This window comes from Lagopus leucura, unplaced genomic scaffold (assembly GCF_019238085.1).
Source record: "Lagopus leucura isolate 7727_CA_CO unplaced genomic scaffold, USGS_WTPT01 Super-Scaffold_100159, whole genome shotgun sequence".
Lineage (NCBI taxonomy): Eukaryota > Metazoa > Chordata > Aves > Galliformes > Phasianidae > Lagopus > Lagopus leucura.
The window spans coordinates 20,273,714-20,417,892 of NW_024962335.1; the positions used below are offsets into that span (position 1 = coordinate 20,273,714).

The 144,179-nt window shown below is 38.7% G+C and overlaps 3 protein-coding genes across 3 annotated transcripts; 2 read left to right on the plus strand and 1 right to left on the minus strand.

The window, feature by feature from the left end:
* The first annotated feature begins 30,207 nt into the window (after positions 1-30,207).
* Positions 30,208-59,391, plus strand: FAM180A (family with sequence similarity 180 member A). The gene is made up of 3 exons (XM_042890012.1): positions 30,208-30,325; positions 55,562-55,662; positions 56,670-59,391. The coding sequence occupies exons 1-3, from the start codon at positions 30,250-30,252 to the stop codon at positions 57,009-57,011; spliced, it is 519 nt and encodes a 172-aa protein (XP_042745946.1). The 5' UTR covers positions 30,208-30,249; the 3' UTR covers positions 57,012-59,391.
* Positions 59,392-61,935: 2,544 nt separating this feature from the next.
* SLC13A4 (solute carrier family 13 member 4) lies at positions 61,936-90,970 on the plus strand. The gene is made up of 16 exons (XM_042890497.1): positions 61,936-62,034; positions 68,380-68,508; positions 71,998-72,134; positions 72,697-72,878; positions 73,514-73,568; positions 75,344-75,383; positions 76,053-76,130; positions 77,613-77,803; positions 79,070-79,189; positions 82,013-82,114; positions 82,599-82,700; positions 83,807-83,904; positions 85,022-85,152; positions 85,946-86,107; positions 88,767-88,904; positions 89,651-90,970. Exons 1-16 carry the CDS (start codon positions 61,936-61,938, stop codon positions 89,786-89,788), a joined length of 1,902 nt encoding a protein of 633 aa, XP_042746431.1. The 3' UTR covers positions 89,789-90,970.
* A 7,332-nt stretch (positions 90,971-98,302) lies between these two features.
* STMP1 (short transmembrane mitochondrial protein 1) lies at positions 98,303-104,486 on the minus strand. The gene is made up of 3 exons (XM_042890077.1): positions 104,382-104,486; positions 100,793-100,846; positions 98,303-98,773 (listed from the first exon to the last, which is right to left on the minus strand). The coding sequence occupies exons 1-3, from the start codon at positions 104,394-104,396 to the stop codon at positions 98,693-98,695; spliced, it is 150 nt and encodes a 49-aa protein (XP_042746011.1). The 5' UTR covers positions 104,397-104,486; the 3' UTR covers positions 98,303-98,692.
* Positions 104,487-144,179: the final 39,693 nt, after the last annotated feature.

Genomic DNA, 144,179 nt, shown 5'->3' on the forward strand with positions numbered 1-144,179 from the left:
AAAACTAGACAATAGAAATGAATGTCTTGGTTGGAGATCAAATACTCTACATCTTATCATTGGATTTGTGTAGTTTGGAAAAGTGATACTTTTCAAACAGAGATTTGGATGTGAATATTAGTGGACTGCTGTTGCTAAGGAGTCCTGCTGATAAAAGGGCCATGAGGCAGAGAAGATGAGAGAAGAGTAACATGCATGTGTGGGGTTAGGGCTTAGAGGTAAAGAAGAAAGGTGAAGAAGCTTGTTCAGTAGTAAAGGAAAGAATAAATAGTAGACATCTTTAGTAGACATCTGTGGAAAAAAATGTCATACTGCACTCTTTCCCACCCCAATTGCTAATGAGCCTGCCAATGGCCTATGCAGCATGGAGGGAACACACTGCTCATCTCTTTTCCTAACAGTTGGCTCAATAACTATGATACAGATCTTCTAAAACATGGAAGTTAATGAACTCTTTCCAGTTCAGGCTGTTCAAGACTCAGAGTTGGACTTATCCTTTGATACAAAAAAAAGTGTCAGATCAGTCTCATTAGCTGTTCTACATTCCTAAAGCCTTCAAAGGACAACAACAACAACAGAAAATAAGAAAGAAAGTTCCACTGAATTGAATATAATAGGAAAATAAAACAACAAACAAAAACATGGGTTAGGACCAGAAGCACTGCTATAAAATCATACTTGAGGCATGCATGCTTTGAATTGAAAAATGACCGAAAGATACTAAGCAATTGAAGGAAAAAGGATATTAACAAAACAAAACAAAACAACAACTACAAAAACCAGACTAGCATAAGTCTTATCAACCAACAGAAAAGAATATCTCATTTTTTCTGATTTTTTTCCATCTTGTTACTTTGAAAAACTTTCTTTGTTATTTAAAGTCCCTCCAGATAAGACTGTATCCAACATATCAAAGAGAAAATTTTTCAGTTTTTAAAATTTATTTTAGTAATAAGCATGCTCATTACAAATTAAAGAGAAGGTCCAATATCAAAACAAGCAATGATTTTATGTGATATGTCCAAAGTGTTGACAGAGCTCATTCTGAGTGAAAGTAGGCTCATAGAGTGGAGCAAAGCTCACACCAATGTCCGGATGCTGAAGTATAGGGCATAATTGTTTTCTGTTTTCTGGAAGTTGGTGAAGAAGTGAACTCCAGAGCTTTCTTTAGTTTTAGCTAATCTAAATTGCTTTTGAAGGAGCCTAGATCTCCCTACAGATCAGAGCTGTAAGTTAAGGACTTCAGTTAAATGAAGTTCAGGAGGAAAAGAGAGGAGGGAAGGTAAAGAAAGGGAAGGGGAGGGAAAGAGAGGGGATGGGGGAAGAGGGGGGGAGGCCACTGTGCTGAGTGGCCTCTTTGTCAACTCAGCACAGATATTTAATTGTATTCCGATTTCTTTTTTTGCACAATTTAATTAGTTTCTTAAAAGAAAATGTAGTAGCATTGTTGCATATTTACTCTAAATTCCTTCCAGTTGGTTTTGACCGTTCTAAAAGTATAACTTACTTTTGAGTTTTGGCTAAGGATCATTTTTTCTCACTGTAGTTCCTGACTAGAACAGGGCAATATCATCATCCACTGATGCTAGGGAGCACATGGTAAGTTCTGGCAATGCCAGGGAGCAGACAGAAAGCTCTTTGGAGGAAGAAGGATGTTTGTGAGATAGGAACTCACTTGTCCTTGCATTAACATAGACTACCATGGGCCAGTAGGTAATGTGCACTGATTATACCACGTACCTCTTGTTCTCCTTTGTTTCTCCTGGCAATGGACACTCTTCTGGCCCCTTTCCCAGCCCATGCTATTCAACTTGAGACAACTCCAAACCACAAAATTGAATCCAATTTAAATTTCTCAAAGGTTGGGATGGGATTTTAGTTACATATCTAGTTAAGAAGGCTGCTTCTTGTAACAAAATCACTTCTTTGAAAAATTTAAAATCTAACATACATCTTGTGTTGCTGACAAGTCCAAGTATCGCATTATTCCAATGATTTTTTTTTTTTTTTTTTTTTTCAGTTGAGCCCAGACTCCCAAGAAGAACTAACATACAGCTCCACTAACAGGACTTTTAGATTCTTTGCTGCCTTATTTCCTCAGCACCTTTGGAAACTTGCAGCTTTATGATTTCTAAAAAGCTCACTTCTAAGGCAGATCATCTATCTTCCCTGCCCCATCTCTCTAGAAATTCTTCTCTCTACTCTTTCTAGTCTCAAGTTCTGCATTCTTTAAACAAACAAACATGCAAACAACAAAATCCAAAGCTGTTTTACATTACATGTATTGTATTTTCCTCTTTGAAAATTCACGGAATGAGGTGGAGGCAGGAGGAAATGTTTGCCTCCTCCTAACCCATACTCACAGTCCAAGGAAACCAATTAACAAGCCAGAGAATCATTAAAGGTGTATTACTAATCTGCTTGGGCCAGTACGAGCCTAGGGCAACCACCAGCAAATGAAGGAAATAAGTCATTATATGGTTTAGAATGAGTCCCTGGAGGTTTTAGATCAGAACTTCAAAACTCTAGCAGGCAATTTTTTGTCCTTTTTGTTCTTTTCCAGAAAGGAAAAGTAGGTGACCTTATTTCAGCTTCTGAAAGTTTTCACAAGCTACAGTGCAAGAAAAATTTTACCTACTCTGGCTGATGACAGCATCTGTTTTCTGAACCTGGATCTAGTTGGTGCTAGGCTGTGCTAAGATGAATTGCACAGGCGGTTTTATGTCTCTGTCCTTTAAACCACATTGTTTTTAAGAAGTAGTTCACAGTATTTTTATAATTTTTTTTTACTGGTTTTCCAGTCTGTCTTAGGATTTCATTTTTGCCAGATATTGTAATCATTGGAAGTAAAATTTTCACTGCATTTACTTCCTTCTGTGAAAAAAAGGAAGCTCATTCATTTCTAAAGACTGAACATTATGTCGAATATGTGCTGAAAATCTCTGCTGTCTGTATATGTCTTATGGGCACTTTTATGATGTCACATATTCACTCTTAAACATTTGTGCTATTGTGCTGTTTATTTGTGCTATTTAGTACTGTTCTCCAGACCTCCTTGGAGACCATAGACCATAGCTTTTTCTTTGTGCTCCTTGTTTAACCCCAGGAGGCAGCTAAGCCCCACACGGTTGCTCTCTCAGTCTCCTCAGATGTGACAGGGAAGAGAATTGGGAAAGCAAAAGCGTGAGAGCTCATGGATTGAGGTAAAGTCAATTTATTAGGTAAAGCAAAAGCCACATATGCAAACATAGCAGAAGAAGAGAATTCATTTGCTACTTCCCATCAGTAGGCAGCCATTCAGCCACCTCCAGGATGTGCTCTTCTATTCCTCCTTCTTGGATATCATATGGTATGGGATATCTGTTTGGCCAGTTTAAGTCAGGTGTCCTGGCTCTGTCCCCTCCCAGCTCTTTGTACATGCCAGCTGCTTGCTGTTGGGGCAGCATGAGAACAGTGAAGTCCTTGACTCTGCAAGTTCTGCTCAGCAATAGCTAAATCACTTGTGTGTTACCTATATTATTCTCATCAAAAATACAAAATGTAAAATACAAGCCTTTACTAAGAATATTAACTATCCCAGCCAAAACCATGACATTCCTCTACCAAGAAATAGACTCCCTATCAAATTTCTTACTTGCTAATTAGAAAGTTTTCCTCTGGATGCATGTTTCTTCCATATTCTGCTTCTTTGAGCCGTATCTATCTATAAATGGGTGCAGGAAAGAAGAGATTGAATTATAGTGCTGTAACTGTTACCCTACAAGATCCCAAGGGACTAAAACTAATGGGAGACCACTGTTCCCCTTCATCTCATCCCCTCAGTGAATGCAGATGCTCTCAAGTTTCCCCTTTTTATTTCCAGAGGCTTTGTTTGAGGTTGCGGTTTGGTCAGGAATTGTCATCGTAGCTGGCAGCTTGGGTATGGTTGAACTTTGAGCCTGTTTGATAGTTAGCAAGAAAAGATTCTGTAGGACCAACAGAGAAGAAGCTGTTAGAGATATTACTCTGAAGCATATGCAACAAAACACTAAGAAATAGGGACACAAACAGGGAAACTAAGTTAACAAACACTTTAGCATGATCACTGATGGACAACTGCCTTTTAAAGCCAGACCAGCCCCATTATAGCTCCTCATTTATTATTCTTCTCATCCATCCCAAATGCTCTAGTCAATATATTTTATATGAATACATGCTTTCAGCTGTTCCTGTGATCATATTCATATACATATTCAGCAAGGAGGGAAGATGTGTCATAAAAGTCCTCTTGCAAACTAATGTCAAGAGTCAGGATGACTGTACTCTAGCAGCCAATCCAGATCAGGAGCTAAAGTAAGGGATTAATCTGATGAAAGGTGCAGATAAGCCTCATTTTTAAACTGCAACTGACTTCACTGGGAATCTGACCAGAGAAAGAGCTGCTGAATTTTGCCTGAGCAATTTAAATAACATGGGAAAACTTGGTCAGTTTCTTAACTAGACAGCCTCTTTAGATTTAACCCAACTTCATCAAAAAGCCTCTTTCTCTGTACTGAGAAGCCCAGTATTGAGCAATGAGACTGTGAAAAGATGCACTTTGGGTATGCCCTGTAGTTAAAATAATCAGTGATTGTGATTTTGCTTAGAAAATCTCTTAACAGACAGTTGAAGCAGTGTTCATCTTTTGATAACCTTGTTTAGACAAGATCCAGAGCCACCTGCTCTTGATCAGGGTGTTGAATCTCCAAAGGCCCCTTCCAAATTTCATTTTTCTATAGTTCTGTGAATCCAGTGTTACAGAAAAGCTCTAGTACAGCATATCTTATGTGTTATTTATGAGTGTTAAAATTGACTCACTTCAGATCCTCCACCAGACTTCACTACTTGTGTGATTTCATCAATTTCTAGAGCACTGCTAAATGAGTGAGGCAGTGCAGAGTATATATGTATATAATGTACCTGCTCAGACCTCACTGGGACAAAAGAATCAGCCTAGTGTATAGGACAGTAAATACCAGAAGATGGAAATACTAAATACTCTGTTGCTTAGTGACTTGTCACACTGTTCCTTTCACCAAAAATGAGACAAGTTGTGACAAAAATTATTTTGTTCATGCAGAGATGACATTATATCTTCTCATCCTAATACGGCCCTAATCAAGTGATCTTTAGTGTTTATGCACATGCAGTTTACAAATTTCTGTTGCAATGTCTTTGTGGTGACTGTTTTAGTCAGCAGGGTCAAAGACTTGGGACATTTATGAGTTATGTGACAAATGAGAGTGTCACAACTGTTTATGTGACTTCAGACTGAACTTGCTAAGTTATTTGGATATCTAAACATGCAAAGGAACACCAAAGCAGGTTTCTGAGAGTCCCTCTACTGATGTAAACAAGCACTTACACTTTAAAGGTCCAACTCTGCAAAAGGACTGACATTTAAGCTGAAATTTAGGTTCCTTTGTCCAAGATTTATGTTCTGATCATCTTCTATTTGTTTGAAGGAGCTCCTAATCAGTGTTCTCTCAAGGAGGTGTTAGGGTTCTGACAGTTCTTTCTGTTGAAGGAGTAATTTTGCTTGAAATAACTGAACTATGTCAGGCCTAGAGAGAGACACCAAACATGACAACCCCAATGACCGAAAGGTAGGAAAAGTGAATCCATGGAGGAAAAAGTGAAATACCTTCCAGAAAGAATGAGTATTTAATCCTTTTGGTTATTTTACAAATAAATAACAGCTTAATTAAATTTGCCTTAGGACCAGTGTGCAAGTACAAGCACTCAGCTAGAAGGTACAAGGCTCCAGTTCCTAACCTCAGACTTACATCCACTTCCTTTAAGGATTAAAATAATGATGTTCATTCCTTGATTTTTTTGGCTGGGCTAGCCAAGGTGAGGCAAAGCTTGTCTGCTTATGTGAAGGAAAGGCCTCGTGCTCTCATATCATTGGACTATGGTTGTGCCTTGGGCACAATGGGGCTGTATATCCAGGCTATGAAGAGCTACTCAGCACATACACTGTGTCACTGAACTGTAGAATCATAGAACACCCTGGATTCGAAGAAACTTAAAGCTTATCCATTTCCAACCCCCTGCTATGGGAAAGGTTCACACCCACCAGCTCAGGCTGCCCAAGGCCCCTTCCAACCTGGCCTTGAGCACCTCCAGGGATGGGGTATCCACAGCTTCTCTGCATAGATTGTGCCAGTGCCTCTCCACCCCCGATTAAAGATTTTCTTCCTAACATCTAATGTAAATCTTCCCTCTTAGTTTAAAGCCATTTGCCTTTGTCCAATCACTGTCAGACCATGCAAAGTTGATCCGACTCCTGCTTATAAGCTCCTTTGAAGTACTGGAAGGCCACAGTGAGGTCTCCCCAGAGTCTTCTCTTCTCCAGGCTGAATGAGCCCAGCTCACTCAGCTTGTCTTTGGAAGGGAGGTTCTCCAGCCTTCTGATCATCTTCACAGCCCTTGTCTGAACCCACAGCAACAGCTCCACACCATTCCTGTGCAGGGGGCCCGATCCTGGATGCAGTACTTCAGATAGGGCCTTACAAGGTCAGAGCACAGGGAGACAATTACCTCCTTCTCCTTGCTGGCCACGTCTCTGTTGATGCAACTCGGGATACAGCTGGCCTGCTGGGCTGCAAGCTCACACTGCTGGTTCATGTCAAGTTAGTCGGTAGTCCTAACTCTTCCCAGAAATGTCTCTCTTTCACATGCATGCAGTAAATCATCAGCTCTCTCCTTGGGATTTTATTTATGAGAAAGTTACTAAGTATATTTGTACTGGTTTTATATTTAGTTATTTATCGGTATTATATTTAGTTCCTGAGAGGATTAAACTGTGTATTTTCTCATAGCTTAGTATCACCGAGAAAAGCACCAGTGTTGAAAATCTTATTAAAGGTTATTTCATATCTTTCTGCCTCTGTTTATGACAATGTTAACTATAGTGGTTAATAAACATGTATCTACTTAATGTTAGGGGCTCCTTTTACTGTTCCTTTTTTCAGTTAGAGTCAGGTTAGAAATCCAGCTTTAACATCTAGTTGTTACTGTACTGATCTCAGTTGGTAGCAAGAGGGATAACACCTGCCTCAGAATTCTCTGGTCCTTTGTATTATTTACAGAATTACAGAGAGTTGTTAAGAGGAAAAACTGGACTTTTGTTCTTGTTTTAGTATTTTTTCTTATTCGTTATTAGTGAAGTTCTGTAAAGAAAGGAATAAGGGCTTATGTTCAGTGAGCATGCACAAGGGAGGCTGATGTGTGCTTTATCTTTGGTTATCTTTGGTTGTTTTTAAGAGTAAGCAGATGTAAAGTTCTGATGATAATTCCTAGACTAATCTGTGCCTGGAAGAGAGATAGCAGGCTGCTAGTCTGCTTTATTGCTCCGCTAGTGGAAATCTCACTCTTACTCTTTTCCTGAGAAAAGCAGGGAGAACTGTACTATGCATTCCCCTGTCAGGGCAGGGGTACAGCAGCAGTAACTGGTATATAGCTGGTAAGTAACCCTACTTCTTGAGCAGAGTGAGCTGAATTCTTCTGTTCTGCTGCAGTTTCAACCAGTTTTCATAAGCTGCAGGCAGGAGGGATGCTTTTGTAATCATGTGAACATCTAAGAGTAAGAAGGGAAAAAAGAATAATCCTGTGCTAAGGAGCTTGAGATTTAAATACAAGCACATTGTTTCAGGATTTAAACGGATTAGCGCAATGTAACATGAACACTGGGCTAGCTAACTCTGACCTTCCCAGCTCCCTCAGCCATACCTAAGTTAAATGGCCACATATGGAGGATAGACATCACAGTTCTCTCTTGCTCTCTACAGGTCTGTGCTCTACAGTTCTGCTGCTATCAGCTGCAGTTATCAACACAGGCTGCATATCCAACACAGGCCAAAGCGATACATTTCTCCTCCATCAAGAGCACTAAGAGAGATATTCTGTAAACAACAGACTTTCCCAAAACAAATTTTTTAATGAGTCCCTTAAAACTAGTAATTCTATAAACTTAGCTGACACTCGAAGATGATGGCATGCTATATGGGCATGCTAGTGATGGGAAAATGGTTGGAAAAGGTGATCTTTGTGGTCTTCACCAATCTTAATGATTCTATGACTTGCTGTTTCCTGACTTGCTGAAAACTCAACTCCTTCAGGCTACCTCTGGGTCACAACAGATCACATCAAATCTTTTGTCCTCCTCATCTTGCTCTCAACAAGAATCCTCAGCTGCACAGCCTTTTCAGTGGCTTACTTCAGTACTGGCAATGCAGCTAGTTTGCTATCTGAAAAAAAAAAGGGCATTATTCTGCAATCTTTTCCAGTCCCACTCCTTCCCCAAACAACTTTATTCTAATAACATTACATTTTCCAGTTTGTGTCTTTCTTATTATCCATTAAGGAAGAACAGCTTGTTCACAAAATATTGTAACAGTCCTTGATGTATTCATCAACCAAAACTGATGCACAGTATTATGTATTACCACACTTGTATTATTCCATAGTGACTTCATGTCTATCATGATAAAAATAGATCACATTAGTCTATTGACGAGAAGCATTGTCGTATTTAGGAGGTGGTTCTGGCTAGGTAGGAGCTTATGTCACTAATGCTATTCAAGAAGTTATTCTTACAGGAAGCATCAAATACTGTTTATATGTGAAGCATAGAAGCATTCTTTTCAAGGTGTGAAAATGAGATTGTTTGTGCATTCAATTTCATTTAAAATTCCATGGGAAAAAAAAACAAAACTTGAAGATGTCTCACTGTCTCACAAGACAGTGTACATGTACATGCCATTCTTTTGTATCTTTCTATATAAAGCAGCTATCAGTTGTGTTTTCTGAATCAATTGGCTCAGCCAAGTAAATATCATTAAGTTCTTGTTCAATTGTCTTTCCAGCATTTTTTTTTTCCCAGATTGGAAAAATCTTCAGCTTTGAGCCTGCTTGCTAGGTTACAGGTTAAGACAGTGCTCTGTAGTTAGATCCCAATGAACTCAATTAGTTTGAATAACCACTCAGCAAGACACAGTAATTTTGATTGATAGAAAACATTGATTAGAAGACTGACTAGGTTCAGTATTTTATGAACGTTTGTATCTTCAGCTTAATTACGATCATGTGTTCCATAACCAACTGAATGTCAACCCACATTCTCAAGCAGGTGAGAAAGTCTGGGGAAAAAGCCTCTCTGAGCTCAGGTCTCCGCTCGAGTTTTAGTGCTAATTAACACTGCAGTAAAAAAAGGCTCTCCAAGCTCCATGAGACATCAGTGCAATGAAGCTTGTTGAGCTCATCAATTTCAGTGCATTTTTCTGTCAGGCAATAAAGCACTGATTTTGAACAAACAAACAAATACCAAACAATTAAGTAATTCCATATACAATAATAGATGCATCTATAACAGTGTAGGAGTTTCTATAACAATATGTATAGTGCATTTCTTCTATGCGCATAAAATAAATCATAAAGTACTAGAAGGTAACAACATAGATTAGGTTTTAGTTCAAAGTACAAAGAATGAAGAAATAAAATCTAATTTCTTGTTAAGGGCTCATGTTGAATTTTCCAGCATAATAGTTCGAAGTTTCCAGCATAAGTTAAAGGTTAAAATGTTGCTGAAAATGTATGTGTGTGTGTGTATAATTTTTTAAACAAAGGCCCTGTAAAGAGCATTATTATTTCAAACCTTGTACTTCCTTCACTTTCAGTGTTGCTTGAAGAGGAGAAAAACAATGTATGAGTGTTTTAGTAGTCACTTCAAGCTGATGAGAAAAGGTGACCTGTATTATTTTTGCAACAGGGCTTATAGATGTATAATACTACATAGCAGATATTATATCTTTTTTCATTCCATTGTTTCATTTACTAAAACAAGATTTTATGAGAATTTGATATTGTTGTCGTTAACCTTCTCTCCTGAAAGCATTTACTATAACTTCTACCATCACTATTCCTTTCATTGGCACATACATATAAGGAAATTAAATCTTTTATTTATGTTTTTGATATACTGATGTTTTTTTTCCTGTTATGCCTTGACTTAAGAAAAGACTCTATAAAATGATCAGTAACTCATGCATGTGAAATATACCCATCCACTCCCAGAAACAGCTCTGGAATGCACATAAGTCTGAAAAGAGGAAAAAAGAGGAAATATTTTACCAAACAAAAAAAAAAAAGGAAGAAAAAAAAAACCTACAAACAACAACAACAACAAAAAAATAGCTATTTTGTTTTGAATCACAGTTTTTCATCCTACCATATCCCCAGAGAAAGGGGTAGCTGCTTTCCACTCGAAGACACAGAAGAAGAAGAACCAAAGGCTATACAATAAAAGTGAGAGAAAAATAGACATTTTCTTTGTCAAAGGAAGACTGTTTCCAGTTTATTTGTCATACTGCATCTGTATTTTCTTCTGAATTTGTTGTGGCATTTGTGTCAGTGCAGATTTCCCTCTAAGATTTCCCTTTAAGACAGCATTGTCTAGGGCCTTGAAACACTTGAAAAAGCAAGAGAAGAGTTTTCAACAGATGGCTTACAGACTAAAACAGCAGAAACTTTGAAAATAAAAGTACAGAAGGCTTAAGATGGTCTAATGAGTTCCTACCACTGTAAGGGGAAGGTCTCCCTTGGCTTCCCAGCCTCTTAGATACCACTTCTGGGCTCAGCCACAAGGTTTCAATACCATGCCATGCCAGTGGGTTTGCATGTCTGCTGGTGACTCCAAGGACCAGAGATCTCATTAAGTCAGTGAATCACTCAATTCTGTTGATTTGGCAACAGAAGTGACCAAAGAAATCAGGTAAGATCACTCAGTCATTGTTTCACTTTTGCCTGGAGTGAGGTATTGGATTGACGCAGGTATTCCTATAGTCTGACTTGAGCTCATGGTTTTGATGAAGGAAATACAGAATCCTGCTGTGATTCAGGTGCAAACAAACATAAGCCCTCTGTTTTAAAAAGAACTAAATCACTTTAATCTCAGGTTATGAGCTGTGGCAGTGATGGGAACATTCTCTTTTTTTTTTCTTTTTTTTGGTTTTTTTTGTTTGTTTGTTTCTGCATTTATGATATTGCTTTTACATCCCTGTAAAAGAAATATTAGGCTATCAGAATGACAGTATGTGGCAAGAAGCAAAAATAATCTTGGAACACATAAGAACCACAAGAAAAAAATGGCCACACACAAAACTCTCATATTATATCCCGGTTTTCTGTCTAATCCTGTACTATCTGAGACACCCACCCTTAAAAGGGTGCACATTTAATGCTTTATTGAATTCTACTTCTGTTACAACCTGAGAGCAATGAAAATGTTCTTGATTCAACTGCTGGAATCTTCTCAGTGATATCATATGAAACATCAGCTATCCAAGGTGTACCTTGATTAAAGGGACATTTCCCACACAAGGAAATTTGTGCCCAGGAAATGTAGTTATTTGTTCTTCACTGTGCTCATGTGATTCCTCTGTACAAACTAGCATAAAAAACCACTACAACAACTTGAAGTTTTCCCTGAAGTCAAACAAATACAGGTATATTAGGAAGGAATTTTTTACTCAAAGGGTGGTGAGAAGAAGACTGCAGAAATAGTCTGCTCTGGTCTTGGTTGTTTTCATATAAAGGAAATCTGTAATCTCAGGAAGCATTAGGCTTTTGCAGCTCATGGTTTAAGGGAGAGCATCTAACATCTCAGCTATAACTATGGGAGTTGGCACCAAGAAACATCTACTGCTGCAGACCTTGTAAAATAAAAAAGCATCTTGGAGGGTAAGAGAAGTTGCATATGTGGTTTGAAAGGCAGCATTTGGCCACTGGGGATGCCGTTCATTCCAAAACAATATTCTCCTCTAGGATGCTGGCCAGTCAAGCAATTCCAGGCAGGCAGAAGTATGTCGCTCAATCCTTATATAACCCTCCTCGTGCCGTAGAACAAAAGAACATAAGTCCTTAATTGTTAAGATTCCTCTTCACCCATTCATTGGCCCACAAGTGATGTTTCCTTTACCAGGAACTTCATCACAATGCCAGTACTCAACAGGAAGGATTAACTAGCAAAGGGAAAGGATAACATGAATTATGGTCTTCAGCCCAGCATGAAAAAAAGTTCTTCTCGTCAATACAATGACCCTTTTTCCTAGCTCAGAATGGAACTGTCTCACTTTTTGCACAAGCACACTTGCAGTTTCTCATGAAGTATTTCACAGCTACTAGGGCAGTGATAATGTAGTTCCACAATTACTCTTATGACATAGATCAATACTGAAGTGCCTGTTCAGCTAAGATATAAAAGGATTAATCTTTGTTCTCCTATTGCCTGCTAGCACGTCACCTTTTCCATGCCCTAGTATGCCTGAAAATCTTCATTCTGAAATAGTTTTCCATAGCAATCACAGAACAACAGTGATTCTATGATCTACATCATGCCTCATTCATCCTGTCTTGCTGAGGAATTCTAAGATAGTAATATAATAAAGGCAGCACAATTTATCATTTATTTAGTCCCAGTCTAGTGCCTTGATCACCACAAAATCACCTTCTTTACCTCAACTTGGTTTGTAACCTCAGTGGAATTCATCTGTGCTAAATGTACACTTTGTATACTGAGGACTGGTTACTACAAAGTTTCCTTAGCGTATGTTTTAGCTTTCAGTTAAACATTTTACTTTTTTTCATGAAAAACAAAAGCTAAATTACCACAGACATCCTAGTACACCAGAAATGCATGGTAAATTATCTCTCTCCTCAGATTGGGTTAGTAATTACAGTGCAACAAATGAATAGCAAACACAGGCTTTTTTTGTGTGCATCCTATCCAATTATAAGTGAAGTTAATCAACGTGAAAGATGAAGCATAAGCCTTTAGAAGAGTGTATGTGGAAGGAAGAAGGACACAAAAGAAGCACCCATCCATGCACTCGCTTCTTGCTGTCATTTCTATACTGAATATTTTCTACCTTAAACTTGCCTGTATTTAGTCAGTAATCAAAAGAAATATTAAAACACTTCACAAGCAAATTACCCAATAAATCAATATGAATTCAGCCTTGGCTCACCTACTGAGCTTCTGAAAAAGATAAAACGCTGCAATAACAGCTTCCTGAAACTGCTGTGGGAGTGCTCACCTAGACTTCCATTTTCTAGGAAACTTTGGGAGTCTTGGGAATAAATGCCAGTGAGAATGTTCTTCCACAAAAAGTATGTGACTTTGTAATTTTATTATTTGCTGTGCAGCTTTAAATTAAAGCACTGTGATGTTGATAATGAGGCAGAATTTTTATAAGGTGAATTAATCCCAGTTGCACTGTCTGAAAATACAGTTGTGGGTATGACCTTGTTTTTTTTTTAAATAGCCATAAAAACAATGCAGCTGGACGTAAGATAAATAAAAAAACAGTGGCATAACCAAATGCAGAGTATGAATTCCTCTGAAGGCATCACCTTTTGTGCCACTGAGATTATCCATTTCCTGTACTGCCTTTTTACTCATATGACTGTACTCTGTGCTTTGGTGTCTTCAGTACAGTTTAATTTCATATTAATTTCATTCCATGTAACTAGTAATAGGACAAGAGGAATTGGCCTCAAGTTGTGCCAAGGGAGATTCAAGTTGGATGTTAGAAAATACTGCTTCTCAGAAAGTGATCAGACGCTGGCACGGGCTGCCCAGGGAGGTGGTGGTGTCACCAACCCTGGAGGTGTTCAGGAAACATTTAGATGTTGCACTGAGGGTCATGGTTTAGTGGGAAATACTGGTGATAGGTAGACGACTGGACTGGATGATCTTAGAGATCTTTTCCAACCTTGGTGATTCTATGATTCTATGATCTGACTACAAAGCGTAAGTCAGCTGGAAATGCCACATTAGTCAATTGAAAACAGGAACATTTGGGTATTATTTGAACTTCAGTTTTCTGTGTTATGATGTTCTTTTCAGCTAGTTTTCAGCTAGTATTTATAATTTCATCAGAAAACATTAGTATTTTAAAAGCCTTAAAAAATCTCCTAATCTGTAGCCAAATCCACAGGTTTGTTTTTTTTTTTCCTTGGAAGACAAGACAGGTAGGGTAACTCTTTAACTTTTTAAGTGTCTATAAAAGAAATTATATGAATTTGAAGTCTAATAGAAGAGACTTTTTGTGGTCCAAAAGTTCAGAATATGGGTCATGTTTCATGACTGAGAAAATATTTCAGAATAGGTTATTTTATATTTGAATTACGGTTTTTATTAGAAATACTTTTTTTAAAGTTTTTACATGTTGTTTTTTTTTGTGTTTTTTTTTTTTTTTTTTTTTTTTTTTTTTAATTTGTACTTATGATGGTGTCCAAAATAATAATTCAGATAATTTCTTTCTTTCATTTTTAATTCCCCATGGCTTCAAACAGATAACTCAAAGCTTCCTTAAACTTTGAAACAGGAGGAACACGTTTTGCTCCTTTATTTCAAGGAAAGAGAAAAATATTCTCATGAAAATAATTTTAAGTTAGTCCTCCAGTCTAGTACCAGCAGAAGGTAGGAAATTCAGTGCTTAACTGCAATATAAAGCTCAAGTATGTCTGTACTTATAAAGGTTTAACCTCTTTCTTCAATTTCACTGGGCTCTGAAATTGTGGAAAACTTAAAAGTAGACAAAATGTTCATGATTGTATTTCTCCACTTTGGGGTAAGTGGAAAATTAATCCCTTTCTGTCAGCGCAGAAACTTTGTTGACCAGCCCTGCAGTGCTTTTTAGCCCCCAGTTCTGTATTTTGCTAGTGGGGAAGGAGCAGCCCCTAGCCAAACTTGGAGGTTCACTTGCCATTGGCAGCACCCCAATTCCATCCTTTGATACAGACAGCCCCTAGGATGCAGGGAAAGAGGTTGGAAAGAGGTTGGAAAGGTTGTGGATTCCTCTGTGAGTTTCCCTCTTCCTCCAGTATCAGCAAAGCCTCCAACTATAATACTTACCTTAGCTGAAAATACACCTATATATCATCATTGCTGTTTGTATTGCTGAGCTAGAGCTCTCTGTGCGTCTAATCTGAGTGGAAGCAGATGACTTTCCAGGTGAGAAAATGGCTTTTCTTTTCAGCTGTTGTCCTATGTACAGGATGAGTGCACCAGACTCAGGTCTCTAACTGACAAAGCTCAGACCTGAAAGCTCAGAAGGATCTACCAATTCAGCAATATCAGCAGTCTGTGCTTTTTTGGCAGCAGCTATCCATCTCAGTGAGGTGTCCAGGGAGTGTTTTCCCAGTGCAGTGCATGCTCATTTGAGTTACACTGAAACATAACATTTTCTTTCTGACACACAATTTGAGATTTTCTTTTACAAATTTTTCAGAATGCACATTTTCATTTCTTAACCTTTTCCAAGGCTTCTCCAAATTTGCAGTCAGCAAGTATTTTCTTTCTTCTGATTTTATGCAGTCCTCACATATTTACAGATATTTTTAGAAGGGCACTCACATAGCAGGCAGAATTTTAGTCCTGCAATCAGTCATATATTGAGATTTTCTTTCTGAAAACAGGAATTCTTTTCCTCCAGTTTTGGAGTTATACATAAGTACAAAATATACATATATTTATTAAAAAAATATATCCAACATGGCTTAAAAATAGACCTTTTATATATATATCAGAGATATTTTCTCCATGAAAAACAGCCATCTAAACAGAAATAGCTTTAGGCTCACGTTAATGGTTATAAGGCTCTAAAGAATATGACATTAATTTTCTCAAGACAGTTTAAACCAAATGAAATTCATATCAAAAAACAACGTGCCTTCCTAGCTGGCACACGCACCAAAATCCAATGGCCTTATTTTCTTACCACAACCTGATAATTAATAAAGAAAAAGCAGCTCTCTTGTTAAGAACAAACAGTTCATTTAAATAGGATTCATAGCTTTAGTACCAAGTTTGAGATCTTGAAAATTTAATTTCTCTAGGGGAGGAAGAAGTGTTCTCCTTTCCTTGCCCAAATACAACCTTCAGTTGCACTAGCTGAGATGGGCTTCGGATATGTGTCATGACACAGCAAATGATGATTGTTTCATTTTGACTCCTGGGTGAGCATTCTGTACTCTGTGAGGACGGGAGAGAAAAATGAACTGTTGGAAGAGGCTTGAAGTGCTGTGAATGGCCATCCACATACACAGGTAGTCTGCCAATGAAGGTGAGGGGACAGCAGCCTCAGTCCAAGAAGAGCCCAGGTTTTGACCATAGGTTTAGAAAACCTTCAATCCAGCTCCATATAGAAGCCTGCTTTAACTGTGCAGGAGAAGACTCAGGCTAAGACACAGTTACAAGATAAATAAGAACATATGTTTCCTAAAACATGTTTTTCCTTTCCCTCTCACAGTGGTGAAAACTAATTTTAAAAGAATGTGCTCATTATAAGGCTGACCAAGGTCCCATACGGGTGTCTTCCTAATTTTTTCAGTACTCTCAGGTGGGGTCTTGGACATTTTGGTCACTTTTTTTTGCCAGTGGGGTCAGCTGCTTCCTCTGTGTTGATGTGTGTGCATGTGAGAGAGGGAGACAACAGCAGGAAGGTGTTAGCATGTTTGTCTTCACTGCACATCCTGGAATCTAGCAATGCCTTAGCAGACTATTCAGCAAGCCACAGGGAGTAAGTGCTTGAAGATATTCCAATTAGGAGTAAACTAATGAGAGAGAGACCTCATCAGGGAAACCTCATTGTGGCCTTCCAGTAAATGAAGGGAGTTTACAAGCAAGAAGGGGACTGACATTTTAGGCAGGGTGAATGACTTTAAACAGATGGAAAATTTAGATAAGATGTCAGGAAGTAATTTTTTTACTCAGAGGGTAGTGAGACACTGGCACAAGCTGCCCAGAGAAGCTGTGGGCGCTCCATCCCTGGAGTGCTTAAGGCTAGGTTGAATGGAGCCCTGGGCAGCCTGATGTAGTAGTTGGAGCCTTGTTCATGGCAGAGGCTTGGGGCTGGATAAGATTTGAGGTCCCTTCCAACCTAGGCCATTCTGTGATTCTACAGTCTTATGACAGCATTTGGACAAGGAGGGAGGCAGACTAAACAACTGCATGTAAAGAGTTCAAAGTCACAAACCTGACATACAGCCCTTGTCTCCAAGTCTGCTCTCCTCCTGCCATTCACCCTGTCCTGGGGACTGATATGGGAAGAAGCAGGATGCTGGGTCCCTACAAGGGGAGACTGTGGGACACAGAGGAAGGAACAGCAAGTGGAGCAACTTTATTTGCTGGAGATAATTTAAATCCTTCCCACTTTGTGACTTTCTACAAGTCAACAGCATCTGAATGTCTTATCTCTTTTCTGGCAGTCAAATGCCAGACACGGTTACTTTCCATTCAGCTCTCCATAAAGACCTATTGGGTCTGTTGTGAATATTCTGCAATTAAAATGGGACTCTTGTTATGTGTAAGGGCCCCTTGTCTGAGAGTGTTTCAGGACCAAGCCCTAGTTTACTAGGAGAAAATTAGAACAACCTCAGAGCTATTATCTCCCTGGGACACATGCTTGAACCCATTTATCTGCTCAGTTTCTACTTTCCAACTAGAGGCAGTAGGAGATGAACATCCCCAGAGGGAGGGGGTGGAGGGAATGAAAGAGGTTATTGTCACAGAGGCAGTAACCTGCAAAATCTGCAAAGCTGCCTTCATCTTTTCCCTTTGCTGTCCAATGTTTCATCAACTTAGCTCAGCTGTTGGTATTTTCCATTAGGCTTACTGTCAAAATAAAAATAAGAAGGGAAGATAGAGGCTGAAAGGGAGAGAGAGGGAGAAGAGACCAAACATCTTTAATTTATAATTTCAAAAAGGATTATGTTAAATTCCCTTTTTTATGCTTTCACAGTTTGCTAACATTTACATTTAATCTCACTTTGATACTTACCAGTATCTGCTTTAGCATAATCTGTCTCTTACCCTCATTCTTCTATTTTGACGAAAATGTGACATAACCACAAGATTCAGCTCTTAAAGATACAGGATCATATTTTGCTTTTCCCTCAGTTATGCTGACATTATTCCAGCAGATAGTCAGACCTTTCGCAAGGGAAGTGAATATCTTTGTGGGGTTCTCCATGCGTCTGTTCCTGTTGTATTTTAATGATCAAGAGGTTATAGAAATCACAAAAGGAGGCTATCCTGTGAAGAGCTTAAGAGTGATACAGAATGTACATTCAGAGGCTACTTGGGCATAGCAGTAGTCTCAAGAGGTACAGTATCTGGACATTTTCCCCAGCACAAGAAAGATGTGGAGCTATTGATCCAGAGGAGAAAACCAAAAATACTCAGAGGACTGGAGCACTTCTTTTCTAAAGGCTGAGGGAGCTGGGCTTGCTCAGCCTGGAGAAGGAGACCACATTGTAGTGTTCCAGTACTTGAGGGGAGCATATAAGCAGGAGAGGGTCTGACATTTAACATGGTCTGACAGTGATAGGATGAGGGAGAATGGCTTTAAACTAAAAGAGAGAATACTCAAGTTAGATGTTAGGAAGAATTTTTTCACTCAGAGGACAGTGAGGCACTGGCACAGACTACCCAGAAAAGCTGTAGGTGCCCCATCTATGGTAGCAGTCTGGACCAGGCTGGATGGAGCCCTGAGTGGCCTGATGTAGTGGGTGGCAGCCCTGCCCACAGCAGGGGCTTGGGACTGGATAGGCTTTGAGGTCCCTTCCAACCAAAGCCATTCTATGATTCTGATTTTTTTCTACTCTTTTTTGAAGTGTTATTTGGTTTCTAAACCACCTTTTAATGCACACTGTGCACTATACTTGTTACTACTACTGCTCAGAAAAAAATGGTCCTGCATGCTTGCAGCATCCAGCCATCTGCAGGCCCTCATTAGCAGAAGGCACAACATATTTACTGGAAAAAAACAGGTCTGGGCCAGTGAGGCCAAGGAGGTCCCACCTGCACCAGCTGGATTGCCAGGAAGAGAGACCAGTTAAGGGCTCAGGGTTGTAATGAGTCTGTAGGAGGTAAGGAAGCTGCACTGGCTGGAGAAGAGTAGCCTTCCACTTCCTCTAAAATAGAGCAGTGTCAAGTGAGGATGGAAGTATTCATGGCCTACTAAGCCCTTCAATAAATCAGCTCCTGTGAAAATATTAGGTAGAGATTTCCCAGTACCCTGAAGCTGTGTATTTTCCTAGTTAGGAGCAGATTTTTAATGCGTGTAGTTTGGTGTTGCTGAACCTCTACTCTTAGTTTTGGCTCAACAAGTCCCAGCTGAGTTCAAAGCATGCACTTGAGAGTCAGGAGAGAACAAAGGTAGGGCTTGGGAATGTGTTTCATTTCCCCTAACTTTAGGCATTTGTGATAAGGAAATCTGTAGCTGAGCAAGCTGTCTGCATTCCCTGGGCAGTCAGTGAAGAGTCACTTCAGACGTTGAGTCTGGGACTTGTAGAGCTGCGCTGTGGCTACAGCAGAGGCTGGCTCCTCTATGAGAGCAAGGGGCAGGCCCAGTCTGTTCAGTACTTGATGCCAGCATAAAATGACTCCTTTTTTTTCATTTCCAACTATTCTTTGCAGTTTGGCTCAAATTTGTGCTTCTATATTACAACTACACCTGCATTTGATAGGAGGGTACCTCTTTTGTGTTTCACATTTCTTCTCCGTGCTCTATTCTCTTGCGGAAAAATGGCTGCATATTTTTTGGTGTTCACAGGAATATGTTTAGTCAATGTATCAAAATACATACAATTATTTACCATAACTTGAGTTAGCACTGTACTGCACCCTCCCTCTGCTCTGGTTTCAGCCGAAACGGCACTGACAGCACACTGATGTTGGGCTGTTGCTGAGTGATGGGTGCATGCTTAGGCCTGGGCTGGGCTGCTTGGTGCGGGGCAGGGCAGGCCATATTGCAAGCTATGCAGCCCGCAACCCACAGCCCTCGTCCCATGGAGTGGACATTCCTGAGTTAATCCCACCATGTCATTGATGTTGCACAGCTCTCCTACTATGGGCCCTATGAGCAGACCCTACTGCAAACTGGCCTAAGTCTGGTGTCTTGCCAACTCTCATGGTATTCTCCTCTGACTCTGTTGATGGTTCTCACTATCTGCAGTCTGTAGAGCTGAAGCATTTGTCTTTTCTGCACACTGGATAGCCATGCCACTGCACCCTCTCAATGCTGAGATCTTCCAGTTAGACCCGAGTTATTAGAGATACAAATTCTGCTTGCTGGAGCCTAATATCTGAAGGCTGACTTAAAGGCACAATGTTCAAACAGCTGTATGAACATAGACGTATGAGACAAACAGATTAAGTGTCTTGCTTTACATTAGATATTTACATGTTTCTCTAAAAAGAATATTCATAAAATCTGTATCTATAGATTAAAACCTACCACTGCTTTCAATGGAGCCTGATGTAATGATTTGGTTCCAGGGGAAGCCAAACTGGAAGCAACTCTTCAGCTCTTCGCAAAATCCTCCTGAACTCTGTGAGCTCAACTAACAGAAATACTAAATCCAAGCCATCCTTGATTTGGACTTCAGTATCCACACCATACTTAATTAGGTTTATTAAATTCTGTTCTGATATCTTGATACAGAGACACAATTAATACTGAGTGAGAACTAGGCTTTCTGACCTATGAAAGTTTTTCTAACATCAGAAATGTTTTATTTGTGTTAAGACAAATCTAACATCTTTAAGAAGAAGAAAGAGAAAGGTTCTACTTCACTACTTTTGTGAAAGGGGTTTCACCTTTAGTAATTACTCATACAGAATGAAGAAGGCATTACTCAGGGATACATTTTCACTGGATGTAGAGTTGCCAGTTGCCTCAGTTAATATTGGTTTACTTGGAAGAAAGTTAGTGCTTACAACAGAAGTAACAGAAAAGCTCTCTTCAGTGCAGTCAACAGACAGATAAGGATCTTGACTCAAATATGGGAATTACGAGGTGTTGAGTCCATGTTTTCCATACCTTGTAGAAATGCAGTGGAAAATTTCATCCATCCTGAGGCCTAGATGTTTGGCTAGCAGTTCTTGCTGGGGCATAGAAGCATTTTCTCCCAGAATTAGTACATGTTTCCCTTACTTTAGAAAATTTCAGTTTTGTTTAACTGTTGTTTTCCATGAAAAAACACTCATTTCATCCAGTTCCCTACTAAGTCTGGACTACCTGAATTGCACTGATTTTCATATTTACAAAAGGGAGACAACACTTTCTACCTCTCCTTTGCATTAACACTATCATCTATAAGTACTTCTTGTTTTTTCCACAGGTTCTGCACAAGAAATGAGTTAATGTGACATCCACCACAGAGAGGCTATTGTGTAATACAGAAGCAGCTGGGAAACATGGTAGTGGTTCAACCTGAACTGAACTGAAGCGACTTAACAACAGGGAATTGGCCATCTTTCAGACAAGAGCTAGATCTCTTACATGGTGTAATGTACCACTAGTTTATTAGGGGTTGGTAGCAAGCATAGAACTAATAAGACTGTTCTCTTATCTCTTGAAACCTGATAGCACACCCCAAGAGGCAAGGAGCAGCTGATACAGATTTTCACAAATGACAAATACAAATATCACAGAAGTAAGGTTGCTGCAATGTAAGTGATTCCATACTGCTTTGCCTCATAGGGATGAAAGAGAGTTTTGTTTCTCTTGAGGGGATCTGTTCTAAGTAGTATGCTCACATTCTCCATACATATACTCACATATCGTATACAATTATATGTGTAATTCTGGAAAGAATTTGCTGTTCTTTTTCCATTACATTTGCTTTTAAGCTTTTGTGCCAAGCAGAGGATGGAGGAAAATGATAGTGCTTCAAAAAGAAATTAGCCCACATCCTACTAAGCAATAAGAAAGGTGATTTGTTGTGCTGCCACTTGTCCACTGTGCCATACAAAATCAAGAAATCTTGGCAGATAATAAGCACCATATGCTATTAATTTTGGCAGTTTGTGGGTGCGAGGCACAGGAGAGGAAACCAGTTCTTGAATGGGGCACAGAAATATAACAGGCTGCACTGCAAACTGGATTTTCCCCTGAGGCAATGTCTGACACAATTGGCAGCTCATTTCTCTTGCCTTTGGATGTGAGCTACTGCTGAATGCCTCCCTTGTGCTAGGGCTGGTACTGAGCTCAGGGTGGGCCTCTTGCCAACGATCACAGTTCCCATTAACTGGAATATACATTTACTTGAGAGATTGTGGAGCTCTCAAGTGAGGGAATGATCTGCTGTGTGCATCCATTATTTCTCTGGAGAAGGAGCTCTGTTGTGTGCTTTTTATTCACTCACAGAATCTGTTTGTTTAGCTTGTTCTTGCTTTTTTTTTTTCTTCTTTTAGGAGGGGGGGGTCAGGGAGACAGGAACTGGCATTATTGAAAACAGTTCCATAAAGGCCCTGGGCCAGTTTCATCACTGTTCTTCAGCATTTCAGGCTGTACCACAGCACTGGGCAGCCTCAGACTGCTGGGGATGGGGACATACCTAAACAGTAAGTAGCTCTCTGAGTCCTGCAGAGTAGCTGGGAGTTTGCATCTGCCTCTGCCTCACCACATATGTATGTAAAAGGTGAGAAGATACCCTAGAATCCTGAGCAGAGAGAAGGATCAGAGCTGAGAAGACAGTATCTTGGAAGTGCAATAGTTCAAAGCAGTTGTAAGAGCTGTTCTGAACCTAAGACTCTATCCGTGGTTTAGATTCAATTTTGTTGCTTTATCCTTGAATGAGTTTGCCATCCTGGACAGTTCTTAGGTACAAGCATAGGTTGTTAAATCAATTGGCTGTGAATCCTGAAGCCTACAGTACAGTTTCTGGCTTGAAATGCTATTCACTTTATACATAAAGAAAAAAAAAAAATGTTCACATGTGAGAAAATATGTCCTGAATAGCCATCCAACTCTTCATGTGTTCAGGGCATTGATTTCTAGTTTGGTCTGTACAGTCTAAAAGATTTAATTGGTCTGTCTTGACCTCCTTTTCCTCTCCAGCCCGTGTATTATCTTCTGTTCTGTCAGTAAAGCCATGTGTCTCAGCTCTTCTCACTAGATCAAGTCATGATTCACAAAAGAGAGATGAGGAGAGCCCTGGAGAAATGAGGAGAGAGTATCTGCTGCTATTTTTCCTTCCCACTCCCTTCCAATATAAAAATATGTCTTGAAGTTTAACTTCAAGGAGTTGGCCATTTTTTTCACCTCCTTAAGGCACTAGAAAATCTGTGTGCTAAATATCACAATTGATCAGGTCATTTGGCAATGAATTGGGATGTGGCCTGTTGAATAAAACAAAGGGAAAATACCTCTCTCTCCTCATCTTGGTGGCTCGCTACAGAATCATGTCATGGAAGACTGATTCAACACCAAAAGTCCCAGAAGAAATTAAGTCTCTCATGTTATTGATGTGACACACTCTCTATTCAAAGCATTTCACAGCCTAAAGAGGTGAAGAGATGAGGAAGAAGGGCAGCATTGCCTTCCCTACACATGAAGAAGTCAGCGATTTACTCAAAGTGCATTTTACTTGAAGCTTATGCTGCACAGAGAAAGATGGGTCTGTGAATACCTCTTGAAGACCTTTGACACAAAATTCTTCTTGTATTTGATAACCTTACTGCTTCAGAAAATAATTAGTTCTCTAAAGATCTGACAGCCAAGCATGCTGATAGCATGGAAAAATAATTTCTTTATCTCTGAAGATCTGAACGTGCTGAGTTGATCTGATGTGTCAGGCATTCATAAGGCTTTCTCTTTTTTCAGGATGTTTTATCTCCCTGCATCTTCCCTACCTGCAAAATAGATCGAAGGGCTCACTTAAACAGGTAGAAATGACTGGGATTTAATTTTTCAGAAAAAAATTAAATTGATCTAAGATTTTTGAATGTACAAATAAGCTTTATGGGGCAGCACTGCTCATTTTGTGAAGGGGAATACTTAGTCTACAGACTAAGGCATGTTAAAGTTCAGACATTGCTTTGCAGCTCAACTGTTGCATCTCTCCTTCTTTTGCCAAAGTGGCTGTTTGTGGAGAAAGGAAGAGCTAGAATACTCTACTTCTTCAATGTGAAGGGAAGGGTCTGAGTTTTTCTCATCATTCTCATGTTTGAAGTCACCAACGTTTCATTAAGGAGTTACACCAGTGCTACACTGCAGTCAGCAGAAAAAGTTTTCAGAGCAGGAACAACTGAAATTTAACCTTTATTTTGCACTTCCCATTGTTTTAAGCTTTATCGCAGACCTTCTGTGAAGAGCCCAGCTCTGTTCAGTGTCTCTGTCTGTATGTTAATTCCATAACCTTGTGTGCATCTGGCACTTATTCTTAATCCCACTCCTCTTCTGTCATCCTCTTTTAATGATCTAACTTCATCCCACTCCCATTTGACTCTTTATATAATGCAACTCCTTACCTCTAATGCTAACATCACCTAATCCATCTTTTCTGTGTCTCTAATATCACAGTTCTTGCAATTATTAGCCAGAGACTTTGCCTCTCTCCTTACTTCAGAACAATTCCTTCCACAGTTTTTGCAAATTCAGAGTCATACTCCAACTAAAACAGAAAATCTGTGGATCTCTGCTCTGGCTGTTTTTGACTTGTGGTAATAAGCTTGTATTTATCATTTGGTGTTTCTTTCCACTCCAGAGATGGTATCAATTATTCTTGATTTTGTATTGTCAAATTCTGTTTTTCTTTTGGTTTGGATTTAACATTTCATGGCCATATTTACTGAAAATATTTTTTTCTGATGTTCTGAGGATTCAGTCATAAAACTCCACCTGTGAATGTTCATTGTGGTCATTATTGACTTTCTAGGCTGAAAAGCAGGAAATTCTCTGCATAGCTGATCTTCCTTTATGTTTTTAGCAGTGACTTGTGACACAAAATTCTAGTCTGCTTCATTTCAGACCTTGTCTTACAGTAAGTAGCTCTGCTAACAGCATTTTCTGTTGCTTAACTGCAAGTCATGGACTTAATGTTTGCATTGGCTTTGTGTCACTAGGGCTTATATTCATGACCAAGAGACTGCAAAAGAAGAAGAATAGATGGAATATTTTTAAAAGTTTAATCTTTCAAAAGGGTGGTGCTGTGTTACCCAGCAAGGGCTACTTCCTTATAAGCTGGTGTAAATCAGCATAGATTCTCAAAGATAGGTGGAGCTCTGGTGAATTTACATCAACAAATTCCCTTCAAGCCACAGTTTGTATTTTATAAGATGCTGCCAGAGAAATAAGTCAGACTTTCATCAGTGACTTTCCATGATAAATTCTGTATTTCCATGCTGACTTCTGTAACTCCATGTTCCTTCCTTTGTGGGCTGGCTTGAGTACCATATCTTGACTGATGCTTGAGGAAAAGAATAAAAAATTCAAACCAACTAACCAACCAAAAAAAAAAAAAAAAAAGAAACATCCACTTCCAACAACACCCTGCTTATTCTCTTAATAATTTGGGGCAAATATTTGAATTCCTCAGTTTTCATATAGCCCTACACTCATTTGATCAAAACAACCTTCCTAGCATGTTAATTTTTATGAAGATCTGAATCAGGACTCTGGCTCAGCACTGCAGTGCTTAACTGTGATCATACTTTACTTTGAGCTGTATTCACAGCCCCAATTGCAGTATCTAGGATGTCTGTACAGTGCCTAGGAGAGAGTTTGATGTCTGAGAATAGTTCATGTAATCCAGGATGAAAACCAGAAAGATCTAAGCTAGTCAAGAGGAAATACCAAGGTAAAAGGAGCATATTAAATTCTGTATCTCTTTGGAGCTTCAAACTAGTGGAAGTTATTTGCCTCATGTTCATAAACATGAATCCTCCCCTGACTTTTTGTATCTAATGTAGGAGAAGGATCTCTTCTTGGTTATTGGTTTGTGTGCATAACTAGGATTCAAGAAACTGTATTCAAATACCTCTTCTTCCTAAGGCAACTTGATCTTTCATTCTTCATATGTGTCTGGTGGCTATAATGTTATTCCGTTAATGGAATTAATCCTGCTCCAAAATAAAAGGAAGGAAAAAGTGGATATCTGAGTATCTGAGCAGATAACATGTATTTCATGTATGAATACTATCATCATGGCAGAAGTGTCATCCTTTCGTTCTTTCTTTATGCCAGAATGAATATTTAATTACCTCTTGTACATAGCAATAGATTCAGGCCACGTGAGATTCTGTTATCCAAACTGCTGCTGCAGGAAACTGCAAGAAGCAGTTGAGGGGCCATCTGAAGTTATCACCAATAATGAGATTCAGCTGCCAGTAGTGTGGTATTGAAAAAACTTTTCATCTCCTATAAGTTCTTGTATGCAACTATATCCTTATTATGAGGGTACTACTTGGCATTTTGTACAAGCTTCTTTCTCTTCTTGGTAGACAACACTTGGTGCTGTTTGAGCTGTGCAGACTGGGACCTTATGTTTTGGGCAGAGAAATGAAAAGACTGGCCCTCAGTTTCTAAACTCAGCTCTGCCATCATTCACTAGCTCATTACATGAGTGAGTCAATTCATGTGTATGTCTAAGATTATCCATCTCTATGGTGCAATGGATTCCAATGTCTGTGTCACACGTAGACATTCCACTGTGCTGGCATACCAGCAGGCAGATGCCTCATGGCTTATTTAGTAGGGCAGGAGTCTGGCTGCAGAGCAGAGCTTCCAGTTCAGAGGAAGTTCCTCCCCACAGTTTTCAAACTGAACAAAGATGAATCTGAAAAAAAAAAAATATATATATAGTATATATATGTAATCTAAATATATATATATAAAGATTTTTGTGGAATTAACGTAGTGACTGAGGTGTCAGGGCAGACTGGAGCTCCATCTTGGGTTTGGCAGAAGTTCATCAAAGCCAAAACTGAACTGACATGAGCTGGTATTCCCCAGTGAATCTTCTTGGAAGACCCAGTAGGCTGCTGATCTTGGATTATCTGGTGTCTTATTTCCCCATGTACTGTCTTTTTAGATTGAAAATTATTCCACAAAATGAGCTATTGAAGATAACACAGGGGCACCTCACCTAAATTTTTGGTTACTACAGAGTATCCACTGGAAAATACAAGTTTTTTATGCTTCCAGCCTGCTGAAGTCCTTCGCCAGGATAATATCTATGATGGGAAAGAAGGGCAGCTTAGAGATACCACTACTAGCTCTCTGCCCCCACTGTGCATGGGCCACAAAAGGATGAGTGACTTCTTCCCTGCTCAGCCACACCTTTTCCTCCTTCCTTATTTTTCCTTATATTCTTTAAAAGGTGGTGGTGGAGCAGCAGTGTGTACTGACACTCACTGACAGCATCAGGATGGATGACTTGAATGGAAAAGCTTGGAGTCTAGTTGTATTGCTGAGAGTTATATGAATGTTTATTCTCACCTTAAGCAACCTGCATTTTCAGTGCCTGAAAGGACTCACAGGTACTGGAGTTCTGGAGGACTTGCAGTTCCAACACTAAAATGTATGAGAACTGCCAAAACATACAAATTTACCTTAATATGACTGTGTCAATGTCTGGCACTATGCTGCTTTAAGATCTAAATATCAAGCAGCCTGGAGACTAGCTCTCTGCTTCCTGATTTCATCAACATGGTACACTTCCCCAGAAAACACATCTTCAGGATGAACTTCACCATAAAGCTCTTCAGCTTCAAATTTTCAAAGCAATTTAAGAGTGTTTAATACTTGTAATTATTGAGGATTTCTGTACTCTTTTAGTAATCATTGTAGTTGCTGTGATTCAAATCTTCAGCAAAGCCAGAAACTGCCTTGAGCCATAGCTGGGCAACGATCTAATAAAACATAGTCAAGAGATGAATAGAAGTTGTAGAATTGAAGTACCCTGGGCACATTTGAAAGATTTATCTCCTAGTTTCATCTGGAGGGCTTTTTATAGAGAGAAGATATTGCTCTGTGTGTGTGCATCCATATGGGAGAGAAAAACATCTATAGTTTTAAGCGGTGGGAAGGGGCCGTTCATAGTTCTTGAGGAGATGCCACAGGGAAAGCATTCTTTATTTTGCATGGTCCTGTTATATCTGCAGCTGAATTTCCTTTAAGAAAGCAGATGTGAGTACATCACTCATGGTCCTAATGCCAGATTTGCCCTGCAGTTGTGGTACATGCATAGCTGCAGTCTAACATGGACTATCTGAAGACTCCAGTCAAGGGTGAGATCTTGGACCACAGATGGGGAGAGTTTGTGTCTGAGATAAGGAAAGGCCACTAGAGAGGATCCTGCAGCCAGTCTCAGTTTAAGGATTAAATAAATAAATAAATAAATAACACACAAAATAATAACAATAGAAATAATATCACAGAAAATGTAGCTTCAGAGCAAAATCTCCAGCATCTGAAAAAGGAGATTTCTGTTGCTTCTCTGTTCTCCTGCTTTAGAGGCTGGAAGTAGAGTGGAAGATTAGAGAACTAAATTGCTGTGATTCTTCTCCTTTCCCTATATAGGCTAAATATATTAAGCAGTGACAGTGAATGAGTATAAGAAGTGTCCTGTTGCCAGCAAAAAAAGCAGGGCTTTTCCAGCAAAATAGTGTGAGACAGAACCAATCTGAATTCCTCCATCCTCTCTTCTCAACAGCCTTTTCTTTAGATAAGGAGTGGAATGATACAGCACTTCAGAGCACATCTTTTACTCTCTACCCACTACAGGGATAGTCATTTTCTTGTGGTACCCTCTTTTCTTTTTCCTTTCTCTAGGCAATCTAAAAATGAGTTTATCCCTGCTTCATAACTACTGGACAAGGTTTTTGTGAAAGCTCTCTCCTAGCTATAACATTATATTCAGTCCCATCCTTAATATGTTAGGGAAACAGGATGATTATACAGCAAGAGAGTTAGTCACCCTCTGTTTTAATGATGTCTCTTGCCATCTCCTTGGCATGCAAAGTTCTGTCTTACATTCATGCGCTCATCATGTGGGAGTAACCTGAAGCAGTCTTAGCACAGGAAAATCTGTACGTGTAGGAAGACAAGGGGAGTCGCCTTAGGCAAGGCAACCTTATTTGACCCTCCTCCTTCCTTTACAGCTGGTATTACTTGAAGCTGGTGCAGAGAAGAATGAGGGTACTGAGGCAAAGGCCAGAATTTGGCATGAGTGAGGCAGGAGCTGAGCAGGTTTTCTCCTGCCTTCTTGCCAGTGCCTATTAATTCTGAGCCACACTGCTGTCTGTCATTCCAGCTCCTAATTCTTCCCCATAATTCTGGTATTTATAACTTCTGAGCTGGAGTCTTCTCTCATATATGCCAATTTTACACCAGTATAAATAAAGCCAGTGTATTTTTTCTGGCTTACACTTACCTATAAAAGATGTGAGCGAGGCTCATCACTTTGACGCACCAAATGGGGTATAGCCTTTACCTTGAATCTCTTAGGTACTCTTTGTGTCCTTCTTTTTCACCTGTCTATTCCAACATGCAGCAACTTGCTCTGAAGCTGTTGCTGGAGCTACATCAGAGAGTATGTACTTGTAGGTCCTGCATGCTATGTCTCTTTGTGATAACAGTACCAGTGTTGTTTTCATCAGGGCTAGTGTCAGTGAGGAAAAAATTGACAGTAACCTTTTTGTTCAGCCTCACCTCTCCACATTCATCCTGGCTATTGCAGATTGTCCCACAGTCCCACTGAAGAGAGCCAGTTAAGGATTTGGACCTTTCCGTGCTCTGCAGTGGCCAAACAGAGGAAGTGGCCAGCACTTGTCCTGTAGAAGTCTAAGCACAAGCATTATACGTTCCTAATAAAGAACTGATTATGTGAATCACAGTAGCAAAATGTTCTTGCAGAACATATGCTCCACTCCCTGACTTAAGCATCCAAGTGCAGCTGTACATCATTCCAGAGAAGCTTTTTGACTTAGATCCAGGTTAGCACATACCTCCCTGTGTTACAGAAAAGTAGCAACATATCTAGCACTCAAGCGCACTTTAATGAAGTTTTTTGTGGCTGTTTTATTGGACGAAAATAAATTCCAACTGGCCCATATAACAAATGAAACTCAACTACAAAAATGTAATGATATTTATTCTCACAGCTGCCAGCAAACTCACATGCACCATGAGTCATTCCAGATGTGAATAAAAACAAAGTCTGTCTGTAAAAGTAAGTTTCCTGATCCCGAGGAGACTTGGTTTGGGAGAGGAGCTGCACGCTGAATTCAGCTGCACTCAGAAGATCAGACAGGTTCTCCTTCAAAGGGGAAGGGGGTGGGGGGTAGGAAAAACCATTTATTTATTCCTGAAAAGAAGGGAGGTAGGAAAGAAAGAAACTAATATATAGCTAGACATACACATTTCACAGAAAAGGATGCTTTGGAAGACTTTGCTTCTGCTGCTGTTCTATTATAGTGCTCATGCCACTGTAAACTACAGATGGAGTAGAGGTAAGATTTAAGCATGAAGATTACTTATGAGAAAACTTTGAGTGTGTAGATTTAATCTGAACTTATTTTGCATTATATATGAATGTATAATTCAACCTTTCCAGATCTGGATTTTTTTCTCCATCAAATGGGTCAGTTAAACAAATACACAGACAAATAGAAAACGTACCTGCACAAGTGCATAAAGGTAAAATGATATATTCTGCTATAATACAACCATATACAAGAGATATCTCAAGAATATAACTGTGCTCTTTTCTCATTTTCTCCTTTCTCTTTCTCCTTTTTCTCTTGAATTAACAAGAATTACAAGTCATGAAGCCTCAAAGCAAGATCCTTTGCAACCACAGGTGGCATAGTTCTCTGCCCTATCAAGCAAACACCTGCTAATAGGAAACATAGCAAAGCAAAGTTTGTGCAAGGTGCCTAGAAGTGCCTATGATGTTACCTTGATAGATCAGTAGGCACAGTACGGAGAAAGCTAGCTAGGGTGTTACCAGTTTTCAGTGGACAATATTACAGCAGATAGTCATGATATGTTTGTATTAATGTGTGTGAAAGTAATTTATAAACCTGTTTGGAACAATCAGATTTCATAGGAAGGTACTTCTTTGACAGCTAGTCATGATGGTCTTTGTTGTTGTTTTTTTCTCTTTTTTTTTCAATTTTTTCCTCTGATATTTGGCACGAGTCCTGTAGCTACTTGGTAAATCTGCTGGAAATGGAGAAAATAAACACCTCCCAAAAGGCATACTTTATTCTTATATAGAAATGTACATATTCTTAAAGGCACTGGAGTCTGTTAAAAAAAGAAAAAGAAAAAAAAAGCAATAACAACAAAACAATCCACTCTCTCCCACTCCATAGCTCTGATCTTCCATTCTTCCACATTCTATCTAATTTCTTTTCAATCTGCTCTTTGGATTTAGTTCAAATTTTGTTTGAGAGACAAATTCTGAGTGATGTAATGACGAGACATTCAATTCTGCTCTGTCTGTATAAACATTTAATTCTTCCTTACAGCTAGTGGGAACCTTCTGATGGGGCACTGACCCAGGACTCAGAGTGACAGATTTTTTCTGCAGTTATTCCATCAGCCTCTTGTATTATATAGGATGAGTAATTATATTTTCATGTACCTTACTTTCTTCTGACTTTAATAGAAGTATAAAAGAAGTTTAATAGAAGTAATAGTACTGATTGTTCCACTACTTCAGTTCTCTAGATACCTTTCCACTGAAGACACATAAAAAGGTGAGGATCTTAGAACTAAATCTGAATATCTGAAACAAATCTATACATATATATATATCCTACCTTTTGGAAGAATTATTACATCTTTTCTATGAAGGGATAAATAAACGGGGAGGTGTCCATTACCATGAAATAGTCAGTATGCAATTTAACTCAAGGCTGTCCTTGGTGTTTGCTGACTCTCTTATTTTAATTAAAAAGCAAAAACATAACCATAAAAGAAATCCATACAACTAGAAAAGTCCAATTATAACCACCAGAACATTTAAAGGAAAATATCAGAACTCTATTCTTCCTTTTGTGAAAGCAGATTATTTTCAAGCTGGAGGCACTACCGCTTGGTTTTAGAGGCTTTGGAGGAAAAAGGAGATTCAGTCCCTGTTGTGATAAGGAGTTCCTTTCTTGCAAATATTAGAGATCAGCTGAGGAGGAAGCCAGAATAATTCTCCACAACTGCTGGGATTTTGCAGCACCAAATATGTTTTAAAGGTTTGATTCTTTCAATAATAGCTACTTCAGAGTCACTTAAAATATCTATCTGTCAGCACAGTCAGTCCCATCTTATTCTGCAGTATTTAGGGGGTGAAAGAACCTTCCAAAGTTGTAAATTGCTCCAAAACGTCAGAGGAAATCTGACTGAATAGTGAGGCACGACACACCCTTCTGTGCATTTATTACTCTTCTTTCCTTCCACAAGTCTCTGGATTAATTCCAGTTACTTAAATCTTATCCAAATGCTAGTCTGTGTTCTGCAGTGGAAAAGCAGACAGATCAGCCTCTGGTCTGATGGAAATAAAATACAAATCTGCATATTAGCTCCATATTGACCAGTAGTTTACAGAACAGTAGGACAAAGGGCCCTGATTTAATTAGCTACAGTTGATAGGTTCTTTTGGTTTTGTTTGTTTGTTTTTCCCAAAATAAATAAACAGTGTAAATTGGATAAAGCAAGATCTAGCTTATACTTTTTACTTTTCACTAGAGGTACTGGGGTACCTTCCATGCCCAGACCTGTAACAAAATATTTAATCTTTGCTGGGAAAAAAAAAAAAAAAAAAAAGCAGTCATATGAGGAAAGATGAATATGCTTCCATTGACCGGTAGGTAAATGGGAACTCCAGTCTGCTACCTCTCTTCGCTTTTATGAGCATCAATGAATAGCATAAAATAAAATAATCTGACAGGAAAATAGAGCTCTTTTTTTTTTTTCCCCTTTGCTTTTCTCTTTTTTTTTTTTTTTTTTTTTTTTTTTTTTTCACTCCCTCATCCTTTTGCAAGCAAAATGTCATACTTCCCTCAGTCTGCTTTGATCCGCCTGTGGACATTGCTCCAGAAGTTACAGGCAGATCTTAGTCACGAGGGTTGATGTGTTCAGAACATTAAAGATATCCTGCATTATACTGCATTGGTGCAACCTAACCCGTGCACTGGGAGCAATTTATGCAGCACAGTATGGAAAAGGCATAAAACTGATAGAGAGCATCCAAAAGAGGGCTATGAAGATGAAGAAGGGTCTGGAGGGTAAGGTGTGTGAGGAGCTGCTGAGGTTCCTGGTTTTGCTTAGACCAGAGCAGAGGTACTGAGGGGAGGCCTGATGGCGGCTGCAGCTCCTCACAGGGAGCAGAGGGGCAGCGCAGAGCTCTGCTCTGTGTGACAGCGACAGGACCCAGGGAATTGGCAGCTGGGGGTTAGGGACAGGGTCTACACCAGAGGGCGGTGGGCATGGAACGGGCTGCCCAGGGCAGTGGGCACGGCCCTAAGTGAAAGAGTTCTTCAAGGGGCACTGGGATGCTGCTCTCAGAGGGTTTGGATTTTGGATGGTGCTGTGTAGAGCCAGGAGTTGGCTCGCTGATCCCTGGTGGATCCCTTCTAACTCAGGATATTCCGTGATTTTATGATTTTTAGTGGTGACAGTGATTGAAATAATCAGCTCAGCTTTCCTCAAGCCTTCTGTAGCCTCTGCTCTATGGCATTAGCCTCTTGCATTTGTGAATTTCAGGTCTAGGGACAAGACATAATGTTAGGCCTCTAGTAAACTGAATTCCCTATAGAGTGGTAGAGGTGATGTGATATTAATTTCAGAAAGGAAAAAAATAACAATTCCAGTTCTTAAGAAATGTGTTTACTGTAGGAAAAAATAAAAATAAAAAAATAAAAAATAATAAAAAAATAAAAATAAAAATAAAAATAGCACACACAACTGTAGTAATATGAGCCAATATCACTTCTTGTCATCCAGTTGCTTTCCTTGCACTGCTCTGACAACTACCAGTACACTGATGAGCAGAAGTGAGTTTCAGGGCTACATTACAAGAATTGCCTATTCCCTGAGTAGAAACCCTAGGGCAAGTCTTGTTAGTACATTTCATCTCAGCTGGCAATATTTTCTTTAAGGGCTTCCCAGTTCAAAGAAATGGCACACAAACAATAGAACACCAGCTTCGTGGTTGCTTGGGGAGAGAAGATGCAGTGTTATTCCTTGCGGTTGTGGCTTCTTGGACACTGAGAAACAGCTGTAGTGGTAATTACCTCTCACTGGGAATGAAGTAGGAAATACTGGAAGACACACAATTGGAAGACATAAATTGTCAATGAGAAAAGGATATACTAACTATAGTGACACCGATGAGGCTTCATGCTTTTGGGAATGGTTATGATGTGCCTTTCAGGCTATCAGCATTATTGTATGAAGCTATATCCAGATTTACCTGGTCTGCATGCATTATTCAAATAAAAAGTTTTTTCCAAAACCCTGGAGGATTAAGTTGATCTCCTTAGAGGCTCTCTGCAGGGGCAATTACTTGGAAGAAGGGAAGGTCCATAGTCTTTGATTTCTGAACAATGGTGAATTGCTTTATTTTTTTCTCTAGTGTTTTGGTAACTCAGTTTTTGAGTTTGATGAAGCATGAGAAACTCTTGCAGACTGCTTCTGCTGATAGGCTTAGCTGCAACAGATTGGAAGCTCCAGTGTCAAGAGAAGGAGGACTACACAGAAGACTAACTGCTTCCAGAGAACCATCCAGTCCTTTTACCAGGAAGTAGAATTTAAAATTTTCTCTACTATGTGATCATCTATATCTGCATACCAGGTTGGTTGGTGGCAATTTTGCCATATATATAAAAGATGAGTGCCTTGGATTTAAGATATGCACAGCATCTTTGAAATAGAATCATCTGGAACATCTAGAACATGTTGCCCAGAGAGGTGGTGGATGTCCCATTCATGGAAACACTCAAAGTCAGGCTCTAAGCAAGCTGATCTAGTGCAGATGTCCCTGCACATTGAAGGGTAGTTAGACAATATGACCTTTACAGGTTCCTTCCAAATCACGTGATTCTATGATCTCCACACATTTTTGCCATATTTGCCTCTCCTTCCTCCATCTCATATTGCACCGTTACAGCCAGGCACTCCCTTCTCAAATGACCTCTGGGATTCCACCATTGACAGTAATACTAGTTTGACTATGCTACTTTGGATGGCGTAAGGAAAAGGAATATGACTTGAACACAGCATGTAATTATGACATAAATGGTCAAACACATATTCACGTACAAACCCAGAAGTCCTCAAATATACCAGGTCATGGTTTTGGCTTATTTTAAAGTATCCAAAGGTCTGGCTCAAGAAAAAAGGCAAATTATGCAATCTGGACTGCATACAATTTTTTTTTTTTTTAAATGCAACATTTATTTACTTTGATTTTCATAAAGTTATTTTTATCCAATTCATAAAATATGTGTTGCACATAAAACTATGAAAGATATGAAATGTTATGGAGCAGAGCCAAATCTTCCCATGCCTGGCGTAGGTTCCTTCTTGTGGAGAAAAATAACAGTGTTTCCCTTATCTCCGGCTCCCACGTGGTCACTTGGAGAATTGCATCATCTGTCCCACCTTCCCATCTTGTTGGACCTATTACACTGACATCGATTTGATCAATCTGCTGCAGAGGTTATTCTCACCCACCTTGCATCTGTTTCACAAGCCTTTAACAGTTCCTGAGAATGCATGTTTGTAGGCTATAGTGTTCTGGTTTGGAGGTTCATCTGCCCAATGCAAATCACAACTGCACTAAATATTGCCATTGTACCTACAAAAAGATGGTGACACTGCATGAATGGCAGTCAGGGATTGAAATTCAGAGGAATTAGCATTGAAAATGATGACCTGAAGAAGATAGTTTTTATATCTGTGCTTTTATTTTCCCAGCAAAGAATTTTGCAACAGATGAGTATAAATCTATGTATATAATAGGTCCAAATAATAGGTCTTTAAAAAACATTACGGAGGAGGCATTAGAGGAATGTTTCCTGCCCTTTCATAAGTTAGCAGTAGACAAACACAAAAACATGTTTTGAATCAAGAAAAAAAAAAAATTGAACATTAATGAATGAAGACAGCAACTAGGACATCTGTGCTGCACAGAGGTTTGTGGAGCAGAGATCACAAACCAGGAGTGGAAGCAGCACAGTATGGAGCAATGCAGGGACTTTAGCTGGATTACTGGCAGGTTGACAGTCACACGCATGGCATGTGTCCAAGGGAAAGAGCTCTGCCTTTCAGCAGGTTTCACCTGGTTGGACCTAGTGCCACACTGATGTGACCGTAGTGTCTGGCTCGAACATCTCTTCAGTGGGAAGAGAATTGAGGAAGGTGCTGATAGGGAATTTATCCTGATATCTCTGAAAGCTGCTTGGTGTTGAAAATACATCTAAACTACAATTGTCCCTGAATGAATTTCACCTGAATAGGAAAAATTTCCAACAGAGTAGGGCTATAACTGTAATCAAAATCCTTTTTAGCACATCCTGATTCCCCAGGTGCTTCTATAGCGCAGACTTAATTAATTTAACCTGTATGAAGATGACCCATGAATCAGAATTCACAATGGATACCTGAAACTGAAAGACATAAAAAAGATGCTTAGTAAATCACAATTGCCCTATTCTAGGGCAATTGTGCTAAACTGGGATGAGATCAGAGGAAGGACAGATTATAGAATTTTTCACATTTTAGTTTAGATCACAGATTTTGTACTCTATAAGTAGTCATGCTGCTAACAAGGAAGGATCTAAATGATTCTGTGGCTCCTATTGCCACAGGAAGCAGTCAATAGTTGGGTAAAACAGCTCATAGTGTCATAAATAGCTTGACAGAATCAAAAGTTGAAAGACAATTTTAATGACATCTGGGTAAGCAACTTTAGAACATGAGGAACACATGTAAGGTACAGCAGTTTTTTCTTCAGTATGTGTTAGACTAAGTGAGATGCACAAGCTGAAAGTGGACCAGTAGAATCTTCCCAATGATCTCAGTTCTATCCCATTATGAGGACTGGTGAGCCAGTAAGGCACTTTTCTATTGACTTGGTGATTCTTTTTAGGATTCCGGCATGCCTAATGTGTGTTTGTGTTTGTCTCAGTCCCAGGTGTAGAATTGCTGTGGGATCTGGATCAGTTTGCACAAGGGTTCTTATCTCCCAGCCAAACTCTAGCTCAGAAGCAGCTCCTGCCATCCAAATTCCTCCTTACACTTTCAGACTATAGTAACTCCTTCCCCTTACCTTTACCAAGCCACTCACTGTTCTGAATGCACTGTGTTCATCTCCACAGGTGAAGCAGCTCTGTCATGAATGAAATAACTCATGTACCCTTTCAAAGACAGCAGAGCACTCAGAGTCCCTTCCTGATTATATTTACTCCACTACTGTGGCCCAAGATCCCACTTGTATCTGAGACTGTGTGAACACACATAGAAAAAAAGCCTTTCCTTCTCCAAAGAGCTTTCAGTGTAGTTAAGGAGGGGAAATGTTAACATCTCTTTTCTTTATGAGGCGCAGAGTAATTTAGTAATTTGTCTCAGACCTTTTCAGGATGACTGCGTGCATGTAGTCCAGTATGTTGGCATTACTGGTGATTTTTTTTTTCCCTTTTTGTGAAGCACAGTGTTTTTCTTGTTTTCTTGGAGCAGATCATGCCAGATTCAGCAGGAGGGTAATGACTTCTCAAGCAGAATGCAATCTTGTCAGAAGCACTGAATAGTGTAGTGTCATTGAAAGGAAAGTCAGCAGGTCTTAACAAACATTATCAGGCTGTAGAGACTCTGATTACTCAGACTGTGCCTGGCAAGACGTAAATCACTGAGGTAAAATGCAGAACAGTGGAACAATTAACTCTGCATGCAATGCCAGTACCCAGGTTCAAGGCAGGGCAAGACTCAAATGCTGGGCTGGGATCCTGAAGACCAACACTGGGCTCTGTAAAACCATGTACTATTCCTCTGCATCCCACTGAAGGGAGCCTTTGGGATGCAGAGAATCTAGAGAGTGTGTGGACCCCAGGTGCAGGGAGTTGAATGACTCTAGGTCTGGTGTGTGTAAGCCCATCTGTAGCTTGCTTTAAAAGCACTAATATGTGCACATTGACAGCACTGATGTCAGTGGGAGTTTTGCCACTGTCTTGAAGAAGCCTATGATCTTGATTGTTCTCTATTACTTAATTTCCTGATAGCACTGAGTATTAAAATATCCTAAACTCAAAGTGTTATTTGTTGGTTACAGTGTTTTTCAACAGGGTGGCACTGGTATAGGTGAAGTTCTTGCAGGTCAGCTACATGGAAAGCTGGTGGTACAAAGTGGAGAAAGAGATATGTCAAGGTATTAAGAATGGGAAAAAAAAGGCAAGTAGAATGAACTGCAGGTAAAAGTTGTAGGCAGACATGCAGACAAAATTTCACAAAGGGACAGTCATCTATGGGGCTTTCACTTCCACTGAAAGAAAACAAGTTGAAGGGATCCCATATGCCTCTGTTTTCCCTGTGTCCCTCATTAACCCCAAATTCTGTTTTACTTGGCTGTTTCTTTGGCAGCTTTATGGTACATCCCCCGCATTCTTGCTCCGTAAGAAATACTAAACTAGCCTGAGTCTACAACCCAAGTCACAGGGCTTCTTTCCTACTCAATGCATTATCCTTTGGCAGCAGCTCTCCTTATATCCCCAAGGTGAAGTGGGTTGCAGCAGTAGTTTGTACCTCTCGCCTTACTGCTGCTGTTCTTGTACCATAGAGGACTTTGTGCTGGGCTCAAGGCTAAAAAGAAATCCAAGGAGGAAGAAAGTGGAGTTAAATAAGCTCCACTATTCCCAGTTTCCACAAACATTCCTTTCCTGGCTCAGCTTGCTGGTTTGGTTTGGCAGTTCCCCAGTTCCCCTGAGATCAGCACACATACCACTCATCCTCTGGAAATTCCTCACTGGCCACAGGGAAGCAGGTCACCAGCCAGGATCTGGGCTCCAAATTCATGAGGCTCTCTCTTTTCAGAAGGAGCCAGGTGGGTAGCTGAAAAAGAGTTGCTGAGAAAGGGATAAATAAGGTCTTCAAAGCTCAGAGGTGATCTGGGGAGGAAATAGGGGTGTTTGAAAGCAAAGGTGGCAAATGAAAGGTGTTAGTTTGAATGAAAGAAAAAGAGGAAGAGAAGGGGAATGTGGAGGGACAGAGAAGATGTGATAAATATGGATAAGAAAGACTAAAGCACACATATGCTTAAGATTAGGGTAGCATTCACCCCCTTGTCAGCATGGTATGCATCCCCATTTGAACCTGCTCTTCACCATCTGTCACAGCTGGTCTTCATCTATCTTCTCAGGCTCATGGGATGGCTGCATCCTCTGGGTCTGGCACTGCCAGCCTCAGCCTCTTTCTCAGGGATGTATTTGCTTCTGGTCCCCACCAGCTTCCCTCTGCTCCAGGATGTTGAGATACAGCAGTCTGGGCAATTCACCACTGGTCACAGTGTAAAAGGTGAAGTTACTACTGCTGAATCCTCACATGTCTCTTTTTGCTCGCCTCCCTTTGAGTTTTTAAAATTCTGTAGGTATGAAAGGAACTTTTTCCACTGTCCAAGAAACAGCCTGTTTTTCACATGGAAGTTGAAAGAAGCACATTCTTTTACAAGGTTATAGGACTGCAGTGTTCCCCAGTAAGACCAATTGTCTTCTGCCATTAACATCAGTCACAGCAGCAGTGATATGGTTGTCCCTTTTTTCCCCTTGTCAGACTCTGGAGCCTTCATTTTCCTCCCTAATTTCCATAATGCTCACAGCCATGACATTATGTTTTTGTTTGTGCCTGTCTCTTAAGAGGCATAAAGTTACCTTTTATTGAATTTGTTTATTAAATGCAGATTCTCTGTCTGAGAGAATTTTTTTGACTTAAAACATCTCCTAAAATAAAAGACATTTAATGCATGCTTCATTTGTTGCTATTGTTCATGGCTTGGCACTGAACAAACTCCTTTTCCAGTTAAACACTACTTGTAGACATCCTAATATAGTACAGCATGTTTTAAGTGAAAGCATTCATTTTTCAAAGTCACAGCAACTTCTGGTTTTCTGGATTACCATGCCAACTTGGCAGAAAGTGATAAGTCTAATGACAAAAACGTATATGCAGGTTGTTTTGATGCTTTATTCAACCAGGGTTTTGCTGGGACAGAATTAGCTTGGCTTGGACTTATTAAATCCAAAACTCATCTGGCTTCTCACAGCGATACGGAGTTAGAAAAGCACCCATGAGTTTTTCATCATCTGTGTGCCCCATAATGGGAATCATATACAATCAGTTCCAGTTAAGCTCAAGTCACAAAGAGTGGTTTTGGCCAATAAGGAGAGACCCAAACCTGCCTTCTGCCTCAAGCCTGTGGTTCTTGCCTGTGTTGCCCAGATCCTTTTCTTTATGAGGTCCCTGTCCCTCACTGTTCTCTGTCTCTCCCTAAAACCAAGCCCCGATGCACGAAGGGAAGACAGCAGCTGCTTGGCTGAGATCTGGACAACAGCACATGTGGTGGATGTAGGGAATCCTCCAGGAACGCAGGAAGCTGAGAGGAAGATTCAGCTATTTATCAGTGCAGCTGAGAAAAACAAGGCAGTCACAATCTGGCTGTCAATGGACTTGAGGCTTGTCTTGTCATGGTGTTGTATTTCTCATGTTCACAGTAAGGAAACTTTGTGGGCTCCAGATTACTAAGAAGACCTATCCATGTGGTAAATTGCTAACTGTTAAGGATACCCTAGATTTGCCTGGAAAGACACTCCTTTTCTAGCCAGAAATAGTATTTATGGAGTGGCTGTTTGATGTCTACTGAGAATTTCTGGATGCCCTTCAAACCCTGAATGACTGATGCATGTGCCACAGACCATCAGTCCAGCACTGATCCTGGCATGTCAGCCCTAATCTCTGTGCATGCTGTTCATGGCCAGCATGCCCCAGTAGAGGTGAAGTCCAAAATAAATACATGTATATAAATATATATGTACCCTACAAAGGAACATACAGGGACTCTTAATCAAAGCATCACCATCAAAGCAGATGGTGTTCTATTTGCACAAATTTGTAGGTGGGGTAAACATAACCAATTCATCACATGTGTTAGATACCCTATACTCATCCCTCCTTTCTATTTATTTGATGCAAATTTAAGACCATCACATCAGTCTGGCTCTTTACTCCAGACATAATGTCCTATGGTTTTCACTTATGATTGCATTCATGTTGACAAACAAGACAATAACCATCAAAGGAACAAATGTGTCTCCCCCAGCACTTCTGTGTATGAATATTGCTGAACCCAGGGCTGGACCTTAGTACCCCCAGAATGCCTGCCCATTGAGGTGGAAGAGTGCTGACCGTCTAGCTGCAATTCAGCCAAGATCAGCTATTTAATTATATTTCATTTTATGTATCTTCTTCCAAAATTTAATTCATTTCTTTTTGCATGCTTTTGTTTACCAAATAAAGCATGTATTATCTATACGAAGCTATAAATCATCTTCTGAATGTCCCTCTCCCAACAAACAGGAGTGTTATCTGCAGACCAATGCAATGGGTCATGGCTGCTTGATCAGATACAGGGTGTCTGAGGTGCTTACCCCACTATTTTACATTCTTCTTCCTTTATGCAGTGCTTAGAGGTCAAAACAGAATTAAAAGAGTGCTGGGGCTCCCATTTAGAAATAAAAATACGAGGCCAAGCTGTCCCTACCTCTTTTGGCAGTCATGCTAAATGTCAACCTAACACCATAAATGATTGGTTTGTTTTATGTGTAGTGTGTGTTTCAGTACCTGAAACAACGATTGCCTCTCACCTACAATCCAGATCAATAATAACACAGTCATTATGTAATGTTATGATAGATAGAATATATATATGAATAGAAAGAATATATATATGAATATATATATTCATATAGATGAATATCAATCATGTACTCAGATCTTGATGATCTCTCTCAGCTTCCCTTCACTACCATTAAGCTGAGGAAAAAGTGTCATGCAGAATTATCACATGATGAAATTTGGTTTTTGCAAAGAGTGTTTCTCTAGTCACAAGACAAAAGAGTCAGAATCACCTAACAGTGCAAATTCACTAAGTGTATACTTATTGGTAAAAGCTATTCTAAGCAAGCACATTCCATTATGAAATCTTTAAAGATTTTAAATTAGTGAGAAGAAAGCCCAAATCTGGGTAAAAGCATGATAATATTCACAATGTAAGTATGACAATAACTTCTATACACTGCTTCTCTACAGTCATGTCTTCTTTTCCCATTCCCCTACACTGAAGAGTTAAACCTAAGAATAAACTCCCAGCTGGTTTCAGTCAGCAACATGCTAGATGTTTGCATTCGAAATCAAGTCTTCCTCCCTTTATTCATTTCATTCTTCCTAAGAAAGAACATTAGATCATTAGCATTTTTTCCTTAAAAACTTATTTAGACTATTTTCCTGGAAGTAAAATTCCATTTTACAAGTTCATCTCAAAAGACTCTAGAACAGATTGTATGAAAAGGAAAAAAAGCTCTGAAACAAATATCTGACAAACAAATTGGCAGGGTCTTCTTGCCTGGACACCATTGAGTGATGACATTTGTAGGTGACAGGAAATGGAATAGCAGAAGCTGTAGAGTTTTGAATTTTCACCAGTTTCAGGAGAAGCTCCCAATGTTTGATACTTTTTAGGTCCTTGGAAGAAGCACTTTTGTAAGATTTCTGGAAGCCTGGATCTAACCTTATAGAATTAGGGAATCAATTGAGATGGAACAGACCCTTAAGGGCCACCAAGTCCAACTCCCCTGCAATGAACAGGAACACTCACAGGTAAATCATGTTGTCCAGAGCCCCATCCAGCCTAACCTTGGGTGTCTCCTGGGAAGGGGCATCTGGGCAATCTGTTCTGGTGCCTCACCACCCTGACCGTAAAAAACTTCTTCCTTATATCCAACCTGAATCTCCCCTCTTTTGATTTAAAACCATTTCCACTTGTTTTATCACAGCAGACTCTGCTAAAGAATCTGTCCCTTTCCTTCTTATAACCCCCCTTTAGATACCAAAAGATTACTCTCAGGTCTGAACAGCTTCGGCTTTCTCAACCTGTCCTCACAGGGGAGGTGTTCCATCCCTGGGATCATTTTTGTGGCCCTCCTCTGGAAGCATACCAACAGGTCTACATCTCTCCTGTACTGAGGACTCCACATTTGGATGCAGTACTCCTGGTGAGGTCTCATCAGCACAGAGCAGAGGGGCAGGATCACCTCCCTCACCCTACTGGCCACACTTCTTCAGATGCAGCCTAGGATACGGTTGGCTTTCTGGGCTGTTAGGGCACATTTCTGGCTGGTTCATGCTCAGCTTGCCATTCACCAGTACCCCCAGGTTCTTTTAGGCAGGACTGTGCTCTATCCATATTTCTCCCAGCCTGTACTGATACAGGAAGTTGCCACAACCCGGATCTTGCACTCATGAGGTTCTCCCAGGCCCACTTCTCGAGCCTGTGTAGGTCTCTCCGGGTAGCATCCCATTCCTTGGGCATGTCAGCTGCACTACACGGCTTGGTATCATCCACAAACTTGTAGAAAGTGCACTCAATCCCACTGTCAGTGTCATTGATTAAGATGTTAAAGAGCACCAGCCCCAGGAATGACTCCTGATGGACACCACTTGCCACTGATCTCCGTCTGAACATTGAGCCATTAACCACCACTCTCTGGGTACGATTTCGCAACCAGTTCCTCATCCATCGAACAGTCCACCCATCAGATCCATGTTTCCAATTCAGAGAGAAGAATGTAATGAGAGATCATGTCGAAGGCTTTACTGAAGTCCAGACAGGTGACGCCAGTGGCTCTTCCCTTATCTACTGAAGCAGTTATTCCATCATAAAAAACTTTCTATTTACACTGATCCTAAACACACCTTTCACAGCACAGGGCTCTCTGTTACCTGGCTGTCCACAGAGCAGCATCACAGGGCTAGTGGTGGTAGCTCAGGTCATTTGAGGACCTAATCCTTGGTGTACAACCACCTTTAGCAGTTTGCTGTACTCAGGGTTCTGGCTGTTCTTTCTGCATTTAATGAGGAATCCAGTTGTATATCTGTCTTGGCTTTATTTTGGCAAATTATGAAACCTGAAGGATCTAGGAACATTCAAATTTTAGGAGCATGAAACAACAAACAATAGAAAAATGTCAACTTTGTAAGGAGGAAATCTCATTTGCATGTTTGTGAAGCTGGGGAGGCAGCTATAAAATGAATTCCTTTTGTATTTATCCTTCAAATTTCTTTGATGTGTTTCTGACAATACGGAGACTGATGAAATTCTGCTAGCCCATCGTTGCTTCTGCACATTGAAACCTACCAATTTTATTTTATTTTATTTTTTTTTGTGGATGATTATATTTGAGTTCCATTAATTTTTAGCATTATTTTTATGGAAATGCAGAAAATAACACAGTGGGGCCCAGAAATGAGTGCAGGTCTGAACTTAGCAGAACAAACTCCTTGTCACTTTGATCCTCCCACACTACTTCTGAAGAAACATGTTATTTCCCTGCTTCTTAGCCGGGGATACAGAATGGATTTTCACCCCTCATATTCTGCTCAGGTTGCAAAACAGCTGTACCAGTCTAGTTCAGAAATGTAATGTGAATGCACCCTCAGCTCTCAGCTACTTTCTCAGACTTCTTTTCTTTATCTTCACTGCTAAAAAACACACAATACTTTGAAAATACATTATCCTCAAACATAATTCACTTCTTCGTGAAAAGGACAAGATATCCCTCTGGTTTTTTTTTTTGTTTATCAGGCAATGCTGATTTATACATTTTTACAATCCAGCTTTTATTCATGTCATTAAGAAAATCATCAGCAGGTGTACTGACATCTGGAGCTCAATGAACAGCTGGAAAGACAGCTGGGGTTTTACTGTTTTTGAGAAAAAGTAAAATCCTGAAGTAGTGGAAGCAGACAAATAAGATTTATGCATTCTGCTCCTACAGAGGAGTTTGGTGAAGACTTGAAGGAAGGGGGAAGAAAATTTTGATTCAGTCTAATCTGAGGGAGAATTGAAAATTGAAAATTTTTATGTTTATTTGTCATCAGTTTGAGCCGTGATACCGATAAATAGTCTGAGGAATAGCTTGTCATTTTGCATGTCTGCAACTATATGTGGGTGAGAAGTTCGTGCACAATTTGAAAAATAAATATTTTGTTATCAGCTTAATAGCAGTTCCTAGATTGACAGGTATATGCTGGAATCTACCTGCTAGTAGAAGGTATTCACAAATGGCTTAAATGAATAATTTCAAGGACTCCATCTTTTCTGTTTCTCTTTACCTCAGCTAACAGCTCCATGATCTCAGTGGAGTAGTTCCCACAGTATGATTCACTACAGGACAACCAAATCAACAGCAGCAAGAATCCTTCATTATTTTCTTTATTTTGCAGATAAGCATATGGCCATAGATTTAAAGTCAGAAAGCCCATTTATTTTTCAATTTGGCCACCTGCATAGACTTTCATGCAGTGGCCTTTACTACAGGTCCAGTGCATTGTGTTTCATTATTGCAAATAAGACTGATGGGTGAACTGAAAGGCACCAGGAGACAGAAATCTGTTAATTCTCCTGTTAGCATGTAGTATGGGACAGCTATTCTCCGGGTTGAAAAGGCAAGCTAATCTTAAAGAGATTCTAAATCTGTGTAGTACTCGTTGTCCATCAACTCGTTGTTGATAACCAAGATATTATTTCTACTTTCTGTATAGAACATTTTATGAAATTGGTCAACAACAGCAATAAGTAATTCCACTGAAGAAACTGAACTGCAGTTCATGATTATGACAAAATCCATACTACTCCCTGCTTGATCTATAGTTCAGACTGGACATTTGATTCCTTTCTCAGCATTCAGGCTTGGAATAAATTTGAGATATTCTTTACTCCTGTCAAATTTACTCTCTTAAAAGATAAGGGGAGTATAAGCCTAGAAGAGAAGGAAATGGTCGGCAGCCTGTTGTCCTGAAGCCTATCTTCATCTCTGGCAGAAGCAACTGCATTAAATGAGTTGGCCATTCTCTAAATGAGCACATGAACTTGATGGCTAGATCAAGGATAGGTCCTCTGCTTTTCTTAACCAGAGCTACCACGTACCCTTCGAGACCTGGAATCATCACATCATTCGAGACCTGGAATCATCACTAAATATCCGAAGATCTGTTGGACCACATTTACACTGGGAGTTGTAGCTCCTCCTCACAAGGAGGAGCACTGCTGGCAGAGCAGCTGTGAAGGGGAATAAGGGAGCTAAAAGCTACCACACGTTTTTTTTTTCTTTCTTTTCTTTCAGCATTCATTCACAACCAGCCAGATTCCTGGCTTGGCTCACTGTGCGGTTGCACAAAGCAGAGTTGGCCGAAAGGAAAGGAGGGAGAGCATGGCTGGAGGCAGGCACATGGGACTGCTCCTTACATCTGTAGCTGGGCTGAGGTCAGCCTGAGCAAAAGCCTAGCCACACAGTCACCTTTTCCTTCCTGGAAATCAAAGGAACCTGACTGAAAAAGAAAGTACAAAAAGATGCTACTCAATCTTCGAACACCAGTGCCTAGCTGCACTTTTCCCTCCCTCCTTCTCTTCATGGTAAAATTGGAAGTTCATCATTATATCCCCTCATTTGAAGAAAGCATTTTTAAATGGATTGATTTAAGATTGTTTTCTACTTTCCCATTGCAAAAGGCACTTGGAGAGAAGTTCTGGAAAGCACTGTTATGCAAATAGGGAAGGAAAGGTGGTTCCTACAGTGAGAATGGAAATATAAAGCATCAGTTTGTTTCCCACCTTTACCTCAGGTGGGAAAATATCTTATTGCCTCTTTGTTAGGTCTGTGCAAAGGGTTAGTATTATCTTTCCTTATTGCTGTGTTTCACTCGTATACTACACTGTCCACCACAGCCTATCTCCAGTTCCTGAACTATGTCAGTAAACTGAAGTACAAAACATTTCACTTCTCTCATTCAGTTTCTCTGTGTATATTTTTTCTCTTCATCTCAGCTTCAGCAGCTTTGCTCCAGCATATTAAAAGCTTATTTGGGACACCTGCAAGATTTTATGAGAGTAAATAATTTCAGGCGGGGATCTTCTCTTCATGACCAAGGTAAAAATAAATAGCACAGCATACATTTCTCCAGGCTGGGAACAAGTGAAAATGCTGCGTAATGGAAATCCCATGTGAGGAAATAAATTTTGAGACCCTTTCAGTTGGTTGACACTAGTCAAATATTACAAACCATTTACATAAACCATGAAAGATATACTGCTACTCTCACAAGTGCAGGCTCAGATGGACTATTTCCTTCTCTAGTAGTATGCATTACTGTAAATGGAAGTTTTTTTGATCTTTTTCATACCCCTTTAAATTTCCTACTCATGCCTAGTAAATAGAAAGGCTACTACCTTTGTTTAACGTAGGAACTTCACTATACACAATCTAAAATAATATGATCTAATTTAATCTAGCCCAGTCTAGACTGGTCTCATATACTTTAAAGTAATATATCACAGGATATTTATGAAATGCAGAAGTATAAGGTAGGTTGGATCCTCCTGTATGGAATTAAGACACCCATTTAGAAAATGTATCTTTTTTTAAAAAAAGAGATAAAATAATGAAGTAACTTTGAAAGAACTGATTAGGTCACTAACTATGGAATTATATACAACTTGTCATTAATTCTAAGATTTTTTAACTTTTTTTTTTTTTTTCTAAAAACTGTGTTGGCTGTTGTTTTTCATAGGAAGATCTCTTCATATCTATATTGACAACAGTCAGACTTTTAGGATGGAGCCTTTCTCTTTTTAAGCTTCAGTTTATAACTGAAGAGGAAATAAATGCCTATTCTCACTCTTAGCCAACAGGCAGGAAAAAAAAAAAAAAGAAAAAAAAAAAAGAAAATTTTCATTTTAGATTTCATTCTTAGGAGCTAATATACCAGCAATATGGAGCTAAAAGTACAAAGACAAAAATTCTCTTGGTAGTTGCTTTTAAAAAGTGTGCTACTTCATCTTGCTTTGTAATTAAAATGTCTTCTCCATCTCACTACTGTGCTCTCCTGAGGGGCACTGGGATTTCATGTCCTAATAATAGAGATTTTAATGTATTAAAGCTGGAATACACAAGTCTTTGCATAGCACTTGTTGTCATGGGAGCTACTTGTGTAAGTAACTGCAATTCCATATACAGATTTCAGAAGCTGGCCTATAGCACTGCTGTGGTTTTCCTTGTCTATTTTTTTTTTTTTTTTTAATTATAATTTATTTATTTTTTACGTGCTTTCTTTCTTTCTGTTCTTCTTATTCTTTCTCCAGATTCCCATTCATTTAATTTCTCCTGCAAAGTATTCAATTATTTCTAATACAGCAATTTTGATACAGGAAGGCAAAATGTCTGAAAGCGTAAAGAAACCGTGCTTGAGCACACTTCATTGCAATGCTGGCCAGCTAAAACTCTAGTCCTGTCCCAGGAGAGACCATAGGCCCAGGATACCTTAAACATCTTGTATAGATCCTTCTGGGGACAAAGCCAAGCAAGAAATAAAGATGGTTGAAGTTACTGCGCATAGATCTGCTCATTACTTAATAACACTCTACATTCAGTGGACTACAGCACAACTTTTGCTGCCTGCCACAAAGCTCTCACAGGCTAACAGCACTTCACTATGGAGGAAGTAATCCTTTTGGAATCAAGATCTGCCCCACAGCCAGAGCAGGTAGTTTTTAAGGGCAACAAAATATTCAGTGACTTTGAATGACTGCAGGAAAGTAAAGGCACAAATTTCACAGTCTGAGGCAGTTAATTTCTGATAGTGAGTTGTTACTCTAGCAATGGAGAAACTCAGCCCAAATTAAAACTGTTTATGCATAAAATATACTCTGATCTGATTACAAACTCTCATAAGTGAAGTGATGAAAGAGAAACTTGAAACAAAAAGCTTTCAGACTTTTGCAAAGCTTTTGCAGACTTCAATACTCATTTACTCTTCTCTGCAGTGTATGGTCAAGAAAAAATGTGGGGATCAATATCAAAGCAATACTTCCCATACACTCTTAAAGAAAATCCTCTTGCAAGCATTTCTGATATTTGCCCTAAGACCCAAGGTAGCAGTGATCCCTGGGAAATGTGCTGCAACCTACACAAGTTCAACCAGTCTAGATTACAAATAATTTTTATGTGACATTATAATAGCTGCTGTCTGCCTATACAATCACCCTGTGGGCAGTGTTCAGATCATTTGCTCTGCCAAATACTTGAAATTCTCTTGAATAAGGAAGAAAGGAGAAAATCATTTAACAGGCTACCAACAAATATCTTCTCTGACAGGATCCTCTGGGTGTGCTGAGATCCATTTAGTGCAAATTCCAAACAGATTAGACAAAAATATCACGACAGCAAGAAAATTTTCATCTTCCTAATGGAACCAGCATGTGCTCCATGCTGATCAAGAACAAGCTAAAAATTGCTAAGCATTGGAGCTGATTTTTTTTTTTACTTTTGTAGAAGGTTGCATAAAAAAAAAAGAGAAAAATAAAAAGGAAAAAAAAAAAAAAGGAAAAAAAAAGACCACAGGAAAAAAAAAGACCACAGAAAAAAAGCCACAGATTGTTTCATTTTTTTTTTCTAATTGTGTGATTTTTAGACTATAACTGGAATGTAATTCAAATGCTGTGTTTCTCAAAGATTGTCATAAACCAGAACAAAAAATAAAAAGAAATTGCTGTAATTATGATTTGGGATGCATTAACTTCCTTTTGTTGAGGCCTGGAAGTCATGACTTGAGAAGCTTTAGGCAAGAAAGCTTCAAAAGCTTTAGGCAAAAAAGGGAAATTTTTGCTGTGAGGGGTCAAGTTGGATGTATCACCAAGTGTGTAGCAATTTCTCACAGCTAACCAGTGAAACTAGATGATTCTGTGATTCTAATGATTCTATGACAGTAACAAGTGTTTGTATATGGCTAATGAGGTCCAGAAAATTATTGCACAGTTCTTAAGAAAGATGAAAGCATCTTTAAAACAAATCATAGAATCATAGAATGGTTTGGGTTGGAAGGGACCTTTAAGATAATCTAGTTCCAACCCTACCACTATAGGCAGAGATCCCTCCCTCTAGACCAGGTTGTTCAAAGCCCCATCCAGCCTGGCCTTGAATGCCTCCAGGGAGGGGGCATCCACAATCTTCCTGGAGAATCTGTTCGAGTGTCTCACCATCATCACAGTAAAGAATTTCTTCCTAATATCTAATCTAAAGCTACCCTCTTTCAGTTTAAAGCAGTTTCCCCTCATCCTGTTGCTACCTGCCCTTGTAAGAAGACCCTTCCCAGCTTTCCCCAGCTTTTGATATATTGACAGCTTCAGATTTTTTTTTTTTCAGACATCATATTTAAACAATAAAGAAATCTCAAAGCTGTTGTGAGCTAAATAGTTAGAAGCAGGAGAATTAGTTGGCAAACCCTACTGTAGCTGTTGTTAGTCCTCAAGGAGAAGTGGAGTTGAGTTAGCAGTCATACAAGATTGGCTACACTCCTGCAGGGAACAGTGGGGAGGAAGATGGGTAGTCCTTCACTACTTTTTGAGACCACTTTCAGCCACCTTCAAGATTAGATTTGTTGGCTGAGCACCAGTTCCAAGCCCATGCATACTCCTAGGCACAGGATGAGGCCACTCTGGGTGAGGCTTGGGAGCAAGTGGCTATGTTCAGACACTGCTCCATCTTTCTGCATTAGCTATGCATTTTCACCAGCTATGAACAGAGCTTGCAAGATGCACTCAGAAAAATCTGCACCAGAGGAGGTAACTCACTGTTGTGTTGCCACTGCTGAAATGCACCACCTCACCATGCTCACATTCACTGTTTGGTTTCTGTAAACATTCAGCAAATGTTAATGAATGTCATTGGATGCCATTTTTTCCACAAAGAGGAATTCAGTTCCACACCTTTCACTCATCCACACTTCCATGTCAAACACCATTTGTCAGAATGCCCTTCTGCTGCTGTCTGTCACATGGCAACAAAATGTAATGGAATACTGGTGGAAAAAATCAACCTATACTGCTGTACCAACAACCTCTGTCATCATGGGCCGATATAATAAAATAAGAGGCATTACTTTCAGAGCAGCCCTCATATAATTAAAAATGCTTTCAACAAGATTAATCAAAACCTTTTTGTTCCACGTCATTTCATACGTGATATACTTTTTATTATGTGACCACTCAGTCTTTTCAGAGGAGTACCCATAACTTAGTTGGAGATCACTCAGTATATTTGTAACAGAACTAGAAACAATAAATCAGAAGTTTCTCCATTGCATTAGAGCTCTGGGTTGGGCCTTCTCTATCAGCACTGATAGGGATCTCTTGTCTTCAGACATTCACAGCCACTGAAATGAATCGTTTGTATCATCACCACAAAATGATGCACATTGGTCTGCATCTTTCTATGACAAGGAGAAGAAAATGGCTAAGAAATGGTAACTGTTTCAGTGAAGGAAAGAGGTGGTAGCTAATCTGCTACTCACTGATACGGCTCATCTAAATTATCTCAGATCTGGAAGTAGATGAGGGTGGAAATAAGGTCAGCAGAAGAATTTAAAGTGGAACTTGCAATCACCAAATGCAGAAACTCACAGCAAATCTTTCCCTGACTGTTTTTGTGCTAAACTTTTAAGTGTGTTATATCAGTGTGACAAAAGTCAGATAGCACTGGCTCTAAATGCTCACTTGGTCTCTGAGGAATTTGTGAATTCATGAGGAGGATGGTGGAGGGACAGGGAGTAGAAGGCTTTAGCAGGAAGAGAGAGGGAGAAAGAGAAGGAATCAAATAAAACGTGGAGCAGGAAAATCAGATCACCATGACAAATACAAATGAGTTCAGAAAGAGTTTCTGAGTAGAGTTTGCAAGAATGGTAACAAAGTTTAATATGCTGTGGGAACAAGATAATGAGATCAGGGAGTCAGTGCTAATCTGACCACTATAGAGGTATGGTTCTGATACGCATACAAAGCCCTTTCTCACAACACAGCAGCTCAGGCCTGAGTCTGTTTGAATCTCCTAACATAATCCATGTTATCCTGGGAACAGCTGGTTAGGAAAACCCAGCTGCCTGCTGTGATGTTACCTGTGATTCTGTAAGTAGGTCAGTACTCAGTCAATAATACATTATTCAGTAGCCTGAGGATTGCTTAAGTTAGGCATTTCTGTTCATGCGGTGATGGGCTAAATCTGAAGTCTTCCCGCCAAGGTCTCTGGTTGGAATCTGCACTTGGCCTGAAAGCTAAAAGCAGTAAGTGTGATGATAATAAGCATAACAGCACCAAAACTAGATGCCACAGACAGATTTTCCGTGGCTCATGGAATATTTTAGATGTAAATTCATCTGCATATGTATAGGTACTTTGCACTCTGGCGCTGTTTCCATTGAAAGGGCATATAAAAGATATAAAAATGAATCGTCATCATTATGGGCTGGACTTCTGCCAGCTGCTTAGTAATTAGAAATGTAATTGCCCAGTGATAAAAGTTTTAATTACTCGGCAATTAGTACTGAAAGTTTCAAGTGCTTCACAAACAACTCGATTGCATTCCTCAACTGCCAATAATGAAGGATGAAATAGCTCTAGGACGTCTCAGCAAAGCTCTCAGCAAGAGAGATGAACAGCAATGACAGAACGGCAGCAAAATATGTGGATAGCCCTGCTTGTCAGTGACTAGCCAGTTTGGCTCGGTCAAACTGGAATAGGTTGCTCAGAGAGCTGGTGGGTGCCTCATCTCTGGGGACACTCAAGGTCAGGCTGGATGGGGCTCCACGCACCTTGATCGACCTGTGGGTGCCCCTGTTCATTGCAGGAGAGTTGGACCAGATGGCCTTTAAGGATCCCTTGCAACTCAAACAATTCTATGATTCTATGAAACCCATATATTGGATAGCTGAATTCTCTTTTCCAAGAGCAGGAAGGCCATAGGGAGGATGCTAGAGAGGAGGTTTCTACCAACACAGGGCATATTGACTGGCAGGCGAAGAACTGCCCTAGGTGATGCCTGTTCTTTTGATCACTTCCTCCCACAGTACTCCAAACACAGGGTCAAATGGACTAAATCTGAATTGTCTCACTACAGGAAGGCAAACTCACACCCAGAGCAGAACCTTCAGTCAACTTGTGACCTGTACCATTACTTGATGCATTCACTCTTTCAGGCTTTTAGTCACATACAGTGCAAGCACCATTCAGTTTCTTAAGGAAGTTTTAATCTTAATTCATATGAATTTGATATGAAGCACCTAGCTCTGGAGGTGTTTTAATAAATTGCCTGACTCTCATCACTGCAGGATTTACAAGGGTTGCTCTGAAAGTAATGCCTTCTATTTTATTATGTTGGAGCATGACACCAGAAGCAGATGTTGGTGGTGTGACAGTAGAGGTTGAACATTCTACCAGTATTCCCCTACATTTTATTGCAATGTGACAAAGGGCAGCAGAGGGACAGTCTGACAAAATGGTGTCTGACATGAAAGTGCAGATAAAGCAAGGGTGTGGAATTGAATTCCTCCATGTGAAAAAAATGGCACCCACTGACATTCATTCATGCTTGCTGAATGTTTATGGAGACCATACACTGGATGAGCACAGTGAGGTGGTGGGTGGTGTAGATTTTTGCAGGTTTTTTGTAGGTGTGGCATGCAGGCTCTTGTTCGTAGCTGGCAAAAATACATAGCTAATGGTGGTGACAGAATTGAAAAATAGCGTTTTGTAGCTGAGAATTTGCTATATCAAATAGTGTTATTGTGCTCTTTCCATCTGCTGTAGTTTCCATAGAAATCAATAGGAGGCATTACTTTCGGAGCAACCTGCAGTTTGTAGTATCCAGCTGAAGTTTATTTATTGCAACATCACAAACTATTTTAACTATACTATATTCCCCAGCTAGCTCAAGTTGAAAATACTCTCTCCTGGGTCAAGCATGAACTACTTTATACCTGGTATTATCCAATTAATTTTCCATATGCCAGATAGTAAAGGTCCTAATTAAGTAAATCTCTTAGGGCCTAGTTTCTTTCTCCTGGAATTGCTAGAACTTAAATATCATTAACAAGTCAAACGTTAACGAAGTCAACAGTTGGCAACAGTCCAGGAAACAGGACTGCATTTAGGCTACGGAGTTTAGAAAGAACTGCATATTTGTGTTCTTTTTCAGTAATCAAAGAAGAAAATTATCTGAGGAACTGTTTGGTCAGGGAGCAGGGACAATTTTTGCACAAAATAATCACAGATACTGCAGAATTTTTTTGCATGTCCAGCAAAGAGTTCTTTAAATAACATTCAGGTTTTCGACAGACAGCGTGCAAAATCCATCATGAGGACTTTGGCAAAACAAGACAAAATTGAGCTAGTAAAAATATTTCATGGAAAAAAATATGGTAGATTGAGGATGAGATTAAACTTCTCAGAAATTTAAAATAAGCTGAATGTTCTATTAAATGTTACTTGTAAATATATATATATATTGGGATTGAGAGGAGAGGGGGGAGACAGTGAGGGAGATCATAGTGTCTTCCAAAACTTTTTCTCCTTTTTTAAACTGTTTTCCAAATTTAGCTACTGTTGAAAAACAGCTAAGGTTTAGAAGTGAAGCTTATGAGAAAATGCAGCAATAATCGTGCAAGCATGGCTTAAAAAAATGCCTTCCTTTTCCTGGGCATTAGAAGAAATCCAGCAAACCCTAAACATCAACATCCAAATCATATGCATATAACACTGAATGAAATATTTTTTCCCCTAAACTCCAAAAGGAATTTACACCTTTAAATAGTACTTGGCAGTAATTACAGTAACTCAAAGCCTTTAAGTGGTCTGTAATACCACATCAGATGTTTTCTATACTCCTGACTATCAAGGTCATTGATTCTGCAAAGTCTTTTCCCAACTGATGTGCTGGGTTCAGGGAATATATGTATGCTTGCTTTCTTATTTCAATAGTTCATTTTAAAGCAGTGAATAAATATCTGATCGTTGACTGTGTCTAGCTTTAAGACTGCATAGTATTAAGGTCATAATAAATCGGGATTCACCTCACTGAATGTAGCTGTCTTGTGCAAGCTGGTACCAGGCTTAATGTAGAGACATAAACATCTCCGAAGGATGAGTCACTCCTTCCAGACATAAATACCGGGGACAAATGAGGTGATCTAGGAGCTATCAAGTACAGAGAGATCAACTTCTAGACAGCAGAAACAAGGAGAAATGTAAAGTCTTATAACTGTGACAGCTGGAGAATGGCCTGAACAACAAAGGTTGCATGTAGGGTCAGCATTGGTTTCCCCTTGCTGAACTAGGAGAGGAACACACATTTCAGGCTGTGGCTCAGAGTCCCAGGCCGGATCATAAATGACACTCTGCTGGATACTGGGTACAACACAAGGAGCTGGTCTCTTCTCCCAGCATGTTGCAATCAAAACAGCCCATGTGTCCCATTTATTTACAGTGAGAAATTGTAGTTTATAGTGTTTTTTGCAGTAGGCAGTTATTTAGCTCAATCGACTACTGAAAAAGTCTCATGTTTGGCACCGTGTAGAATTTCTCTTTTCCCATTATTATTTTCCAGCTATGCTTTACCCAGCTGCTCAACGGTTGAAGAGGTCCTCAGCTGCCTTCCTTAATCCAGTGCTACAAAACTCCCTGGAAGACGTGGTGCTGCTTTATGAGGTTCAGTATATGGGAGCAAATGGTACCTCAAGTGCTAACCAAGTTCTGAGGTTATTGTACATGATGGGATTACCTATTACCTGTCTTCATGCCACCTTTACTCACCCCAGTCATAAACTCACTGAACCCTAACCCTATATACTACCTCATCAGAATGGAGAAAACAGACATATATACACCAAATACCAAACACCAAGCTCTTTCAGTACTTAAGCAGGCAGCAGCTGCCCACACAGTACTTCAAATGTGGGTTCTAGCTTACAGACAGATACAGGGAAAGTCAGAGCAAACAGCTTACCACTGAAAGTAGCTTTCTTCCAGAATAATCATATATTAACAACACAGTGCATTTTAATTCTTTGGTCTGAGTCTCAGTCCCAAATTACTTGTTCAAACAATTAAAACAACAAGTATCAATCACTGCAAAATAATTCCAAGGGCATGAGTGTTATCTTCAAGGATATTCAGGTCCACTCTTGCCCAGCAGTGGAGACTACAATTCTACTACACAGTCCGGAACAGTGTTGTATGATTAGCTAAAGGAAAGTAGCCCAACAGAAGAATGGGCATTGGCCAAATCTAGTTATCCTACATGTTCAGAAACTGTTACTGGATGTTCAAGAAAGGAAGATGGGCTGGGAAGCCATTGCTGTCTCCGTCAGAATAGACGGTATTTCCCAGTTGTGTTGCTGCCCCCATCTCTAAATCACATGTGATACCAGCAGCAACACATGCCTGTTTTGGACAAAAGAAGACTACCTGCTTTTTCCTTTTCTCTCTCCTTTCCCCATAGCTGGTCTCTAGTTTCCCTAGAGATGGATGTAATAGAGGAATCCAACATTCACATATAGATATCTGATCTGCCCCAGCTTCGGTCAGTGGCACATGAGGTTTTTCTTAATCTCACCTATAACAAAATCCCAAGGACATGTTGTTAATTTGTGTTAACTCTGCCTAGAGTCTCTTGCAGAAGATAAGCAGCTTTCTGTGTTCTGATTTTGTGACAGTTTCTTTTAGCTGAGCTTGACATTGACAAAGGTCAGAGGATCTCCATCAAAGATGAGGAGCTGGCTTCGCTTAGGAAGGCTGCTGAGTTTGACACCATCTGCAATGAGGTTATTCCCAAGAGCATCACAGAGATCCGCAGGCTGAGTAGCAGGCTGTCCTCTTACCCAAGAGTCCTCAAGAAAGAAGACTTTGAAAGGACAGTGCTGACCATGGTCTACACAGCCTACAGGGCTGCTCAGTCCCAGGGACACCAGAAGGACACTTGGGCAGAATCCTTTGTCAATCTTTACAAAGCACTGAAGAATGACTTGATGTTTCCATACAACAAAGAGACATCATAGAAGGAGACTCGAAACAGCAGCTGCTCAGCCATTTCTTCTGGTTGATAAGGGGCACACTTAGCACGTCCACCCCTTCATTCTATGAAAGGTTTAACAGCCCTCTTCATGAGAGATTATTTGTTTTCTAGCTCCCTCTTGTGGAATTCACTTTATAGATACATGTTAAATGGGGAAAAAGCTTGTCTTCAATCTCCCCAGTTTTTGTTTGTTTGTTTGTTTGTTTGTTTTGTTGTTGTTCTTTTTTGTGTTGGCTTTGAGGCATTTTCTGTAAAGGGAAAATAAGGAAGTCTGGTGTATATCCCAGACAGATATGCCCTTATTTCATCTGTGTGTTTCTTATAAGCAATGTGCACATGTGCTGGAGAATGCTGCTTTCCTCGCTGAGGAAATAACTTCATATTTCAGCTGCTCAGTAAAAGAATACTAAAAAGAGATGCAAAGGCCTTCTGTAAAAGGAAGAGGTTTCATAACTGTCAGCCTTCAGAAATTATGGAAAATATATGCATTCCAAATATTCCTGTAAACAAGCACTGTCTGACTCACTTCATTTGGCTGAGCCAGTTTTTAATCACAATAACATTCGCAGAAAACAAAGGGCATTGTGACTACCAGCAGCAAACAATGCCTGTGAACATATTCCCCAGTCCCCAAGACCCTCCCAATGTCTTTCATTATTTGCACATGACTTTGCTTCTGCTCCTTTATTTTTGAGTTGAACATGGATTTATCCTCTGTGGAGTAAAAGGCAAAACAAAAGCTCTATTTAATTTAATGATGACAATTTATTTTCTGATTCTGTCACTTGAACTTAGATCATCTAAACCAGTGTGTCAGAATCCCTCTGAGGAAGGGGAAGAAGGTGGATTAAAACATACATGGTGCTGAATTCATCAGTGTGGCTCATTTCTGATTGTAAATTATGTTGTTCACCTGTGTATATGTGTGTGTGTTTGTGTGAGTGCATGGAAGAGTCTTATTTTATTCACTCAGGAAATAATTATATCCAAGCACCTGGAAGGAAAGGCTTTTCTTCAGTCTGGTGGTGGGAATAGTAAATGTGGGAGCAGAGGAAAAGCAGTACTTGTTTATAGCAAAGCCTGTTTGTAGAAGTTGTGCAACAGATTATTATAAACTGTTGAAGAAAAAGTGTGGAGGATGTGGCTTTAATGGACAGAGAAAGGAACTGCATCTTGTGACAGAAATGGCAAACAATGAAGGATCCAAACTCTTCATACTTTGTCCACAGGTTATATAGATACTGGTTCTCTACTGGCGTTCGAGTTGTTTCTGCTTCCACAGTGTAAGAAAGAGATGAGCATGTCTCATCCTTTTATACCAGCACTCTTTCTATTTACATAATTTCTTAAGGAGAAAAAAAGCAAACCAAAACTGAGGCTGTAAAGGATGACTGAGGATACCAAATCAGTTCCTGAGACATGTTTAATTGCTTCTGCATCACAGCTATGATGTGCTTCCATACATAAGGTGGGGTACTGTGGGTGCCCCATCTCTGGAGGTTTTCAAGCCAGGCTGGATGGGGCCTTGGGTGGCCTAATCTAGTGGAAAGTGTCCCTGACCACAGCAGGGGTGTTGGAACTGCAGGGGCTTTGAGGTCCCTTCCAACCCAAACCATTCTGTGATTCTATGATTCTATAATCTGGGCAAATGGAGCAATAAGATCTACATCTCTTAACAGGAATACTCCAAGGCCTGGAGAAAAAAAAGCCCATCCAAACCTATTTAAAAAGAAACACTCGATCAGTCAAAGCACACTGGGTTTGGCAATTGCTTGTGGGAATGGGGGCTCACAGCAGCCTTAGGGACAGGTTGAAAATGGCAAGAATGTCTGGAAAAATGGCATATGAAAGTCAGAATCAATCTTTTTTGTTGTTAGCAGTTTCACTATGAGCATGCATGAGTATACACAGTTGCAGGTACATACACATGTGTAGTTTCGCTTTTGCACCTGAAGGCTTTTGGTGGTCATTTTTGACATCTGACAGGTATACTTCAAAGGAAGCTGAAAATCTTAGCTAGAAAGCTATGAGGCACAAATACCTCCATCTTCAGTACTTGCGTACATGGATCAGTGCCCACAAAGAAGCCTTGCACTACAGCTCACATACCTTTCAAAGCCTCCAGCATAAACATTCTTGATGTTTGTTCTTTCTTCCCTTTTCATGCTTTAGAAAGAGAGGGAGCACATTTCTGCCTTTACGGCTTTGCCGCTTCTTGGCTACCTAAAGCACCACTTGCTTGTAGAGCCACGAACAGGTGCCATTCATAAATCCTTTACAGACAGTGACTTCAAATCTGCAAAGATAACAGGAAAGAGCATCTCAGAAAATCTTAATTACTGGCAGTCATCCTCCAGAGAAATATTTCCCGGTCACCCCACAACAGAACTGTCCGGCAGGCAATATCACAGGTCCTTCAGAAAGGAATTGCAGATAGTTTTGAATACAAAGTCATTCCCAATAGCATACATACCTTACAGTTTGGTAGTTAAAACCTTTATCTCTGCAGCATAAAATAAAGTTTTTCTGAGTTTGTTTTGCCCCTTTCATTACTGCAGGAAAAGAAATTTATTTCTCAGGAATGTGCTTGGACTGCCCGATTTATTTAAGAGATAACAATTACTGTAATAATAAAATATTCTACATAAAACTAATTGTATTTCCGTTGTATTGATTTCAGCAGATTTGCTAGTAAGAGACTGGCAGCAAGAAAAACTGGTTATCCCAGTCTATAAAACTCAGTGGGATCAGTGGTACAGGAGAGAAGGGGGCATAAAACATTCCCTTTAATGGTTGAGAGGAGGAAATAAATTGGGAGCAAGACTGTCTTTTTTATCCAGAGTTTGAATGGGAAGGAGCACTGTCTCTGGGCAGCATTCTGGGTTTAGGGCAGCTTCCCTCAGTACTGCATTTCCTGCCTCAGGTCCAGGGAGCCTGTTTCTAAAAGAGAGGGAGAAGCTCTGCTATCTATGCTTTGCTCCACTTGCCTTTCATTTCTTCAGAATGAGTCATGTTCATAGACGGTCCCTCTCCCATGGGGCAGAGTCATTTCATTGCCTTTTTTTTAAAGAGGAGTCTTTTGTTCACCCTTTGACCTTGCAGATCATGAAGAAGTAAAATAAAACATAGTTTTGTTCATCTAAAAGAAAATCATATTTTTTTTTTCTTTTTTACTCTGGAGTATTTTTGACATCCTTTAAGGGGGGGGGTGTTTTCTTTGTGGTTTTGTTTTGTTTTGTTTTCATTTTTGTTTTGTTTTGAAGCAACTGCTGAAACATATAAATTTCCTGGCTGTATTGTTCTACTGGCAATTTTTACATTGATCAGATTTTTGCTTTCAGATTTAATTGCTAAACTTACCTGAAGGTTCTCAAGGTGCTGATGCCTGATGGCAGTTTCAAGGCATAGAAATACTACACAGTCCTGAAAACACTTATGAATTTCAGGAAAAAAATAGTGTTATGCATTAAACTCATCAGATGAGACAGTCTTCTCAGGCAAAGATCTGCCTTTCCCAGCTCTCCATGATCAGCGTCACAGAGATGCACCAACTCAGTCAGGGGAGCCAGCTTCCACTTGACTAGCAGGGTTTGAGGAAATGTTCAGCAAGCTGGATAGATTTGTAAGCATGGAAAACATTAGGTGTGAGATATATGGTAAATGGGTGATTACTGGTGGCACATGGGTCGGTAGATTAACTCTTCTGATTTCTTTCTATTCCACGAGACCATTAGTCACAGAAGAACTGTAGAAGTGCTCCTCCAATTGAAGATCAGAGTAGATAGACTAAAAATTCTTAATTTGATCCTGCCTCTTACTGTCACTAATGAAACACGTATCAATGCAGAGATTAGCCCATGCCCATGAATAAGTGACATTCATGGGTCAAAATGGAAGAAACATGGAAGACAAAAGTTACTCTATAAAAAAATATGTATTCATCAGCACAGGGACACTAAAACAATAACGAACTGTCAATTGGAAAAAGATCTCCTTGTACAGAAGAAAGAGAAGGCGGCTGATTTTTTCAAATGCTCTGACTGGGTTTTAGATAATGAGCTGAGCAAATACAGCCTCCTGCAGTCCCTGTTGGTGAATTAGAGTTGGGGAAAAAAAAAAAAAAAAAAGGTTTTAAGGTTTTTTGGGGGTTGTGGCTTTTTTTTCTTTTTTTTTCTTGAGACTGAGTATAATCTGTATTGGAATTACTACCCTGTGAATTCCAAGCTCAGGGCAAAAGTAGGCGAAAGGTAGATTGAGAGGGGAAGCTAAAACTACAAAGAGACAAAAGTCTGAACAGAATGGAATATGAGGAACTGTAATTGGTTTGTTTTCTATTTTTTATTTTTTGAAGAAATTCCTACAAATTTGTTTCTGTGCAGTGAACAATAAATAATTTTCCAGCAAAAAAGAAACCTATATTTGAGAAATTCAGACTAGCTACCAGGGAAAAAAAAGCAGCACACCAGAAGATATCCCACCCAGCTTACGAAAACAGAAATTACTTTGCTGAAAATCAGATGATGGAAGAAAAGAGCCTTTCAAAATATGGGGATAAGGATGGAACACAGTCATAACTGTGACTCTGAATTAAAAAGAGAAAATGTCAAATGATCATTATGATCCAATTTGCAAACATCGTGTTACGGTGTGAAAGTCATTTGGATGTGCTGGTGAGCCCTACAAAAACTGAATGCCTTTTTAACAGAAAAATCATTAGGGTTTCTCTTCAAAACAGCAGACTGAAGAATAAGCAAATTAAGGGAGCTATCTGAGGTGGCTGTGTGAAAATAGGAAACGAGGCAGAGAGAACCCTGTCTGCAAAATCCAGGCAAAGGCAAAGGAGAACGTGGAGTGGAAACTGGACAATCTGAAGAAATTCAAAGAAAAGAAGATCACCAGTAAAGGGTATGGCAGTGGTGAAGGAGATTCTCCGATCCAGAAACATCTTGCTCGTTGTTCTCATTCCACTTCTGCTGCTTCCTCTGCCACTTTTGTACCCCTGCAGCGTAAGTACATTTTCTTTTTCTACAAAGCCTCTGAGTACAGCAGGCGCTCTAGCTGGATAAGCCTACAGTGGACAAAAAGAGAGGCAAGGATCTAAAAACAAAAACGTTTCTCTCAGAAATATCAAGGACTCAGATTTGAAGGAGTGAAAGTTATTGGGCAGTCATCACAATAACAATCAGAGCTATTATGAGCAATGTCACAAGCAGAGATGAAGAACTAGGTGAAGACTCAAGACAGACACTTTGCTTCTCTACTGTTCCTTCAGCGGTGTGTGTGAGGGAGAGGTGTTTAAAATGAATACTTAGAGTGCCTTTCGTTTTTAATAACAAATACGCATGGAAGAACTTTCTATTTGGTGCATGTAGAACAGTTGTTCAAGTGAACTAGGAGCTAGAACTTGGTAGGACAACACGTGGCATCTGCTACAATAAAGCAAGTGTATGTACTGACATACTGCAGTTCTGACATTGGCTAACAAATCACAGCTCAGAGGCATTCACAGCAATACAAAGGAGGGAATCTTTGCTTAACACATAAGCAAGGCAATGGCAATGAATACCCCTGGTTAACTTCTCTCCATGCATATCTCTGCTGTGGTCAAGCATAAAATAATAGTGTACCCCTACCACATAGAAATGGTGATGTTTAACTTGACAACATTTGCACTGTCTTAAAAATTCTGCGGCTCTGGCTTTCACTGTGCTAGACATAAATCTAGCTGAATGGTGCAGCAATTTCCATTCCTTCTTTTACCCTGTTAAAAATTAATTCTTCTTTCTAGCACTAGAGGATTTATGAATACTACCACTGTTATCAAATGACAGTTCAAAGGATTAGAAAACTGTAGGTTTTTGTTTGGAAAGAAAAAACAGGATTCACAGAAAGATAATGTTTTTACACCAGTGAATTGTATTTTACAGTTTGAATGAGTTCTTCTGCACTCTTATAGTGGTTTTACATCTCTTGTGACTTGAGTGAGAATGGATGACAAGAAATTGTACTTTCTTCAGAGAACAGTAATGCCCCCCTTTTTGCAGAAACCTGTTTTTAAAAGGATTTCATCTCCCCCAGTGCCATTGAAGGGGCAACATAAAGAACAGATTTTCTGTGACATGCTTGTATGATACTGAAACTACAGCATGCTCTGTATCCCCTGAGACCTTCTCATAGGCAACACAAGATTCACTGCATTGAGACTTGTTACCTATGTTTGCTCACTGCCAGACTCGAAGGAAATTCTGTAATAACCAAGGGATTTGTAGTGGTATGGTATGAGTTTTGGAACAAGAACTGCTATTATACCGCATGTGTTCCATTGCAATATTATTCTGCACCTCATTGTGCTTCTGTACTACAAACTGACTTGAAAAGTCATCAGATAATATTTTATATTCATTTTGCATATGAGTGAATACTGCAGATGGTAAAGCATAGCTGTTAATCTGGCCCAGAGCTGGACAAATATTTATAATGCCATTAAGAAAACATCCACAGTTAATAAACTCATTTGACAGGATACTATTCAAGTGCTTTAAGCTAGTATTTACTTTGCTACAACGCATTGACTAAGATTACGTCCTAAATCTGAAGATTAAATTTGCCTCCTGATGATTTTCTTATATTTTCACTTATCAGACAATTATAGTAGCTTTCAGTTTCATAGAGAGCAGAATTACTAGGTGAATTATGTTTGCATTTCTACAGGGAATCAGCTATAGCCTCTTTGGTGATAGCACAGCTCTGGAAATGGGGTAATGTTATATGTGTAGTGTAAAGGGACATCAAAAGGAGCATGGGGACTCAGAATTCTTTATAAATAAGGTTTATGGGAATAATGTCCACAGCTTTCTATTATTTTGTGACAGTAAATGATTGGGCAGAAAATAAACCTGAGGAAATTTGTTTGAACTCTTCCCAAAATTGATACCTGAAATGTGACTTCTGCAACAGATTTGAGACACTCACAGACATTTTCCATACCATGACAAATGCAGAAAAAAAGTCTTTTCCAGACAGTGATATTTTCTCATTCTCGTAATCTCCTTAGCTGTTAGTGGTGACTATTTCTACCATATTTGTTTCATCCTTATCCTTATTATTTTTTTTTTTTTTTGAAGTAAGCCCAATTAAGGACCACTGATTGTTCCTCAAAAGGCAGCATGCACAGAACAGCTACGGCTGGCATATTGTCATTTACCTTTACTTTTGCTGTACACCCTCTGAAAAGAGGAAATTGCACTGTGACCCTGTCAGCAAAAAGATAGCAGACCAGAGGCTGAACTATCACTTCTGTGCATAGCTTAACCACATGCCTATATGCAAAATATGCATTGCAGATTTTTATATGGGTAAATCTTGAATCCAGACTTTATTGTTAGTGAGTATTCTGAGATTCTCAGATGGTTTAGCTACAAATGTATTGTGTGTTGAGCATATTATGGAAGTTTCAGCCATGGCATTCCTTTCAGTCCTCTTTTCTTTGTTTATAAGATGCAGACTGAAGGTAGGTGGAAGTCCCCCCAGCCATCACATAAAAGCTCACTGAAATGTATTTTCCTATTCTGGGCTTCATTCCCTCCTTAGGTATGTTTAACATTCATTTTCACCTCTGCAAAAGAAGTAAAAGAATGAAAAAAAATAAATAAATTACATAGCCATTATTTCAATACAGTACTTAGTAGCTCTGGTAACTATTACATAAATACAGAAATTGAATTCAATTGAATAGAAAAGATTAATTTATTTCTTCTTTTGAAAGAGCTGGTTTAGAGCACTGAGAATAAATAACAGTAATAGGAAATAAGTAGCACAAAGATTTAGTGCCTGTCCCAAGTAATTTTTCTTAGAGAGGTGACTTCCCTATGTCCTATTTCATTTCCACTATTAGTCTACTGCTACATGCATACAGATTATATAGAATAACTATGCTCAAAGAAATTCTAGAGAAAAATATTTTTGGAAGGAGAAAATAGTTTGGGATCAGGTTAGTATAAAAACATTATTAAGAATTTTGTCAAAATATATCTCTAGTTTTTTATATCTGCCCCATTTTAAAATAAAAATTAATGCTGTTTCATTCAAGCAATTTTGTCTTCGATATTGCTGGACATCATGGAGCCTATGTTAAAATATATGTATATATATATATAGCTTGTTAGCAGAAATTAATTAGTTAAACAATAAAAAATATGTTAAATAGTCACTTGGTCACTAAAAGAACCCTATCCTTTGCTCTCTGTGGAATATCAACCATCAAGTTGAATGCAGTTAAAAATGACTAAGAACAAGTTGGCTAATGTTTATGAGCCCATCAATCAGTGCAGTGACTCACACCTAGAATGGTTTTGTCTTTATAATAGGGATTACTAAAATCTCTAATCCTCATCATCTCACTTCCATTTTAATTCAAAAAATTTGCTTGCTTTTTCTATAGAGAGGTCACTTCAAGCTGATACAGCCGGAATACTTGTCTTTCAGAGCTTGAAATAGTATAGAAATTCTATTTCATAAAATGTGTTCATCATAGTCCATGAATATTTTACTAAAAAAATCTCCCTTATCCATTATAACCCAATACTTTCTAGCCTACCTTACAGCTTTTGATCTTGCTAACAATGAAGCTACATCTGCAGCAAAATCTTTTACTATTATATGTGATCAGAGAGGACTAGCGAAACCTGTTTTTTCTACCTTAGAACATAAAACACTCCTATAACGAGTAAAGGAGAGAAATATGTATGTTTTTGTGTGGTGCAGGATTTCAAATGGTGCTTTTGGGTACTTTCCTACCCAAAAAGAAACACTTCAGAGCTAAATTTGTCAACTTGTCCAGTAGCATTCCAGATACTCTCGATAATCTCTAAAATCACTGGACTTTATCTGATTCAAGAAAATTATATTTCTTCATATCTTTTTTTTTTAATTTTTTTTTTTTTGTTTGTTTGTTTGTTATTTTCAGGCTCTAGTTACTTGGATTAGAACTATTAAATGTTATAATTTTCTGAATTAGGAGTCAGAACAAGGTCTGATAGCTAACTTTAACCCATGTTTCTGAGTAAGCTTGGCTACAATCTTCAATCAAGTAAAAGAAATGATACATGGTAATATATCTTGACATTTTCTCTGGGTTTTGTTCTGCTTGTTATTACCATATTGTATTGTTGTACTGAAAAAAAAAAAAAAGAAGTGGAACAGCTGAATGTGATTCTTCATACTTCAGAGACAATGTAAAAAAATACATATAGAGATTTAAAGAGAAGTTAGTTATTGGTTCATTCCAGTGAATCCATGCCCCTGTTTAGACTCACCTTTGACAGTCATACAAGCCCATTGATTTGCACAAAGACCTGTGGGAATTTCCTACAGGTGACTTCTTGAAAGCTGTTTAATTTGAGAATCAGAAAAGAAAAATAAGAAAATCCTATATGATCTATTTGAACTACCCACTTATAAAGAGTGCATTTTCTAAACTGTAGCCATTGTGAGCCGTGAATCCATATGACGATGTCGTCATAGAAAACATCCAGGAAATAATGAAGGGCAGATTTATAGCTAGTGTAAATCAATAAGAACATAATGGCTTCTGTAGAACTTCTGGGTAACCTCAATACCTAATTTGACTTCAAATTTGCGAATAGGGAAATAAAATATTTTTTCTGAAGTTAATTCCTCTGATTAATAACAGGAAATATTTCTAAGTTTTTAAGAAAAGTAAAAGAAAAAAAGGGTCCCACTTAATGCCATAAATAAAGGCATATCTATCTAAAAAGCACATTTTCCTGTAAAAATGTCCAGGAGAAACCATCTCACTCCATCTCTCACCAGTTTTAGCCCTGACAAGAAAGAACCTGGGTGTACTGGTAAATGGCAAACTGGACATGAGCCAGCAAAATGCCCTTGCAGCCCTTAATCCCAAACATATCCTGGGCTGCATCAAAAGAAGAATGGCCAGCAGGGCAAGGGAGGTGATCCTGCCCCTCTATTCTGCAGTGGTAAGACCTCGCCTGGAGTACTCCATCCAGGTGTGGAGTCGTCAGTACAGCAGAGGTGTGAACCTCTTGGACAGCATCCAAAGGAGAGCCACAAAAATGATCCCAGGGATGGAACACCTCCCCTGTGAGGACAGGCTGAGAGAGCTGGGGCTGTTCAGCCTGGAGAAGAGAAGGTTGCGAGGTCATCTGATAGAGGCCTTTCAATATCTAAAGGAGAGCTACAGGAAAGAAGGGGCAGACTCTTTAGCAGGGTCTATGGTAATAAAATAAGGGAAAATGGCTTCAAGTTTAAATAGGAGACATTACTGTTGGATATAATGAAAAAGTCTTTTACAGTGGAGGTGGTGAGGCACTAGAATAGGTTACCCCATCCCTGGAGTATTTCAGGGTCAGGTTGGATCAGGTCCTGGGCAGCCTGATATACCTGTGAGTGTCCCTGTTCATTGCAGGGGAGTTGGACTAGATGGCATTTAATAATCCCTTCTAACTCTAAGGAGTCTATGATTCTAAAGCTCGGGACCACATTCTCATGGCTTTGTGTCCCAAGATTTTGGAAAGTAGCAAATTTGCTACTTGATTAACCACATGACCCAGTGGCCCATAAACCCATCTGAACTTTGGTCTTTCTTTTCCCAGAGAACTGCAGAAATTACCTGGGAAAATACAGTCAAATATTTCCCAGAAGAACCACTGTGTAGCTTTGTCCATTTTACAGCATATGTGAATACTTTTGAATTATTCTGAAAACTCCTCATTCCTGTGCTTGCCTAACACTGGGAGAAAAGCCAGGTAGACATACAGGCTCCATGGGGCAAATCTGAGGAGTCGTGGAGAAATTTTTGTTATATACTGGGTTATTTCAAGCAAACAAATCCATCAATGAACCTGGAACCATGATTTTGCTGATAAATAAGTATACCCAAATATTTTGCACTAGTTTCTGTGCCAAGATTTTCATTAGCAACATCTTCTTCAGGTATTGGCCTTTCAGTCTGCAGCTTAGATTTCACATCCAATCAGCTGTGCTTTAGAACACCCTTGTGTGAGCACTGTTGAATTCTGAGGTGCTGGCACATGCTGCCCAGAGATATGGATGCTTCATCCCTGGAGGCATTCAAGGTCAGATTGGATGTGTCCTAGGGAACTTGATCTGGCAGATGGCAGCCCTGCCCATCGCAGGGGATTGGAACTACATGGACTTTATGGTCCATTCCAACCCAAGCCATTCTATGACTCTATGATTCTTGTAATCCAGGCACCCTCAGCCTGATGAGTCCTGTGAACATATTCACAAAGGTTTTCACAGCAGGTTGTATGACAGCAACATTTAACAACAGTGCTTTCTCCATACAGGAAGCCTCATGTGCCTACGTGTTGATTGTGACAGCTGTATACTGGGTTTCCGAAGCAGTACCTCTTGGTGCAGCAGCCTTAATTCCTGCTTTCCTATACCCACTTTTTGGAGTCATGAAGTCCAGTGAGGTAAGACCAGCGTGCACATTTTTGTCATTTCATCTTTTCACTCTCAGTTAATTATATGATTAAAGCAAATTTTAGTGGACTAGCAAGAATGAGTCTGGGAGGAAGAAGCGTACACCTTACAATAAGTAACATGGACCAACCAGCCCTTACTTGCATTGAAAACTAGACATAGGAAAGGACATAGTAGCCAAAGAAGTGTCCATCCTATTGGCTACTGCATCACCAGCATTCCTAACACATACTGCACCATGATTCAACCTTTCACTTCCTCCGAAAAGTACATATGGGATAAACTGGAAAGTTTACTTCCAATGAGGGATGGAAAATGTATTAGCCTTACAGAATCACAGAATCAAAAAATCCTAGAAGGGGCCTCAAAGATAATCTAGTTCCAACTATAGAAAGGGTTGCCAATCACTAAATTGGGTATTAGTTCAGGTTACCCAGAGTCCCTTCCAACCTGATCTTGAACATTTTCAGGAATGGGGCATCCACACAGCTTCTCTGGGAAACCCTTTACAGTGCCTATAGATGATGTACAAGGTATGAGGCCACATATACTAAAAAGTATTACCATGTAATACTAGGAAGAATACCAGTAATCCTAGTGGTGCCTTGAAGTCATCAGTTCTCAGGAAAAGGAGTAGCTGTATGAAAAGTCTCTTTGATGCATTATGAATTTGCTTAATTGAGTTTCTCTTGAATGTCATTTTCTTTCAGGATATGCCAAGAATTCCTTCAATTTCATCTGCAGCTTTTATTTCTTACATTTTTCCATCTCCCTTTCTTTTTTTTTTTTTTTTTTTTTTCTTTTTTTTTGTTGAGTGAAGTAGCACCACACTTGGTTTATTAGAATTAGAAATATAGGTAACACAGAAGAATATATAGCAACCATAAGGTTGGTTAAAATTCTAACACAGTCTGACAATGTGCATACTCATAAACATCTGTAATCAAACACAAAACAAGAGTTTTATGACATCTCTTATTCTTTCCAGTACTGCAACAATTGTATAATATAATCAAATACATTTCCCCATCTGCATACTTCAATATTTTCAGGATCTTTTTCTTAACAAAGGTTAGCACAAAACGTTGTAGCATATCAGAGAAAGAAAATTTAGGGGCAGCCTCACAACTTCAATGTAATATTAAATTAAATGATATTGGGATTACTGCAGAGAATGTATTATTTACTTTAGGAAACAGAAGTAAAATCCTGTTTATTAAAATAAGCAAAGCTGATGGTGCTGCAGTATTTCCAGTCTCCTGTTCTAAAGCACCGTAGAAACTGGGTCTCATACCTTGGAGTTTAAGCTACACTTCACTCACAGGCCTTGAGAGCATGAGTCTGGGTGCTGTATGTGTGTTGTACGTATAAATAAGAACCCTAGTATTCGTTTGTTTCTCAAAATTGGCTGTGAAAGGGATAAAGAAAACAACAGATTCTTTGTGCTGCTGGCTTGGTAGATTCCTTTCATTCAGTTCAAGATTTTTTGAACAAAGTATTAGGAAAATAAAGTTAATGAGAAAGAAACCAGTAGAAGAAAGCCAAAAAAAAAAGTGATATTTGAAAGCTCTGGCATACAACCATGATGGCCAAGTCTACTAAGGATACTAGGGGTATTTGTTAAATAAATGTAACAATATCCTTAACACTTACTGCAACATGCACAAAATAACACTAGTGCCATTTGTATATTTTTATCAGAGTGTAAGAATAATGGAGGATAATGGAAGGAATATGGCTTAAACTGTTTTAAAATGGTAGGGCCTACACTTGTTTACAGCAAAAGGCATTTATACAGACTGGAAGGAGCAGTCCCTGAGAGCAGCCCTGCAGAGAAGGATCTAGGGGTACTGATGGATGAAAAACTGAACATGAGGCAGCAGTGTGCTCTTGCAGCTCTGAAAGCAAATGGTATCTTGGGCTACATAACAAGAGGGGTGGCCAGCAGGGATGGGGAGGTGATTGTCCCCCTCTACTCTGCTCTTGTGAGGCCCCATCTGGAGTACTGCATCCTAGTATGGAGCCCCAGAACAAGAAAGACAGAGAGCTGTTGGAAAGGGTCCAGAGGAGAGCCACAAATTTGATCAGGGGGCTGGAGCACCTCCCCTATGAAGGCAGGCTGAGGGAGCTGGGCTTGTTCAGCCTGGAGGAAAGAAGGCTGCAGGGTGACCTCATTACAGCCTTTCAGTGCCTAAAGGGAGCCTACAAACAGGAGGGGAATCAACTCTTTGAAAGGGTAGATAACAGCAGGACAAGGGGAAATGGTTTTAAGTTGAAGGAGTGAAGATTTAGGTTGGATGTCAGGGGGAAGTTCTTTACAGAGGGAGTGGTGAGGTGCTGGAACAGGCTGCCCAGAGAGGTTGTGGATGCCCCGTCCCTGGAGGTGTTCAAGGCCAGATTGGATGGGGCCCTGGGCAGCCTGGTCTAGAATTAAATGGGGAGGTTGTTGGCCCTGCCTGTGGCAGGGGGGTTGGAGCTTCATGATCCTTGAGGTCTATTCCAACCCTGGCCATTCTGTGATTCTGTGATTCTGTGAAACCAAAGAGTCCGTGTTCAAGAAAAAAATTGCAGACATATCTCATAAAGCATTTTGTTTAAATAAATAAAATATTCAGCTAGATTCCAAACACTCACTTATTTATAAATTTTATTTTCTCCTGTTTTGTTTGTTTTCACCAAAAAAGTGTGTGATTTTTTTTTTATTATTTTTGCAGTAGTTTCACAGAGTATCTTCTTGTGTTTTAGCAAGTCACACATTCAAGAATTCTGCTTTGGAGTTGTTCCTGCATTGTCTCTGAATATTTTCTTAAGCCGTAGTTGATTTTTGATCATCCCTTCCAGATTGAGGTTCTCTTTATTTGAAATTTTGCCTTCTTTCCCTAACACAATGCAGGTGGATTTCCACTCTGAAAAGTTCTGGCACAGTATCTGTAGACCATCAAAGCAATATCACAACCTTTATTCATTGCATTCAGAGTGCATGTCCCCAAATAGCTTTTTTTTTTTTTCCCTGAAGCCACAGGTTCTAGAGATGCCAAATTTTGCACAACAATTGAACATGGCTTAAGAAATACAAACAAGACAGACAATAATATTTCCATAACCAAAAAGCAGATGACACACATAAATAAGGTGCTCTCGGAGCAGAATTTTGTGTCTGTTTCAATTTGTGCCTCATTGAGCTACAACTAACTCCAGGCAATGCACATCCTGAGCAAAGAAGTAAGATTTCTCTCAATCTCTTCAAAGCTGAGAAATCTACAAACAAGAGGGGATGCAGCTCTATTACTTGTAAATGCCAAATGAGAGAGATTGAAGACAGCATTATGACTTCTGAATTCTTCAGTTTCCCTGGCTTGCTGTGATTCTTCTTGTGGGAGTGTGGAAACCCACAATATTTCTTACTCTTCAGCATGATCTCTGTGTTGGCTAGCTACTGTGTTTTTTAACAGATTCTTTCCCCCATGTTCTTAATGCAGGTGGCTGCTGAATATTTCAAGAACACAACTTTGCTCCTCATGGGTGTGATTTGTGTGGCAGCTTCTGTAGAAAAATGGAATCTCCATAAACGTATTGCTCTGCGAATGGTCATGATGGCTGGAGCAAAGCCAGGCATGTGAGTGGATCTTCAGATGTCAGGGTAATCTGAGGTTAATAGAGGCAGCTTGTAAAAGCAAATAACTCAGGCTCCTCTATCCACGGACAAAACCCAGCTGGGTTTGGGGCAACTGTTCCTACCCACTATCCCTGTCAGAATTTGAAAGCTTTCAAACATTCTCAGCAATTTTTCTGCCACCTCCTCCTCCTCCTCCTTGACTTATATAATTCCATTGCTTTCTATTTTCGGCTGATTCTTTATTCCTATTCTCTCTGTTCCCTCTTTGTTTGTTTAGCAAATATAAAATAATTCTTAAGGTATCCCTGAATGCACTGAAAATCAGTCTTTCTCAGGTCACTGGTTTCCAAGTGGGGAAACAAAGGGTTTTCAGTGATATATGATCTTATGACAATTCTTAACACAAAGCAGCATTTTTTCTATGCACACAATAGTATTTTGGTATCAAGAAAAAGAAAAAGACCCTACCTGTATGCTTACCATCTGACTAATAAAAACGTTAGGTAGGAAGGCCTTTAGTATTTGTGAAAGTGCCTCAAAGTCTCACTGTGTTACACTTCAGGTTGCTTCTTTGCTTTATGTGTTGCACCACGGTGCTTTCCATGTGGCTTTCCAACACATCCACCACAGCCATGGTGATGCCAATTGTGGAGGCAGTGCTCCAGGAACTAGTGAATGCTGAGGAGGAGCGTGATGTCATCAGTACTGCAGGCAGCACCATTATTGAAGAAAACGAGCCAATAGGTATTTGCCAATATTGGCCATTTTGTTCTCATTTATCAGTGACCAGAATGATTGATATATATAATTCAAATTCTCCCCAGATCATAGCTGTTTGATTTGTACTGCCAAAGATATTGGTCCATTCTTTTTCTTTTTGCATGGTGATATTTCTTCCAAAATTGAAAGACAGTTTTGCCTTGAAACGTAGCAGAGGCCCAAACACATGCTCTGTGAGTATCCCAAGCTTGCCTTTCTACTCCTGCCCTTCCAAGCTGCCCAGTTCAGACCAGGTGCCAGAAAAAATTTCTTCTGGACTGGTATGAGCTTTAGCGGTTTCTGACATTCCCAGAAAGAAAGAATTTGGGAAGAAAAAAATCTCCCATTTCTTTCAATTCACAGATTCCAGGCTGAACAACGACATTATCTAACCTTACTTAAATTCTGGCATCGAGGCCTTAAGTCCCACAGGCATGACAATATTTTAATTGTAAGAGGCATGCTCTGAGGACAATAAAACACAACAAAATGCCATGTAAGTGTCACAGAGTTACCTGAGAAGGTCCAGACCAGCTTTCGCTTGCAATAGTTTCTCCAAGTTTAGTCACCCAAAGGCTCAGATCAGTTCTTACCACAAGCCTCCTGTTCCTTCTTTACAGGTCTCAACGAAAAGCATGACCAACCTTCACTGGAGCTTATCTTCATCAATGAGGAGTAAGAATGAACCCCGTACGACTGGAGATTTGAGCCCTACACAGGTTGCAATGAAATGAACTGAGGAATAGAGCAGGAAGGGCGTGGAAAAGCTTATAAATTGATGTTTTGCATGTAACTGACAAAGAAGGCTGATATGAGAAATAGGATTGATGTAATGGTCTGGATCTCACTAATGTTTGCAGGGATCTATTTATTTATTTATTTATTTACTTATTTATTTACTTATTTATTTATTTTAACATTATTACCACTATAAAGTGAAGGAAATACCCACTTACAGAGGATTCTTGAGGGAAGCCTTAACTGCCAAGAGTATTCAAGAAACAGATGATGGCAGAGAGAAAAAAAAAAAAAAAAGGAAAGAAAAGAAAAGAAAAGAACTGTAAAGATTTATTTGAATGCAGCCAAACTTCTTCAGAAGTTTATAACACTAAAAGATTGAACTAGGCCTCTATTTTTGGTAAAATAAGAGCAGATAAAGGAAAGGACTAATTTTTAACTTTGAGTTATCAGATAAACAAGTCAGATACACAGGAGTCTATACAAAGTTCTTGTTCTCCAACTGCAATACAGGCTTAATTCTGAGAAGCATCTTCTTAAAAGGTACGGGGTTAAAACATACAGTTTCTTCTTTAGCTTCTTCTGTTTTATTCACAAGAGTACAAAATAAAAGACAAATAAGTTCTGGTTACATCATTTAAGATTTTCTTTAAAACAAATATTATCATTCAAGTAGCTCGTGTTGACAACTTGAAGTTAGCTTGCACGTTCTAAATAGCTTTCTTATTAATCTGGAGAATAATGAGCTCTCTAGTAATTTGTCTTTTTATCCTCTCTTTTTATACCATACATATTTTCTTCAGTATAAAGGAAACCTTTCATTTTGGTATTATGCCATTAATTACTTTAAGACTTATTGAAAAATATGTGAGAAATATTTCATAACAGAACTATTATTAAAGCAGTATTACTTAAAAAAAAAAATACCTTGAAATTTATTGGGAAAAGTAGCCCACATTCCGAAATTAAATCTGATTTCAAAGTAAAGTAAAGAAAAGTAAAAGCTCTTTGTATTATTTGCATGGACCACATGCTACCCATGACAGATCTTAGTGAAAGCTTTAGTGTGGCATGGGACGGTGCTCATAAAAAGCATTGAAGAGGCTGATGGAGGAAGAACTTGAATAGAACAAGATGGAGGTAGCATTGGCTTGCCTGTTAATTCACTTCATTGTGAATGGAGTCCATTCCTAGAACAGAGTATATACTACTGTGAATACATATAACTCTCCTGGATGGAAGTGGAACTGCCTTGCTACCAGGCTAGAGAGAGTCCAATTGGAACATAATTGGAAATAATGGTTTTAAGTTGAGGGAAGGGAGATTTAGGTTGGATGTCAGGGGGAAGTTCTTTACAGAGAGAGTGGTGAGGTGCTGGAACAGGCTGCCCAGAGAGGTTGTGGATGCCCCATCTCTGGAGGTGTTCAAGGCCAGGTTGGATGGGGCCCTGGGCAGCCTGGTCTAGAATTAAATGGGGAGGTTGGTGACCCTGCCTGTGGCAGGGGGGTTGGAGATTCATGATCCTTGAAGTCCATTCCAACCCTGGCCATTCTGTGATCCTGTGGTAATAATTGTTCCCATATATCTGCCCAAGATACCACAAAAGAGATACTAATAATTGGTATTCTTCACCATTTTAGTAGGCATTACATCTCCTGCAGCTGTTTTTTGAAGTATATTTTTAAAGTATATTTTCCTTTCTTTGTTTTTAGTGCTACTACTACTGACTTCAACTCCTTGATGCATTCAAAGGTATTGTCATAGGTAGTACCTGTATCTTCTGAGCTACACTATTTGCTAATACCATCAGAACACAGTCCACACAGCTTTACGACTCCTTCCTTTATTTCAGACAAGAAGTGGTTGTTGTGTGAGAGTACATAGCACAGAATGTTCTGCTTCATATTTATCCTATCAGACTTCTTGCACAAATTACGATGGGAAACTTTAATGCCATAGGGTTTATTTTAAATGCTGCCAAGGATCCAGTCAGTAAACTAATAATTCCATCCAGACTCTCAGTTTTTAGCAAGTTCAGGTAAAGACTTTTATTGTCTAGTTACCATCAAGTTCTGCAGTTGAGATGCCTCAGTTAATTAGAACTACACATCTTACAAAGTCACCGTCTCTAGCAAGGGCACTCTTAGATTCTGCTACATGATAGGGGGAGAAAACTGATATATATATATATTTTCTGAATTGTAACATCACTTGAAAACAAAAGCAGTATTAAAAAAAAAAAAATCTCGTGCTTTTCCAGTGTGGTTCAATGCTGAAGTTTCAGTGGTTTTGCACTGTTTTGTTTTCATTTGTTTGTTTGTTTTGAAAGTCCACAGCCCATGAGTTTTATAAAGAAATATCAGTCTAAGTGCCCCTAGGAACAGAATAAAGACTAATCTAAAGGCATTTGCCTCCTTACAGACTATGAATAGTGTGCATATGATAGCCAACCCGATTGGAACGATGAAATCCAAGAGCAATGGGCAGCAACTACCTCAGGTAAGGAGATGTTAGAAATGGAGGGTAAAGGAAGGGACAGAGATGAGCATCATCTGTTTATCACTGCTTCATTTTTATTCCTTGTAAGCTGCTTTTAATGAAATCATTCTCTATCATTTTACAGCAGTTGCTTTTTAGCTCTATGTTAATTCTTGTTTCCATTTAGAATTCCTCAGCACAGGTATTTTTGTACAGCCATCTTCCAGTAAGACATTTCTGAATGGCTTGTACAATTCATTTAGCTTTATAATCAGTAATGTGACCACAAGTTTCACTTCTTATTTCACTGCTCTACCCACTTTATTTCAGCAAATCCTTCCTGGAAAATGGTGCAACAGAAAAAGAAGAGCAATCCTTGACTCACAATGTCCTACTCAGAACTAAGCTAACAAGAGACATGGATCATTTAATTGTTCAACCAGTGGGTTTGGCAGTCTTAGTATTCATCTCCTTTTTGTACTGCCAAATATTCTCCATCAAAATCCTCTACTACATTACACGACTGCAGTATTTCTACTTTTCCTCAGTGCCTCCAAGCAGTGACTGTTTTTTCTACTGTGGTTATGTAATTCCTAAACGCATAAGTTAATGTTCAAGAAAGATTAGACTAAAATCAACACATGCATTTGCATTAGCAGTTCTAATGAATCTAAGTGTATGTTTCTAAACTGAATGCACTTCTCCTGTTATTTAATTTCCTCTTGCACCCATTTGCCATTTGCATTCACTAATTATTTTGTAGGTAGTATGCTCTCTTCACTTTTAACCTACAGGGACATGAATCAGAGAACTCTGACAAGGATGACAAGCATGATTTACAGCATGACTAATTTTATGACATAAACACAAATCCAAATTAATGATTTAACAGATCTATTTGACTCCCGTGATACCTTTTTCCTGATCATAAACTATAGCCTTAGTTGCATGTAAAGTGCTCTGAGTTTCTCTACATTTACAATATAACTGCTTGATTTAGTAGCGTGGAGCTTTTCTTGTCACTGTTAAGAAAACTTGTTTTGGAGCAATATTTTTTCTGTAGCTTTTCTTTCATGGCCCAGCCTCTTCCGTGTACTTTCTGAGAATCGTTCTTTAGGAGAGGCCCTGAGCCAGTCCGAGTGCCAAAAGTCCACCAAGCATTTGTCTGGTGGCTGTTCGTAAGCCTTAAGGATTACAGATTCCTTCTGCTGCAATGCTGGCATCCTGCCTCTGCAGCCCACAAAGGCCTTTTGGTATCCAGCTGAGATTCCAGTCAGAACTGGAGCCGACCCAAACTGTGGCCAGAAGTCTGATTACTGTCTATTCCATATTTCGCCGCAGACCAGGCAATTTCAGGCTCTGAGACAGGTTTCTAGTTCTGATCCCAACTAATACCAATGAAGATAAAAATCTGCTCCCTCTTTTTAGTAGCACTGTGGCATTAGAGAAAGCGGGCTGCTGTTCTAATCTCTTTCTCTCCTTGATCAATGTATCCCCTCACAGGCTCAGATACTAGTCCTACCTCCTAAGCCCTCTGAACTGGACCTGAGCACTAAGTACCGGTATCAGTCCAGACATGACCACATGATCTGCAAATGCCTCTCACTGAGTATCTCCTATGCAGCAACTATTGGAGGACTGACAACCATCATAGGGACTTCAACTAGCCTCATATTCTTAGAGCACTTCAACAAGTAAGTGACACTGTGGGTGAAAATATGATTGGTCAATATCATCCCTGTGACTCTCCGTGTGAGTTATTTATTCTCTCAGGGAACTATTCTAAGATGATCTCTCTAAAGACAATTTTGTTTCCTTTCCTACTTTAACATTTTTTGCCAGTGATTAAAGATTGTAAGGGGGAGCTTAAGTTAATATTTATATCCATATCTTTCTCCCATGCAAAATAAAAATTTCTCAACATTTCTCTTGAGCAACTTCTTCTGATATGAAAAATTGATTATCAAGAAGGCAGCAGGTTCCTTCAGAAATTAAGCACTAAAGCCATGCAGACAAAAGAATGAAGAAAAATGGAAATCTGTGCAAAAGATGAAAAGTCATAAAACTTGCTTCAAGTTATTTTTTGGCTTCATAGCAAGCTGGTTCTCATGGTGAACCTAGAATCATCATTGGTAATACTTGTGCTGTTTAACATGCAGTGCAGAAATATGTACATTTAGAAGTGTGGCCTTACACCTTTGCTTCATGGATGATGGGAAGCAGCTCTGAGCTAAATATTTCCTCTATCATATATGCCCAGAGCTCTCAAAGGCATGAATGTCATCTCTGTCAGAAGGCTGATGGAAGTTCTCCTCACTCACTGATCTGTAACCAGGCTCACACCTGATTCTGATCATCTACTGCCATGGCTGTAACATTATCCTGCATTTGACATTTTGAAATGCTGGCAGCAATGATAACTAAATTCAGAACCCATCTTTAGCCCATGAATCTGGATTTCACAACACTTCCGAAGACCATGCTTTTTTGACACTTCCACCAAATGCATATATCAGACATCTTTGTCAGAACCTAGCAGACTATAGTGATTATTTTTGTGGTCCAGAATAAGACACACATAGAGATTCTGAGTGAAATCATTCTTAGTTCTACTGACTAGGACTTTGAACAATAAACTCAGATAGAGACAGGATTTAATTCCTGGTAATTGCAATGATTTTTGAAATTGGATGGAGAATCTAGACCATCTGGTCTTAAAGGTGTGAAGTTCTATCTGGTTCATCTCAGGCATGGTCAGTGACTGGCATTTTTTGACTAATGGCTTTACTATGAACAAGTATTGTATTTGTCACATTTATATACTGATGAATTTTTTCTGTCATGCCATAACATATATGAACGTAAATATAAGTTTGTACTTCTGTACATATTGGAAATGTTCTTTTACCATTCTAAACTCTCACATAATGTCTTTGTGTTGCTGTTTTTTTTCCTTTCAGCCAATACCCAAATGCTGAAGTGATGAATTTTGGAACCTGGTTTTTGTTCAGTTTCCCCATTTCCCTCATCATGTTGGTCCTTACTTGGTTCTGGATGCACTGGTTATTCTTGGGCTGCAAGTGAGTGCAAGACGTTCAAGATGAATTGATAACTAAAACAGGGCATCACTGACCTCATTAGAGTGGATCTCATTAGAGCTTTTCTAGTTCAAATGATTAAAGCTAAGGTACAACTTTCTTCTTGATAGAAACAATTACAAGAGGAAATAATATTTTTTAGTTGTGACAGATAGGCAGCAGTGCTCTTTATTGTTGCACAAGAGTAAAGTGCTTAGATATTGGTTATGGAAATCTTTACTATGCACTCAACTGATTTTTTTTTATTTAAACTCTCATAACTGGGTCTCATCATGGACCAAAAATCTTGATAAAAGTCCTTTTGGAAAGGTACAACTGAAAAGATGAATAGGAAAAAATAACAGTAATTGAACAATTTACTTTTCAGATCTGCCTTCAGATAGATGAAGTTAATATAAGACAGTTAAAATTAATGGTAAACAAACTCCATTTATGTATTTGATTTTAAAGGAAGAAGAACTCTTAGGCTGAGGTAAATACCCCCTGAAACCACCAGTTCTGAGATCCGAAACAAGAACAATTTCTGGTCTCCTATATCATATGTATTCTCTTTGCAGAAGCACTCAGCAAAGTTAATGAAAATTGACAAAGTATATGCATTTAGAGTGAATTAGTTAATCTGCATTAAAATGCATTGCATACATATTTATTCAGAATTAAAGTGGCCTTAATTTGATTTAGTTTACTCTTAAAAGTAAGATGAACTGACATCACTAATTTATTTCACCTATGAAAGTGTATAAAATGATAATCAATTCTCCTTACAGCTGACCTTGGGTTGATTTTAAGACGTAATTTAGAGGTGAATAACTTCCATGTCCTTCAGTCCCCTGAGTGTTTTAGTTCCAAATTAAAAGGCTAAAATAAATGTCTTTTTCTTTCTATTTTTTTTTTAATTTTATTTATTTATTTAATCTTGAGTGGAAACAAGCCCTAACACCACTTTCAATTACTTTCTGCTTTTTAAAATAAAAGCAATTGAAATTCCACATTGCATCCAAGACCTCATGCTGATTAATGTTTTTGTAGATAATACCAGAGACTGAACCATTATTGACTTCTTGAGAAGTGCTGGTTGGTTCCAAAACTCTTAAATCTTTGTTCATTTAAAGTCATTAAAGAATGTGTTATGTTAAGCATGTGGATACAATACTATAACTTCACACAGTCCTAAGCCTAGCAACACTGAGAACATGTTGAAACAGCTGTTAATGCTTATATATAAATGTTTATTGAATTCCCATAATGTTCATGTTGCATGTTCTTCCTCCTAGGAAGCCCAATGTTGTCATTCTGACTTGGACTGATTGAAACATTTCAGACTTTTGTTGTAGGTTCTAGACAAACTCAAAGGAGATGGAGAATAGACCCACCAAACAATCATTGCCAAAAAAAGCAGAGCTAGGAGTAGAATTGTCATTATGGAAGTGGCCATTAAAAAGCACATTTCTTTTCTCCTCCAGCAGATGCATGACCAGTGGTGAATTTTACTGGAGTCTAAGAGCAAAGTTTGCAAGGAAATTTAAATGTGCACAGGAGTGCTATGTGAGTTTAAAACAAGAGACACATAGGTACTCAGTTACTAGGGACATGAAAACTGAGATGTTTTTGTTAATCAGAAATGGTCAACCTGCATCTTTAGCTACCCAAACTATGAAGATAATTTGACCTTTGTCAAACACACCGTTTGGCCAATGTGGTAGCATAGGTCTCACTCTTGTGGGGCAACAAAGGAGACAATAAAATGAAAGAAACTTAAAAACCAGACCATTTCACCTTCGGCACACTTACTTCACAGCTGCTGCAATCTATTTTAGGCTGGCTTAGCTGCAGAAGTTTCTCAACCCACCCCATACACCCCTGTCCAATAGATAGTACAGGTGGTACAAAAAAGCAGAGTTGTGGCCCAAAGCAGAGCAAAGTGACACAGTAGGAAAGAATAAAAAGAAAATATTTATGTGAACTTGAAAGAATATTCCTTTCAACTAGGAATGCTTTGCTATAACGTGAAGGCTAGCTGTATAAACTAGGTGCTTTGCCTAATTTGCATATAAGTGTATAGCAAATTTAAATGTGTTCCGATGTTAAATGCACTTGTGCTTGTATTTACCTGACAGATGTACAGCCACTTTTCACCATGAGAAAACATACTGACTGTCTTGGACCCTGTGGCAGAGGCAATGTGGTCTTGCTCTTGGTTTGGAGAATGTTAGGAAGAGTAGAAGCAGAGAAACTATGAAAGCTATTGGGTTCCTCAGCATGACTTTTATCATTACTTAGTTAATCCTGAACATTCAAGTGAAACTTGGATTCAGAAGCCAGATCAGGACATATGCATGTTGGCTACCCTTGATCCTAGTGGAACCCATATAAATCCTTCACACCCAATAAAATTATTGATAGTTGATCACAGTCTTTCTATGGGATAGTATAAACTAGACCTAGTCTTTGGAGGTTTGGGGCACTGGAAAAAATCTGGCCACCAGCAGCCATCTGAGGAAGCCTACAGAAAGGGAGTTCAGCCACAGCCTGGGGAGGCTCAGTGATATCAGTCAGGATTAGACCGGGCTCCACAAGGACCTTCAAACCACGTGTAGGATTTTTTCTCAGAAAGACCAGGAAAATAGACTATGCAAAGGTCACAAGCAATGGTTTCCCTTTCCACTGCCACGAGGCCCAAATCACAATTTTACCTAAGAAGAATTGCAACTGAAGTTTTCAGTTTGTTTCTTTATTGTTATTTTTCTTACAGCTTTTCACTTCACTTCATACCATTGTCTAATTTTACTGTGCTGTTTACCTCAGTTTTAAGGAAACCTGTTCTTTGAGCAAGAAGAAGAAAACCAAACGGGAAGAAATGTCAGAGAGAAGAATTCATGAAGAGTATAAGAAACTGGGGAATGTCAGGTAAAACAGACCTCAGGAATTTGCCTGATTAGCCAGGACTACATGCAAAAATATTGGTATGGATTTACATTTTGATTTGCAAATATTGTTATATGTTGCTATAAGCATAACTATGCTTATTACATTCTTTGAAAGGTTCAGTACCAAGTGCTTACAGAGGAATAGAAACATGAGCTTTACCTTGTATCCAGATAATGATGCAAATACATAAGAAGCATTTATAAATATTTTCCTTTAGCTCCTGCCCATGAAGAACTGAATTGAAAATAATGATATTTTAGCTCGTGTTTACTGAGTTTACTTGGTTTTCAGTTGAGAGCCAAATGCAGAATTCCTTAATTCAAGTGATTTTTTTTTCTAATTTCCTCATGGTTTTTTATTTCTTCTCTTAGAAACCTTTCTAATTCCTTATTTCTTCTCAAATCTGCTCTCAGGTTCTCAGACTGACACCTGTAATAGTTAGTTTGGTTCATTTTGTTTCTAGCTATCCCGAGATGGTGACTGGATTTTTCTTCATCCTGATGACCTTGCTTTGGTTTACTCGTGAGCCCGGCTTTGTACCAGGCTGGTCGTCATTTTTTGAAAAGTAAGTGAAGTTCCCTAAGCAACTACATCTTCAGACTTTATGCCATAAGTTTTGTCTATAAAATGTTATTATCCACTATTAACAAGGTAGTGAAAATTGAATACTTATTTCTGCTTTTTAAACTACAGCTGTTCACTCAGCAGCAAATTGTATTCTTGCTTACGAGTAAGGCAGAGGGAACTAAGCAGACAAATTAAAACATATTTCCAATGTAATAAGTAGGAAGGGCAGATGCTGAAGTTTAATGCATTCATAGAGATGGTATCATGGAATATATTGATTGTATAATTCAAATTAAATTTTTTTTTTTTTTTTTAATTTTATACTGAATAATATTTTGACAAAACAATGTATGTTTGAGAAAATAAAATTTATCAAGAAAATATTTATTTTGGTTGAATATTAGACAGAAAATTGAAACAACTAATGTTATTTTTTTTATTGTAAATAATATTGACAAAAATCTATTTAAATAATATTAACAAAGAATACATACCAAAGATTATATAAATGAAGTTAAATCTTCAGGTTTCTACTGTATAAAATTATTTTGACATCTCATCCCAATTTTGACTGAAAAATGGTCTTTACTTTTGGGATTTCCTGAGGGTATTTGTAGTTTGACACATCTCAAAATATATTATCAAACTGAGTTTTAGAAGTTTAATTTAAAAACAGTCTTGTTCACTTTTAAGGATCATTTAGGTTTGCCTTTTCCTGAGAACGTGTTTATTCTTTACTGTTTCTAGCAAGCACATTTTTTTCTGTACATCAAAGTTAATATTTAAAACAGAAAGGGATATCTTTTTTCACTAGAATGTTAAAAAATATTGACACGGATTGCAGTTAGCTAAATACATATTGCTATATTGAATAAAAATCTTATCTGTATCCTTGATGTGAAGATGTATTTTTCTAGAAGACTTCAGATGCGGAAATAAAAATTCAGCTCTAAATGCTAGAGCACAGGGTTGGACATGTTGATCTCCAGAAGTCCCATCCGACCTCAGCTGTGTTGCAATTCTGGGATTCTGTAACTGCTAAGAGATAGTTTACAAAGGCTTTGTAAGTGTGTTTTTATGATAATCCCATTGCTTCTTTCTCAGGAAAGGTTACCGGACTGATGCCACTGTTTCTGTTTTTCTTGGTTTCCTCCTTTTCCTCATTCCAGCAAAAAAGCCATGTTTTGGAAAAAAAGAAAAAGGTAAAGCACATGCGGCAAAAAAGAGAGCTGGCATGTTTTTCTTTAACTATGTTTTTCTGGTTTCTGCAAAACGTTTGATAAATACATTTTAATTGTGGAATTGTAGAGGTATTTTCTCTGATACCATCCCTTGCATCAGCCTCCTCTTGTTTTCTTGTACTTTTATTCATATGGTCTTATCTAGCAGATTACCAACAGGTTTTATCTGTATTTATAGAGTTTTCAAAATTTAAGAAAGAGTTTTAGGAAAGATTGAGATGTAGTTCTATACTGAGAGTGCAGAGATTTGCAAAATTGGCTGAAGATAACATCTAGTAAATAATCCAGTCTTTATTTGTATGGAAGAAGTAAATGATATTCTCATTAAAAAGATGTAAAAAAGGTAACAGTTGTTACTGTCTGGCAGTCGTAATTTTTGGCAATGCTCCTCTTGCTGTTATCCCAGTAATAATGATTAATTAGTAGCATTCATTTTTGATGGTGTTCACAAGTGCTGATCAGTCTGCTGTGCCAGACTTTCAGCAATCATTTATGAAAACATAATTTCCTGCATAGTGTTATGTAAAAATTACAAATGTGTATAGATATGTTTTGGTTTTATACTGAAATACATGCAAAAATACAGGAAAAATAACACCCTCTATCTCTTACTTCCATAATATACTCAAGCATCTCAGCAAACTGTCATCAGCTAAAGCCTGGGAACGTAAATGCACATTGTTAAACTTCATGACTTAGTGGAGAGAGCAAATGCCTTCCTTTGAGAAAATAATCCCATTGTATCTCCATCTTTGTGATCTACACATAATTTGCACGTGCACATACACAACGGAGAAGATTGTCTCTTGAAAAGCTGCAGCATAAAGCAGAAAGGTTTACAACTATTCACATCAACAGAGCAGCCAAAGAGAGGTCAGGATATTTGGAATCAGTATGATGCGATTTCTGAATCTGAGATAACCTGAGAGATAACCTAAACTCTTTTTCACCTCTCATAGACAGTTCTCAAGATAACTCCCATGAATATTGCATTACTACTAGTAGTGCAAAATACGCGAAGATCTTTGCATAAATGCCAGTTCAATTTTGATCATGCATGTGCCTTATTTTGATATAGGAGATGCTGAAAGGTCAACAGACACCAACACACTGGACCCCATCATCACCTGGAAGGACTTCCAGAAGACTATGCCCTGGGAAATTGTAGTGTTGGTTGGAGGCGGTTATGCTTTAGCAGCTGGATGCAAGGTACTGATTTAGATTATATTTCCCTTCTTAAAAAGTGAATAAATAAACCTGAATTTCTATCCTTTTGTATGTGCTCCAAATTGGGATTACAGTGCAGAAACTTTCAAGTTTGTACATCTGCTCTCTCAACAGAAAGCTACCTAACAAAGGGCTCAAATCAGTTTTGTAAGCATAGCCTTCTATTGCCATTTCAGATTTTCTAGAAGAACTAGATACTCCTACATGGCTGGGAGAAGTCGAAGATCTGAGGGACACATCTGAAGGACCCTTTCTCAATGAGCAGCTAAGCAGCTTGGGGAAAACATCTCAGCTGCCACAGGATGCTCATATTTAGAAAACAGTCACGCTTCTAGTGCTGATAAGACAAATCATGCTCTGGGCTGTACTGAATATATCTCCCTGCAGTACAATTTATTAAAACACACCTAGCTCTCCTGCAGAGACCTATGTGTAGGCAACTAAATCTGTGTATCTTCATCTCAAAATTCTACTAACATTAGGTGGTCCTTCATTACCAATTTATAATACTTCAGTTTATGTATTGAAGAAAGGGGAAAAATCAGTCTTGGTGCAGATTCAAGTTATTAACTGTCAAATGTATCTCTGTGGTACTATGAACAATTCTTTATTAGATATTGCACTGAAATCCAGTTTACTAAACAAAAGGTAATGGAGAAAAGATTGATCTTAGTTTTGTTTACTTGCTGGTGACATTCTCTGACTATCCTGAAGAAAACAATCCCGTTAACAAGCACCCTACTTAGTCACTGCTGTGCTTATGTCCTTTCCTCAGACTTCTGGCCTCTCTACATGGATTGGGCGCCAAATGCTGTCCCTGAGCAGCCTTCCCTACTGGGCTGTAACTCTGCTGGCCTGCATTTTAGTGTCCCTGGTAACAGAGTTTGTTAGCAATCCAGCAACCATAACCATATTTCTACCTATTTTATGCAGCATGGTGAGTATAAACAACAGCAGTTTTAATCTGTTGTTTCCTGTCGTATCCGTGGCACTCAGATCACAAAAAATTTAGCCTACATTCCTCAACTCCATACCCCCCAAAAAAACAACGTAACAAAAAATAACCTCACAACAACAACCTGAAAGGCAACTTTAGTCCTAATAAATTTATTCAAGACCTCTAGGACAATATAAAAACATAGCTCCTGCCATGAGGAATAGATGGACTAAATACAAGGAAAGGTGACCACGCAATTGAAGCCTATGAAGTGAAGTCTAAATAAATCTTCAAATATCAATGTTATTTTAAATACATTATTCATTAATTAGTAGTTACCCACTCACCACATGTAAGGAAAGACTAATCAAGAATTTCATATCATCAGATTAAAATGGATTCAAGGGGATGATCTGGTAAGCATGCTAACACACAACATCAAAAGCAGAGATTATTGTAAGGAACAGAGGAAAAAGTCAGGATATTGGTATCAAAAGCAGAGAAAAGAGATGCAAATTTCATTCTATATTGGAATAGCAGCTCCAGAAAACGGTCTCATTTCTTTTCTTTTATGTAATGTGTACCTTTTCTTACTAAGAATGTAGAACATGAATTGTGGTTACCTGCTACAACAGTTTTATGAGGTTGTCCCTAAGTACATCATGTGAACAACTCTGAGTTAATATGAATATATTATCAGATTAAAATAAATAATTGTGTTAGTATGGCTTATGAGTACAAATTTACCTCTGTGCTCCACAGAGGCTCTTCTAAAGAGAAATTTAGAGTGGTAATCTACTTTAAGTATTCTGAACTGACATCTTAAGATGTCAGGCTTTCTTTATTGACTCTGAAAGTAACCTGGAGATGCTTTCCTCTCCAGTTAGCCTTGAGAATATGGTTTCCCTTTGCCATAGAACTAGGCTACAGCAACACAGACTAAAATGCAAAATTCACCACCAGTGAAGGGTCTAATGCAAGAACAATTCTTTAGATCGCTCTGAAAGTACGTTCCACCAGTAATACCTTCTCACAGTGCAAATCTGGACCACAGACAGCTGGGTCCCAGATGAATGGAGGCTTGCCACGTGACTCCCATCTACAGCAAGGAGGATCTGGGGAACTATGAGACTGTCAGCCTGACCTTGGTGCTGGGAAAGGTTATGGAACAGATCATCTTGAGTGTAATCACATGGTATGTGCAGGACAACCAGGAAATTGGGCCCAGACAATGTTCATGTAAGGCAGCTCCTGCATGACCAACGTCATCTCCTTCTACAACCAGGTGCCCCACCTGGTGGATGAGAGAAATAGTCTACCTAGACTTCAGTAAAGCCTTTGACACTGTCTCCCACAGTAATTTCCTAGAGAAAGCAGGCAGCACATGGCTTGGATAAGTACATTCTTTGCTGGGTAAAAAACTGCCTGGAGGGCTGGGCCCAGAGAGTCTTGGCGAACAGAGTTAAACAGAGCTGGCAATCGGTCACAACGAGTGTTCCCCAGGGGTCAGTATTCAAACTTGTCCTGTATAACTTTATTGATATTGATATATTCATTGATTGATTGGAGGGAAGGAATCGGGGGGTGCTTCTTGGTGCTTGGCTGAAGATGAGCCAGCAGCGTGCTCAGGTGGCCAAGGCCAAATGGGTCCGGGCTTGTATCAGAAATAGTGCTGCCATCAGGAACAGGGAGGAAATTGTCCCTCTGTATTCAGCAGTGCTGAGGCTGCATCTTTAGTACTGTGTTCAGTTTTGAGCCTCTCACTACAAAAAGGACATTGAGGCCCTGGAGGGGTATTCAAAGAAGGGCAACAAAACAGGTGAGGAAGCTTGAGCACAAAACTTATGGGGAGAAGCTGAGAAAATTGCAATTGTTCAGTGTGGAGCAGAGGGAACTCAGGAGAGATCTTATAGCTCTCTATGACTACCTGAAAGGAGGTTGTGGTGAGGTAGGAGTTGACTTCTCCCAGGTAACAATGATAGGATAAGAGGGAATGGCCTCAAGTTGTGCCAGGGGAAGTTTAGGTTGGATATTAGGAGACATTTATTCTCCAAAAGAATATCAGGCACTGGAACAGGCTGCCCAGAGAGGTAGTTGAGTGTTTGAGGAATTTGTATGCAAAATGTGGTTTAAGTAAGCAATACTGGTGGTGGGAGGAAGGTTGAACTAAATTATATTAGAGGTCTTTTCCAATCTTTATGGTTCTGTGATTTTACAGTTCTTTCTTAACCATAGTTAGGAAGACTTTAAGAATTGCTTCAGTATCTTTAGTAGCTGAAATAAAAAAAAAATCCATAATGCCAACATCTTGTTATCTGTCTTGGAGGACAACTGAAGCAGTACTTAGTGATCAGATCAAGAACACACAGCATAGAATGACATGGGGAACAAGACAAAGAATGGCCTAACAGTAGCAATATGCAACCACTGTGGAGTTACTTTAGCGTTAAATAGCTGAACAGAAGTCCTATGAGGTTTACCAACTCCAAATTACACCATTTTCCCACCAAACAAACAGAAGTACTTTCATGCTTATGTGTAAAAATGAAGGAGCTGAGATTTATAGCCTTGTTATCTTTATACGAAGTGGATAAGTTCTTTATGAGCATTGGCTTTTACTGGTTAAGTAAAACTTCTCTCCCTGCTCTTCTCCTTCCAGTCAGAAACCCTGCTTATCAACCCTTTATACACCCTGATTCCTGTCACCATGTGTATCTCCTTTGCGGTGATGCTGCCCGTGGGTAATCCTCCAAATGCCATTGTCTTCAGTTATGGGCATTGCCAGATTAAAGATATGGTGAGTTCTGAGATTGGGTATATCCTCCCATTCTTCGTGCAATCCCTGTGCCTTGTACCCACGCACAGTAGCCTACAATAACGATGATGGCACTGGTGTTAATATAGTCATGCTTGTCTACTCTGCTGCTATGGCACAGAGGTAACAGGTTAAGAACAGTTAGACACCTCCTGTAGGATATACATATTTCTCATCTTTGTCTTTATGAATATAATGGTCAAACAGGTATCAAACAACAGGAGTACACAAGACTTTGTGGTGACCTGTTAGGACAAGCACAACGGCAGTTGCAGAAGAAACAGACTGAACAGTAGGGCGCTTAGGGAAGTCAGGAGAGTACAAGAAATCAGTTTTATCATGTTGTTCCACACTGAATCACACAATTATCACCAATCATGCAGTTATCCCTCTTCTATGTGTGGTTTAAAAACCCATTCTGATTACGTGATTGAAAAGTTCAAGCAATAAACTAAGCTGTCTTCTGATGAGCTGCATCAACCTCTGACTATCAGTCCTGAATATTCTCACAGCTTACACTTTGATACATAATACTGAGTCCTTTTTTTCTCTCTGTTTTAGAAATTAGTATATATATATTTTATTACTATACATATAAATACATACAAATATATTCCATCAGGGTTCTTCACCATGTCTGCTGTTACCTTTTTTGCCTTCTCTGTTTCTATTTTAACTGATTTTGATCAAGCATCACTGATGCGTTCTGATAAATTTTGTTTTTGCAGGTGATAGCTGGTCTGGGAGTAAATCTGATTGGTCTGGCTGTTGTCATGGTGGCAATCAACACGTGGGGAATTAGACTCTTCCAGCTGAATACTTTTCCAGAATGGGCAGCAGTAAGCAATGTCACTAGCCAGACATAATCTCCAACTAGAAGAAAATAAATAAATAAATAAAAAGAAAAAGAAAAAAAAAATAGTGCCAGACCAAAGCGAGTTCAGACAAAATACTAAATGTAAATTGCACCCATGAAAGAAAGGAAAAAATTTGTGCATGTGTAGAACCAAGATCCAGGGCAAAACCACAAAGAAAACTCACAGGGAGATCTTCTGCATAACTCTGTTCTGAAAGGCAATGTGAGAGATTAGTTTTCCCCTATTGTTGCTTTCCTATAAGACTGGTGGTATTGTATTCCAGTATAGAATACAAGTATACGTACGCTACTGTATTCAAGAGTTGACTTCAATTTTACTGCTGACACTTACAGAGAATGAAAAGCAACTCTTGTTTCCAAACTCAGAGTTATTGAAGCTTGCTTCTTTTGAAGGCAAATCCTTCTTCTTCTTTTGAGCTAAGTCATCAATGTATTGGAAAAAAAAACCCACTCTGCCAGTTAATCGATGTGACCTTGAAAGAAATACAGCTACCAATCTTCAGGTACAACATTTCAAAGGGATATCAGAAACCACAAAACAGACAGGAAGGGGAAGTATCCTGGTCAGGAGAATTGCTTTTTTTTGTTTGTTTGTTTTGTTTTCCACAGCACTAGTATAAAGTTTCCAGTATTGCAGTACTTGCAATCCCCTATATAAAGCTTTGATCAGTATCTTCTCTCCTTATTACTGCAGTGAGAGCTTTTTCAGAAAGGAAACTGTGACCAAAAAAACATTACCTGGTCAACAGACCCATTACTCTCCTCCCTTTTTTTGACTCAGATTAGATAGTTATGCACTTAGAATTTCCCTGAAAGAGAAAGTAACAAGATAGTGCTGCTCCATGAGTAAGAAGGGAGTGTACTGAAGTGAGACGTGCTGACATAGCTCCTCATCATGTGTATTCACTTGAACATCACACCACCCTGCTCTCTAACAGCCCAGGGAGCAGGAATTTCAATCGTGGGAAACTGTCAGATAAAGCAGATAATTAGCAGACCAAAAGGTCAATCTTTTTATCATATGCAAAGTGAATGTCCTGCTTTTCTGACTGCACTCCTGTGTTATCTAGTAAACCCTCTCTTGCATTATGTACTGTTTTAAATCATTTATATATAATTTTTTAAATGACAGTGCCTTTAAGCTGTATATTAAGATGATTGGCTCTTGTGTAACCACTTTCTTCATATATATACTTTAATAAATTTGTATGCTTTCTACATATAATCTAGGCTCTCTAGATGTTAGTGTGAATGCCTGTGCCGCATAAATAAGATGTCAATAAAATAAATTATTCACTACTGCATATTTTTGTGCTTTATGAGAATATAAATAAGACACATTTCTTCTCATAACCCACCAAGACCTTATGGAAGCAGTGCTGAGACAGCAGGAGCTGTTGGATTATGGCTTCTATCAAAACAGAGAAATTCCCCAGTTTTGTCTTGGGAGTAAACACATGCAAAAAGAGGTCTCAGGTCAGCAGAGGAGGAGCAAAATTGGAAGATCACAAAAGCACTTTCTACCGAAAGCAGAAGGCAACATCATTTAGCAGAACAATTTCTATTCATAGCACTTCCTGTAAACTTGTTTTGGAAAAAGAGAGTAGCTCATGGCTCAGTGCATCCCTGCAGCCTCGTAAACCATGGAAGTTGGCCTCTGTCTTACTTCTCACCTCCTTCATTCCTCTTCCCTGAGTCTGCCCCTGCCACACTATGACACGCAAAATCCATGGGGCCTCTAGGACCTGGTCCTGCACTCCTTGCTGGCTCCTCTCTCTGGGCAGCCTCCTGCTCCCCAACTAACAGCTGCCTCCAGGCACAGTCTGCAATGCCCATCCACCAATGCAGACAACACTCTCCAGGAGCAGGTGCTTTTGAGAGCTGGGTGGCTGCAGTACCAAGGGTAATCACATACACAACATGCAGGACATCTCTTTGTTCACGGTCCCCAAAGTTTCCACCATTCTCCACTCAACATATCTTTCTGGCTTACTTCCTTCTCAAGGCTTTAGTTGCTCTGCACTCCTATTCTAATCCTTTTTCACTTCACTCTCCATCCAGCTCCACCACCCTCAAATTGCCTAGCTGCTCAGCCACAAATCACTCCCCATTGCTTAATACCTGTTTTCTTGGCTCAGCTCCACTCCCATCAGGTCTCGCTATCCCACACAGCTCCCAGGGGATAAGAACACAGGATATTCTTATTTTGAAAGACAGATGCACAGCTGGTATTCCAATTAGCTTTAGGGAGATCTAGGCTTAGTCAAAAATCAACAGAGTATCCACCAACACTCTCCAGTAATAACATCAATAACACTAGTTTAAAGGAAATTGTTTGATGTTGTGTTGCACACCTAAAGCGATGTTTCACTCCTTCAGAAATATTTACATGAGCCTCAGGCACAATTTTGAGTCTCACAGGATTGACCTCAAGGCTTCTGGAGTGAACTCTGGTAAGGGATTTCCCCAGGAGTCTTCCCTCTTTCATTGGTGCTCTCAGCACCTTTTGATGTCCTCAGCTGCTGGCACTTGTCACTGTCATGTCCCATCATGAAGGCAGTGTGCCACACTGGCACTTTCTCCACTGAACTTCTGATTTATAGTGAACAAATCTTAACACTGTAGCTGGTAGAATAATGTTTCATTTCTCAAGAAAGAAAAACAGAGCATGATAGCCGTACATTCACAGGGTTTGTTCGATTCCTTCTTGCTTGCAGAAAGACATAATAATAGTATCATTTTTTTGCAGTTATTATCTTGCTACTTGGCTTGCACCTTTGATTCCAAAAATGCAGTTCATAGAGAAAGGTGATGAAATCAGTGTGATGAAATATTGCAAAATCCCTGTTTTCACATGGAAAACCAACAGTATATTCCACTCCAGCATTTGGCCTTAAAAAGATTGCTATCAGGGAGGCTGGGGAAAGGGTAAGCTAGAAGAATGAAACTTCCTCTGTTCTTGAGGCAATCTGCATTTATGAGAAGTAACTCTATGATGTGTCTTTGTCTTAGTAATTCAGCCTGAATTATCATTTTTTATTATTATTACTTTTGAGAAGAATCAGCTCCACATACATCAGAGTTCCATGAACCCAGTGAGAGAAAATAACATAAAGAAAATATGTAATCTAAGTCAGGGAATAGTTACAAAAGTTACAAATGTAGTTTTGGTTTGAGTCAGTGATTTAAAGGAGTTGTGTTACGTAGGTATTTTCCAGATTTATTAAATACTAAAGTCGGAACTGAGTTTGGTGGGAGCGTCTACTCTGAAGGTAATTTATGATATCTGTTTTATTTTTCAAGAAAATAAAACTGGCTATCTGTGATTAATGTATGTTTCAGGTGAAAAAGCAAACAACATCCACAACTATTTTATCTCAGTACAAATTCAATAAAAAGTGACCTTGGCTTGGGATTTGTAAAGGTTAGCATATTCCACTCTGAAGCACAGTAAGTGGAATTTGTTGTCCATCTGAAGCAAAAATAGAAAGAGCATTAAGGTAACTGACTCTGTGTAGTTTACCAGTACTATCTACGTTACCATATACACCATAACTTTCTAATATCTGAAGTAATTATACCACATATGGAGCAGCTATTAATTTTTACGTAGAAATACGAGTTCACAGTCATGTTTCTACAAATACAGATAAAATTCAGGCTTATAAAATCAACTCCTTGTTAATTTTGAAAACACTGATTTCTTCCTTTACAACATTTCAATCTCAAAGTTAATCTAAGGGCCATTTGTTCTTTGGGCCAACAGGAGTCTGGGCCATTCAAAGCACATTTCCAGATGCTTGACATGTATAACATTGCTCAATAGAGCATACACTGAGAAGTCTTAACAGCTGTTACTGCACACAGCTGCCAGCACCACATGACAAAGGAGAACCACAAAGTAGAACCACAGTGGAAAAATTCTTCCATCACAAAGGCAATGAAATTTTTGAGGATCACCATAATTCCCTGCAACACCGCCACTTAGAAGTGTGCTATGGTGATCAATCAGTTCTACATTACTTTACTCATCAGACATCAAAGTAGTTAACTTTATTAAGATGGTTCATGAACTACATATTTTTCCTTTCACCAGAAAGGAGAGCTCTCTTATAGAACGTTCTCAACAATATGCTAAAGTAACAGGAGTCATGTGTTCTTACCTGAATTCACTATAAAAGCTTCTGATGTAGATAATGCTACTTAATGTAAAACCATAAACTGGTAGCTTCATGAATTCTTGTCCTATGCTTAACTAACTCCTCTTCAGCATAATCTATCTTTTACACAAGTAGACTGGAGATATTCAAGCTTTAATTAATTCACATGGGGTTCAGAAAGCCAATGCCAGAGCCCTGAGTATAATAAAGAGCCATTATAGCACTTACTGGTCTCACCTGGGATTCCCACCCATGCTATCCTCCCTTGGGCCAAGCCACGCTTGGGCACAGATCTGGGACTTCAGCTTCAAAACTGCTATGCCGAGTTCTGGATCAGGACGTGAGCATACTGGAGTGAGTTTGGCCCAAGGGCAACAAAGATCATGGGAATGAAGTACACCCATCTTACCAGGGTCTGTGGTTCTGTGACAGAATATGGCACCACTGAGCAGACAGCTCAGTGAAGTTGTGTGTGGTAAAGCGCTAGAACTCCTCTCAAAACTCTACTTTCCTTATTTGAACACTGATGACCCACAAGCTAATAATAACCTTGCTATCTTCTGTCTTCCCAATATTAAACTTCTACTGTATTCAAAAGAAAAGGAGTAGCATTTTCCCTAGGGTACTGTTTTCCATCACAGGATATGTCTCAATCTAGAGTAAATATTTTAAGTCTGTTAGTAGCTTATATGTCTTAATCTAGAGTAAATATTTTAAGTCTGTTAGTAGCTTATATGTTCCTTTCTTCTGCCTTTGCTTCAAATCTTCAGCTCCTTTGAGAAGGCCCAGAATAATCAACGATGGAAAATGGATCCAACTGCATTTATCCTAAGAGGTTGTAGAAAGGAAGATGGTATATTTTAGCAGATCATTCCAGATATTCACAGTTACTGTGGATTTCTGCACATTCAAAATGTCTGTGCGGGAAACTTTCTCCTAGATGTCATGAAAGTGTGACCTGATACAGCAGCACCAAAGTCCCTCTGAACAGTCTGATGCAAGATCTGCATCAAGCAGTCATTATCCATGTGGAATTTTTGCCATTGAAACATAACATAAAGTTAACCTTTGGTATCATCTAGGATAACCTCAGGCTGAATCACTCATGTAAAATGAGTGATGACATAGGTCACTCTGAAAGTAATATCCATGGAAACTGCAACAGATACAAAGAGCACAATAACACTACTTGACGGAGCAAATTCCCAGCTACAAAACACTATTTTTCAACACAGTCATCACCATGAGCTAAGCAATGAACAAGAGCCTGAATGATGCACTCAAGATCTATATGGCCATATGGAACATGGCTTGTCTTCCACATCGCTGTCATCATAGTTGAAACGCACCACTCACCATCTGTGCTCACATTCACTCTTTGGTCTCCATAAACATTCATCAAAGAACGTCAATGGGTGCCATTTTTTCTGCATGGAAGAATTCTAGGACACATCTCTCTTCCATAAGCACTTACATGTCAGATGTCATTTTGTCAGGTCGCCCTTCTCCTGCCACTTGTTTCATGACAATAAAATGTAATGGGATATTGGTGGGTAGGTTCAACCTCTATTGCTATACCACCAACATCTGCTTCTGATATCATGGACCAACATAATAAAATATTGCATTTGGAGCAGGCCTTGTATTAGACAGTAGTTGCAAAGTTGAAAAGAACTGTGTTGCAGTATGTTATCTAACATTCCAGCTTATTATAAGAGGAAAAAAAAAAGACAGCTTGAGCTAAAATGGAAAGTGTTACAAGCCTTGCAAAATGCTTAAGAAGTCTTGTCTCTAATATTAATACACAAATATTGTTTGTACAGCACTATAGCTGTAGCTGTTTTGCTTCATAATCTGATAGGAAAAAAAGGTGCTGACATGCTTGGAACGTTCAGCTGAAAATTTCTGCTCAAAAGCTGTTATTCTAGAATAACACAGTCCTATCTGGCACCAAATACAGGGATTTGAGCATTAGTCCTCTTCTCATCACTCTGTAAAGAACCATAAGGACATACAGAACGTTTGTTGAAATAACTAGTTCAGTATTACGTTAGTATAATTTTATGTGACAACCAAAGAAATGCAAGTAGGTTAGAGCCAGTATTTTTCAACATTCTCCTCAAGACTACAAAGTAGAGGACAGTAAAAGATATATATACACACACACACATTTTTAAAACAACAACAAAAAACAGAAGCTGAGGGAAATTTAGTTCATTACATTCATGAAGGCAGTGAAAACAGCCGTACAGTGCTGTCTCGCTTCATGGAAAAGCTTCTGTGTGTGGAAGATACGTCTTTCAGTCTGGTTTGTAGTTTGTGAAAGCTAATTAAAACTCTTCAAAGACCAGAGTACACTTTACTAGTTTAGTAATAGGTAAACATGGCTGCACTTGATTTGCAAACTCCCTTCACAAATTACCTCCTTACAGTCTTCAACATATACTGCTAGCATGAATTTTCTACTAACTTATATTAGGTGGTCAAAAATATTTATCTTTCTTTTCAGTTTGTTATTGTTTACTATAGGAAGAGTCAGCAGCATATCTGCTAAGATTGTCCAACTTGAGATGGCTTTAAATTTGTCAAGTATTTATAGGGCAGGTGAAAAAATGGAAGGGTGGGAAATCATGAGCAATATATATCTTAGCTATTTATATTCTCTAAGGAGAACCTTACAATGACAAATACTTTCTCAGGACTGCATTGCTGAAGAGCTCTATCATCACCAAACTTTGGAAAATGAAGTGAAAGTTTGGTGTAAGATTTTTGTAAACATCTTTGATGATTCTGTGAAAATTCCTGAGCTCAGAATCCACCCAGACATATTCAAGTTAATGGGTTCGGAGCGTGAGGGGAGGGGGTGGAAATCATAATGAACACACAGGGAGTCCTGTATTTAACAGCTTGAAAGATGTGTGTACCTGGAGCAGCACAATTCACTGTGCCTATAGAATAAAACAGCATTCTTTGTAGCGAAGACAAAATTTGTACTTCAAGTTCAGCTGAAGATTGTCAAGTGGACAGGGATTTAAATAGCCTTTGAGAACTGACAAGACTCTTCTATTTTACAGGAAAAAAAAAAAAAAGGAGGTTAAATGTTATTAATTTAGTGATCTGTCAAATAAAGCTAACATCTATTCAAATTTCTGCAATATTTTCTTAGAAATTTAAAATAGATTTTGTGCAAAACTATGCTTTCCAAATGCAGACTTTGCTTTCCATTCTAACAGAAGAGGACAGTGGTAATATGATGTGTATTTTCAAAGATCTTAGTGGCTAGAAAAAAGTGATGAGGAACATACCAGACTGACAATAAGAGGTACAGCAGAGAAGTGGTTCTAATGCTAAGAAAATACATGGTAGACAATTGAGCCAAACAAAAAGCCAATGGGCTGAAGACCACGCAGAACACTGAAGAAGTGATGGAGAATATAAGATATATTTGACAAAAGCAGAATCACAGCATATTCTGAGTTGGAAGGAACGCACAAGGATCACTGAAACCAACTCCTGGCTCCAAGCAAGAACAATTATGTAAACTGGGCCATTAAATGCACTGAGTCAGTGGCTTGCAGGTGCCTACTGCAACCATATTCCTTGGTTACCATGATTCCCTTTCCAAGCTAAGGCCGGCATCACATTCTACCCATCATTCCAAAGACATCCTCAGGTTAAAAAAAAAAAAAAAAAAAAAGAAATAGAAAATAGAGACAGGCAATAGTAGAATAAACAATAAAATGTGGCTTAAAGTTGGCAATGTTTTATGCCTTCTGGAATCACAGAATGGCTGGGTTGAAAAGGATCTCAAAAGATCATCTACTTTCAACCCCCCTACTGTGGGTAGAGTTGCCAACCACCAGACCAGGCTGCCCAGAGCCACATCCAGCCTGGCCTTGAATGCTTCCAGGGATGGGGCATCCACAACATCCTTGGGCAATCTGTTCCAGTGTTTCAACACCCTTTGTGTGAAAAACTTCCTCCTAATATCTAACCTAAATCACCCTCGTCTCAGTTTAAAACCATTTCCCCCTTGTCCTATCACTATCAACCCATGTAAACAGCCATTCCCCCTCCTGTTTATATGCTCCCTTCAAGTACTGGAAGGCCACAGTGAGGTCTCCCCAGAGCCTTCTCCACACTTGTACAAATGTTACACTGGTGGAAGTGACCATTTAACATAATGGAAAAAAAGGGAACTTCTACCTCCATCCAGGCTCGTAGTTTGAAAAATGTACTTTACTGTCATGTCCCCCATTTCAGAATCCCAGGAAGTTCCCATCTTCAATAATGGAATGCAGATCTAAGAAATACTCGCAACAAATTACAAGAAATCCTGAAAGTCACTTCTTGATGCATTTAATTTCTTTTGCGATCTAGTTCTAGGATCTAGAGTATTACAAAGTGTGAGGTATACATAATAACAGGACTAACACTATTTTCCAGTTGGATCAGGTAAAAATGGGTTACAAAATACTAGGAAAAGCAATAACAAAAAATACAAATGATCTTATCCAGTCACATTATCAGTTGCAAATCCAGAATTCTGAAACCCTTGAAAATCAGTCCCAGGAAAAGTTCATGGTTGCTTTTTCAAAACAAGGACATTCTGGCTCTAGCAGAATAAAAGTGGAGGAACTTCCCATGCCAAATCTCTACTTGATCTTTGTCAATAGAAGGGTAAATTGCATCCTTGATGCATGCACTGAAGTGACCTGGGTAACACTGCTCTCTTAGGACTTGTCACTGGGAGGTTTCTTCTTAGCTTCCACATCTTTCTTAAAATCTTCAAGCTTCTTTGCAATGTTAGGAATCTTTAAAGACAAAAACAAGAGAGAAACAAAACTGAACAACAACAAAATGATTCATGTGATCTGAAGAGCAGGTAAGATCATACCATAAACACTGCAAGAAATTCTAAGAAGTTTAAACCACTTTCTAAAAGATGCTTGTTTTTAGGATCTGTTAATTTTCACAAAAGTTAAGAGCATTAAGCAAATGGCAGAGAAAAGAAGCTCACCTGGACTTCAGGAAATATTTTTGACTAGGCAAATTGTTAAGGAAAAAGACAGCCAGTATTGGGGAGAAGAGAGGAAAAGAAGTTACTTCAGAGGAAATTCCTTAAGATCAGCCTGGCTTTCTCACTGACAGGAGGAACTGCCAAAGAATAAATGATTCCAACACTGATGCATAGGCATCATAATGAATTTGGAAGGAAAGGTAGACTGTGCTACGCTAGTCAAAAAAACCCAACTCATAATACAAAACAACCTTCCCTCCCCCCCCCCCCCCAAAAAAAAAAAGAGAGAGAAAAATGTTCAAGAACAACTAATATCTTCTAAAAAAACTTGTGAAGCAATCCGTCTCTCGATCCATTTTGCAGATATGAAAATTCCCCACTGGGAAAGTTTACTGCATTGAAAATTGGCAACCTTATGCAGTTTCATACTTGAATGAAAAATTCAATTTATCACTTGCTAACTTCAAATTTTCAGCTTTCTTTTACAAATAAAAGCATTTTGAGAAAGCAATCAGTCAGTATTGACCACTCGGGGGAAAGAAAAAAAAAAAAGAACTTTTAATGTGAGGACAGACTCACGACTTGAACTAAAACTGAAGCAACACCACAGGATTTTGGACTCAGTGATTCTCATGAGTCCCTTCCAACTCAGGATATTCCTGTAATTTTATAAGCTAAATGAGTAAATGAAAACAAATGAACATTTCCATTGGTATTTATGACTTTCTTTACAATCATGAATATTTACTACACTCATACCCTGATCATACAGCAGGATATTCAACTCAAACTGACATCCTTAGCTTGGATGGTTTGATAGTGATAGTACAGAAGATGTCAGAAACTTCTCTCTTCCTTTTTGAGAAAGCTAAATTAAAAGCCCAATCCATAACATGCCTGACATCTACAATAAAGCAAAAGGAGTCCACTGCTATCAGAATTATCCACATGCTTATAACTGAGCACAGTTCTATATGGTTGCCAAATTAAGACCTCATTAAGACAAGTTCACCTTCCATGCAATCTAAGAAAAATATATTTTTTTTATACCAGCAATAAAATTACCATTTTAATACTTGAAGTCGTGATATTGCCAGTAAACCATTTCCTCCAAATCAAAAGCAGAAGTCGCCCTCTTGTGGAAACACATTATTAGTGCTTCCAGAAAAGCACTCCATTATGTTTACAGCACATATTGATACACAATATTTTCTTTTGACCACATTTCTATAAATTTTAAAAAACACTAATTGTAAAAGAGACAACAGAATATTGTTACAGTTATTGGATTGACTGGACAGGAAGCATCACAGAATTTTGCCTCTGACTAGTGGACAAAAAATAAGAATTCTGCTAGTAAGATGACTGAAGATACGGAAGATGAGAGGCATAAATGACATTACAGACTTAAAAAAAAAAAAAATCTGGTGAGGTTTAAGCTTTAGTTTGGTATAGATTTCAAAATAAAGGAAACAACTTTATGTTAAATTTTACTCCTTTAGCCTGAAAGAAGCCAAGTGGAACTGATCTAATAAAGAAATTTACCAATATATATGCCCAGCTACAGTAACTGTGCTCTAGAATTACTTGAGGGTTTAATCTCTACTTTCATACAGATGAGACAGCAAGGAGATAGATGTTTTGGTTCCATTTGAATTTGAGATCACCTGTAGCTAAAGTTAGTACAATTTGTATTCCATTCAAATCCAAAACAAACATCAAAATAAAGACTGATTCAATTCTGATTGAGGGAAAACATTTTAACATTTTCAATTCAAATTAAGTTCAACTCTAAGAATACAAGGATACATACATCGTAGTTCTGAGCCAGATACATCCCAACCACATTGCCAAGAGTAAAACCAAGCTGTAAAGGAAAGAAGAGAATAGTTAGCACCCTTCTATCAAAAGCCTTTTGATTAAATTGAAAATTTTAAAAATTAAAAACTGAAGAAATTTCAATTACAGTCATACTTTCGCATCGTTCTCCCAAAGAGAGATACAGTTTGACTCAACTGCCTCGCCAGAAAAATCTTATAATAATTTCCAAAATACAGCACAACTGTGTTTTAAATATATATCTCCAAGACTGTATGCATAAGCCTATGATCATCTTTGTCTGCAAAATTCTTTACACACCTATAAAGTCAGGCAATAACCTCCATAACAGTGGAAAAGTGCAACATCACAACAGCAGGGGCCCACGTATCTCAATGACTGTGGTCCACAGCTGAAAATCCAAGAGCAATACCTCAGTAAAACAACATTCCATGTTACAGAGAGGACAGGCCACAGAATGACTCAACACAATAATAATACACAGTAACAGAACTGAAATTTTAGAACAGAAAGGTTCTAAAGGTACTTTAAAAGGTTCTTCTCCATCAACTATAACGATACAGAACCGCACTATCACTGAGGTGAGGTTCCTCACCCCTCTCCACTTTGCTCCAGCACTCTACTGCAGCTACTTCTACAACACCAGCACCTGCACACTCCCTAGATAAGTTTTCATCCAAATCTACTCTGATCTAAAGTGGGAAAGCACAGATAGTTGAAAGCAGGTACAACTATTTTTGACAACAAACTAGTAGTTGCTTAAAGTTTGGCTGTGAACCTGCAACCTGGAAGGGGAGCAAGAGCAAAATGGAAGCACAGTTCCAGTTCTATCCCCCTCCTTGACAGCTGAAGAAAATCCTCAAGCATAACATCACTCTGGGAGGAAAATAAATTCATCTCTTCAAAGACAGCCTACATGATTTTCAGTCAGGAGCTCCAAAAGGTTCTGGGTAATTAGTTATTACATTCCGCAGTAAGATACTAACCTATGAAAGCTCTTTTGATAGTTTTGGGAGACTACCAATGCTGTGCCTCCATTCCAGTTCTATTTAAGAAAATTATTATTGCTTATAGCCACTGCTGCCAAAATAAGAATATTTTAAGAAAATTAAAACTAGTGTCCACAACGACTTTACCATCACATCTGAGTAGACATCTTTTCCATACCCAAAAGAGGATACAGAACATCTCATTTTTACAGTGACTCAGACTCCACAAATACCAGTGCTGAAACCTAGCTACAGAAAACAAAACCTTGTTGAAAGCTGCCCCATGAGCCACAACTGCATAACTTCAGTATTTTCTTGCACAGATTTTTGATCTTATAATCTATTTATAATTACTTCCTAAGGAGCTGTTTACAATTTAAGAAGAATCATTGCTCTTTTTGTGTATACTGCAACGGTTTTAACTTGCTATTGCAGTTAAGTAAGTACTTTGGAAGACATTAATAAATGTTGCACCAAGTGTACCAGACTTATGACTCCTCTTGATGTAGTGTATCACTCCAACAAGTTTCCTCAAACTCTAGCATATGTATCTTTGGGAATTCACTTGAAAACACAAACCAAGTCCTTGCTTATGAGCAGGTTTCTCAGCTTTTGCCATAGAATATTTCCAATGATGGGTCAACTATCTCATATTCTGCCAGATGATAGGCCTTACTCAGTACGGCTGACATTAGTAATCCATTTAAGTATATGCCTTTATTGAAAAGTCCAGCACTGCATTCAAAAGCAAGCTACCCAGTTATGTTTACATTAATAATTAACAATTCAAGCAGAGGGAAAAGTCCCACTATTCAGACTTCTGTAATTCGGACTGCATAAAAATACAGCCAATTAAATGTGTATGTTAATTAGCAACAATAAAGCTGATGAAAGTGCTGGGTCTTCCAATACCCAAAATTTCAAGTTGCATTTTAAGCAAACTTTTATGCTTAACTCTGGGTAACAAAAATGTAAGGTTGTTAAGATTATACTTTTATCTCCCTGCAACAGCCCTAACAAGGGACAGCAAAAAGTCAAACACCCAATCTACACCCAAAGAGGAAGAAAATTCAGAACTAATATATCAGTTCTTAAACTTTCAGGCACTAATTGAGAAGCCATAATAAAAGGCTTTCATCTAGCAACTGGGAAAAAGAAAAATATATATATATATATTAGCAGCAAGCAGTAGAGTTGATAAACACAGAAACTCTGAGGTGACTGTATTTTCATTGTTACTGTGTCGTCAATGGAGTGGAGGCAGACAAAGACAGATACAGAAATGACAGGCTTTCATAACTGCTGATTGTTTCATTTTGTTTTGAACTTGAGATACAAAATAACACTTATCTTTTCAACTCATAAAATCATGCAAGACTCAGAACTCACAAAGGGCCATCTCTTCTATCAACAGTGAGTATGGAACTTATTAACCAACCGACTCACTCTTCCCCTATTTAAAGATTAAAGGATGTCATTAATTATTTGAGCATAACGAAAATCTAGAATAGACCTTCCAATGATTTGCAGGCCACTAGAATGAAAAATGGGAGTCTGCTTCTGTGCTCTGTTACAGCAGAGAGCAGCATCTTTTATTATTACTTTGGTCTGCTAATGTCATATTTGTCAGTGAAAATCTCTAATAATGTTAAATAATGTTAAATAATGAATTCAGAGCAGGCAGGCATCAAACCTCAGACATCCAGAAGAATTATGGAGTCATCTAGTTTGGAAAAGACCACTAAGATCATCTTGTCCAACACCAGCTCATCCCAACCATGCCCCTCAGTGCCACATTCACATGGCTCTTGAACACCTCCAGGGACAGTGACTCCACCACCACTCTCTGGACAGCCCATGTCACTGCAGCACCACTTCTGAGATGAAATTGTTCCTAATATCCAACCTAAACTTCCTCTGGTGCAACTCGAGGCCATTACCTCCTGTCGAATCGCTGTTCCCTGGGTTAAGGGGCCGATCCTCACCGCACATAAAGCACATACAGGGACAGAAAATTAAAATGAAAAGAAAAATAAGTGTAGAAACATCTAATCTATTAATTCTTCTGTTGGAGGGGCTTAATGCATGGCAGTGATTAAGCATTACTGCTTGCCTTAACATATATGTAAGAGAACTTGCACCTTCCTAATGCTGAAAATCATCACTCTCGTAACAGGAGCGAGCAAGGCACACCTGTAGTGCTAAGAAATCAGAGCAAAAAGAGGATACAACAGCGAGCAAGGAAAACGTGCTGAACCTTAACGACAAACTAAAGGCATGACTTGGAGAGAAATAAGGCATAAACTCCCCATTTTCCGAACGGCTGAGAATAACCTCCGTGCATGGCGATGAACCAAAGCCAAGCACCCGTCACAGCAGTAAGAGGGGCGGGGGCACTGCCAGCCCCTCTCTTTCCCCACGTGAGGCCCATCCGGAGCGGTCGCTGCCGCCGCCCGCCCCACGGCTTAACCCTCGCCCCGCCGCTCGCCGCCCCCTCGCTCCGTTCCGTTCTGCTCCGCTCCGCCCCGCCCCGCCACGAAATGGCGGCGCTGCCGCCGCCTCGCGGAGCCTCACCAAGAACTGCAGCATGGCGTCCGCCTGCCTGACTGCCTGCTTTCCAGCCGGGGAAGTCAGGCGGGCGGCGGTGGCTCCTCTTCCGGGTCCCGGCCCGCCCTCGCCGCCCTGACGGTGGGGCACGCCGAGCTCGGGAGGAGCCACCGCGGGGAGGGTGCGCCCACCGCCGCCCCGAGCTCCGACCCTGCCCTGATTCTAGACCTCACCCGGCGGGCAGAGCGTAGCGCTGTGGGTGTCCCACATCTCCTTGCCACTTTTTGAGATAAAAAAATGGGGCAAAGGGGGCTGCTGGACACCACCTGGCAACCAGGGAGGGGTCTGGTGGCAGCCATCGAGCCTGGCATTTCTAATGTGGCTGCTGAGAAGTTAAATAAGAATCTAAGTATTTACATTGTGAACAATTTTGAGCTGAATCGTAGAATCTTTAGAATTGGAAGGGACCTTTGAAGGCCATCTAGTCCCCTGCAATGAACAGGGACACCACAGTTAGATCAGGTTGCCCAGGATTTGGTCCAGCCTCACCTTGAAATTCTCTAGGGACGGGACATCAACCACATCACTATGTAACGTGTTCCAGTGCTTCCCCACCATCATAGTGAGATATTTTTTCCTTATATCTAACCTAAATCTGCCTTCCCTGAGCTTGAAGATCTTAAGGAAATGTCAGGGGAATCAGACACTCAGATGTAGGTGAAATCGTGAATGATTTGAGCATCCTCTGGTTTGGTGCCTTGGGAAATATGGGTCTCCCATGCCAGAGAACACTGAAAAGTTTTCAGCAGTGTGAGAATAGCAAAGCAAAGCAAGGCAGCCAGGAGGAGAGAGGGGTGGGGTACCAAACAGCAGTTGCCAGGGCCTACAAAGGGATAATAGGTAGAGCCGGGCCATTCACAGCTGGGTGGATGAGAGGGACAAGATGAAACAAGAGGCCTGAAAGGGATTTAAGGACAGTCTGTTGCCTCATGAGGGAAAGGAGTGGCAGAGATTGTGCCATCTCCATTCTTGGAGGTTTTCATATAGTGGGTGGCGACGCTGCTCACAGCAGGGGGCTTGGAACTGGATGATCTTTAAGGTCCTGTCCAACACAAACCATTTTATGGTTCAAGACTTGAAGGGGTAAAACACTGAGCAACTCAGTTGGAGCTCAGAACAAACCCTGCCTTGAGCAGGAGATCAGGCTGGGGCCTTTCTGAGGTCTCCTCCCATGTGAATCATCCAATCGCCTATGACCTTAGAAGAGCTTTCAAAAGGTCTTTATTTTTTTTCTTCCCTGCTCACACAAATAAAAAATGAAGAATAGTCGTCCTTTGTAAAACACACTAAATTTAATTTCTTCTAAAGGCTACACTAAATTAGTTGAGATTCGGGCAGCAAATGTCAGACAGATTCGTCCTGCTGAAAAAATTTGGAGACAGTAACAATGTACCAGAAATCTGTTTTGTGACATGAAGTTTCAAATGAAGGAAAGGAAAGGGGAAAAAAAAAAAACACCACGTGGCTATTGTGCAATCATTAGTCACCTCTACTCTGAAACGAAGTTAATTCTATAATTCTCATAGAATTAGAAACTGAATAGCAAGCTTTCTTTCCAGAGCAGGAACCTGGTGAGGTAAAAAAAGTATCTTCCAACTAATTTAGGAAAGGAAGCACAGGAAGATACAAAGTGACATCTTCGTTGGGGCTGGTGGCACTAGCCAGGAGCAGAGCAAGGGGCAATTTTCAGGTTGCTATTGAGATGTATTTCCCTCCTTGGGTCAGACCTGGTATCAGACAATAGCAAGCTGCGGCTCATGTCAGTGTAGCACAACAGCCAGGACTGGATTCCTTGCTTCCTCAATCTTTCTTGTGAATTCTGCCTTCTGCTCCCAGAACCATTGGAAATTACCTTGATCCTGGAATCATAGAATCATAAAAACATAGAATGGTTTGGATTGGAAGGGGCCTTTAGGATCATCTAGATTCAACATTCCTATAGGCAGGGTCACCTCCCTCTAGACCAGGTTGCTCAAAGCCCCATCCAGCCTGGCCTTGAACACCTCCAGGGAGGAGGCATCCACAACCTCACTGGGAAACCTGTTCCACTGTGTCACCACCATCACAGTAAACAATTTCTTGCTAATATCTAGACTAAATCTACCCTCTTCCAGCTTAAAACCATTTTCCCTTGTCCTGTCGCTACTTGCCCTTATAAAAAATCCCTCCCCAGCTTTCCTGTAGGCTTCCTTCATGTACTGGAAGGCCACTATAAGATCTCTTTGCAGCCTTCTCTACTCTAGGCTGAAAAGCCCCAACTCTCTCAGCCTGTCCCTGTAGGTGTGATGCTCAAGCCTTCTGATCATCTTCATGGCCTTCTTCTGGACCTGCTCCAATTTCATTCTTGTGTTGGGGACTCCACAACTGGGTGCAATACTCCTGGTGAAGTCTCACAAGAGCAGAGTAGAGGGGCAGATTTCCCCCCCTTGACCTGCTGGTCACACTTCTCTTGATGCACCTGAGGATATGTTTGACCTTCTAGGCTGCAAATACACGTTGTCACTCCCAAATCCTTCTCAGGGCCGCTTTCAAGCCATTCTCCACCCAAGCTGTATCTGTGCATGGGATTGCCCTGACCCAGATGTAAAACCTTGCACTTGGCCTTGTTGAAATTCATGAGGTTGGCATGGACCCATTTCTCAAGCCTGTCCTGATCACTCTGAATAGCTTCCTTTCCCTCTAGCATGTCAACTGTACTACTCAGCTTAGTGTAGTCTGCAAACTTGCTGGGGGTGTACTCCATCCTGCTGTCCATGTCACCTACAAAGATGTTGAATTACACCAGTAGCAGCACCAATTCCTGAGGAAGGCCACTCATCACTGGTCTCCGCTTGGACATCGAGCACTGACTACAATTCTCTCAGTGTGACCATCCAGCCAATTTCTCATCCAGCAAGAGGTCCATCCATCAAATCAAGGTTTTTCTCCAATTTCACAACCAGAATGTTGTCTGGGACAACATCAAAAGCTTTGCACAAGTCCAGGTCGATTACATCAGTTTCTCTTCCTTCATCCACTGATGCTGTAGCTCCATCATAAAAGGCCACCAAGATTGTCAGATATAACTTGCCCTTAGAGAAGCTATGTTGATTACCACCAATTACCTAGTCTTTATTTTTCACATGCCTTAGTAGGGCCTTAGTGAAACAATTATAAATCACCCGATAACAACTTTTTTTTCCCCAAGTACTAAGGCACTCAGCACACCTATAGCACTAAGGAAATGTTACAGATTCTAGGCTTTGCACATGACAGGTCAGAAGAAGAAAACAGGACTTCTAATAACAGTAATGCCTCCACAGTATCACCACAAGGAGGTAGGCTTTTCCTGTTTTTTGCTCATTGGTAGTGATGTTATTATGCTTAGACTATAATGGGTAAAACATCTGCTGGACAGTCATCACTCAGCAATACTGTACACAGCTCCTTTCTTCTGTGACATTTAATGGGTGGCCAAAAACTTTTTTTTTCCTTTAAAATAAGTCAATTCCATTTACACTAGCCAACACTGAATCATGTTTAGTTAGAGACTGTAGAAGTATGGTGGGTGGAATGTTTTACTGGAAGGAAGAACTCAGTCCATTTCTGATGTATGAATGCAACTATCACACTTTAATAGCTGGAAGAAAAAAGAAAAGGAACAACCAACAGCCCTTACTTTATTGAGCTCCTTCAAAATTTGTCTTAACTTCAGAGTCTCACAGACTGGCAACACTCACTCCAACCTGCACTTATTTAGTCTTGGAGAGGAGAAGCGATCAGGAACATGCACATAAAACTCCCTGTCTCCAGCTCTGCTGATGCTATTCTGGGCAACGTTCAGGGAGTGGAAGGAGTCTGTTGTGTTTTGTGGCAGCTGTTTTGTTTTGCCTGCTTGGAGCTTGGTCAGTAACATGGTCTGCTCTTAATTTGTTTTGTTTCATTATTCCCTGCTTATTCTGTCAGGGACAATACAAATAATAATCCTTTTCAGACCAGGGGCTCAAGGCTGTCTGGCTCTTTCAAAGCAGCTGTTGCAGCACTTTTACTCTTGTAGTTTCCAGCTGTTGCCATAGAGACTGGAAGCAGCGATGTACTGAATAAGGAGAGAATAAGGAGCAGTGACTCGAACAGAAATGCATTGAGCTCGTGATGCCAAGATGGCTACAATCAGCTGACTCCCCTCAGGAAACCTGGGATGAGTCAGACTGACAGGTGTTTTACAGCATTTCTGCTTTACCTCCTTCCACCTTGCTGTCATACACATGTATTTTAGGAAATGGAGCTCTTTACGTAGGAGAGGAAGAAGTCCAAACCCAGAAATGTGAAAATCTGCAAGACAAGCATGTACAAGTCAAGGAGCAGTAATGAAATCCTGGGAACTATTGTGTGCATTCAGACAAAACTGAATCTGAAATGCTAAAAAACAAGAACAGTGAGTTCTTCAGTCACCTGCAAACAAACCATTCAGATAGTGTGATAATTTTGAGCAGTATGTATGAGCAGGGAAGCCGTAATGACCACAGCAATACACATAAATAAATCAGCAATATCTTTAAGATTCCAATTTTAAAGAAGAATTATGAAGAATAAACTACTTAAAAATGAATAAGGTTGGAAAGTTTATCTTTCTAATTGAAATGCTGACAAACAAATTATCATTTCTAATACTTCTGCTGCTGCAGAAGACTTTTTCAATGCTATCTTCTTTACTCAGGTGCTCTAGAAGTATGGTTGAGCACTTTAGCTATGCTGAAAATTGTTTGACAGGAAGTACTGACTGTTCTGCATTATTTTCAATTGCTGAAACATATTTGAAAATGCATTCATGTTCATCTAATGTTTTTAACATATATGTGCATGTCTGTCTTAAGTGTTCTCTATGGCACACGCTCAAGAGTCTCTTCCCTGAATGATAGTAATTAAATTACTCCTTTTTATAATAAGTTAGGACATATCAGGACATACAATTTTTCTTGTTAAGCCCAGTAGAAAAAGAAAGTTGTTATGTCACAGTACTATGAGAAATGTCATAAAAGAAGAGGAAAGTGATTTATGTCCCAGACTGTACTCTCTCCATAAACATTTGACCTAGTAATTAGATAAGTGGTGGGCTTCTCACTCTTCATTCCAACTTGCTTTTGCTGTATAGTCAGTAAATATGATATTACCTGACTTGAAAGCAGCAACAGTAAAAAATTTGATGCAAAGACTCACGTAATTGTGTTGCAAGTGTTTGGGAGTTCATTTGGATAAAGAAGTGGTACTGATGTTTTAACTATCATGAGGATGTAGTTGAGTCAAGGTTAGAAGAGAGGGATATTATTTTAGTAGTCTGACTGAAACTATGGGGAAAGTGGTAAGTCATGAGCCATAGAAGTTCTTTATCAGCTCTGAATAGTAACAGTGAAAAACAATATACTTGTACCTGTAGCAAATAAGCCCACAGGGTACATGAATCTTCTAATGTTTCAATGTTTAAATGTCAGTGGAGTCCTTTTAATGTCCTTTAACCTTTTATTTCCACTATAAAGCTGAAAAGGGGATTAAGTAGTTTTCTTGAACTAGAAATTCTGTGAAATAAACACCAGATGGAGCCAGAAAACCACATATTAAAACTTTTGTTCATGAGTTACTTTGTTCAAGCCTCAGATTTTGATTTTCTTTCTGAAATTTTTTTTTTTTTTTTTTTTTTTTTTGCTTTAGTCTATTGTCAATTATATCAACCTATGATATGGTTGTACCGTTTTGGAGGAGCTCTACTTTTACAGGAGGTTTCTTCTTTGGCTTCCCCATGGGAACATATACCATCTTAGTTCACAGTAGACAGAATGTATTAGACACACAGTAAGCATAGAACAATATAAATAAGAAATTAGAACTGCAAGGCAACCAGCTTATCAAAAGCTGCATAGAACCTACCACCTTTAAATACATCAAGTGTAGCTACATGGCTGAAAAAAAAAATGAAAAAGCTTTTCAGTTTGTACTTCCTCAAATAGTTTCAGTGGTAATGTAGCGTGATGTTAGCTTGAACATGTTGAATACATATTTTTCAAAATAACTTCCTCTCTCCACTCTATCCTCTTAGGTGCTGTAATCCAAAGACACTATGGAGTTATCAGATCAGTGGCTATTTTCATTATTCACTGAAAAATATGAGATTTCACTGACTCGCTATGCAAGTCTGAAGTTTAAGGCCAAGTTTTCAAATGCCCTTACTAGCTAAAAGAGAGAGTCATTTATACCTACCCTTCTGAAATTTAGTTTTTATACAGAACACTACGAATTTCATACAAGTTGCCTAATTTCACAAAGAAAAACAAACAAACAAAAAAACCCAACCAACCAACCAACCAACCAAACAAACAAAAAAAATTCCAACCTGCCAGTTGTCCTAATTCAAAAGACAGGCCGAAGTTAGAAATAAAAATTAGAATTAAAAAGAGTGTTTTAGGAAAAAAAAAAAAAAAAAAAAAAAAAAAAAAAAAGTATATATTTTCCTCCATAAATAATGTATCATTTAGATTTCAACTATTCTGTTGTGTTTCAGTCAGGAATCAAAGCAAGCTGCCTGAGAGGCTGTGTCATCTCTATCTGTGTAGGTGTTCAAGTCTCAGTTGAATAAGGCTCTGTGCAACCTAACCTAAGCTCAGAGCTGCTGCTTAGAGCTGAAGAAGAGATTTTCAATGGTGGTTTCCTCTTGAATTTTCCTATCCTATAATTTTACGATGGCTTTCTGTTTAGAATCAGTAATTCCTTTCTCCTTCCTTCTAGTGGAGGAAGCAGATTTTTTAGCATCACCAAATCTTGCACCCAAAAATCTTGAAATGCTCTTCTACTGTGCCAGACAAAGTACAAATCTACCTAGTAAATCTTCCAGCGTGTAAAGAAAGGAAAAAAAAACACAGCTCCCAAAGCTTTTTAATTTTATATTTAGACAAGTAATGGAGAGTCTTGAATGCAAATGAATCGTAGTTTTTAATCTTACCCTCCAACTACAGATCTGGAAACATTCTCTAAACAACTCCTTCCCCAGCTAACTCAGATGTTCACATAAGTGTATGCCTCTGGGACAAGGGATTCAAGAATGTTAAAGGCTAATTTAAGCAAGTTGAGCACTGATAGCTTTTAGCTCTAGCTGCTGGACTATGGCCTGTCAAGGGCAGTAATATGAGAAACACTTTAATTTCCTAATGATCACTGAGAAGCATAATCACATGAAAAGATAATAAACGTCATGAATTCCATTTTGTGCCAGACCTACAGAGGTCATGAGTGCTGACTGCAGAGATTCAGCTCACAGTTTTAAGCTATAACTGCGCATGCAGCTATGGGAGCTCATGGTTCTGCTCCCCAGGTTTGGTCTGGAGACAATTGTCGCAATCACATCAGGTATGAGATAGTGGAAAAGTAGCCCTATCAATCATAGGATGACAACAATACAAGCATGCTAATTTTCTGGAATAACATTACAGTTTTTAAGAATTCTAGTCCTACTGAATGTGCATGAAAATGAGCAAAGAAAAGCTTATTTATAGCTAAGCTTATTTGCTACTGTTGGGTAGCACTTGTGGGAGTGCAGCAAGCTCTGTCAGACTTGGATTTGGAGAAGAATGAGGAGAAATGTTCTGGGGTCCTCCAAGCTTTGGCTACAGGGCTTCTCCACTGCTTGGTCCTGTCCAGCTCAAGACTGTCCCGACTGCAGTCACAGCTCAGCTACCAGCTCGGCCAGGTCTCTGCCTCATCAGGACATGCTGGACCACCACCCTCACTGCCCAGCATCCTCCTTACACCCACCTGGCAGCCCACCATAATGCCTCTGGGCAGCTACTTTGCTCTAATGAGCCAGAGAGTAATTGCTTAGCTATTAGAGAAAAAGAAAATAATGAATCTGACCAAATCTGTGGAATCTTTTTCTTCTTTGTGGAAGAAAAATCAGAGCATTCTTAGCAGCTATAAAAAGAAGTATGTGATATAATTAAAAGCATATGATAAGAACGTGTCTGGTAGAACACCTGAATAACAACCTGAGATTTACATACAGATACATCTTTAGGGTGTGAGTGGGGAGAGTATTTATTGCACAGGATCAGTATTGCTCTCACCACTGCTTTCTTCTTCATTAGCTTTTCTTTGTCACTGCTGGTTCTCTGGCAGAAAACCAAGCTCAAAAAAGCTTTGGAGGTGAACTCGAGCTCACTCATTTTCTCAAGTGCAGAAGAAGTACGTGCTTTAAAGTAATGTTAAATTAGACTGTAATTGGGCATAAATCTGTGCTGGAAAGAGCAGTCCTTGTCCTCTCTTACTTGGGGCAAACGAAAAATAGGTCCTACTTAAAGAAATATCCTTTATCCTACTTAGTCTAGCTTTTCAAGTGACTAAAAATCCAAGTGCAATGTCTTGAACCTAGGTCTTGGCAACTCCTTTTATTGGTACAAGCTGGGTGATGTAAGGATGGAGTACAGCCCTGCAAAAGATAGATCTGGGGATACCGTTGGATGGCAAGCTGAACATGAGCCAGCAAAATGCCCTCACAGCCCAGAAAGCCAATTGTATCCTGGACTGCATCAAAAGAAGCGTGGCCAGCAGGGCAAGGGATGTGGTCTTGTCCCTCTGCTCTGTGCTGGTGAGACCCCACCTGGAGTGCTGCATCCAGATGTGGAGTCCTCGGTACAGGAGTGATGTGGACCTGTTTGAGTGCTCCCAGACGAGCACGAAAATGTCCCAAGGGATTAAACATTTTCCTTATGAGAACAGGCTGAGAGCTGGAGCTGTTCAGTCTGAAGAATAGAAGATTCCAGGGAAACCTGAAGCCATCTGTATCTGAAGGGGAGGATATAGGAAAGAAGAGGATAGATTCTTTACAAGGGTCTGTCATGATAGGACAACGGAAATGGTGTAAAGCTAAAGGAGAAAAGATTTAGATCAGATCTAAGGAAGAAATTGTTTGCAGTAAGAGTGATGAGGCAGTGGAGCAGGTTGCCCAGAGAAGTAATGCACGCCCCGTCCCTGCAGACATCCAATGTCAGGCTTAACAGGGATGTGAACAACCTGATCTACCTGTGGGTGTCTCTGTTCATTATAGGGGAGATGGAGACCAGATGGCCTATAAGGGCTCATTCCAACTGAAATGATTCTGTGATTCTATGATTCAATTAATTAGTTGTTTGTGTGACAGATGCCTGGCAAAGTATCAAAAGCATATATTGTCCTTTCAATGATAATAGGGGTTTATTTTTATCACCATTGTTTTTGAAGTTCTTAGACGTAATTTCTGCTGCTACTAATAACAATAAAATATCACATTGAGCTGATGGCTGAAAATGTATAACAAACATTACAAACATATTCAAGAACCTTCCAAAAGCTTCTGGGAAGAATATTATGATGTTGTATATAAGTAAAATTCATGTAAATGAAACACCATATGGAATTTCAGATTGATGATCAATAGATGGTGCTCTTTTCTCAAGTTAGATCTTCAGAAATATTTTCAAAGTATCAAAAATTTTATCATCCTTTTGCAAACTTTTTACCCCACAGTTAGATAATATTTATTAAAAACGGAATTTTAAGCGCTCTTCTTTCCAAAAGTCCACTGAATTTCATAACAGGCAGAGAGCCATTGTCTTAACTGACCTTTATCACAACTGTAGGAACAATTGAATTACAACGTTGCACTTTACCAAGCAGCTCTTCAAAAGCAATAAGATTATCTGTTGGGACTTCACTAAGCTTTCCCCTTTCTAACATATGGTTGGTTGTTCTGCTTTTCATGAAAGCAAAATAAAACAAAGTGATTGTGTGGTCTGGTGGTTTTTTTCTTAGATTCCATTTCTTTAATTTACTAGAATAATCTGAATAACATAGGTTGTGGAGTCAAAATATTTTACCAACTGTTCTCCTTACAGTAGCAACACCAAAAAGAGGAGAATTTTTAAAGGATCCCAAAATCAGTCAAAAACTTCTGTCTTGGATAGACTTCTATGTTTACAATGAGTAGTTCAGGTGAGTTCACAGGACGAGTCACAGCATGTAGACCTTTGTCGCTGTGGCTCTAAATATTTGATTTTGACTGATGCAAGCAAATCAAATGTGATGCCCTCCTCTGATCCTTGTTTGTTTCTTTATAGGCTTCAGTGAAAATGAAAAACCTGCACACGTCTCACGCAAAACTGAGAAATCTGACTTACTCGATTCAAATTATTTGATATTTATTTTCTTTCACATTTTTGTGACTGTTATCACAGTCATGCAAGTGATCAGAGTTTAAATGATTTACTAACTTTAAAAGAAATACTGTGTTGAAACTTCCTACGTATCCTTCACTGAACAAAATGACCCAAGTGGCCAAATCTACAAGGCACAACAGCTGTGAATTCTCTTTGTCTGCCCTGACTATGCCCACTGTCTGCTATACCTGGAAACCTTGGATCTCTCCTATTGGATAGTTATAGCCCCACGATATCTCAAACCCCTGGATTTGGGGTTTGAGCTAAATATTTAAGTGGAGCCCAATGAACATTTAGTATTTCAGCTGCTAGTAAGATTTAAAATACTTCATATGCCTTTCTGAATGCTGCTTATAATTGTATTATGGGATTTTAGTATAATGGCTGGTCTTACACTCATTAATACAGTGTATGAGAAAGTCAGCATCTGGAGCTAGCAAAAGAAAAGAAAGTAAAAAGCACTTTAAGTGAAAAATTCAAATACTTCTTAAATCCCTATAAGAAACCCTTTATCACCACAGATTTTAATGTTCTTTTGATAATAATTATTTTCATCCTATCAGACTTTCAAAAGAATCCGAATTATGAGAACATTTTGACCACTCTTCAGCAGCCCTCTAATGTGTGCCAGGTCTCATCTAACAGCTACCCATACAGAATGGAAAATTTACAAGAATTTAATAACCTACAAGCCAGAACAAAAAATCCGGCATTTCTCCACGTATAGTGACTTTTTTTAACTATTTGAATGGTTTGTCTGTTTTGGCCAATGTGACATTAAAGAAAGTACAAAAATCACTGTAATTTTAGACAGCTAAAATCAAGGATACTGCAGGATCTGAGACTCTAGATTAAGCAAAGATTTATTTATTTATTTATTTGTTTGTTTCCAGATTAGTCAGTAGAAGATCAGCACTATTCTCTGTACTTGTCTGCAATACATCGCTCAGAACAGGTATTTTAGTTCTGTTTCAGTAACTAAGTGCTCCCATTTTCATAGGTCCGTTTAAGCGTGAAGAATGACATCATAGATGACAACTTTTGCTTCAACAGCATAATTTTTTAAGATGGGCAGATAGATAATTTCTGTTGTGCTTGGGGACATTTCAGCTTCATAGATGTTAAATTCTGTGGGTGATGAAATGTAATTTAAAGGCCTAACTCCAAATTATGAGAAGCATTGGGCATTTGAGACCAAATTCAGAAAGGAACTAGTGTTATGCCTTGTCTCTTGAAAGGTTACTGAAATAACACCGTGAGAAAATCCAGCCAACCCCAACTTCTCTCTGGTAGAGTTTGAAGAAATAGCAAGGCAAGCTCACTGTTGCCATGAACAGACATTAGTATTCACACTATCTTATACGTATACTGTTCAAATAATAAACCATATTCATGTATGTCATTATTTAGCACTGTATATATTTTAACATGGCATGAAAATATAAATGTAATTTAATGATTAATGTTCTGATGATCACTTCTAAGGAAACATTTCAATTTTTTCTTTCCTTTCAGTTTGAGGCATCTGTTGCTGTTGATATTTAATTTCTGAATGGAGAGGAATGAATAAGCTCAGTGATGAATTGCTGTGTGTATTTGATTCTGTGTGCTTGTGGGAGGCTAGACAAAGGTGTCTTTAAGAGCTTTGTGAAGTGCTATTATATTGTACAATGTGTTCGAGTTCTTCCAAGTCCTTATCATAATGTTCCTTACCTCTGCAAACAATCATAGGCCAGCAGTGTAGCATATATTTTCTGAACATGTTATTCCCATTTTTCAGAGGAAAAAAAAACAATAGGAAGACATAAGTGTTCCAGTCTCATCTAAAATGTTTTGTCTTGGCCATATGTTCAATGCTGCATATAATTAGATATTCTTATTGTGACCCTATGTGACAATGCTTGCACATTGGTGCTAGGAATCTAACCAAGCGTTTTGGCCTTTTTTTGCTAATTTCATCATACTAGTTGTTTCAGGAGATGTGACCCCTGTCATTATAGGTCCTGCTGTTTTTCAGGCAGCTCTCTACAGAACCCTATTTAGAGATTCTTTTTTGATGCTTTATTAGATGGAAGCAGAAGTTATTCTTCAAATACAAAGACCTGTGCTGCTTAAGAGGCATCTTAACATGTCACTACCAGTTCTGAGTTCTTTTCATGTTAATCCATGTCCTGCCACTTAGGTCAAAGTAAAGAGGTTATGGCAGCATCCATTTTAGAGTGAATATTAATAAACAATGTGATAGTTAATGAAGATGAGGATACAGACTTGAATCAGGTATTGAATGCATGGTCCTGTTGCCTTAGTTACCATTTGTTCCACACCGAGGATTTAACTTAACCCAATAGTTAATGCAGATTTAACCCTCAAGTATTCAGATATTTCCTTATTATAGTAAATTGAAATATTTATTAGAGCCTGAATAAAACTGCAGGAACAAATGGTAGCTAATTTATAATATTATATCAAATCTTTGGCTCAGTTCACTGTTCACCTGTTAAATATCCACATTTTCCCCTACCCTTTTTGTTTTAGATCCCTGAGCATGATAGTCAAAAGCCTCATTAAAAATCACCTTTTATCAAAGGCTGTTTCTGTGGAAACGCTCAGGCAAACAAACATCTTTCTGAGGTTGCTGTAAAACCAAGGAACATGAAAAACAAAGCTGTTTTTCCCTTCCTGTTCCTTATCTACATCAGATATCTATTTGCACATACAATTCTCGTATTCATAATGAAGAAAGATGTCTAGATTTATCTTCCACTTTCTAACATCTTCCTTTAGTGTAACCTGTAGAAAATAATAGTTATCCATAGAGCAGAAAACCATGGGTAACAACTAGAAAAGTAAAGAGAATCTTTGTATCAGACTGAAAAATAACTTAAAGACCTCTTTTTCAACATTTCTATAAGGTAAATGAGGGATCAGGATCATTTTTCAGTTTAGTGCAGTAGCCTCTCCTCTCATTCTCCTTTCAGTTGGATTTCCAAGAAATGTAAATCCCAAGAGAAAGTTCAAAAGCAGTGGTGCCATGTCTGGGAGGCTGGGAGCCCAACGCTGTATCACACACCATGAGGAACACCAGCATCTTAATGCAAGCACAACATTAACTATTAACTATTCCTCTGTCTCCCATACCCAGGGTGTCCAAGTGGTTATCCAAGATACAACCAAACATCCCAAACTGGAGATGTTTCTGTAATTATGCTTTTTCTGTAATTATCTTTTTCACAGTACAATGTAATTAATATCTTAATGATAAAAAGGGAGAGAGGGAATTAAGCTGCTCTCCCTTTCCTTCCTCTTGAGCTAAAATATTAAATATTTGGTATCAGGCCAGATAAATACCAAGCTCCACAGAGGTTAAATTCATGACACAAATATATGCTTACATTGCTCTGGTGTATGAAGAAGGGTGAATTCTGAGTAGTAGAGTAGTGTTACAGGTTGCAAGTGTGTCTGGCGGAGCTGTATCACCAGTCAGAGGAATTTTGTCTCAGTACAGCCCAGAATCAGTGAAGACTCCCTGGATACTGTCCTGTCATTTAAATGTTACTAGATCTGTATCTGTTTTTTTCCCTCCAAAATCTTGTCTTGGTATTGCAGAAGTTTTATTTTCCTTCCCAGTAAAACACACAGGAGAGCACATCTGTGTTGTGCCACACGGCCCTGTTAACTCTGTTGATGTGCAGCAACATAGGAAACATGTTCATTTTGTACTGTCTGTTGAGTTGACAGCCTGGACCCCAGGAAGGAATAGTTAAACATTAAATCTTAATCTAAATCATGTTAAATCTTCAGAGAGACTCAAGACTTCTTTATAGGAGGAAAAGTGCCTTTGAGAAAAATAATAGGTTAACAAGAAAGGAAAACTTACTCGACTACACAGGAAAATAATTTTGCAAAGGGGAAGGAGTGCAGATGAAGAGTCCTCTTTAACTATCCCTAATTTTTCAGAGTAAGATACAGTTTTTTTGCCTGTAGTATGTAGTTTACTGTGAAAGTAATGCCACCTATTCACTTCAAAGGAAACTACGATAGATAAAAAGAGCACAATAGCACTATTTGGTAGAGCCAGTTCTCAACTACAAAACACTATTTTTGAACACAGTCACAACTATTAGCTGTGCATTTTTCAGTCAGCAGTGAACAAGAGCCTGCATGCTGCAGTTGTAAGAGTCTGCAGCAGTGGAGGTAATACAGTGTCACCCTTGCTGATAAGCACAACCCACCTCCTCAGTGTGCTCACATCCCCTGCTTGATCTCCATAAACAATGAGCAAGCTTCAATGAATGTCAGGAGATGCCGTTTTTTCTGTGTGAAGGAATTCAGTTCCATAATTTCTCTTCATAAGCAAGTCCATATCAGATGACATTTTGTCAGACTGCCCCTCTGCTGCCATCTGTCATGTGCCGTCAAAATGGTGGGAAGGTTCACCCTTCACAACCATACCACCAACATCTGCCTCTAACATCATGGACCAAGATATTAAAATAGGAGGCATTTCTTTCAGAGCTGCTTTCATATATTATTATGATTTGAATGCTTCAGGACAAGCTGAATAACTTCAGACAAGCCTTATTCTACCTCAAATAAAAAGGCCTGTCAAAACCTCCAAAAAAAGGAGAAGTTTAATGTAAATATATCTCATTAGAAGAAACAATTTTGTAAAGGTCATTCATAAATTACCTTTTTCTTCTATTCTCTTTGTCTGAGGATTCCCGATAGTTTTCTCTGACTTTTCTGCTTCAGTGTTTCCACTTCCTTTACTCCTAGACATATATGAAAGACTAAAAGCTTGTAAACAATGAGAAGAACTTTTGTTGCAAATTGGGCAAAACAAGCACATTCCAGGATATTTGCATATGTTTTTGCACAGGAAGATGGTAAACTAGACACAAGTAAAGTGCATTTGTGATGTTTTCTTCAAAGAGATAGCAGCAATGACTATAAAGATTTTTGCTTTATGTAGCCTTTAAGTTCTTTCTTCAAGCACGATGATGAATCATGACTTAAAGTTGAAGTGAAAAAAAAACATTCAGAGGGTATCACATGGTTGTAATCTAATTCTGCAATCTAACAAATCTCTTCGGCACATACTAAACTGAAGATATGAGCTCAAGATTTTGTTGCAGTCTGGGGTCACTTCCTGCTATCCTACAAATTTACAGGGGAAAAGGAGCCACAGGATTTTAATATTTTGCTTTAAAAGCAAGGCTTTCATGTTTCAGAAGAGTTCTGGGCAAGGTGCTGAAGGTCATTCAAATAAACATGTAGTTAGGAATGGCTGCATTGGCAAAGAGTGCTGAAGTGGTACTGCAACATCACTCAACCTCAGGGCAAATCAGGTTTAGCAGAGGGTAGACCAACTTCTTGATTCTCTGTTAAAATAAAGGGTTTTGGGGAATGGAAAAGCTACCAAAACAGCATGCTGAGTTCCTGTTTCCCTCAGTCCCACAATTACAAGATCTAACTGATTGCTGAATAGAAAAGTCTCTTCATTTCTTGGAAAATTTCAGTCCATTTCATGCATATCCTCCCTCTGTCCCCTTTTCATATCTTGCAACAAAGAGAAGCGATGTTGTTAAGTTGTTAGCAGAATTTCAAAATGGTTTTGTGTCTACAGACTGTACATCTGTTGGCTGTCAGGTATTATTCAGATTCATTTTTGCTTTGAGAGAGATTTATGGCAACATTTTAGAAGACACTGAATAGCTATCCTTCAGTAAAGCTCTCAGTGAACATGAAAATCATTGGGGCAGGCAGGCAGGGAGCTGTTCAGAGCCTGCTAGAATGGGAGTGTGTAAAGGAGTCAGTGAATAGGCTCTTAGTACATAGGGAGACTTTCACTTCTCTTTTATTCTTCCCCCTTGCATTTCTAAGCCTCTGAGAAATAAAACCACCAACAGCATGAGGGATAGCAATATTGGAAATGCTGTGGAGGAGGCAATGCTGAGGGGTATGAGTGCAGTTGATACAAATGCATTGAAAACTCCCATTAAAGATTCCTGAGCTCCCTGAGGCAATGAAACCTTCCTGTGCTCTGTGCACAAGAGCTGTGATCTGATAAGAGTTCTAAATTGTAACACAACACCAATGGAAAGAAAAGTGCAGCAAAAAGCTGGCACAGGTTTTTCTTCTGAAGTCAAGCTCCTAGCTGTAATTTTAACTAACTTGTTCTAATGAGAAAGAGCTGTAAATGGTTTCCAGTCCATTAACATGAAATATTTTTTGTCAGCAGATGTCAATACTCTGCCTGACATAATCAGTATAATTAACACCATTTTGCAAATAGGGAAACCTAGGCATTGAGAAGTAACACAGTTATGTCAAGGACCACTCATTTATCTGACAGTTCCACAATGCACATTGCTCAGGAATCCAGAGGCTGAAGTCAACATTCTGCAAAAGTAACTTACTACAAAGTGCACGTGCATATCTAAATATACAGAGGATCACATGCTAGCCAGCATTCACTCAGTTCAAATAATCATCTTCTCAGGAAGGCATTGGGTAGCACAACTAATCAAAAAGGGTTTAGAATAATCTTGTCTCTAATCACTTTTGCCACTGTAATCCATTAGAAAACACATCTCAGTTCTTTTCATCTTTTTTATTCAAGAGACCCTACTGATCTGACATATATTGATCTGAGTCTTTAGATCTCAGTCTTCAAAATTGCTGATTTATTTATATACTTCTAAATGGCTCTAAGTTTCTGTCCAGACTCTTGTAGAATTTCAAAAAAGGCTTTTTTGACAACTGAAAGTGCAACTTGTATGGTTCCCATGATAATTTTAAATTATTACTCATCATATTGGGACAACCGAAGGATCAGGCCCAGGCAGCATGGGTTCATGAAAGCGAGGTCCTTCTTGACCAACCTCATCTTCTCCTATGATTGAGTGACCCACCTGGTGGATGAGAGAAAGAATGTTGAAATAGTCTACCTAGGCTTCAGCAAAGCCCTTGATGCTGTCTCCCACAGTAATCTCCTAGAAAAGCTGGCAGCCAGTGGCTTGAACAGGTACACTCTTTGCTGGGTAGAGAGCCAACTGGAAAGCCAGGCCCAGAGAGTGGTGGTGAATGGAGTTAAATCCAGCTGGTGACGGGATGAGGGAGGAAAGACCTCAAGTTGAGGGAGATTCAGGTTGGATGTTAGAGAAAATTTCTTATCCATAAGTGTGGTTATGCACTGGAACAGGCTGCCAAGAGAGGTGATGGAGTCACCATTCTTGGAGGTATTTGCGAAACATTTAGATATTGTTCTAAGGGACACGGTTTAGTGGAGAAATATTGGTGGTAGGTAGATGGTTGGGCTGAATGATCTTGGTGGTCTTTTCCAGCCTAGGTGACTCTATAATTCTGTGATTCTATGTTTGCACAGAAGAGATTAATACCGTAGAAAACAACACCAGACTGTGAGTAAAATGGCTACTTTAAAATATCGTATGATAAACATAAATAATTGATCCTTTAAGTGAACCCACTTAGATAAACTCAAGATAGCCTGCCTAAAATTTTCCCTAAGGAAAAATGAAATCTTTTATTTTTTTCCTTTAAAAGATACATTTCCTTTATCACAGACCCTTGAAATTAACCTCATCTTGGCTATTTTAAAGAAAAAAATAAATTAGGAAGTGTTGAATGCAAGCCACTGAGTTACTTTTTGTTCTTTCAAGATGATCGTATCTGTTACAGTCACAAAGGAATACAGTGAGGTATGAGATGGTGGGTAGCAGGGTAGATAGGATAATACATTTGGACCAATTTTTTGTGCCAGCACTATAAACTTTACTATTAATTATTATTATTATTGTTATCCTTTTATATTTAATTTGTTATGATGATGATCTAATTCTCTGTTACTTCAAGAGGAAGAACTGCTTAGAATTTGGATTCTTTTTGAAGTCACTTTTATCATCTTCTTTTTTTGGATAGTTGTTTATGATTTCTTTGGAAAATGCAGCTTAATGGTTCCATGCTGCTGTGGAAGTGAGTCAAAGCATAACTTCTGAGGTCCTTCCTTCTTCCTGGGGAGATCACTGTTAGTCTTCAAGGAAGCATTACAAAAAGATGAAATGGAATGAAATGCTCATAGACTAAATTTGATCCCATTATATACGGAGGAATATCTCAAAGTTAAAGCATCAAAGATTCTCATTTCTAATGCTATCACTGGACAGACTGAGGACTTTTACTGAAGTGGAGTCCATAGTTCGCTGGCAGTGTATGCATAGCAGTTGGCACCCTTTATTTTGCAGGAGATAACAGTTGGTTTGGGATAGGAGATGAATATTGTGCTGGCAGTAAGAGACTGAGCTCAACTGAAGCCACACAGTTTGCCCTGCTTGGCAGGCTGTTGTCCTTAGGGATCTGCTAAATCCATACTCAGATTACTGAAGTTTACCTGACTGTACTCTCCAGACAAAAACAATGTCTTCATTTCCATTCTGAAGCAGCAGCTTTTGTACATTCTTTGTCTGGCTGCAATCAATTTCAGTGGCCTTATTACCATCTAATGGCCAAGATGAAAGAGTTTGCTATGTTTTTAACTCAGAAAACTCAGGAAATTTGTTTCCAGAGAGACAGAGAGATGGGTATGTTACCAGCAACCTAAATGGACTGGAATTTTAGCTCTCAGCTATGCCGTCTTTGCATCTGATTGATCATCTCTCTGTTTCATCTCTTTCAAATGCACTGTAGTGTTACTCCCTGGCATATGTTTTAGATGTTTCAAAGGCAGAGGAGAGATGGCAAACTTGTTAACCATATAGGCAAAATTCTCCTCTTCCTGGAAGAGCACAAAGCTGGTTAAGAAAGCACTTGAGCAGCTAAAATGCCATGGTACAACTCTTTCATGCATAGAGTTAGAGATGCATTTCCAAAGCATGGAGAAAAACAAATTCTCCGTGCAGAACCTGAATGCAATAGAAACAGTTCACATGTACCTATACTCCACAGCACTGACTTTTATGAATTGAAATCAGTGAAAGATGATATATATAATAGGGATATTAATGGCATTGGATGAAATTGTATTCACAGAATTATTTAAAGACTTTATGGCATTAGTATTATAGTTATTGATTATAAGCTAGAAAATACATCCTGCTTGTTTCCCATCATAAAGAGAAACATAAACATGAGGATGGATCCATGACATCTTCTCATCTGCCAATAACTCAGAGTGACTCCTGGAATTATAACATAAGGGACATCTCAGGCTCAAGAACACAAAGCATAAATGTATCACTTCAAATGTACATGGTATTGTATGTATATCAAGTATTTGAGTATGAATGTTTTGTCAGACTTTAATATGGACTAATTTTACCTTGACAGATCTTCTTTTGTGCTTATGGATAATCTCAGTATTTACTGAGGCTCCAAGTGTCCAAAGTAGTGCATACATGCTTTCTTTCACCCTATCAATAATGATTTGTCTATAAAACATGCACTGACAACAAACGAATAAATACAATCAGAGCCAAGAACCTTGACCACAGAAGTCTTTTCTTCATTACTTGTGAACTGGCCTAAGTCCCCAACAATTTCTTTCATTACAAGTCTCCGTGGTGCAGGCAGACCCTAGTTTTATTCTATCAACCTTTGTTGATCCATTCAGCACAGAAGTAGGAAAGAGTTGAGGAATAGAAGCTACTTTGCACTTTTCATTTAGAGTGTTATTTTTCTTTCATGTTTTTCCTGCAGGTTTTCTCTTAAGACAAAGTTAAAAGGCACATTTCAGTCAACCAGGCTGATGTTGTCAAGCTTACACTGAATTCCTGAGGGGGTGGAAAAAAAACAAAACTTTCTGCTGAAAAGTCAAAAACAGAACTCTCTGCTCCAATTATGTTAATCAGGAATCTATCTAGAGGATGGTAGTAAAGGGCTAAGCAGAACTAATGGAGCAGAAAAAAAAAATATTGTTTATTTATATTTGACTCAATACATCTGACACCTTGAGCTCCAGGGACCCTGCTGTCAATAAAATTATATATCAGCAAATACTACTAAAGAAATCAGACATCAGCACTTCCTCTTTCAGAAGGTAGAAAACACATTAATATAGCAGAATTATGCAGTCATAGAAAACAGACCAGAAAGGGCCTCAGATAATCATTAGGATTGTGTTGTCATCTAAAATATTCCCAGCAGATGTCTGGAAAACCTTGAGCAATCCCAGTTTCTTTGAACAGTCTATTCATGGTCTCTGGTATCAGCTGATCTCTGATGTGAAAGCACATTTTTTTACCTGAAGCTCCTCTCTGGTCTATGAAAAAAAGAGGCTTAACCTTCATCTGGAAACTTCTGTGAGCTGTTGCAGCTAGTCTTGTTAATCTGCTGCTTTCCTTTACGTATAATATTAGCTTAGACATATCACCTTTTATAGCAATCACTAAGCAGAGCTAAAAGAGAAAAGCAGTTAGTCATATTTTTGTATTAGATAGATGTAGGTGCTGTCCATTCACAAGTGTGGTACCACAGAGAGGAACAGAAAATAAAGCTGAATGAGGAGAAAACACAGCATTTACATGATGCTGACATGGCCTTGTATTTGCCATAGAAGTTCTATCAGCTTTCACGAGTGTTATATGGGATGCAGGGAAGTGCACTGAAGTAGCATGAGGATAAATATAGTAGGTCAAACGAGACAGACCATGAAGCTTTTGTGCACTTTTACACAGAAAGTTTGTTAAATGTGTGATTACTCCTATTTCTCAATGAGAAGAAGTTGCACTTATCACTGAAAGGACATGGAAAGGAATAGGATTCTTTTAGCAGTACAGGGCTTCGTTTTCTCTCTGAGAAACTTATTTTCACATGCACTAATAATTAAATGGATTTTTATTTTTGATTTTATAAATTCTATTTTCCATTACCTACAGATTACCCTACCAAGCAGCCATTGGTGCTTCATGCCATGCTGGTTCCCCCACTTCATCTGGTACCTGGAACATTGCAGCTATACTGTCCTTTGATTCTCAGTTTCACGTTACCTTGGAAAAAAACCCTTTACTGAAACTGGATATCAAATGGCCTTTGTATTTGAGTGTGATTTTTTTCACGAACAATGGAATTATTTCATAGCTGTGTTCCAGACTTCTGAAAATTTATCTGCTCTTTATTTTTAGCATGAATTTACTTTTACCTAAAACCGGTTTAAAATATTTAACTACTGGATTACAGTAATAATATGGTAGATTTTCACCACAAAATGAACCTATTTCTACTTAAAATGTTGTGGGCTTTCCAGAGAACTGATTTCTTTTCACAGTGTTAAGAAAACCTACCATTTTATGTAAGCGAAAATTCAGACACAACTGGTAAAATAAGAATTCTATTTCAGCATAGTGTTCATCAGGAAATAACTGACTCCAACCAGTTTGTTTACTTGACTGAGTAGACAGAGCATTTTGAAAATGACATTGGCTTTTATGAGCACAGAATTACATCCAGAACCAGTGCCTTTCCAAACACAATCTCTTCTCAGGAAACATATCCTGTGATGAAGGTCCATCTCAAATCAAAATAACCAGGCAAGTCAAAGCATATCCCTAGCATCATGATAAGGACTTTGTTTTGTTCTCTTTGTTTACAAATAATAGTAATAATGATTTCCATGAGAGCAGAAGCAGTTCGACTACCAGAGCTCTCTCCTTTGCACAGTGGTAGATTTGCTAAAGGAGGAGAAGGGATTAAGCCTGCTGTGAGCGCTGCTCTATGCAGAATGAAAGCAATGTTTTGGCTGTGCCCTTTTGTAGCACCACCTCATGTCTGCCCCCACCTTTGGGGGGCCAGCATGATTATCCACCAAGGCTCATTGCCCAAGTCGGTGACGCTAATGAGGCATAAATAAGATAATAATAAGCAGAATTGGCAGGCTGAGGGGTGGAGAATGGCCCCCCCCCCCTTAAAGAGCATTCACTGTTCTCACTTCATCTTGTGCCAGCAGGAACACCTCTCTCCTCCTGTTTCAATCTACTTTTAAACAATCTGCAGCAATCAGAGGGAGTTTGGCCTCTTTAAGGAAAAGAGAATGGGCAGAGAAATGCCCATTCCCAAATCAATCTCTCTCTGTCGGAGGGTGCAGAATGTAGTCTGAGGCTGACTCAAGAGGCAAAAGGATGATTTTTAGACAGCAGGCTCACTGGGGTAATATGTTTATCTATTTATCATTTTAGCTTTTGTTTATAAAGAAACATGCTGGCCGTATCTGTAAATATTTTAAATACTTCAGTCAGCAGTAGGCGTGGGAAGAGTTTCCAAACAGGGATTCTAGGCATTTTCCTTGCTATTCCTTCTGACATGTCAGTTTGGAACAGCTGGTAACATAGCGACAGGCTGCAGCATTTCATTATCGTCACAATCTGCTACCTTTTTAATATAGTATCTGACATTTCAGTCAGACAGAGCTTCGTCCTTAAGCTGGCAGGAGCTTTGTGCCTTGCACTTGAAAACATCACCATGCTGGGTGTATGGACCAGGCAGGGCACATGTTATCTTTGTTTATGTAGACATCTCAAAGCATGGAATTCAGATGAAAGGCACGAATATATACATACAATTTTAAAACCGCATGCAAGAGTGATCAATCTGAAAAATTCTTACTGTGCAATTTGCAATAAGAGATCATGCAAGTATCTTATAGCAGTGTCATCTGAAAGGAAACTCTCTAACTCCAGTGTGGCGTTAGAAAGCAGCATTCCTTTATTCTTAACGATATTTACTGCATGACTTGACAAATCAAGCGCACTCTCTCAGAGTTAAGGTTCTACATTTAAACCATGAAGACATGCATATGCAGTACATTGGCATACATATTCATTCTTTTCCCAGAACTCATTAATATATGCTAATGTCCCTCTGGGCACACATGGTAGCTGCCTGCAGTGATCTTCAGCCACTTATTTTCTTCACATTCTTCCATCATCAGCTTCATCATAGAGACTTTTGTCTGACCTTTACCTGTTTTTCCCCAGTTTGGCAAACTTCAATTGCTTGTTAAGACATAATGAGCTATTTCCAAAACAATACATGTGAAAATTTGAGTAAAGTATCCTTGCACCTGGTGAAATGCAAAGATAAATAGTCTATTATGACTCTAGTGCTTCTTGTGAAGTAGAACCACTGAGGAAAGCAAGGATGTTCACACAGCTCACAGGATAGTTTTAGAACTGGCACTCATTGGTTCCTTTTCCTAAACTAATATATTGATCCTTAAACACAGACACTGATTCCTGTTGGCCCTGCCTGTGGCAGTGGGGTTGGAACTTGATGATCCTTGGGGTCCCTTCCAAACCAAGACATTCTATGATTCTATGATTCTATGATACTATTGCTAAACAAACCAGCCTATATCAGCAAGAGAAAATCCAGTCTATCTGAACTTTTGTAGCGGAACTAATATGGGCAGGTGCATTGCCTATGCTGTGAGACGCAAAGCAGGTAATGACACCGAAAGCTGTACATTCTGGTGTAGCTACAGAGACATAGTCTTGCCACCATGCTAATGAGACAAGAGTGCACTCTTGGGACTGCAGTGCACAGAAAAATCACTGGGGAAATTCTGAATTAAAGGAAATATCTTCATACCTACACCTTTTTATTAGGTGGCTTAGAGTTTTATGGCTTTATGATTTGGGGCTTTGTGTGGCTTGTTAGAAGATGGGCTAGTTAATCTCTTAAGTTCTATGTTGCTGTGCCTACTTGCTCTTATTGGGCAGAAATCAGAACATTAACTAAACACTAGAAGTCAGAATGTATAAAAATATCAACTGCTATTTGGAATATCTGCATCTCAGGACCTCTAAGAATTATCAAAACATTAATAAAATCAGTAGAGGGTCTGTACATGGGTAAACTAAGGCACAAGCAGTCCATGTGTCCTTGTGATCTTTACTGGATAGCAGTGTGTTTTCCAAGTCTGTGACATCTGTGTACTGTGTGCACAAGATGCTAGCTCATGTACACAAGATACTATCTTGCATGCACAAAAGTGATTTAGTTCCAAACAAATAACTTACTTTTTAGATCAAAAAGGTCTAATTATGTCAAATTGACCAATATGCCTGATGTTTCCTGTTACAGTCTGTTGAGATTTCAGTCTGGATTACCAGCATAAGAGACAAGAGAAAGCTAGCTTCTCCTGTGATAGATGTTAATAAAGTAGGAGGAATACTGTATTTACTCCTGACATCACCACGCAACATGTGTGAAATCCTCATTGTTTCTGATGCCTTCTGAGCTATCTAGCTTGAAGCGCTAGAATATGTTTTTGCTAATATTTCAACAAACCTAATATTTTAACAGGAACAAATCTGTTCAAAGCGTAAAATCACCTTATTTAATCAAAGCTGATTTAACAGATAGAAATAGAATAAAGGGATTCAGTACTCTCTGATTTATCTTGGCTGGAATATTTTCCCTTAATAATTTAGGTACTACAGAATCCATAATCTTTTTCTTATTAAGGCTAGAATATGTGCTTTAATGCTAGGCTTAAAACACCACATAGGGTAACTCTAGGGGATCTATGAACCGAATTGTTGGCAAGGTTTTTCTTCTTTATAATTCATTGTGTGAGAAAAAAAAAAAGAAAAAAAAAAAAAAGCCTGTAAAATTTTACTGATTCATTATGTTCATAGCAGTGAAAAGAGAAAGGTGAACTCATTATCTAGGTGAAAGGCCAGTGAAGCCTGATCCTGACTTGGTATGTATGTAGTATTCCACAGCAGCAGTTGAAGTGAAACTTTAAGCTACTCAGTAATTTTTGAACATTTGTCTTTAAGACAAGAAAGAGCAAATTTATTTTGCAAGTCAGTGTGACTTGGACTCCTAAGATATTAAGAACTATTGAAAAATAATAAATTCCATGAGTTTGTTTTTCTCTCTAAAACGCTCAGTTGAAAGTCAGGGATTTTGAAATATATTAAACTTCCTTAATACCAATGCCAATTTCTTCCAATCAGTCTTTTGAACTATTGAGTGGATATATGTGGGAAATATATAGGATTCTATGTGACAAGGAAGTACTTTAAATTTATAGGAGCTTCAATTACCTGAAAAAAAAAACACAAAAAACAAACATTAGGATTGATATATTTTGACAAAAAGGTCTGCCAAATGCAGCAAATATATCTGCCCTACATACCATGCACACACCCACAATTATGTATGATTGCATCTATCTTCAAACAAGTTAATACACATAAGACAGCTTGTGCACTGTTTTGTAACCGGTCATCTCGCTAGCATTGTGATCATTCAAATACCTTAAGGTGATGTGATATAGCTTGGGACTGAGTAGTATTGTGAAAGCTAAGGCTTGTTCCAACACGGTATGATAGTTTTACTGACTTGGGAAATAGTAAGTTTATCACATCTGTGACCTCATGCTGATCTGATGGCTAAACAGTCACCGTGGCTCATGCAACAGGGGAAAGACCCTACTTGCTCACAAGTTTTCACTATTTGACAGTGATGGCTGGAGTAATGAAATACTCAGAGAGGCAGCTGGCCCTATGTTAATCAACCCAGCATGCCCTGTGGAGGACTAGCAAGTGCCAACAGGCATCACTTGAACTACAAGGTCATCAAGCAGCGAGAATATGCCTACAAATCACCATAATATTGTTTACGGATGTGTTAAGTGTGTTTCTTATAGTGGTTGGAAGTCACCCATGTGCTGGTGGGCTGATAAAGCTACCAATCACTTAGGAAATATTTAGAAGCTCTGAAATGGAAGGCAAATGAAAAGCCTTTGATTTCTTGCAGCCACTGGACCTGCAAGACAGCTTAAGTAAAGCTCAAATGCAAAATCAAGTTCTTAGCATTTGTTACATTTCCTAACAGAAGATGGTAAAAATATCATCAAAAGATATAAAACGAATACTCAGTGGTTAAGAAACAGATTAACTTCAGTGTTGGCATTTTTTTCCACAACTTTGCTCGTTCATTATGAGGTGTAAGGGACTCTTCACCATTATTGTAGCAGATTATGATGCTTTGTTGAAACCATGCTAGGCTTCTCATTTTGTAACAGCTGTTCCCCTAACAATAAGAGATTGCTGTGGCAGTCTGGATCTAAAAAATGTGTTGATCCTAGCGGAGGAAAAGGATGGAATATAAATGAAGAATTTGTTTTAATACATTATATTGATGTTCTAATTAAAAAGCTTTCTGACTGTACTTCTCCTTAAATTCTATAAGAAGTTGCTTCCTTTTTATTAACAGTGACTGAAAGAAAGAATTACATGTATCTCTTTTTTTTTTTTTTTTTTTTTTGCCTAAGGGGAAGTTTCTCCTTCTGAAATCCTAGTAATTCTTCCGTCAAAAGATGAGTTTGCTCATAATAGTTACTTTTGAAAAATGTTGTTGGACCTTTCCTTTCTATTTTCATCATCTCAACTAGGTCTTGAAAGTAAGGAAGCAAAACAAATGAGAACAGTCTCCAAAGTTCTGCTGGTTTGTTTTACAAAAATAGTATCTAAAATAACAAAACTGAATCTGTGGGGCTCTGAAACTTTGCAAAGATCCATTAGTTTCCCACCAGGAAACTGCCTAACTGTGAAATATTCTGCTGCCTCAGAAAGAAGAAGAAAAGAAAAAAAAAAAGAAAAAAAGAATGTCTATCTAAATCCATCTGCCGATAATTTGTGTTCTATAGGGGAAAAGGAAAGGCCTGTGCATATAATAATTTGTTTTCTGAGAAAATAAAATCCGGTAAAGGAAGCAAAACTGCTGTAGGTCATTTCAGGTCTATTGCTGAGCCTATCACTGATTCACAGCACGCCACTGGGCAAGGAACCTGATCTCTTTGCAGTGCAGTTTATATAACTGTTTAAAAGGCATCATGAAATCTACCTCAGAAGAGTTTTTTAAGCCTTGTTGTTCATAAGATATCAGGACAGAACCAATCACTAGGGAGATTTCAAATTATAATTAGTACCCTAGGAGTACTAGAGAATTTAATGCTTAGGTGATACTGAAACAATTAACTCTGTAGGCTATTTCTGAGTGCCAAAATCCCAGAAGTTCAGTCTATCAAACACTACTGAGCACTCAAAGTCCATGGTATGAAAGATAAGATAAAAAAAAAAGATGATAAATATGATACGGACAAAGATAAGAAAGAGAAGACGAAGCTTAAAATGAAAGTAGAGATGGTAAAAAAAAAAAAATTCTTGTTTGTTTTTTTGAGCTGCATTGTGAGCAGCAAACAGAAAACATGTCCAAATTACAAGGGATTAATCTTATTTTTCCTCTTGGCTGTATTGGTGAGATATCCATTAACTTGTTACAGGATGTTGAGACTAAGAGTCCTGGATGTAAAGCACACAGTTTGATAGCATATCTGAATTAATTCACTTGTATTAAAAGGCTACATTTGATTTTGTTTCCTACAAAATTTTGTCTAATATTGGTATATAGTCATAATTATTGCTAATTACTGACATAAATAAAGCTAATGGGCTAACAAAATACTTTACTTTCAGCATCTATGGAAGGAGCAATTAAACATTTGGGAGGTCAAAGATAGGTATGGCCTGTTCACTCTAAGAGACAGCACTCCTGCCATTTAACTCCAGTGAGCATGTGCCAGAGCAGCTGTCTGTAATGGGTCCAGGGAGCCCAGTCACATCCAGCACCATCTAAATTTGCATTTGGTGGTTCAGCTGGTGTGGTGGAGTCTTCCCAGAAGTGCTGGGAAACATAAGGCTCAACAGAAGGCAAACAGTATAGATGAGTGCGTTCTTTGGGGCTTGGCTGCCAGGATCAGCATCAGGATACAAACGGATTATGGAAGGTTGTGTGCACATTTGTGCATGGTAAAAATGAGAGCAACAAGTGTTAGCAACATTCTGAGAGAAAGCCAAGAGCTCTTTTAATTTAATTTTTTTTTTTTTTGCCTGCAAATATAGTTTTCTTAGTAAACAAAGACATACTTTCCTGATTGTTTTCTTAAGAATTGGAGTTAAGATGCTGTCAGTACTTTTATTTCAAAGCTTAAAAGCTCCGCATATTGATACAAGAGTTCCTTGCTCTTCCTGGGAAGATTTTTTTTTAAGAACTAGTAAACTAGTGTTTGCAGTATAGTGAAGAAACGGAGTGTTTCCACTTGTTTTTTCTTTTGTTTTTTTCCTTTCAGTTCTGGAATTTAGCGAAGACATCTCTCCTGGAGATGTCCAGAATACTGGAAGATGAACTAATCCAAAGCTCCAGTCCACATCTCTTATAGCACATCTTAGGTATTCTTTAGGCCCTTTACTTCATCATAATACATATATTTCGTTTTGTAATAGTTGTTATTGTTGTTTCTATTTGGTTTTGTATTGTTTGTTTTTGTTTTCCTGGAATGTCAGCACTTGTCCTGCATAAAAAGTTTTCATGTGGATATTCCCAGTGCTCAAGAATTTGGAAACAGACACAGTTGGAACAACTGACTTCAATCATCCAAAGGGATATTGCAAGCCTTATGATGCCACCCCCAGCAATAAAATCTGGGGAAAAGAAGGATAGGATGTTCAGGGTGATCATATTCATCTTTCCAAGTAACTGTTACATCTCATGAAGGCCTGCTTTGCCTCCTGATGATGGGAAATAATGAATGAATACATTATTTTACTTTGCTTACAAGCACCACTTTGCTTCACATATTAAAGTGCCTTTCTCTTGACCCACACATTCTCTTACTTTTGTTCTCCATATGCTCTCTCTTTTCCTGCTGGGGAGAGTGAGCAAGCTGTTTTGCAGTGCTTAGTGGCCTGCCAGAGTTAACCCACAATCCACAAGACTTCCTTGACTATTGTGATCGTTTTCTCTGCCAAACAAGTACTTGCATAGATGACACACTTCCCTAGCCATTCCCCACGATGTATGCCAGAAAAGAGGTTGTTCATCATCTAGCAGAATATAACAATGTGACTTATGTTTTACAATGATTACAGTTTGTGCAGGTGGTATTTTCATGCTTCATCTTAGATGACTTATATCATCTGAATAAGCAGCTTTGTATTGAGTATGAGTCTCACGAGTTGATCCATCAGCCTCAAAAATGTGGTCATGGCCTCATTCACTGTGATTTGCATTAAACTGAGGAAATGACTATATTAGGAGGACATGGTCTTTGCTGCACAGGTTGTTCGTATGCATCTGTTCTGCAAATCCTATTAAAAAAGGAAAACACATGACCTGAGATCTTCTGAGAGTATATATTTGAAAAGTTTTGTTTAATTTGGAGGAAAAAAAAAAAAAAAAAGTAGTTTTTTTTGTTATTATTTTGAAATGGGGAGAAAAAACAGTACAATAAAATAATTGTCACCAAGTAATCTAACATCTAAAGTGTCTAGATTTCTATCTAGTTTATGCTGTTTCCAAATGAGATATGAATTGATTCAAAGAATGCTTCTCTGAAACATGGTAAGCATGGAAAATTCAGGAGACATACACTGATGGCTTAGTAACATCAATAGCATAGCTGTGGTAGCAGAAGACAAAGCAGAAATAGCATTATGCATAACTGTACAGTTCAAAATTCTGTTGTTCTTAATGGACTTTCAGTCTCTGGAACTATTACTAAGAATACAGTATTAGCAATGAGTATAAAGAACAGAAATCTATTTTGCTGAAGTAAGGGGCAGTGTCAAGATGCTACGTGACTTCATGGGATTAACGTATAGTCCATATTCCCAAGTAGTGGCCCTCTGTTATCTTGGTGGAGACATCTACAAACTGTTGCCAGAAATGATGCAGAGTTGTCAGTAAACCCTTTAAATTTCCAGGAAAATCAAGATGAAATGAGTTATTGAAATGAAAATAAGAGATCTACCATAGGACAGATTTCTTACAATGCCAGAGGACACTGAGAAGCTGGCAGACCTAGTTTCATTTTCCACATTCAAGTATAAAAATATATTTTATAAATTCAGTAAATTGCTTGGAAATTTTTAGGGATATGAAGCAGTAGTCTAGCATGGATATGGATTACATTGCGTTGAAAGTTGAGAAAAGAGGTGGAAGATACAATTTGCTCCTTACTTGACTTAAGTCTCTGACCTTGTTATTTGTGGATGAGCGTAAATAAGAAAGATAAGAGAAATGAAACAGAAAAGGGGAAGAAAATGAGAAATAACTGGAGAAGACCATGTTCTCCATGGACAGGAGACATGTGGTGCCCAGTTTGTTTTGTCATAGGAGTGAGGAGGTTCCTTCTCCACAGTCTAAATCTGTTCCTCCTGATGCTGCTGTGTCTTTCTGAACTGGTTCTTCCAATGATTCCCACCTCTTGGCAAATTCATGTTTTTATCAAAGATATCATACACAAAAAACGCTTTTCAAGAAAAAAAAACTGTGAAAATTGCTAAGAAATGTGACTGTCAGTTTAACAGAGTTTTCTATGCTATCTTTAAGCATTCCATTCTAATCCAGGAGATTTAGAAGGTGACATTTTGAGCAAATGTCACTCAGCAGTTCATATTTCATGCAGAATGTAATATTTCTATCAAAAGGTTAATCTTACTGTTTAAAGCAAGCTATATTCCCAAAATGTTCCATAGCTGAGAATGGTGTGGAGATGTACTATATTGTCCCCAACCAAGTTACTTTTGCTTTGAGGAACTTCTGTTTCCTACACCTCCCTATTTTTTCTGTGAAGGCATTTCGTCCAAGAGGACAGATTACTCCATTCACTGTACTGTCAGACAGCAGTTGACAGTTCAGAGGAAAAAGAATTGTTTGTATTCCCTCCTTAAAATTGAATCAAAGAATGGTTTGGTTTGGGGAGGACCTTAAACGTCACATAGTTCCAATCATCTGCCATGAGCAGGGTTGCCACCCACTAAATCAGGCTGCACGGGATCAATCTGACCTTGAATGGCTCCAGAAATGGAGCACTGACAGGTTCTCTGAGCAGTCTGTGCTACTGCCTCACCACCCTCTGGGTAGAAAATTTCTTCTTAACATCTAAACTAAATCCCCACTCTTTTGGTTTTAAAGCCATTCTCCCTCATAATCATACCTCTCATAATGGTCTCATAATCAGACCATATAAAAAGTTCAGTCCCATTGTTAGTCCTGCTAGTAAGATCCCTTCAAGTACTGGAAGGCCACAATGAGATCTCCCCAGAACCTTCTATTCTCGAAGCTAAACAAGCCAAACTCTCTCAATCTGTCTTCACAGAAAATGGGCTCCACTCCTTTGATCTTCTTCATGGTCCTCCTCTGGACCCACTCCAACTGCCTCCTGTACTGGAGCATGCAAGCTTGGACACAGTACTCCAGACTTCAGACTTCACACTACTCCAGACAGTACTTCCAGTTTTTGGAATCAAGAGACAGGTCTGAAAACTTTACAAAATGAGAGATTAGCAGAGGAGATATAAAGTTGTACAACTATTAAGCGCTAGCATGTTTTACTAAACAAATATCTAACTTCTAATATTAAGATTTTTATCAGAAAACAGGGACCATTAAGCCAATTTTTAAGAGACATTTAAGAAAAATATAATTCTACAAATTCTGGTTTATGTAGTAGGAAAACCAGTACACGTTATAATAAAACAAGAATAGTTTATTATGTATAAATAAAAAATATTACAGAGAGATCAGGGTGTTTGTCATGCTTCACAGATATCTTCAATCCTTTAGAGCAGTAAGGGATAAAAGGGCCCTGGCAAATACAGCATTACTGAATTACAGTCCAAGTATTGAATTTCCAGAAAGTTACTGCAAAGGTAAATAAATGATTTATCATAGATATTTTCACTTACAAATATTTCCTGGAGCTTTCCATGCATTCCATGCATCACAAACGAAATCTGAAAATTTCTGCTGAAAAAAAATAGCCATAGTAAAAATTAAATCTGCCTGAATTTTTCTAGACAATCTATGACACTAAGTTACAGAGATCTAAAATGATAAATAAAATCATTGTTAAGAAATTCAAGATGATATACATGGACAAAGAAAAATGAATTTATAAATACCCATATAAATTTAAGCTTGGGAAGAAAATAATTATGAGACCAAAGAGAATACTTAGTAAAAGTCACTATTTCAATGTAAGCATTTCATATGTTGCATACTTATGTAGTATTCAAGAAGGATACAGAAGACATAAATAAGGTGAGAAAAAGAACAACAAATATGATTAGACATGAAGAAATGTTAAGCAGACTTCTCAGCTTGGAAAGAAACATCCAAAAGGAGATAAGCTGGGGGTGCTTTGATCATTTTCCAAACTCAAACACAAGAAAGCTATTTTTGAAGTGGTGCCTCAGTAATTTTAAAGAGCTTATTTCTATAGAACATCATGGAAAACAAAAGTATTAGCATGATCAAAAACTTGATATATTCGTCTCATTTCTATACTCTTTTATATAAACATATATGTAAGTATTTACCACTTCTAACACAGTTTTATTTTCAGTGTTACATTAGAGACAAAGAGATAATTGGTACTGGTGAGAAATCAGTCAGAAGTCAATGCAGAAATTGCACAGGAATGAAAATTCATTTCTCTGTTCAAATACTATTTATGATTTATGAAAACAAAGTACTCGTTAAGCAACCAGAACAATTCTTGCAAAAAAATTTCAGCAATAAAACCTTTGTTTCACAACTTCACACCTTTGGAAGCTTATAAAGGTGATAAAGATCTCTGGCGATCCACCCAAATCACATTTCTGTTTGTCACCTTCATGCCATTGATCCTATCGTTCTGCAGCTACTCATAATTAAACCTGCCAATCAGACAAATATCCTAACATGTTCTGAGTGGTAGCACACATAGTGCTGAGATGTTGGTAGTGTGGGAATTGTGGGCAACAAGTTCAAGCAGTGAAACTGTGACAAGAAGAAGGAAAAAGATGCTGAAATTTTAAGAGGACTGGTTAGCTGATAGGAGCTACAAACAGGCTTTTACATTATTAGTTTGAATTGGTGTCAATAATAGCCTTACCAATGCTGATGCTACCTAAACTTACTGCTGAACATCTCAAGGACTGCAGTAGGAAAAAATTTAAGAAGCTTGAATATATAGGGACAGGTTTGATGAGGATAAGGTGGAGGGGAAAATGTTTTTAAAAAGCTTGCCTTGCTACTCCCAGTGTCATTTTGTTCTGTACATGAAAAGATGACAGCCTTTTTCCATTCTGGCATCATTTCATTACTGCTAAATTTGCTTTCTAAAATCAGGCAGTAGCCTGTTGTCTTTGATTAGAGCAATTTTAAGGCTGAGCTCATTCTTAAGTACGTTTCTGAATCAGTGCCTAAGTTTTCAACTCCTATTCTTGGTCTTCAAAAGTATGTAGAAATGCACTGCTAGCTTGATAATCCAAGCAGAGCTCCCAGGGAAGCTAGAGTGGAGCTTCATCTGTTTCTCTTAAAAAAATAAAAAATAAAAAAATGAAAATAAAAATAAAAATGAAAATAAAAATAAAAATAAAAATAAAAATAAATAAATAAAAATAAAAATAAAAAAATAGAAAGAGAAGTGCATGTTACAAATCTATCAATCTGAATCACTTTTTTTTTTTTCTCTCTTCTAAACAGTTGAATAGATTTTGAGCCACAAGCAATATCTATTCTGACTTACCCTTTCATCTGACTCACTGAATTTCATCCAGTAATTTTTGCTTTGAACCTAATAGCCTGTAAATGAACTAGAACATTTCTCCCGGGTAGGCATGCAATCAAGGAAAACATTGATTTTAAATTTATTGTGTATTGATTTCAAAATGTATTTTCTTTGTACATCTCTATTTGAAAATCTGACAGTAATGCAATGTAACACAGTCTCAGAGTATCACACTGTCTGGAGAAAGAAATTTCTATGAAATACTCATCTGACTATGAGAAGTAATGTGGAATATTGCATTGGTGAAAAAACTCCAATTTGATATGCAGTATTTTTTCTCTAAAATCCCTTGAATGATTTGTAAGGGAAGTTAATTATCTTATTCCAGATCTACTTTAAATCTCATGATTACATAATTGTGTCTCTTTTGTAGATGATATAAGAATGTTGTTTTGTTGATGTAACAAAAGGTTTAAGCTGTATTTCCTGACATGCAAGGTAAAGTTTTCTTATGTAATTCTATAGAGTTGTTTTTATGCAGGAAAGGGAAGATCCAAACCCAGAAATGGAGCTAAAATGGAGTTCCTCATCAATTTCTAAGAAGATCCTACTTAGAAATGATTGTGTCCGGTTATGTTAGAAATGATTATGACTACAATGCTAGAGTCATATTAAAAAAAAATGACAGTCTTCGTAGAACCCAGTTATTCTTTATCATTACAAAGCACACAGCATGAGTCAGGAGGTCTTCACAAAGATAATGTAGAGCTCTGTTACTGGGATGCTCTTTGGTAGGCTAGGTTGCTTTAACTACTAACAAATCTAGTGCACTGAAAATACATCTGGGCTTCTGAGTATGAGGCCCTCTTAAGTCTCAGCACACTTGACACACAGATTTGTTAAAAACAGAGCTACTAAACTCACTTCATAGTGTTATGGGCATCTAATTAGCAAGATGACATATTGAAGTGAACTGTATGCATTTCTGCTGCAAGCATCCATCCTAAAAATTTTTGCTGTGAGTTGAATATCTATAGTACAAAGAATACTCTACAGAGAAGAGTTAAGCTGCCCAGTATCTTTTGCACAATTTGATAGATGCATTTGCTGTACTGGCCAGCTCGAACACTTACAGAAGTTTTGTGAGAATTTGAACACAGAATTTGAAAAGCTCCTAGGCATTTCAGGCACAAGAAAGAGGAAACAGAAGAGACACTGAGGTGAGGTGTGAGACCCATTAACAGAGATGAGGATGTTACAAACAGGTCTGGAGTATCAGAGGTGCTAAAACCAACTATGTAGGTGTATTCTTTACAGTGTGAAAGCCGAAAGACAGGAGAACACAATGTATTTCAAAACTGTTTAAAGGAAGCCTGCACAGTATCAGCTGCTCCTGTGCCCAGGCTCTACAGGAATCACAAGAAAGGTCTCTGTTTCATGCCAGAAGTATTAAGAAGCTTTTCCTGATGGCTGAGCACTACAGGCTGAGCACTTCGTTAGTGCGTCTCCCAGTGCTGTGCTGCTGCTTCCTGCTAGTCTGGCTAGGAATGTCAGAACACATAAAGACCTGAGAAGAAAATAGGAGGAGACAGGTTTTCTCTCATCTGACTCTTTAATAAAGGTGTTATTACATTTTAATGCTTCCATTTGCATTGCTTCCACTCGAAGTTGATAGCATGCAATTTTACCCCAAAGCACATCCTCTCCATCATATTTTCTTCTTTTCCTTCATTACTATGAAGGGAAGGACACACAATATGCTTTGCATCATATACCTGAAGCATCATTTTTTATTTTCTTCCACAACTCGGCTTACCATTTTTTAAAGACTCACCTAACTTTTTATTTTTTTTTTGCTCTTGCACCCCTGCCTCTCTCTGCCTTTTTTTCTCCTTTCTGATCAAGAAAATAAATAAAAGAAACAATGTTATAGTGAAAAAACCTGAATGTTAAGCTAATTCACGTGAGTTTACCTACCATCTTTCTGAAGGGCTGCTGCTAGTTAAATAAGATTGGATTTTATTTCTCTCTCAAATCTTTTAAGGATATGAAAGTAGAAAATATGATGCAAATGATTTTCTTTTGAATTTGTTAGATTTTTAATAATAATCAGAATGACTTAGCAATTTGCACATTCTCCCCATTACTTAAGACCATCTTTGTGGATAAAATTTCATTTTTATTTTTCCTCTTTTCCAATAGAGTATGCACTTCTATATTAGATATTTTTCCCATCTGTAAACTGTATATCAAATTACAGAGCTTTAGATACTGGTAAGGAAAATGAAAAAAATACACAAATACAGACTTGCAAAAATGGTGGAAGAAGAGTGGGAAGAGTGGTCAAATTTCTTTTTCGTACTGCAGGAAAGACAGCAAATAAAAGACTGCAGTGAACACTTTCAATTGACAAGGTTGGGTTTTTTTCCTTCTCTGTTGGTTTCTTTTCCAATCTAAGCTGTAAGGGGTGAGTATAGAAAATAAAAGCTCATAGTAACTTTTTGAATGGTGGTTACATGAATGATTAAGCCCTGCTTCCTTGAGATGAAGCAAACAGTTTTTTGCAAATCTTCTTGGGTCATTTTTTTCAGGCAGCTTTTGCCATGTGTTCAAGACCTTCGCATACAGCTTGAAAGACCAAAGATAAACAACTAAACTAACCAGGCCATTAGGCTAAGACTTAATATTGACATCTCCCAACAACAAGCCTGATGAGACTGTGCTAACCAAGCAGTGGTCAGTGAGGGGCAATGGATCAGCCTTTACTTCTTTGTGGAAGAGGGTGACTCTTTGCCTCCTCATTGACCACTGAAGGGTTAAGGATCCACAGTTTTGCTATTTTCCTGTCTTCTGGCTCTCTGTTTAGCTATTTAGAATAGTATGTATAAACTTTCTGTATTAGTGTTTTACCTCTTAAATTCTCAAGTTTCTAGATTTCATAGAGTCACAAGGTTGGAAAAGACCTACAAGATCCAACTATTCTCATGTCACCATTACTACCCGCTAAGCTACTAAGCTGTATCTCGTAGCAATATGCTTTTGCAGTTTAAGCTTTCTTATGGTTCTACGCATTTCCTCAAAGCCTCTTCTTGCAATAAAACACTTTGTTCTGACATTTAGCTCAGGTTGCTTAGCCATTGCATTGGAGCTAAGCCTTGAGCTGCAGAGAGAAGAATCCCATTGAGAAGGAATACAGAAAGAGAGAATACAGATAATAGTGTCTTTGTACTCTCTGTGTTTATGTAGTTTTTAACAGAGATGATCATGACGGTTCATCTGTTTCAAGGCACCTATAGACACAAGAAAATATACATCACTGTATACATGATTCAGATTACCAACCAACTTGAGCCCCACTTCCCCATCCAGTTCAATTTTGTCTCTACCTTTGGAGCACATTTCAATTGAAACAGTATCAGCACAAGTGATAGTGCCTTTTGTTGGCTCAGAAGTTTATCATCCTGTCCTGAAAGGAATTTTGGGAAGCTTATTGTCACAAGAGCTCTTTGTAAGATCAAGGCCTTGATTGTGAAATAATGTTTGCCACAATGAGTACCTTAAATAAAGCACAAACTCACAAGGCAGTAGGTGGTAGTGCAGTGTGGCACTACGGCAGAACATTTGTGCAGAAAAAGAAGATGAACTACAATTACTCTGTTTTGTGGAAATCATTTGATTTTTCTCCACAACAATAGTTGTATTTTTTTCAACTCTTTTTAATTATACTGAAATTGCTGCTGACAATTAAAATGCAAGCAAAATTAGAAAAGCTAGGAAGGAAGAATGCTGTTCAAAAGAAAATATGTCAGGGCCTTCTGAACAATTAAATGTGTTTGGAGATATTGAGCATAATAAAAAGGAGCACTGTGTTATAAATTATATTGGACAGTGAGTTGGAATGGAGAGCATGCTTAATCCTTGCATGATACAAAGTACCTCACAGATAGAAATTATTGTCACCATTCACAATAAAAATGACCCTGTCTTTGTGAAAGGGTTCATTGCTACATAATACCTCATTTAGACTGTAAAATTAAATTTTATAACAATAGTAGAACAATTGTTCTCTTGACAATGGAACTGTACTGCTACTAAACCAGAACTAGTCTCTACAATGAATTTTTGAGTCCTTCAAAATGCTGCATATCCTCTGCTCACAAACCCACTGATCTGTAGAATTCATTGTTTATTATTTGTGTGCGAAAGAAAACCATTTTTCTCTCTCAAATTTGCTTCCACTAGATATCCACTCTATTGAAAAATTCCTAGGCTTTTTGAGCCATTCAGCTGCCAGAGAATTAAAAAAGATTCTTAGAGGGATGAAGAACTAATATTGGATTTAGTTTTCAAAGACAAGAATGTATGAGAAGCCATTGCTTTTGGTCACTTCATACTCTCCTGAAGGAGCCTTGAGGGAGTTCTGTGAAGCTGTGCCAATTCTTTCTTGTGCTAAATCCGTAAGCCTTATTTTATTGGCTGAAGCCTTTCCAATTTGTGAATGTCTTTGAACATATTAAGAGGAATTTGAGGAGAGGTTTTGGAGAATTAGAAATCCTTAGTCAGAAACCAGTATCTTAGCTGTTGGTTGTGATTCTGTGCTGCTGGTTCTTTTAATGTCTATTTCAATGATTTTAAATTTTTGAAAAAATCATCTTAATAACACACTGAGAGCAGGAATACCATATGGAGCTGTTTAGAGGCTTACTAAATATAATTTCTGTTCAGCTCATCTATTCTGATAGATCTTTTCAATAACTGCTAATCCACTTTTTTTTTCCCCCCTTTCCTCCCTATACTTTCTTTTCTTTAAAAAGGTGGAAAGTAGATAGAGTATCATTTTGTGGTAAGAAGGAACTCTTATCCTCTTCTGCAGAACTTAAGAATTCTTGCTATTTAGTACTTTCTGATGTTAAAAATCTACAGTGACACCATTTGATTTCATTTGGGTTTTACCCTGAAGAACTGGAGGATGACAGCAGTCAAGCCTTTGAAAAGCCCGTAATTTTAACTTCAGTGCATGATCCTGTTTCCTTCACTATACTAAGTCAGTGTCAGCATTTGTGCAAGTGTTTGTGGCTCTTCAAAAACAGATTTATTTGGGGTAACATTTCAAAATGTAATAAAATTATTCAGACTCCATATTTTATCCGAGATCTCCCCTGGTTAAATTTATTCATTGAATTTATCAGCCATGTCAAAGCATGGCAAGTTTTCTAAACAACTCGTTCCCCAGCTAACTGAGATGTTCACACAAGTGCATGCCCCTGGGACAAGGAATTCAAGAATGTTAAAGGCTAATTTAAGCAAGTTGAGCACTGATAACTTTTAGCTCTAGCTGCTGAACTATGTTTCTGGAAAACTTTGATCCATTCAGTCAACTAAGGTCTTTAAAGCTCTGTACAGTTTTGAAGGGAACCTTCACTGAGCGGAATCTTTGCTTAAACATTTAAAACTATAAAAAGCCAAACCAATCTTATTTTTATATAGACTATCCTGACCAATATCATGCAGATGAGTTTTCTAGTTTCAAGATCACTCGAGGTTGAGGAGGCATGGAGTTCAACTTCACCAAACCTTTCATGTTGCACAAGCATAGTAGAAAGTTGGCACTGTAACTTTTTTTTTCTTAAGACTTGGAGGTTCACTTTATGGTACAATAATCAAGGTCTCACCCAGAGAATACCCACTGTAGAATTAGAAGTTGTCTTTGTTTCATCTGAGATGGTATTGTTTTCTTCAGAGTATCTGGTATGATGTTTTGTTTATGTTCTAGGTGAAAAACAATGTTGATAACACACTCCAGGTAAGGAGTGAGAAATCAGGCAGTGGGCAGTGATGCAAAATATGTGTAGGGTAGAAATCTTTCATGTAAAAAGTCAGAATAAAGTAACATTAAGAAAACATGCATGTATTCCTGTGAAATGTTAAGAGCTACTGTCACCCAGAGAACTAGGAAAGAGCTAGAGAAGA

Bases quoted from the DNA above. Each gene is read 5' to 3' on its own strand.
- FAM180A (XM_042890012.1), top strand. From the start codon at position 30,250: ATGCTTTGGAAGACTTTGCTTCTGCTGCTGTTCTATTATAGTGCTCAT. The intron at 30,326-55,561 runs GTAAGATTTAAG...ATTATTTTCCAG, and splicing joins AAACTACAGATGGAGTAGAG to CTATGCTTTACCCAGCTGCT. The intron at 55,663-56,669 runs GTTCAGTATATG...ATTTTGTGACAG, and splicing joins ACGTGGTGCTGCTTTATGAG to TTTCTTTTAGCTGAGCTTGA.
- SLC13A4 (XM_042890497.1), top strand. From the start codon at position 61,936: ATGGCAGTGGTGAAGGAGATTCTCCGATCCAGAAACATCTTGCTCGTT. The intron at 82,115-82,598 runs GTAAAACAGACC...TTTTGTTTCTAG, and splicing joins AAGAAACTGGGGAATGTCAG to CTATCCCGAGATGGTGACTG. The intron at 88,905-89,650 runs GTGAGTTCTGAG...TTGTTTTTGCAG, and splicing joins ATTGCCAGATTAAAGATATG to GTGATAGCTGGTCTGGGAGT.
- STMP1 (XM_042890077.1), bottom strand. The intron at 98,774-100,792 runs GTATGTATCCTT...TTGTCTTTAAAG, and splicing joins ATCTGGCTCAGAACTACGAT to ATTCCTAACATTGCAAAGAA.